Below are 106,612 nucleotides of genomic sequence, written 5' to 3' on the forward strand. Positions count from 1 at the left end.
GCAAAGCGCATGCTTCCTCAGTGATAATTTAAGTTTTGCTTTCTATAATTTGAATGGTTCACATTAATGCACCATATAACTAATAAGCCAAGTAAAGGAGAGTTTTTCATGTGCAATTTTGCTAATTTGATTTTGAGTTAAGTCGTTTGTGACTCTCATCAGTCATGTTTCTTCTCTTTTTCAGGAGCATCTAACTTCCATGACTTCTTTCATTTGGAATATTTTTGTATGTGCTTTTAACAATTAATTTATTGATGTATTTTCATGTTCTAATAAATTGTGTCTTGAAAAATGTTGTGGTCATTGCAGTTATAATAACTATTGTTGATCGCAATCACCTATCCACCCTTTATCTCTTATCGTGCATGCAAAATTGTGGGAGAAATCTGTTATGTGATCATCCACTGTTGGCTGGGTTGCGCAAGTTGTTAATTGGCTGTGTTTCATATGATTTGACAAGGGAATTTTAATGGATTGGGTCGGGGAAATGTATTCAGCCAAACAAGGGAGGTTCAGCCTGGCATACAAGGGAGTTCCCTATTGGAAATTTCTTATAAGTCTTACAGAAATTCTTATAAGAATTCTGTAAGACTTATAGGATTCTATAAGTCTTACAGAATTCTTATAGGATTCTATAAGTCTTACAGATTTCTTATAGGATTCTATAAGTCTTATAGAAATTCTTATAGGATTCTATAAGTCTTACAAAAAATTCTTATAAGAAATCTGCATTTCTTATAGAATTCTACAATAATGCTGCGCGGGTCGCATACCTTTTAGGTTTTTATCCAGCAGGCGTGTCACCATAACTTATGTTGGCAATTGATAATTATTTAAGGAATTCTACATAAGATAATTTTTGGAAATTATGTATAACTCTTTTTTAAGTAATGTTCTGCTAATTTCCTGGTTTTTTCAGCATGGTATTTGACATAAATGGTTCCAAGAAGCGGAGGCTTCTTTAATGCGACTTGTTAGTATATATATCACTGAGGGCACATGAAAAATTGTAGACTTAAAAGATCTGTCTGTTTCGAGTCTACAGATTACTTGACCGATGGAAGTTCGATATGGGCCATGAATAACTACGATGTATACTATGATTGCATACGTTGCAGGATACTGTTCACATGGTTCCCTAGCAACCTAACAACCGAAACTTGTTAGGTTGCTAGGGATTGCTTTTATATGTTAATCATTCACAATGTCTTTGTGATAGCAGTTTAATAAAATAAGTCGTGTGCTTCTAACCAAAATGAGGCATCCCTATTGGAAATTTCTTATAAGAAAATTTCCTATCAGAAATTGGGCATTTTTCTTATAAGAAAATTTCTTATAAGAATTCTTCTTATAAGAAAATTTCTTATAAGAATTTTTCTATAAGAAAATTTCCTATCAGAAATTGGGCATTTTTCTTATAAGAATATTTCTTATAAGAATTCTTCTTATAAAAAATTTCTTATCAAAAGTATCAATTACAAAATGTTATTTATTAGAAATTTTCTCATGGAAATATTTATTATAAATATCATATCATCATGCTTAAAACACTTGTGCAAACTTCTATAAAAAGCTACATGAGATTTACATCCCTCCTGAGAGTACAAAGTTAGCATTATACCTAATTTTTTCCAAATGTACGAGGTGCCGTAGGTGCCTATATCTGGTACACAGCAAACCTAATGATTTCCCATGTACCAAATGTAGATGTCTATCATTAGTGTGCATCAAGCAAGGACATTCAAGTTCTGTAAAGTTCACCTGACTGGCCAGACAATGCGAGATACCATAGAGGTCTTTCAGGGCATGGGTTCTGCATAGGGTTAACGTCCCCACATGCTAAAAGAAACTATAAAAATCAATGAAACCAACGATATCCTATAATGATGGACTGATAATAGAATATGACTTTGGCAATCACTATGCAATGAAATATAAAGGAATTGCAATATGGAATATGATTTAACCTGGAAAATTGAAGAAGCAAATGCAATAAAATTCAAGTTCGACTTGGGATACTTCAAGAAATTATTTGGCAAGGAAAAGGAAAAATTGATAAATCAAATACATAGGAGAAATGTTTATTTAAGATACCAGAGAGAATGACCTCTACATGCAGATTTGGATAGATAATGAAAGAAATAAATAAAGTAAAATGGAATTTGATGCCATTTGGAGAAAAGGATAGGTAGAATATGGCTAACAATTAGTGCAAGATTTAGGGAAATTAATAGGAATCCCAGAAACACTGATTGAGAATAATAGTTGATGTATTTTCCATAAAATAATAATTGTGCAGATGTTATTTAGGTTTACTCATACAAATTCATTCTCATTCTCTTCAGAGACGACTAAATCACTCACTTTGTCCATTGAAACACTGTTTTCATTAAAACTTCCACTTATATTAGATATGTCATAATCTGAAAAATATACATGTCTATCTAAATTAATGATGAAAAGTTTAAAATTCCACGAAACTGTCTGTTTAAGGTAACATGATTTTAGGAATGCCAGTTTTGAAAGACTTACCAAACGAGGTCAATGCCTTATTTTTGTTAGAAGCACACGACTTATTTCATTAAACAGGTCACACAAAAACATGGTGAATGATTAACATATAAAAGCAATACCTAGCAACCTAACAACCAAACAAGGTTTCCATGGCAACCGTATCCTGCAACGTATGCAATCGTAGTATACATCGTGGTTATTCATGGCCCATATCAAACTTCCATCGGTTAAGTAATCTATAGACTCGAAACAGACAGATTTTATAAGTGTACAATTTTTCGTGTGCTCTTAGGGATATATATTGACAAGTCTCATAAGAAGAAGCCTCAACTTCTTGGAACCATTTATGTCAAATACCATGCTGAAAACGCCAATAAATTAGCAGAACATTACTTAACAAAGAGTTATACATTATTTCCAAAAATATCTTATAAGAATTTCTTAAATAATTATAAATTGCCAACATAAGTTATGGTGACTTAAATGCATGCCGGATAAAAACCTGAAAGTTATGTGACCTGCGCAACATTCTTATAGAATTCTATAAGAAATGCAAAGTTCTTATAAGAATTTCTGTAAGACTTATAGAATCCTATAAGAATTTCTGTAAGACTTATAGAATCCTATAAGAATTCTGTAAGACTTATAGAATCCTATCAGAATTCTGTAAGACTTATAGATATCTATAAGTCTTACAGAATTCTTATAAGAATTTCTGTAAGACTTATAAGAAATTTCCAATAGGGATTGACCTCATTTGGTAAGTATTAAAAAACTGGCATTCCTAAAATTATGTTACCTTAAACAGATAGTTACGTTGAATTTTAAACTTTTCATCATTAATTTAGATAGACATGTATATTTTTCAGATTGTGGCATATCTAACATAAGAGGAAGTTTTAATGAAAACAGTGTTTTAATGGACAAAGTGAGTGATTTAGTCGTCTCTGAAGAGAATGAGAATGAATTTGTATGAGTATGCCAACATCTGCGCAGTTATTATTTTATGGAAAATACATCAAACTATTATTCTCAATCAGTGTTTCTGGGATTCCTATTAATTTCCCTAAATCTTGCACTAATTGTTAGCCATATTCTACATATCCTTTTCTCCAAAATGGCATCAAATTCCATTTTGCTTTGCTTATTTCTTTCATTATCTATCCAAATCTGCATGTAGAGGTCTCATTCTCTCTGGTATCTTAAATAAACATTGCTCATATGCATTTGATTTATCAAATTTTACTCTTCCTTCCCATATAATTTCTTGAAGTACCTATCCCCAGTGGAACTTGAATTTTATTTCATTTGCTTCTTCAATTTTCCAGGTTAAATCATATTCCATATTGCAATTCCTGTATCTTTCATTGCGTAATGATTGCCAAAGTTGTATTCAATTATCAGTATATCATTCTAGGCTATCGTTGGTTTCATTGATTTTAGTTTCTTATAGCATGTGGGGACATTAACCCTATACAGAACCCATGCCCTGAAAGACCTCTATGGTATCTCGCTTTGTCTGGCCAGCCAGGTGAACTTTACAGGGCTTCAATGTCCTTTTTGATGTACACTGATGATAGACATCTACATTTGGTTCATGGGAAATCATTAGGTTTGCTGTATAAGATATAGGCGTCTACATTTGGATTGAATTAGGTATAATGCTAACTTGTACTCTCAGTAGGGATGTAAATCTTATGTAGATTTTTATAGAAGTTTGCGCAAGTGTTTTAAGCATGTTGATATAATATTTATAATAAATATTTCCATCAGAAAATTTGTTATAAATAACATTTTGTAACTGATAGTTAGAAGAAATTTTCTTATAAGAAAAATTCTTATAAGAAATTTTCTTATAAGAAATATGCCCAATTTCTGATAAGAAATTTTCTTATAGAAAAATTCTTACAAGAAATTTTCTTATAAGAAATATGCCCAATTTCTGATAAGAAATTTTCTTATAGAAAAATTCTTATACGAAATTTTCTTATAAGAAATATGTCCAATTTCTGATAAGAAATTTTCTTGTAAGAAATTTCCAATAGGGTTTCAGCCTAGCTATCAAATGGAGTTTCGGTCTAGCTGGCCAAGGGAGTTTCAGTCTAGCTGGCCAAGGGAGTTTCAGTCTAGCTGGTAGCCAAGGGAGTTTCAGTGAAGTTAGTGGCCAAGGGAGTTTCAGCGTAGCTAGCCAAGGGTGTTTCAGTTTAGTCAGCCAAGGGAGTTTCATTGGAGTAGCTGGAGTTCTTAATTGCACTGCTACTGCACTGCCATCCCTCTCCCAAACTCCACTGGTTTGTTTCAATTTCAATGCAATTTCAGCATAGAAGCAAGGCAGTGAGTTTCAAGGTAGTTTCAGCACAGTTTCAGTCAAGTTGCAAGGGAGAAATTTTTACTTGAGTATATGGAAGGATCTGCGGAATACGCCAAAAGCACTGGGGATAGTCCTGCCTCAGTCTCGGTAATTAATAAGAGATCTCAACCTCACTGTAAGCCGTCATCATCAAAGAACATGGTGAAATGTTTTAATTGTGGAGGGCCTCACTATGCTAACTCATGTGACAAGCCTTTGAAGTGTACCCATTGTGGCAAGGACGGGCATTCAGTGAAATTCTGCCGTCAAAAGAGTAAAGATAAGTTCAAAAAGAAAAAGATGGTAAACTCCGTGCTAGAACAAACACCAGAGGAATCTAGTGACGAAGACTGCCACAGCTATGTGGGGTTGTTGCAGTTGCATCAAGTGCAGGGAACCCAACGAAATCGGCGCACGTTGACTGTTCAGATTAATGGTGCACCTGTAACTATGCAAATAGATTCGGCCGCAGATGCATCCTGTGTAGGAGAAGATATTTATAAGAAACATTTAAGCCAAGTTGACGCCCACCTCTATGTTATACAATTGTTCCAGTGCCCCCTTATCGTTACTCGGCGAATGTCAGGTTAATGTTATGTTTGAAGGAATTGAATATGTTTTACCTCTGGTTGTGCACAAAGGGAAGTTTCATTGCTTGATGGGTCTTCCGTGGCTAGAAGTGCTTCCTATAAATTGGTACAGTCTTTTCCCAAAGAAAGCTGTAAATGTGGTTGCAAATGGTAAAACTGTGTTAGAGGATCTTAAGAAAGAGTTCCCTTCTGTATTCTCTGGAAAGCCTGGGCTAATCAAGGGTTATGTCGCCCAGATTGTATTGAAACCAGATTCTGTACCAGTTTTTGTATCTCATAGACAAGTGCCTATTCCATTGCGAGACAAGGTAAGAAAAGAGTTGGAAAAAATGGTTGAACAAGGGATTTTGGAGCCCACGACCAACACACAGTGGGGTACTCCAATTGTAATGGTCCCGAAATCCAATGGCGAGGTGAGAATCTGTGGGGATTACAGTTGTTCAGTAAACCGTTGTCTGAGTATGGATCATTACCCACTACCACTGATAGACGATTTGTCTTTACTAAAAGGTGAGTGTTTCTGTAAAATTGATCTTTCTCAGGCATATCTACAGTTAGCCGTTGGTAAAGAATCACAATCTATATTAACTTTGAGCACCCATGTAGGTTGTTTTAAAGTAAAGAGAATGCTGTATGGGATAGCTTCTGCGCCCGCTATTTTCCAGCAAACCGTTGAAAAAATCTTACAGGGTATTCCTAACTTATTTGTGTATCTTGATGATATTCTTATTTATGCTGAAAATTTGTGTGACTGTTCCTCTGTTTTAAAACAGGTATTAGGGCGATTGGCCCAACATAACATTGTCATTAACGTACCTAAGTGTGAATTTTTTGTTAACAGAGTCATATTTTTAGGTCATGTGCTAGATTCTCATGGGTTACATGTTGAAGAATCTAAGGTTAAGGCTATTGTGAATATGGGTGCGCCTTCAAATGTGTCTGAGTTGAGTAGTTTCCTAGGAGCTGTCAAATTCTATTATAAATTCCTCCCAGATGCATCTACTTTTATGGAACCCTTAAATAAACTATTGAATAAAGATATCCCTCGGTCTTGGGGTAAAGAACAAAAGGAAGCCTTTGCAAAATGTAAGACAGCCCTTAGTAGTAGCCAGGTACTTATTCCTTATTCCCTTAAGTTACCTATTAGACTAACTTGTGATGCCTCTCAAGTTGGGGCTGGGGCAGTTCTATCTCACATTCTCCCTTCAGGGGAAGAGCGCCCAGTGGGCTTTGCCTCAAAAACTTTTACCTCCACCGAACGCAATTATGCTCAAGTGGAGAGAGAGGCTGCAGCAGTAATTTTTGGTGTCACCCATTTTAAAAAATTTCTTTGGGGGAGAGAATTTGAACTGGTTACTGACCACAGTTCTCTCACAATAATTTTTGGGTCAAAGACTGGTGTCAAGCCCCTCGCTGCTGCACGTCTTCAGCGTTGGGCAGTATTACTGCATGGCTACAGATTTAAGATTGTGTATAAAAAAGGGATAAATATCCCTCATGCTGATGTTTTAAGCAGACTTCCATTGGCAGATGATACACCAGTGGAGTCTCCTGAAAATGTAATATGTTTAGTTAAGACGTACATTAGGTGTACCTTTGAATGCCCAGTCGATTGTGCTAGCCACAGGAAAAGATCCTGATTTATTAAAAGTACGGATGTACATCCAGCATGGCTGGCCCTCTAAATGTGATGATCTGCGGTTACAACCTTACTTTAAGAGACAGAACTCTCTATTAATAACCAGTGTGTCACCTATGGTTCGAAAGTTTGTATCCCAAAAGCTCTACAACGTGATGTCTTAAATTTGTTGCATGATCAACACCCAGGAATGAGTCAAATGAAAGCACTTGCTCGTGGTTATGTCTATTGGCCCACTCTTGACCAGGACATTGAAATTATGGTAGCTTCTTGTGAGCCATGTCAACAGGTCCAAAACTCACTTCCTCAAATACCAATTTTCTCCTTGGACATGGCCAAAATCTAAGTGGGAGAGAGTTCATGCCGACTTTTGTTATGTAGAAAATAAGACATTGCTTATTGTGGTAGATGCTTATTCTAAGTGGCCGATTGTTGCAATTATGAAGGAAACAAGTGCTTCTGCGGTAATTGAAAAACTTGAGTCTATGACAGCTGCATATGGGTTGTTTAAAGTGTTTGTCTCCAATAATGGCCCACCTTTTCAGTCCCAAGAAATTAGTGAGTTTCTTACTAGTATGGGTGCCAAACATCTGTTTTCTCCCCCATACTTACCAAGGGCAAATGGTCAGGCAGAGAAAACTGTGCAGCATGTAAAACAGGCTCTAAAGAAATCGGTGCTTGATTAATCATGTGAAGTATTGTCCTTGCAGCGTAGGATTAACAAATTCCTAATGGCTTATCGTACGAAGCCACACACTGTAACTAAGATAGAACCTGCAGAGTTATTCCTGGGGAGGAAGCTTAGAACAAAGTTGTCCCTATTATAAATCCAATGAGCATTGTGGAAGACCGGGTGACTTCCTGTAATGAGAAGGTGGCCTCCAAACATAACACTAAATTACCGGAATTGAAAGAGGGTGATACGGTGTGGACACAGGGTGTTAAACACAATGTAAAACAATGGAAACCTGCGACAATAGTAAAGCAAGTGAGTGCCAAGTCCTTTGATGTCTTGTGTGATGGGAAACTAAAAAAAAATGTCTCCCTTCAATTCCTTCGTCCAAGAATTGTGTCCTGTGATGATAAGAGAAATGAGTTTACCCCACCTGCTAATGTCAATACCGAGGAGGTTGCTAAAATCCCACTTCCCCAAAATGATATTTCCGAGTCAGACAGTCCACGATCTGCTACCCATGAGAATACTCATGAACCCTTGCCTAGAAGCCCTGTATTGGCTAAGCCTTGTTCTACTCCCTTGAGTCGCCCATCACGAAAAAGGCAGCCACCAAAATATTTGATTGATTTTCTTATGTAATGTATCTTATGTTTTCATGTATTTAAATTTCATGTTTGTAAAGGGTTATTTTAGTGGAGGGGAGTTGTTGTATCCAGGGTGGTAGCCCTGTCCCAAGGATAAGACATGTGAGGACGGGGCACGCCCGGCAGTTGTTGGCGGGACTACGCCATGCGTTGTATCGTGCCTAGCCCAGAATTAAAAGTTTATTTCCTAATGGACTCTTGTGTTTTCCTGCAATAGAACAGTAACAATGCCTTTTTATGATTTCCATGCTTTAAATAGTTCAAATTGAGTGTATTATAAAAATTATAATGCATGTTATGGCGGTACATGTTGCAACTTTTTTATTTTTCAAAAACGGTAGGTTTTCATTGTTAAATTATATATTTAAAAATTAGCAGTAAATGTAATACAACTCATTCATAAAGAAGAGAAAAGTCTCATTTTTACTGAAATATCCCTATTGGAAATTTCTTATAAGTCTTACAGAAATTCTTATAAGAATTCTGTAAGACTTATAGATATATCTATAAGTCTTACAGAATTCTGATAGGATTCTATAAGTCTTACAGAATTCTTATAGGATTCTATAAGTCTTACAGAAATTCTTATAGGATTCTATAAGTCTTACAGAAATTCTTATAAGAACTTTGCATTTCTTATAGCATTCCATAAGAATGTTGCGCAGGTCACATAACTTTCAGGTTTTTATCCGGCATGCATTTAAGTCACCATAACGTAAGTTGGCAATTTATAATTATTTAAGAAATTCTTATAAGATTTTTTTGGAAATAATGTATAACTCTTTGTTAAGTAATGTTCTGCTAATTTATTGGCGTTTTCAGCATGGTATTTGACATAAATGGTTCCAAGAAGTTGAGGCTTCTTCTTATGAGACTTGTTAATATATATCCCTAAGAGCACACGAAAAATTGTACACTTATAAAATCTGTCTGTTTCGAGTCTATAGATTACTTAACCGATGGAAGTTTGATATGGGCCATGAATAAGCACGATGTATACTACGATTGCATACGTTGCAGGATACGGTTGCCATGGAAACCTTGTTTGGTTGTTAGGTTGCTAGGTATTGCTTTTATATGTTAATCATTCACCATGTTTTTGTGTGACCTGTTTAATGAAATAAGTCGTGTGCTTCTAACAAAAATAAGGCATTGACCTCATTTGGTAAGTCTTACAAAACTGGCATTCCTAAAATCATGTCACCTTAAACAAACAGTTTCGTGGAATTTTAAACTTTTCATCATTAATTTAGATAGACTTGTATATTTTTCAGATTGTGACATATCTAATATAAGTGGAAGTTTTAATGAAAACAGTGTTTCAATGGACAAAGTGAGTGATTTAGTCGTCTCTGGAGAGAATAAATTTGTATGAGTAAACCTAAATAACATCTGCACAATTATTATTTTATGGAAAATACATCAACTATTATTCTCAATCAGTGTTTCTGGGATTCCTATTAATTTCCCTAAATCTTGCACTAATTGTTAGCCATATTCTACCTATCCTTTTCTCCAAATGGCATCAAATTCCATTTTACTTTATTTATTTATTTCATTATCTATCCAAATCTGCATGTAGAGGTCATTCTCTCTGGTATCTTAAATAAACATTTCTCCTATGTATTCGATTTATCAATTTTTCCTTTTCCTTCCCAAATAATTTCTTGAAGTATCCCAAGTCGAACTTGAATTTTATTTCATTTGCTTCTTCAATTTTCCAGGTTAAATCATTCCATATTGCAATTCCTTTATATTTCATTGCGTAGTGATTGCCAAAGCCATATTCTATTATCAGTCCATCATTCCAGGATATCGTTGGTTTCATTGCTTTTAGTTTGTTTTAAAATGTGGGGGGCGTTAACCCTATGCAGAACCCATGACCTGAAGGACCTCTATGGTATCTAACATTGTCTGGCCAGTCAGGTGAACTTTAAAGAACATAAATGTCCTCGCTTGATGCACACTAAAGATAGACATTACATTTGGTACATGGGAAATCATTAGGTTTGCTGTGTACCAGATATAGGCACCTTCATTTGGAAAAAATTAGGTATAATGCTAACTTTGTACTCTCAGGAGGGATGTAAATCTCATGTAGCTTTTTATAGAAGTTTGCACAAGTGTTTTAAGCATGATGATATGATATTTATAATAAATATTTCCATGAGAAAATTTCCAATAAATAACATTTTGTAATTGATACTTTTGATAAGAAATTTTCTTATAAGAAAAATGCCCAATTTCTGATAAGAAATTTTCTTATAGAAAAATTCTTATAAGAAATTTTCTTATAAGAAAAATGCCCAATTTCTGATAGGAAATTTTCTTATAAGAAATTTCCAATAGGGATACATCGATATAAATATATTTTTGATGCTAATGTTTTAGAAAATTTACAAATTTAGTCAAAATGGCTGCATTTTTCAGTAGGGCTTTAAAATTTGCAGCCGGCACTCAAAGTGTTAACACTAGGACTGCACTCGTTACTTTTAACAGACAACATCAACTAATATTTGTGTAGAATTTTTTGTGTTGCCTTCATTTTTCTGACTTTGAGTCTCATTGTAAGCATTCATCCAAAACATTATTTAATTTTTTTCATATAGAAATGTAGTTTTGTAATCAATCTCAAGAAACCAGCACACATCAAAATGACTAGTTAAGCGTTCCCATTTCATTTGTAACTGTAACATGATATATATTCTGGAAAGCACTTCAGTTCATTCCTTATGAAAATAATTGTTGCTCGTCAAAACTCGAGTCATTATCCTTCGTCAGGTTAATGGAGGGTGGGTGGAAGAGATTATTGAAATAAGTTTCATAAGTACCTTAGGAGGAGGGAGGACAGTAGGGAAAATATAACAGTAAATTTGAAATATATTATAACATCTAATTCTGAGATCTGTAAACATATTAGTAAAATAAGGAAGAATAAATCAGTTCCACCAGATGACATATCAATAGATTTGCTCAAGATGGGAGGAAGTGAAATTTCAAAGTATGTGAAAAATTTATTCATTGCTACCATAAAGAAGTCCTACCTAAGAAATAATTGAAAAAAAGGATTTTTTTAACAAGCAACTTTAAAGAAGTTAAGGGGTTGGTAGAAAATTATAGACCAATCACTTTGCCGTCAACAGCGTGCAAGTTATGGAAGAAAAGATAATTGCTGATTATCTGCGGGAACTATGGAACAGCACCGACTGGTTGTTCAATTCTCAACATTAAAGTCTCAAAAGGGATGATCATTTATTTCTTCCCCAAGAAGACTTTGGTTTAGTTTTCAAGAGGATTGGAGGGAATTTCATTAAAATTCTTACGTAAACCAAGTGAAGGTGACAATAAAGGTTTTGTACAACATGTGAAAACTCTGTTGCAATACTTAAATTGAAATTCTATAGGGTTGTCAACAGATATTTCTTTAGTGCAGCAGCTAGCCCAGACCGATGTTGTGTGCCCTGTCCTCAGATGAGGTATTAAAGTTGCTCTAGAATTTTATTGACGTTTAGGAAAAAGGTAACAATTTTCTAGGCAACTTATCTTTATCACCTGAAAGAACAGATGGAAACAAGCCTTCTCAAGACTTACATATTAATTATGAAAGACACTAATTTGTTTCTTCCACAAGTTTATAAAAATTTCAGATTGCTCGACGTATCTGTCGTCAAGAGCAATTTGTCGTATTGTATTAAATTGCTGTTTAAAATCAGTTTTCTGAAGGGGAATGTTTAGTAGGCAATGAACCATGGCGTGAAAGGACACGTGTTTATGGGAGTGTGGATGGCATGAAATTGTGGGTATTTCGGCAGCGGCATGGGTGGGTTTTCTGTAAATGGAAATCTGTGTCTATTATTTTCTATGGAGATAGTCAAATCTAAAAAATTTAAAGCTTGTCCAATGGATATGAGCTGATGACAACGGATACAAGCAATCTTTAATAAGATGGATTTTAAATAGGAAATTAAAACATATTGCTCACTCCAAGTCAAGTCTTTGCTACCCATCGAACCTATAGCACTTCAACAATGGTGTAAAATACCTTTTATCAGTCCTTTATCAAATGCTGTAACCCAAGCTATACCTAAAAATAAATACAAGGTTGCTTTTTATAATAACAACACCTTGGGAAGACTGTTAAATAATTCTAAAGATGTTATTGGACCCAAATTAAATTATGGCAATTATAAATTTAAGTGTAATAACTGTGATTCATGCTACATCGGCCAAACAGGACGGGACTTCAAGACAAGGATGAAGGAACACAGGGCATGTGCTGGAAGAACAAGGATAATACGTCAGCTTTCACCTGGCACCTCTTGGAAATGGGGCACTGAAGCAGTTTCGACCACAAATACTCCATTTTATCAGTAAAGGAAGGAGGATGGATGCCTTAGAAATTTGGGAGATATCTACTGATGGAAACCTGGTTAATAACATGACCTTTTCCAACCCATCCTCATTATCACACAACATCACCCTCTCAAATCCCCCACAACCCACTTGAATTCGTACACGTTCTCCTCCATGAATTACCAATCGCAGCTTGAAACCAAACCTTCCCCCCCACCCCCCACATAAACAACCATAGTAGTATACATAAACCTGCCCCCACTATGTATTTTATATATTTGATAATGGAGTAATAGCCGGAACTGGTAATAAAATAGAAATTTTTATAAACTTGTGGAAGAAACAATTGAACAAACAACAAACTTTAAAGTGTCTTTCATTATTAATATGGGGTCGTTCCACCACTTACAAGCTTCAAGTTTCGATTTAATTTTCTCCAGACTGTTAGAACAGAATTAAGGAGTAGGACAGATTTTGGTGAAATACCTTGGTCTAATGATTATGCATTTTTACATGTTTGTATTTGCCAACGTGAAAATTTCAAATCCTACGGAATGTGAACATTGAATCTCTGTATTTTAAGGAGTAGATATAATATGACAAAGCCTATGTCTACATCATATAAGACCAAGCAGGTGAATAAAATTTTTATTTTTTATTTATTTATTAAATATAATAAAGATTGTCAGTGATCATTTAAAAGAACTGGAGTGTCCCCAAATTCCTTCACTCATGTTTTTTGGAGCAACTCTGACTAGTACTATATCTTGGGAAAAGCAAATATGTAATTTGCATGGTAAAATAAGCTCTGTTTACTTTCTTATTAGGAGTATCAGGCATATTGGAAGTACAGAGCTACTTTAATCAATTTACTAAGGTAAATTTCACTCTAGCATTATATTCGGCATTTTACCTTGGGGTTCTTCCCCCACACAGCGATGTGATTTTCCTTAATCAAAAAAAGGCAATGAGACTTATTAGCAATGTTTCCAGAAGATCTACATGCTACCCTCTGTTTAATAAACTGCATATCTAATCAATTCCTTGCATGTACATTTATATGGAAATAATGTTCACGAAAAATGATATTTGTGTAAGAGGCAGCTGTTGTATTCCTTGCTTCATTTTGTTTCCCATTAACCAAAGTCAGCATTTCCTCCCTCCCTTTTGTTTCCACCCCACCCAACCCCTTCAGCCCCCACAGGAAGTGCTTGCATGACCACATAAGGAAAGACGCGCTGCGAATGTGATCTTGCTGAGCACCCAAACCAATAAGTGAAGCACTGACGAGGGGAAGATGACAACAGCATGTTGGTCGGTCGGTGTGGGTATACTAATGAAGTAAGAATAAAGTATGATTGTTCTGACATGTGAATTCCTCCTTTTTCTGCACAACTTCCCCTATACTCCTTTGGACAATGAGGACGAGAGAGCCATGGCAACTTGCATTTATCATTATCCAAGCGATGATACATACCATCCTCATTACACAAGATCCTGTAAAGATTTGCACCAACAATAATAATATTAATCGTTTATTTGTCCAAAGATCACATTTTCACATGATGTAAGATATGTCATATATGATGTATGTACAATCACAATACAATAAGCAATATATGTAAAACATGAATTTACAATTAAATACAATTTGCAGTACATACAATGCATTATCAATGAATGAAAAGCAATGCAAGAAAGTTGTACTACCACAAAATGTATAAGGAGCATACAGATGTTCGTTCATTCACAGAGTAGAACATTTTCTCCCAAAGGAAACTTTGAACATTATGTTTAAATGAACACAAAGATTGACTGTTTTTTACTTGATTGGATAGTTTGTTAAAAAGTTTGATGGCCATTGCTTCAGGGCCAGACCTGAATGCACTACTCCTAACAATACCTTGATGTAGGTATGTTGAGCTTTGATCGAGTCCCATAGTGATGGAAGTCAGCATTGATGGGGAATTTGGGCAGGTTTTGCCAAACATATATCAGTGAGAACATGATAGGTATACACATGGGAGAGGAAGAATTTTTAGATTTGAAAATATTGGTCTGGATGGCTTTTTTGTCATAATCCTGACAATTCTTTTCTGTAATTTGAAGATCATATCGTAGTGTGCGCGAATGAACCCCATAGTATTATATTGTATATCATTTGAGAGAAAAAGATAACATAATGTAGAATTAAAAGGACATCTAGACTCACTGAATTATGTAAATTTCTCACTGGGTAGCACACGGAGCTAATTTTTCATGAGGATGTCAATATGCAGTTCCCAAGAGAGGTTTGCACTGAGGTGGACACCAAGAAATGTTGTGTGGTTTACCTGCCCAATAGTATTATTGTTGAACTTAACTAGGAAGTTATTTTCAATTTTGTTGTGAGAAAATACAACCAGCTGTGATTTTTGGGTATTAAGGCTAAGGTGATTTTCATAACACCAAGTATTCCAACCTTTTTCTTGGCTGCTTAGAACAGTCTCTTTTCTCTCCCTATACCAACTCACACCCATCCTTTGGGTCCGATACATAGATGACATCTTCCTTCTGTGGCCACATGGCATGGAATCCTGAATCACTTTCATCTCCTGCCTCAACTCATTTTCCTCCGTAAATATTACATCCTATTCCTGCTCCACTTGTGTCACATTCCTTGATGTGGGCATTTTTCTCAAGAACAATAAATTCACACCTCTTTACACATTAAAAATACTAACAAACAGCAATAATCTGCATTACAATAGCTGTCATCCAACACGTACAAAACTCTCCCTCCCTTTCTCTCTTTCTATGCGTGGTCACAGGGTATGCAATAATCCGGACTCCCTAAATACATTTCTTTATCATTTATACCATGCTCTACGGAGGTGTTACCCGGAATCCCTCCTTCAACATAAGATCCGAAAGAAACTGTACGTCCCAAAACAACAAGGTGGGGACAATTCATCACAGTTTCTTTCCCTTTGCAAGACCTTTTTTTCCGGGCGTGGACGTACTGCATAGGACTCTAAAACACCTTTTCCCCATCCTCTCAGACTATACAACCAATTCTAGATTTTTCCCGCAGTGCCCTTCACTCATCTTTAAAAGACCACCAAATCTGGCCGGCATTTTAAAACAACTAAACCATAGTCCAAACACAATACATCTATTAAACCACAGCCGTCACCCTGCAACCGTGCAATATGCAAAACTTGTCGCATCCTCATTACCAAACCCCTTCCCGATCAATTTCTTGCCTCCCCTCTCCCCTCAGTGTCTGACATTTCCTGCATGTGGTCCAGAATGACCTAGCCGTCGACGCATCCTAACGATCAATACTATGTACTACTACCCATTTCCTGCACGACAAAAAACATTGTATATTTACTGCTGTGCCAGAAGTGCCCCGCTTTTTACATTAGCTTATCCATCCCCCCCCCCTATGCTTCTGAATGAATGGGCATCGCTCTTCGTGCAATAGCGTTTCTTCTGTTTCTGCTTCCCTTCCAGTCGCTGTTCATGCTTCCTCCCACAAAGCTCTGTTTGACCAGTGCTATAAAGTGGGAATATTGGCCTCCCTCCCCCCGTCTACCACCCCCCTAGAGCTGAAGGACCTGGAGCAGGCGTGCATATGGGCTTTCCCTGCGTTTTCTGTACCAGGGATCAACCACACCCACTAAAGCACAACCAATCCCCATCAACAGTTTTTCCACCCTCCAACTCCTTTGCACCCTACCCTCACTTTTCTCCCTCTTCTCACTTGAGAAAGATGGGCTGCGACCCATCACAAATTCGAAACAAATAACTATTCCCCATAAGTTCCCTCCTTTTATTTTTCATTTATTTTTCCTTTACTACTAGGTGTTTCTATGTGCCCACCCTAGGGCAAGAAGAAATTTAATTAATCAATTTATAATGCTCATGTAAAGTATATTTCAAATGTATATACACATATATTTCTGGCTTTTTTCCATCTACCACAGCACCGTTGTCCTCATCCTTTTTCTATAAAGTGGTGAATGTGTGACTTTCAAATACAATCCAGAGCTTGTGCATTAACTAAAAGTACTGCTGATAACCCCAAAAGAAGCTTTAAAATATTTTCCCAAAGACTTGAGAGCTCTTCTTGAACAGTCTAGTTTCATTGGTATACAGCATTTCACTTCAGCCAAACTACAGTTTGTAAACATATCTTCAACAGCTTCCTGATACAGCATTGGTATTATTAAATTGATTTCTTTTTATTGACCTCATTATTTAATGATGATTAATGTCTTGGTGTATAGGTCTGAGAATGATATGCAATTGTTATGAATGATGAGGGTTGCATCCCTGGTAAAAACAACTTAAGTTCAACAATTGTTCGAGAACCATTCCAGAAGTGTAGCATACAGCATTTCAGAAGTGTAGAAGGATACCTATATATATAATACTAAGCCCTGGTGAAAATGAACTGTTCACGAACGGTTCCAGAAGTGTTCATGACCTGTTCCTGAAGTGTTCATGAACTGTTGGGGAAGTGTTCACGGACTGTTTGTATTTTGGCCCAAATGAAGCGTTACCAACCATTCAAATAAGCCGTTCGTGAGGCATTTCCCAGCTGTTCAAGAAGCATTCAGTGTTCACGAACCATTCACAAACTGTTCCAAGTGTTACATGAAGAGTTCATTACCTGTTACCGAAGTGCTCATGCGTACTGCTGGGGAACTGTTCACAGACTGTATTTTGGCCCAAATGAAGTGTTACGAACAGTTCAAACAAGTCGTTTGTGAGGCATTTCCCAGCTGTTCATGAAGTCTTCTCTAATGTTCGTACAGGAAGCGGTCAACTAAGTGTTCATAACCTTTTCCCAAAGTGTTGATGAGCTGTTGGGGAACCGTTCATGGAGTGAATTTTGGCCCATTAAAATGTCACAAACTGATCAAATAAGCTGTTCATTGGATATTTCCCAGCTGTTCATGAGGTATTTACAGATATTCATGAAGCATTCTTTTAACTGTACAGGAACTGTACAATAATACCAATGATGATTTACATCTCGGAGTGTCAGGTCTGAGAATAATATGCAAAATTGTTTGCCAACATTTCGATATACATATATTCCTTAAATCTTATTCAGGGCTATGGATGATAATGGTTACATTAAATTGATACATGAAGGCATGAAAGATTATTAAAATGTTTTGTTACAATAAAAGAATATATGTAAAAAGAGTTCAATATTGACAAACATTAAATGTCAAAATTCTTGTTTCTTCTTTTACATTTGTGTACAATTGAATAGGGTAGTTTCCTTCATCTAAGAAAACAAAAGGCATTGATTACGATTCGTTACCAACCATTAGTATATTCTTATATACAAATTATGTATTTGGTTTTAGAAACCCCAGTTGAGATGAATTTTAATGATCAATTTTAACCTCATTTGAAAAAGGCCAGGTTTGCGCCCATGCGATGCCACTCCACGTATGTCACAGGGACGTAGATGCTATACGAGTAGTCAGGTGTTTTACATCATCTGAGATTACTCAGTTCTGTAAGTCTGGATGTCCTATATTAATGTTATATTATGGTTTGTTCTTCTCACATATGACATTTAATATAATACTCTGGGGCTCTTCATCAACCCACGCATCAAAGATTTTTAAAATTCAAAAAAGGCTGCTTAGGATTATCTTAAGAAAACCATATTGTTCTTCATCCAGACCTATCTTTACAAAACTAAACATAATTCCATTTCCCTGTGTGTACATCATGTATTCCGTTATACATGTGCAACAAAATCTCTCCAACTTCTTGATAAATTCTGACTTTTACGGGTACGAGACTCGAATTTCCAAGCATCCACATCAAGGTAGTGTCAGGACCAATGCATCTAGCTATGGCCCAAAGGAAATGGGCATCAAACCATACAATAAATTGCCCATTCAAATAAAAAACTCTCCAACAGTGTGTGCATGTGTGTAAAAAAAAGGTTCGAAATTTCCTTCAGGCGAATTTATTTTATTCAATAAATGAATATTTATACAAATAATTAACATTATTGTAACTATGTACCAACAGAGATGATGTCTAAAATCATTCTATGGCTTTATTCATGTACTTTCTCTATACCTTGACGTGTCCTATATATCACTGTATTTTCTTGTACATGGTCTTTGGACAAATAAACAATAATAATAAAAAATAATAATTACCAATGCATGCATGAGGCACAGATCTCGGGCAACATCTCTTAATAATCACCTATTAAAATTGCCTATGGTTGGAAAGTTTCCTTTGTTTGATATAGGGTATTAATAATCCTTATTTAAGCTAAGCGCTACCTGTTAGCTGGTTACTCTGCTACCTGCTGGCAGCCTGCATCGTTATGGCGCTCAAAGCCTCGCCCCAAGGTCATCTCATGCAGCGGAAGCAGGAACCAGAAATACGTAACACCGCCTTTTCCCAGCATTCATACTTAGCCGTCGCATTTTCGCTTTTCATTTAATTGTGAAAAATAGATATTGTCATTTAAAAATCTAAGTAGAGCATGAAATGCATACAACGGGAGTAATAATCTTTTGATTTAGGCAATAATAAAATAATAGGAAACCACCAAATCATTATAAATCACAGGTAACTCAAAGTTTAAAAAAGGATTTCATTGAATATTTACATTTTTTTAAATTTTCATATTTTGATATAGAGCTCATTTAATCATTTATGCTGTCAATAAAATTTCCATTAAAGTATTATTTAGAAGTTTCGATTTATCTTATGTAATATTCTTAACCATTAGAAATATATCCTTCTACTCATCAAACTTCTATCCACCATTTACTTGTTTTATAGTCTTCCAAATTTTTTGGGGTCTCTGCTATTGAAGTCAATTTCATGTTCAGGCCTGATATCTGTAGTCATATCTCCAACCAACAATGGGATATAGAAGCGATTGAACAACTTGACTGTTTTTCATGCCCACCGAGATGTTTTGGATGAATTGGATATCCGACCAGCCATCAATGACCTCAGATACAGTAGTTCAGTCAGGCAGTCAATATTTGAACCTTTCTACTCCAGTCCTAATAATGGTATCTCTACTAGAAATATTCAATTGAACCGCACAATTGAAAAGTGAAAAATTTCAATTGAATGGCACCCTCTGGCCATGGTCATCCACCGCCCTAAGAAGGTGTCCAGTACAGGCCTGTACTACAGAATGTTTAATTTTCAGTTTTGAAATATACTCATGGTCAACTCAAGACCCAAGTAAAACCCCCTATTTACATACTTTTTGACTGAAAGTGTTAGGCATGCATAGACTGTTCCAGTGGCATAACTAAGGAATATGCTTTGGAGGGGGATTTGGGGATCAGAGGGGGTGACCTTCCCCCACCCCTCCTCAGGCAACGGGTGGTTCGGGGGGAAAAAAAAATGAAATGCCCAGAAATACATTTTACATCATTTTGGCACTTCAAATTTAGTGTTAAGCAGATGCAGTTACTACCGTATGTGTCTGAATATAGTCCCCCCTTTTTTTCCAAAAATGCCCATGATAAAAGTCAAGGGGGGGACTACATATACTCAAACCAATTTTTTTAATTTTTTCCCGAAACTCAAGCCTCAAAATTTGGGGGGGGGGACTATATTCAGAGGGGGACTATATTCGGAGGAATACCGTATATGTCAAAACTAAACTAATAGTTTTAGAAAACACTTAGCTGTTTCACAAAATAAAATATATTGCAACGGGTTTCGATACAGCGTATCATCATCTGGCGATGCTGATGTTGTGTATCCAGGATTTTGTCCTGGGTGGGGCACAAGGATACCTCGCAATACAAAACGAATGCAATGATAATGGGACCGTATTAAAAATCTTGCATATTTTTGAGGGTCTGGGGGGGGGGGGCACGTGCCCCCGTGCCCCCCCCCTGGATCCGCCTATGCCTACAGGGCCTCAATGATAAACTAGTCACAGTCGGAATCTTCTTTGATCTCACCAAGGCCTTTGACTTGATCGACCACAACATTCTGCAAAATAAGGTAAATGCTCTTGGTATCACTGGTCCAGTCCAGGATTGGATCATGTCATACCTAAGTGATAGGCATCAAACAGTATGCTATCAATGCAGTAGCACCAACTCAAGTATCAAATCAAGCCCCATGAAATCCACAAGGGGAGTGCCTCAAGGATCCCTCCTTGGCCCTATACTTTTCCTGCTCTACATCAACGATCTCCCTACTCATTTGTCTCATTCTAAAATCACTCTCTACGCGGATGACACCTCCACCATCATTACTGCAAATAATGCTCAAATTATTGTTGACCGGACTAACCTCACAATCAATGAAATGCATCAATGGTGTAAAAGGAACAATCTGATAGTTAACAACCAGAAAACTGTCTTCCTCCAGTTCCTACATAAAAACTCCTTCAAAAAGGATCTTATCCCTCACATAGACAAAATCTCACAATCCTCTGATGTTGACACTACAAAGTTCCTTGGACATCAAATCTCCACCAACCTTGACTGGGCACCTCACGTACAGGTCGTACTAAAAAAAAACTCCGTGGGTATATTTATGATTAGAAGGTTGTATCCGATTGTATCAATGGATACTTTAAAAATGGTATACTTCGCGAAAATTCATTCCCATATTTCTTATGGCATTCTGTTTTGGGGAAACTCACCTGCAGCAAAAAGAGCCTTTTCAGCCCAAAAACAAGCCATTAAAGCTATGCACCATGTCCCTATTTGCACTCCTGGTAAAATCTTCTTCGCTAAATCTAAAATCCTCACCCTCCCTTCTTTGTATATCCTTGCATGTGCCTGTTTTGTTAAAGCAAACCCTTCCCATTTTCTTCAAAACTCTACCTACCATGATCACCTCACCTGTTCTAGAAATAACATCCATTCAAACCAGTATTCCAGCTCTCTCTGCCTAAAAGGTCCCTACCACTCTGCCTCGATCCTTCACAATAAAGTTCCCGATGAAATAAAGAATAGCAAATCACCTTCCGAATTTAAAAAGAGACTAAAAATCCTCCTAGCTGAAAAATGCTGCTACAGTATTAATGAATATCTGGAGGAAGCATTATAAAGGAAATTTTCTAGATGGCAACTTGAATGCCTATATTTTTTCCATACTTTCTGTTGGTATTTTTATAACCCTCTCGGCTCTGTTTCTAATGTTTGTACATATAGTGGCATGATTATCTTGAGAATTCCCAAGAACCTGGAAAATTTTCAATCATGTATGTATGTTGGTAATTATCTGTAAATCTCATATTGACTTTAGCCTTGCAGATGTATAATTTGCCAATGGTGAAATAAATTTATTATTATTATTATGTTAAACCATTATGGAACCATATGATAACAACCCACTATGGCCATATATGGCTTAAAGCCACAGTATGGCCACATTAAGTTTGTTGTTTCACTTTCAGTAAACCAGCAGCACATTCACATAATTTGTCAGATGAAAAGTTCACTTTCAGTTCAGTAACATTAACCTCAGATCGGCAATATAATGCCACACCACCACATTTAAATTGTTTCCTTACATAATATAACCATTAATGATCTAGTTCTAGGTTATATAGTTACTATAAAAACAAAACGACATTGCAGGTAGGCTGATTTTACAATATTATTGCCTTAGAGTTGAGACAGGAACATGTTAAACGTCCACCTACAGATATTTTAACTAGGCCTATAGCCCAATCTGTAACAGGTAAAATATATGTATACATACTGCTATTAAAAGCAGTCTTTGGGGGTCAGGGAAGATTTCAAGTCTTTGTGATTCGTAGGACAAACTCACATTCTCTGGTTCCAATCCGCAGTATGGAGTCAAAATTGCTCCTACCCTTGAGGAATAGGGGACGCATAACAATTAATGGTTGGATAAATTTCCTTACTTTCCCCTCCTCACTATCACAACCCTCGTTTAAGTATGTATACATATTTAAGTATATTATATAGTTTAAGTATGTATTTATTTAAGTATATATATATATTTCCTGGCAAAAATTCACACACTCAACAGCATTGTTTCCCTAATGTCTCTTGGATTAAATGTCATAATTATACATTTCCGCTTCATTATATCACTATATAAAACCATACTACATATATTTCTTCTGTCTCCTTCATATCAACACGAATCTGCACTATCATTATAAGATAGACGGGGAGTAAAGCCCCAAGAGCCACATCTTAAATCAGATCAACCTTTGGAAACCTTCATTAGCAAATCAGAGTCCTTGATACAGCATCGCCTGCGCCATGCAGTGTGTCTTATTAGTTTATTAGTCATTTATCTTCTCTGCTGGAAATGCTGATTTTCAAGTACCCGCTCAAGTTCAAATTGGATGACGTCATACATCTTTGTCATACTTCATTCAAATCAGTCAACTATTTTTCACTTAAGCAATTATGATAAGATTATAGCACTCTTAAGTAATTAAAAATACTAATATAAATTAAGAGATGGATAAATACAAGTTTAGTTTGGCAAATGGCGAAATTCTCTATCTCTAGCTGCGCTATTACCGGAAATGGATACTCAAGTACGTCCTGTAAATTGGACCGAGAACCGGCGAACGCAGTATATAAAGGCTTGCAGTGACAGTGTGCGGAGCTTCCCGGTGCCAAGCCACCTCAGAGTGGAAATTGCGTGATCCGCTATTGTGAGCACCGGAAGCCCTTAGGATATAATCGTCTGAAATGGCTCTAAGCCAAACAACAGTGGTGAGTAGCTGAAGTGCATTGCAACCATTTCAATGTAGTGCAAATTAATGTTTCGACATCTTGGGAGAAATGGCTGCGAAAAAGATGACACATCGTATACCCCTCCTTGTTATCTCCTATTCCTGGCAACTACTCTCTACTGTTAAATCACTTTTGGTGTGTTATGCCAAATCATTACGCGTTTCGATTTGTATGAAGTTAAAGTCATCGAGGCTTTTAAGTTATCATAATGTCGGTTTAATTCCAAGTATTAGGCCCATTGCTAGTAGTGGCTGGTATGTTTCTGAACGGTAATCTTGTATGGTGTCTGGGAGAGGCAATATTTGAATAATTTTCATAGTAGTATGCGGCCTTGTCAACAGTGACGAATTAAATGTTTTCTAGAGGAGTACATTTCGAGGGAAAGGTCAACGACTCGTTTAATTCCTTTTCATGTGCTTGTAGCTACAGAAAGTTGTTATAACTAAAGTAAGTGTTGCATACCTCTATCCATGAAGACGAGATTTCACTTAGGGGCTGTAGATATTGCAGAAAATTTATGCGAACTCGTGCCCTTGATTACAAAGTAAGAGTGTCGTATCATGTGTTAAGTCACTGAAACATTAAAAAATGGGAGGAAGCGAAAACAGTTTTAGATGCTAGAAGCAGTTGCGAGCTTGGTGCCCGATAATGGTATGCAAGGCGTGAAGTTTTCACAAATAGCGAAATTTCATTTAAATTGCGCCTTTTCTCGTGTAAGGACTGGAAAAACAGTCCCGATGCCCTCTGATATTTTATCGTGCTTGGTCTTGGTTTTGATGCATCTAACTTTAAAAAAAGTAGTAAGCCGGACCACCTGACACTACAGAAAAAGCCGTAACGGATGCTAACATGCTGATAAGAAGACAGGTTGATTCCAATGAAATTGGAAAATTTGGTCATATTCGCATTTATGAGCAATTATGGAATTGAAGCGATCAATAGGATCATTTCCTTGCGTAATACCTTAAGTTACTTGACTTGTTTGTGACTTAAAGTTTGGAATAAGACAAGTGAAATCCTATTAATTTACATTTAGATTTTCCATCATCATCAATCCTATGAGGGCACACTCACTAAGCTGATATTTCAACAGCCACTGTACAGATCTTTAGCTTCATCATGTGCTCCATGTATGTCCTATCCGATACTAGACTATCATCCTTTGGTGCTCTTCCCTTCCAATTGGCCATCAACAATTGTCCTCCTCGGACCATCATGTCTCATGACATGACTGATGAATCCATCCCATTGATCGCCATTGTTGTACGGGCTATCTACTCTTATCAATTGGTTTCAGGTAACTCGATTGGTTTGGCTCAATAAAAAGCATAGGAAATATGTGTGATTTGTTGAAAATTGGTATAAGTTAAACAGGTGTTTCACTAATTAGGCTTTAAGTCTTGGAGGCTAGGCTTAGATTGCTTGAGCAAATTATAATAGATATCTTTAAAGTGTGGCATTATTTTAGAACCTCAATATGTTTCCAGGTCAGGCAGAAACTATAAGGATGGATGATTTACAGAATGGATAAATACAGGAATTAATTGGTCCCTTGAGCAATCAATGATTTCAGCAAACGCTATGTGGGACTTAAAGCCAGTTGCCAAATATCTCGTGCTCACACTTTTCTCCATTTTTTTGTAAACAGCTGGTGTCCACACACCTGTTGTGTTGGCTTCTGTGGAGTTTCTGTAGATGTGAACACTGCTTACAGTTGTTGTAGGAGCTACTATTTTACACTTCATTTCTTGCACATTTCCTTCACCACCCAGCTCATTAAAGTCATCGAGGTAAGCAGGAAGGAAAAGATAAGGAAGCCACTTATCAGTAAGCAGCTAAGTCTTTTGTTATAGGTTTCTCGTTGCCACTCCGACAAACGTCCTGAGTAATGGCAAAATAAGAGGCCCGTATGTCAATGCCTCCCTTAAATATTGCCATTTTAGAGAATTCATTAAGGTGTTAGTGAGAATTGTTTTTATTCATGGTACTTTTACAGTTTGTAGAATATTACATTATAAGACCAGAATTTGAAGATCATTCGCATTTATAAACTGATGGGTAAAAGCCATGGTCGTAGGAAAGAAATATGTTTTCATGCAAATAGAGATGCATTTTATAGATATGCTAGACAAAAAATTCTAACAATAGTTTAGTCATCAGGTTACGTCGACAAAAAATAAAATAACTGTCAGACCTTTTCCTGAAGGCCCCATCCACTAGTCTGGATTGGTGGAGTTCCAGGAAATTATTTTATGGGCCAATGGGATTATGTGAAGTTTGATTTTAATTTTATTATAGTTTAATACCTAAGACCAAGGAAAATAATTGGTATTGTTACTCATAACAGATAAGCAGTTAAAACTCTTCTATGCCACTAAGGACTATCTATTACCTTTAGCACTAGAATGCCAGGACTGTGTCATTTTGACACTCATGTTCTTATTGCCGTGTTACTTAGCAGATTATTTTTTTCATTGTCACTAGTGTGAATGTGTAATTTTAATTGCAATATTTGTTTTTGGTTCCTTAATATAAAAAAATTATGAATTACAATTGAAGCAAAACATTTCATTAAATGAATCACTCTCTTGGACTGCGGCATCTGTCAAAAGATTGTGCTGAAACATTTAAGGTTACCCATAAATGATAAATAAGTAATCATTGAGTACTTTTTGTATAATTGATTGTTGTTTAGATAAAAATAGTTACATTCATAGGCGGATCCAGGGGGGGGGCACGTGCAAAAATATGCAAGATTTTTAATACGGTCCCATTATCATTGCGTTCGTTTTGTATTACGAGGTATCCTTGTGCCCCACCCAGAACAAAATCCTGAATACGGCCTTGCTTGTGCCCCTTCCAGAAAAAAATCCTGGATCCGCCCCTGCAGTTGTACGACATAGTACGCTGACTGTCGGGTCTCCGGGCAAATATAATAAGTGCAGGCGAACCCTTTCGTTAATAAACATAGATAACTCTAATTTTTATCACTAAGAAAATTAAGTAATAGCTTATTCAATCAGATTAATGTGATTATAACATATAATGTGAATTCCAGAGCCAGGCGCGCAGCTAGGAATTAAGGCTGGGGGGGAAGGGTTTAACAGCAACTAATACTCGGGGTATGGAATACAGGAGGTGCAGGTGCCCTCCACCAGAAAATTTTGAAGATAAGTCGTTTCAAATGATGACTTTTACGGCTTACTGAGGGATATTTTATTAATCCCCACACTTTTTCTGAGTTCTGGGGGGGGGGGGGGAAATTTAACCCCCAAATCCTCCCTCGCTGCACCACTGTCCAGAACAGTTTAATTTCGGACGAAATTAAGAATATCTTACAAACCTTAACATTATAAAGTAGATCAGATCATAAAAATAAAAAAAAAAGAGAGATAGCCTCATTGCGATCGATAAGGGACTATTACGGCAGCGTTAGGACTCAAAAAATAATTCATTATTGTGCATTGCATCATGACATTGTAATGTATTGTGCATGAACAGTATTATGCCCGTTGCTGAATTTTCCTAGTACCACCAACAGGAAGGTTTTTGCATATTCTAGCTTCGTTCGTTCGTAGATTTTCTTCATAAGAAGGATATTTATTTATTTATTATCAAATTCCCCGTAAACAGCACATAACGGCCTTTTACAGCGAGGATTTCCAACATTAACAAAGTACAACACAAACATCCATGCCCTGGATAGGGATCTCCTACCCAGGCGGGATTCGCACCCACGACCTACGGTTTGGAAGGCGAGGACTTTACCCCACCGCCACCGAGGAGGGCTAATATAGATTAATCTCGTAGCTTATGTGTCATGCGTAGCGTCATAGAGTAAGTATGTATAAGAGTAAATATACTTACTCCATGGTAACGTGCATGTTTGTGGAAGTAAACTTTGATCCCCATTGATTCCCATGATGATTTTTGCCCATTGAGCATTGGTAATGGTTCACCCCATGCCATATACCTCTGTAGGTGGTTTGCAGGATGAGATGAAGATGGTTTTCCGATGTGTGCGAATTGGATAAAATACCAGTGTAGGCAACACGGAGATCACCGAAGGCCCTCCCCAAGCTGGTACAAAATTCAAAAACTCATTGCGTGGCATTCCATTACTCACTTGCAAATCTTATTCTGGCTGCGTCCCTATGAGGGAGAGTAGCAATAGCACAGTTAATGAATCGCTGTACTCGATAGGAAGACTTATTACATATGCCATATTACTCTATAGTACGCGTTTTTCTCTTTATACATGTCATAATTTTCACATTAATTTATCATATATTTATTTGTTGCAATCTCTTTCATTGTTACTCAGCTCACATAAACAAACAATTTATACAAGTCACCTCCACAGCGATGGCGCAAAAACGTCTTCGTGGATGAACTTGATGCACTTTTTTTTTATTATACTGAAGTACTCGGTACAAATTACGTGGCAAAAAAGTACAGGATTTTTTTAGCAAAAAGTGCAGTATTTTTCAGCCTTGCCATACAACCTGTGGCTCTAGTGAATACATATAAATTCAATTCTGATCTCCCAAAGTTAACAAGAAAAATGAGAACCTAACAATTCCCTAGTAATTATAATAATAATATATTTATTGCTTGCCATTATACAAGTCTCGCAGCAAATATGTAAAGCATCGATATGGTTATTTAAAGGAAGCAAAAACATTGATATTAATTTCGGCATTTATTTCATAAATGCTGAAAACAACAGACTGAATCCATCAATAAAATAAAAATGTATGCACGCAAAGATTTACTGCTATAACTACTACGTCATACATAACAGCCTTTCAAAGTAGAAGGAATTCATTTAATAACAAATACGTAATGTATTCATCAATGGTGTAGCATTGACGATCACAGAGAAGTTAATTAGAACTTGATTTTTTATACACAAATTCAGTGCTTTCCTCAATTTGCATTTCAATTCATTCCACTACGGTTAACAAGCTTGCCTTATATTTGAGTAGCTATAACTGACTATGGAGGCTGTTTTACAAGGGGCACATAATTGCGCAGGCCAGCTAGTTTGCCATCCCACACCCATGCATTCTAGCATGCGTTCTAGCAATTTACCGCTTTACACGATGCAATTTTGACTGCACCTTCGCGCACACGTCCGATTGTGCAATTATTTGCCCCGTGTAAAACTGCCTTAACGATGCAATCGCAACCTCAAGTGATATTATAGTGAACCTCAGCATAATCATTCGATTTGAAGAGCTGTTTATTTTGGATACTTATGCATCAATGTACACATAGGCGGATCCAGGGGGGGGGGGGCACGGGGGCATGTGCCCCCCCCAGACCCTCGAAAGTATGCAAGATTTTTAATATGGTCCCATTATCATTGCGTTCGTTTTGTATTACGAGGTATCCTTGTGCCCCACCCAGAACAAAATCCTGGATACGGCCTTGCTTGTGCCCCCCCAGAAAGAAATCCTGGATCCGCCCCTGGTTACATTTTAGGTGCATATTTTGTTATTCTTTTTGTTGTTAATTTTTTTTGCTACAGGTTTTCATCTTAGAATGTGGAAGTTTGTTTGGAAAGATTAAAATTTGTGAACAATAAAATCAATTATGATTATTAAACTCTACAATTGCTAAAAAGACATCACAAAAAATATATATTTTACCTTAGCTAATAGGTCACTCAAACTTCAAGAGGTTTTATGGCCTTGCCTACAATGCCTCACCACATCTCTTGGTCTGGCAGCTTTTATTTCCATTCTTCTCAATTTGGTCTTTCCAGCTTAGACGCCCCAGAGGTCTCTTTTCCTTGGTAGACTCTGAGATGTGATCCGATATGAATAAGCACTTGAAAGTGTGAAGTTAAAAAGTGTAGGACCGCATTCACTTTAACGTACAAATCTGAAAATATGAATCCGAAAAGATTCGAATCCGAGAAGGCACGAAATGGGATGGTACGAAACCACCTCAAATCTGAAGTGGCACTTCAAGGAACTAACTGCCAATTCGAAAGGGTATGATAGTTTTTGTACCATAAAGTGAATATAGTTTCAAATTTGACATTCTATCTTCTCGTATACCTATTGGCAGTTTTCTTAATCCGGTTAAGAAATAAAATAATTTATACAAAGTTTGCCTATTAATTAATTAAATTAGAGGCTGGATAGGGACAGAAAAGAATGTAAAGGATTGGCTTGGAGTGCAGCTGGGATGCCATTGAGGGATTGGTAAGGGGAAGGAGTGTGGCAGTTGCTTGCAAAGAGACATGGAGCTCAATGGGGAGCATAAAAAGGATTCATGTCAGGGGGAAATAAAGGTCTGAGGAGGCTAAAACAGGAAATTTTGTTGGTAACAAAAGAGCAAAATATTTCTACTGAAATGCGAATAGGGGCTGGGGGAGTAAGAACATCTATCTATAGAGACTCTATGAAAGAGGGAACAGGAGAAGAAGGGAAGGGGGCAGGAGAGCATCGGAACTCTATTGAGGGATTACGTATCCACTAGGGATGTGCGAGGAGCACTTTTTGATCTCGAGTCGAGTTGAAAATTGCTCGCGAGTGTCGAGTCTGGTATGATAATTTCTGAACCAGGCAATACAGCAATGCATACTACAATATATTCTACTCCAATTTTCTATGATGAATGTCTAGTGTAATGTAAGAGGGAAAATATAATGAGGATCGTTAATGGTTAATGTCAGAAGTAGGAGATGAATGAAAATTAATGTGTCTTTAATAGTTCCATGGGCACACTTGAAATTAATTAACCCCAAGTAATATGTTGACCATTTAAGTCGTATATGTATCCAAACTACAACGGAGAACCATGAGTATATTCATTTTCACAGCTATAATAAAGATTACATGCTACGTATATGAATCATAATATTTGGCCCTTTCAAATTCTCATGCAGAAAAACTAGTTATTTCCATGCTTAGCTAGCAGGTTTTGACGTCTTCATGTTACGGTATTACTGCCTGCAGGAAATTGCCTTTTGATATGCACTTGTGTAACTGGGCAGGTGCTTTCCTACCAAAATTGGAACCTTTCAGAACCTCAATTGTATTAACGATTTTTATGGATCTTGAAAATTCATGACATTCAGGTGGACGAAGCAAATGAACTATAGAACTCATAGCTTTAGTTTTGTAGAGCAAAAAAAAATCTATACCTCTCACGTCGTTTAATCAACCTTAAAAACTCTTTGTTTTTTAAGTTCAAGAAAGAAACTAAATGCAGCATATGAATATCACATCAGACGGATGCAGTAATAATAAAGGCTAAAAGATGCCTTCTGATGTGAAAACTCCCCTTTCTGCGTTACTCACCTCGGCGAAGGTGAAGAGGTAAAAAGGGTATCGGTGTTGTGGATGGTGGGTCAACCTGTAGATATGGAGGTTAGCTGCGAGATAAGCGAGTTCTCTCATTGAATAAGCAGTCGTGTACAAAAAGCGGCGGTGTTCTGAAGGGGTATTGGGCTACCCTTGGGTAAGTTAGACCATTTAAATGATACCGAAACCTGTAAAGATACCTTGACTTGGCGACTGGGGGCCTCCAACAATTATGCCTCTCATCACCCGGGGGAGGGGGCGGCAGCTCTTCTTCTTCACATGTGCGAAGGTGGAGACCATACTGGTCGGTACAGCATCACACATTTCACTATGGGCATTCAAGAAAGAAACTAGCATTTACTTAATGGTAACATTTACTTAATGGCTGTAGTACTGCGGTGTGGAAAGGAAGGGGAAACCACCACATTATCATCCTGAGGAGTTGCAGCTACTCCACTCAATTTATATAATGACATGATGGAATTCTCTCGGGTAAAATATTCTGGAGGTAAACTAGTCCCCCATTCGAATCTCCGGGCGGGGACTACTCGAGAGGGTACATCGGTCAAAGGTGATAGAATATTAAGGATAGGAACATGGAACATTAGATCACTTCGTATTTGCAGTAGGCTAGAGTACTTGAAGGTGGAGATGCGAAGAATGAACCTTGACGTATTAGGCATCAGCTAAATGAAGTGGCCCCAGGAAGGAGACTTTTGGAGTGGAAGCTACAGAATGATACACACAGGATCGCTAAATGGTAATACAGGAGTAGGCATAATGCTTAGAAAGAGTCCCGGGATGCGTGTTAAAATCTACCTGCAGTTTAAGGAAAGGATAGTAATGGTGAAGATAGATACCCGTAGCTACTGTAGTGGTACAGGTTTACATGCCTACGTCAGATTATGAAGATGAAGAAGTAGAAGATGTCTACCAAGATATAGTGGAAGTTATCAAGCAGGTAAGAGGGGAAGAAAATCTTATTATTTTAGTTGACTGGAACGTCATCGTCGGCGAAGGTCAAGACGGAATAATAACTGGGAAATATGGCTTAGGTAACCAAAATGAAAGAGGAGAAAGGCTACTTGAATTCTGCACTGAGCACATGCTAGTGGTTGCCAACACTTTATTCAAAAATCCTCTGCGAAGAAGATACGTGTGGAAGATGCCAGGAGACCTTAGAAGATTCCAAATTGACTACATTCTATTGAAGCAAAGATTCAGGAACCAGGTGAAGGACTGCAAAAGCTATCCAGGGGCAGATATCGATAGTGACCATAACTTAGTTATGATGAAATGCCACCTTAAATTTAAAAAATTGAAGAAAGCCGTGAAAAACATATGGCAGGTTGAAAAATTGAAGGAGGTTCAGCATCAACTGGCTTTTAAAGAAGCAGTGGAAAAGAGAATAGGGGAGGATACGACCAATAAGCCAGTGGAAGAGAGTTGAAAAACCATTAGAAGTGGTCTGCAGGCAGCAGCTGAGGAAGTTCATGGTAAAGGAAGAGTCGTTCTGAAAAAAAAAACATGGATCACGCAGGAAGTATTAGATCTCATTGAAGAAAGAAGAAAATACAGGGCTGCAAAAACAAAGGACAGAATTGTTACAAGAGAATAAGGAACGAAATATGTCATAAAGCGAGGAAGGCTAGAGAAACGTGGATGAAGACGTACAAAGCAATCTTAAACATGGAGAAGTAGAGGCTGCCTATAGGATTGTGAGGATCCACTTTAAGGAAAGGGATGTAAGATGCAATACCCTTAGGGGCAAAAATGGAGAACTAATGATTGAAAACGAAGACAAAGGGAAGAGATGGAAGGAATATCTGGAAGATTTGTACAAAGAAAGCAGCCTAAGAACGAATGCTATCGAAAACGAGAGGGAAGTGGATGCCGATGAAATGGGAGCCCCAATGTTAAGATCAGAATTTGATGCGGCTGTAATACACCTTAGGATAAATGAAGCGTCTGGCATTGATGATATTCCCACAGGGCTAATTAAAAATGCAGGAGAGAAGACGTTGAACCTGCTCTACTAAATCATTAATGAAATGTATACGACAGGTGAGATACCAAAGGACTTGGAGAGGAATATTATAATCCCTATTATCCCTAAGATAAATCCCTATACTATTCCTAAGAAGAAAAGAGTGGAGAAGCGCGATGATTTTAGGACCATAAGCCTAACTACACATGCGTAAAAGATACTGTCAAGGATCATCTATAAAAGAATAGAACGAAGAGCAGAAGAGTTTTTGGATAAGGACCAATTTGGATTCAGAAAAAACAAAGGCACAAGGGAAGCATTATTGGCCCTTAGACTGCTCGTAGAGAAGAGAATGGAAAAGAACAAGCCAACTTTGTATGCGTTCGTGGACTTGGAGTAGGCGTTTGACAACGTGGATTGGAGCACAATTCTTGGAATCCTGAAGGAAATTGGGGTTCTTTACAATGACAGAAGAATCATTCACAGTTTATAGAAAAACCAAGTATCGGTGATAAAATCAGGGCCCAGCTGTGAAGAAGGAAGAATTAGGAAAGGACTGTGACAAGGCTGTACATTATCACCCGTAGTTTTCAATGTTTACATTGAGAAAGCCACTAATGTAATCAAAGAAAAGGCATGTCCATGGAGAAAAAAATAGCATGCTAAGATTTGCCGATGACATAGCCTTCATAGCAGGAACAGAGAAGGATTTGAAAAATATTCTGGTTAATATGGGTAGGGTAATGGGTAAATATCAGCTGAAAATAAGCACGAAAAAAACCAAGATCTTAGTATGCAGCAGAAGAGAAGAGGTCGAGACAAACATTAAAATAGGGAAGCAAAAACTGATAGAGGTGGATGAATTCTGTTATTTGGGAAGCGAGATAACTAGTGACGGGAGAAGTAAGAAAGAAATTATCAGCAGAATAGCCCAGGCGAAGAGAGCATTCCACCAAAAGAGACCTGCTTACAGTGGGAAACTTAAATATGGAAGTAAAGAAACAATTTATAAGAACCTACATTTGGAGTATGCTCCTATACGGAAGTGAGGAATGGACAATGACCGCAGCAGAGAAAGCAAGGATAGAGGCCTTCAAAATGTGGTGCTACAGAAGAATGATGAAGATCAAATGGATCGACCGAGTTAGTAACGAGGAAGTCCTAAGAAGAGTAGGAGAGAAGAGAAGCCTCATGAAAACCTTAACAAGAAGACGGAACAAGCTTATAGGCCACATCTTGAGACATGATGGCCTGATGAAGACAATCGTTGTGGGACAAGTGGAAGTCAAGAACGGAAAAGGAAGACCTCGAACAAAATATATGGAACAAGTAAAGAGAGATGTGAAAGAGAAGAAATACGTAGGTGTGAAAAGATTACGTGATAGGAGAATTGAGTGGAGAGCTGCGACAAACCAATCATAGGATTGTTGACCAGTGACGATGATGATATGAATGATTGGTAACATCCATTGACTGAATGCAAGTTCAATCTTGTGTACTTCCATGGCGTCAAATATGTGCAACCACCCTATGTTACCAACTGGAAATGATGGATGAGTCACAAATTGCACGGAGTATTTTTCCATGGCACGTCACATAAGTAGAGGTCCGTGAAAGTGATTTTATTTTTTGCTAAAATTCGTTTTAAAACCATGTGTTTTCGGTATTACAGAAAATCTTGGCGGTGTTATTATAATGCTATAATTTTCCCACATTTTTAGGCATTTTATTATTTTATGGCACACGTTTCATGAATACTTTGTTTTATTAAGCATTTTACGTAACATTTAACACAATTTGGATTGTACAAAATTTCTGATAAAACTAAATGAAAGAAATGGTTCAACTTATATTGGTTCAAGGTATATTAATGGTTCAAGTATGTAGTCTAGGTGAATACGATCAGCAAACGGCAAATCCCCACTACCTTATATGTGTGTACTTTGAGAGCCATTCTAGAATTTTTGGATTGTCAAGCTTCTCTACACTAAATAAAGCCTTTAAGAATGCTTCTGTAGTAGCAACAACAAGCTCCTCCTTCGCTTTCTTTGACTGAGTGACTGTATGTTCAAATGATAGCTATCGTTGTGCGAGTCCCCTTTTCTTTCGCACATTTGTGTGTATCACTACTGATGTGCTTTAACAAAATGTCACATCTTTCAAATTCAAATCTTTTATCACAAACTTTGCGCAGTAAAACTCTGTCTTTCACATAAAATCCTTCTCAGCTGAATTCACTTGCCCTGGTATGAACGGTATCACTAGCTTTTGGCATTTTAAAATTCCTATCCTTTGTTCGATATTTAAAGCTGGAACTACGATAAAAAACAGTCCAACCGCAAAACGCAAACGTATCATGGTGTTTTCAAACTCAGTGCTGGGTAGCTGCGGTATAACCATAGTACTACATATACGGTGGCGGCGGGGTAACGTTCTCGCCTGCCAAACAAGAGGTCGTGGGTTCGAATCCCGCCTGGGTAGGTTTCCCCGGTCCAGGGCATGGTCGTTTGTGTACGTTTACTTGTTACATTTGTTGAACACCCCGGTGTAAAATGGCCTATAAGAGCTGTATCCGGTGGTTTGAGAATAAAATAAAATAAAAAAAAATAAAAAATAAAATATAACTTACAAATTGGCCGAAATGTTTAATGTCGCTGGTTCCCTTTTGATAACCCTCCCCAGGTGTTGAGGGAAGGTAGGACAGCAGCTAGATACAAAAAATTGCTTAGTTTTGATTACAGCTGTTGCCAATCAGTCAGGAAAGGCAGTGAAAGAAGCACTCTTAACAAAACATAATCGGATTCAAAGAACCTTGAAAAATCATTTCCCATTTATCGATCCTGAAAAATCTAGAATGAAACGCTTTCTCAGCTGAAGAATTAGATATTAGATTTGGCCAATGTCGAATTTTTTTTTTTGCATTGTAGCTCAGTGGAGAGCCGAATATCCGACGATCCATCCGCTAATAAGGAGAACCCCCTCTCCTCCTATCCTTTCTGCTCCTTCCTTTCCTTCTCTCAACTAGCGCTTTGTGCTTTCAAATAACCTTACGTGTCTATGGATGTCTTTAAACTAATCGAATCGCGCAGTTGACGACCGCCGTGGTCACCACGGCGCCCATTTCAATCCGGCCCGGCGGTGCGCCGTATACGGCATGAAATACAGGCAATGCTACATTGAGGCCGCTTTTTGACGAAACGACTTTTCGCCGGCCGCCGTTCACGTTATGACGGCCGAGCGGCCTAAATTCAGGCCGCTTTCAGACTAGACGACTCTCTGCCACGCTGTGAGCCGTGACGTGAACGGCAGCCCGGTCCCAGCCAGCGGCCGTGTTTAAGTCAACAAAATTTTTACATTAGAACCCATATTCAAGGTTTTCCTGCGACAGGTTATCCATTAACGCTGTTAATAATAATGCGTCGCGGTAAGTCACCGGAATTACTGCTCGACATAGACGCATACCGGGCGCGTGAGCTTGTATTTGCGCTCTTCCGCGGCCGCGTTAAATTTCTTTCCGCACATTTTTAATTCATAATATCTAATTCTTCAGGTGAGAAAGCGCCTCATTCTCAATATTTCAGAATTGATACATGGGAATCGAAGAGAGAGGCTGTGATAAATTTAACGGCAAATTCTGGCGGAGAAATCACTACAGTGCGCGATATGACGCGGATGCGTTATGCGCGAGACCAAACGAGCTAATTGACCTTGGAATCGTAATGAGATAGAGCAAATGAACGTCGGCAGCGTTAAACAATGAAGGCTTAGCCTTTAATAGATTATGACGAATTAGATGTGATTTTTTCGCTAATTCCCCGGAAAACGCGAAATTTCGTTTTTATTTACCGATTTCGCGTTATTTCGCGATATCGGGTCTCCCGTAATTCACTGACCTCTACACATAAGTCTTCGAAATTAGGCTGCCGTGAACAATTCGATGGACCATGTGGATGCATTAACGAGACACAAATGTCATTCTCTTCTAAGCACACTGCAGTGAATTTAGCAATCCACCAGGTTTTTCAAAAACACCTAATTAATTCATTCATCGTGAGATCTTGAATCCTGTATGTCTTTACACCTGACTTTGTTAGTGTCACAGCCTGTGTGCATGTGCGGTTTTCAGACCAAGCAATAGATGTCTCCCTTATCTGTTAACATCCCAGACATGAAACTGTTTTGATGCCCTGTACAGGTGCTCCCTTCACCCAATCATTGTTTTTTATCTAAATTGAGGTACTTCAACACGTATAAAATTCAAGTATTAACACATTCATTGCGGAGCACGTCAATTGACGTACTCTGCCGGTCGGTCTGGGAGCCCTCTTCTCTGCTTCTGTACGTAACTAATATTCACTTCCGAGTCTTCTGATTGTGTGTATGGCCATCAGTAAGCTTCCCTCTTTCGAACCGTGTGCGCCATTTGTAAATAGCAGTGTTTGAACGGAAGTGATGGTGCTGAAACCTCTTTATTTTTCGTCCATATTTTTCTCTCCTCGGCAGTATATGTCATTATTTTTTATCAATGTTTATGAATGAGATACTTACCATAATGTAGTTTATATGTACCATTTTATCTTTTTTATTGTCTTCATTTTTTCATGCCTAATTATGTTAAATACACATTTTTTAGACCATAAATTTCCATTGTATATTATATATTTTTAGTACTTTGTCTAATTATTTCTTATTTTATTTGTACAATATAAAGAACTATAAAGAGGGATAGCTCTTCATTTTTTGATTGCCATAAGTATACATTTTATATTGGTGCCTATGTTAACAGAAAAGGATATTTTATTTTTCTACAAACAATTCTTCCAGGGAAAGAAAAAATATTCTGTGGCACCTGGCAAGAGTGGTAGTAAATTTTCATTCTAACTTCGTTTAAATATTACATTTTTTATTTTAGCTAGTCGATTGCCTTCATGTTTGTAGTGATGCACGGAAAAGGGGCAAAAAAGTTAATAAAATTAGAAGTTGGTGTTGCATCAAAAGAATTATACATAATGAACATTTATTATGCATGTCTGTATATGAAAAATTTGTAAATGTAGTGTTATCTTTATCATGACATCAGTGTGTGATCTGACTTTCTATATTGTAAATTATTCAGTAGCCATAACATCTGCCCATTTTGGTCTCTTTATGTGCCCGTAGTATCCAGCTACCCACCTAAAAGATATATGGTATAGATTACCTATGACAGGCATTCACTAACTGTCAAACCATAAATAATTGTACCACTGCATTGTTTATACATTTAGCGTATCTATCGTTGAAATGTAGTCGTAATTTTCTCCGATTTAACATTAGGCTTGTAAATTATTTTAGGATTCTTGAAAGTCTTTGGATTTTTAATATACACAAAATTGTTTACGCTCTCAATGTTTTACCTTCTAAAAATATGTACACTTTCTCTCTCTCTTCCCTGCAGTAACATCATTTACTTTTCAGAGCAATTTGATCTTGAAAATCTTGAAATTGATATGGTGACAGAGATAGACTATGCGGACATATTTTCTTTCCTTAATTCGGCGAATGAGGGAAAAACGGATGTGGAGAGTGGTTCTAAGGATGAGGTAGAAGAACACTTAAGGGACCCATGTAGGAGGGAGACAATAGTTATTGCAAATCTGTCTTTGGGCCCTTTTTCTGGAGCCTGTGGTTCCAGTATTCCACCCCTAACCGCTACCTCTACCTTTGCTTCTTCCTCCCCTCCCTCACCCATCCCAACTCCCTCTCCTTCTCCATCCCCCTACCCCGAACCACGACCTTCAACTCCCTCTCAGCAAAGCAGTATTGTGTAGGTTGATAATCTGGTGGACCTTTCAATCACATATATCTTTTTTCTGGAAAATAGTAAAAGAAACATTCATACGAACTTCGTTACTACGAACCTCCAGTTTTTTTGTCCCGTGAACTTTGTAATAACGAGAGTATACTGTATCCCTTTTCTGGAAAATAGGGACCTGAAGATTCAGCTGGTGGGGGACAGGCCGCAAGTTTACTTTGATCTTCTATTTATGACTAGGTTTTTTCAGTCAGTTGTCGAGGAAACAAACAAATTTGCTGAGGATCTCTTTCTTAGAGGCGTCTCCAAAGGAGCTCGTATAATGGACTAGAAAACCTTATTAGAGGAGGAGTTCTAAGTTTTCCTGGGACTTATCTTCCACATGGGGATTATTTCTCCACACCAGCTAGCTGACTAGTGGGGTACTGATGCGAAATTTGAGCATCATCATTTCTCTCATAGCATATCCCGTGACCTGGGACATGACGGTGAAACATGGTCTGCATTTCGCCAGAAATCCAGTGGATGGAACATCTAAGGGCCCCAATCTCAAGATAAGCTTATTGTTTACCACTTTCACCATATTATTGAAACAGAGAATTACACACAGCAGAATCTGTGTATAATGGGGAACTTGCATGAGTCGTTGATTGCTATAAAAATTATTTTGAACAGGTAAAATGGATACATTAGCTCGCTCTAACTTTAAAATCAAGAAAAATTTCTCTGAGTAGACCACTGCACGAAGACACCCGAGCTCTGCTGAAGCAAAGCGTGATGTCATAGGTGCCTTAACTGCCATCAGGAGTCGGGAAATATGCGGAGCGCATGCTGTAAACATTGTTTTGAGGGAGGATTTAGCTACTCATCGTCACTTGTGTAAGTGCTATTACTCTTGGTAAGTTTTCTTATTGCTATTGTGCCACGATTATAACTTGAGACACTAAAAATGCGACATTGGCAGGATGAAGTATAAGCGTTTCACTTCGTATGTTTCAGATATCAGAAAAATGGATGATAACGTTGCCGCTCGTTCGAATAGTTCACCTGAAATTCATCTACAGCTACATACTACCCTGCGAGCCACCTAAAAAGTGTGTGGCAGGGGGCGTTAGGACATCAGCCTTTTTTTAGGACACCATAAATTCATGCCACAACCCTCATGGAATTTGTTATGACAAATTATTGCTATGCGTCGGTGGAAAATCAAGATGTAAAAGAAACTTGTTGCTCTGCATTCTTTTCAAGTAATAAGAGGGGTTTGGAAAGCTAATGCAAATTCAGAGAGCACGAGAAAATAACTTTCTTTAATCATGAAAAATAACTTTGAGGCAGTTATCTACGAAAAGCAATGGACAGTTAAAGAAACACGAGAACTGCATTTATTGTTAAAATAAACTTTTATTTCATGATAATGTGACAGAGTTTCACCTTTTCATTGGTTTCATGAATACGAATTCACAGCAAAACAGTGTGCACACAATGCACACGTGAGATTGCAAATCGGTTCTGCTGCCAACCCACACAGAAGCTACAACCTATTTCAATAATATAGGTAAATCCATTAACGATATACTAGCACATAACATAAAAATACAGTGGGAAGTAGGCTAATACAATTATCAAAACTGGAAGTCACCACCATTTTTATATTCATCACGTACAACTTACAATAATAGATCTCCACTCACAGTTTTGATCTTGATGGCTTGATCGTGAAATGTCCTATCTACGGTGAGCAATGGAAGTGAACATGCCACTGACAATTTTTACATTACTGTTGGACATTTATCGATAGCGTAATAGCACTTTTTACTATTCAATCACGATGGAACACTGATAATTACTACTCTTTGCCGATATTTTTCAACCTTGTCAAATTTTTGTGCATTGCAACCACTGGCACTGTGATTATTAGCACTAGCTTAATGGGAGTTGTCACGTTGAAAATAACACAAAAGATGTTCCTAGAAATCTCCAATCAGCGAGCAAAATTAGCATTGACTGGAATTCACCTCTTTATACAAGCACAGGGAGTTCTAAGCAACGAATTTTCTGGTACCTACGAATAAATGGATGAAGTTATTGTATTTAAAAGCATAGCGGACATCAGAAAACATCAAAACTGTTCTAATTACATAATGAATGAGATGCTATCGATAACATCTACATACTTACAATTAACGTATCCCCTTTGCAACGGCCGTGGCTCAGACTCCTACAATGATGTTACTTAGGTATTATAACATTTTTGGTTTAACTGCTCCAGTTTTATTTTTATGCCCTTACTCAGATATTAATATTTTAAATAATACAAAATATGAGGGCTTCTGAGCCTCTATGGTCTGATATTTTGATTTAAATTGAAAATAATGAACATGTCTCACAAACAAAGCTCTCACAACTGCTGGCAACTATTACAAACAATCACAACAATTGCTTCATGGGATATTTCAGCACCTATGACGTCATCGAGGCTTCGTCAGCTGTGGCACTGGGGGGGTGAGGGAGTTTTTGGCGGGCTTTAAAATTTGTTACATTTATCATTGAATGTCTCGCGAAGGAAAACTCATATTTATATGAGGTTTTCTTTGTTAAATTCAAAAAATAATTTTCTGTCCGCCTGTGAAATAAAAAAAGATTCATGCAAGTTCCCCATTGCATCTATGGTGTCTAGGAGAGGAAGGCTTTCGTTCCGCCAGTACATAAATTGAAGCTTGTGTTTGATTTGTTTGCTTTGAATAATTCCGAATCCTCCGATTAAATTTTGAGGAAAAGTTTTCTGTTCTTGTAAATCAAGGCAACAGCGGTGGACATCAAATCATTCTCATTCATAATGGAACCATATTTTATCGTTCGTCCAGTATAAGTTATGCTTGCTGAAAAAACTTCGTTTCATTTGATCCAGGACACGATGTCGTATTTGGATTTCATATCTCAGAGCATTGCGGCCCCATAGCACAGTCAATGTCTTTTCTTTTACTTATGATAATCCCTGACACTAATGACAAAAACCCAGTGCCAAATTGACACAAATAGCTTTCTTGCAAACTTCTTGAACATTTGTGTTTATCCTGAAGTATAGTCACGCTAATTTTTTTAAGCACGTCAATTGATGTGGTGCCAAATTTTGCAAAAATAATGAAAAATTTTGCTCAAATCATGTATTAAAATGTATTAGGAACTGTACTAAACACAAATTAAGAAAAAAAAAATTTTATCGCCCAATTCTGACGATTTCCATGAAAATGGGGCGCGCACTGAATGTGTTAAAGCTCCATTCCAAGAGCCTCCTCAGGCTCTGTGGCACAAGGGTTTTCCCCATCCATTCCCTTGTAGCCCTACCGTAGCCTACGACGACGTTAGTCACTTTACCCTAATGGATAATTTTGTACCTCCTGTATGAAAATATGTGAAGCGGGAAATGAAGTGAACGTGATCCGTAACTTTAAAAGCAAAAAGTTTCATACTAACCTGATGCTAAATGAATCGTATCATTTCACACATTTTCAGATCAGGTACGAAACGTTAAGCTTCGTATCGGATCACATCCCTGGGTAGACCATATGATACTGTTTTATCATTGGGTCCTCTTCTCTTCTTGTCACATGGCCTTCCCAGCGTAGTCTTCTACTTTTCATCTGTGCTATTATATCTGAACTAATATTATAAAGGTCTCGTAGTTCTTTGTTGGTTCGCATAATCCCTCGTTGTTTATGAAACCATAAATACATCTTAAAATTTAGTTTTCGAAGAAAATTTTACATTGAAATCACCGCACACCACAATGAAGTTCCCTTGTTTGTACAAGGTGTCAAGTAAGTTAGATTTATTATCAATAGAAAGACATTAAAATTTCCAGCTGGTAATCTATACAGGCACACAATAAATATTTTAGGTTTCAGCAGCTGGATAATCGAAAATTCTAAATATTCCTCTAATACATTAGTATTGTTTGGAGAGACAGGTTTGAATTCTATATCATTTTTAACAAATATACATATCCCTGAATTTTTTAATTCATTTCTGGATGTTTGAGACTCCTCTAGTGAATGATACATATAATTTTTCACTCTACAATATTGACATGGGACCCTTAAATTATTGAAATGTTTGGAATCATAGGTCTTAAAAAACTAGGGTGGGACAATGGCCGTCACGTACTCCATTCTTCCTTTGTTTCCTTCCTTGCCCCTCGACTGTAAGCTTGCTTCAAGGTGGTGGAATGGTATCATGTGAATTAAATTAAAAAGAAGAACTTTGTGCTTTCACATTAATATTTATTCACGACCATGGTTTCAACGTTAGACGTCATCATCAGGTGAACTCTACAGAGGTGTATCACATCCTTTTATACCAGGCTAGGAGGGGGAGGGAGGAAGGTAACTAGGTTGAACGGATTGGTCAACAGAGAAGAGGGAGGGGGAAAAAAAACTTTGTCATATGGTATGAAAGAAGTTAGGGGAAGGAGGCTCCCTTAGGGAGGGCATGGCAGGTGGAGGGGGGATGGGGGTTTCTCTCACCTGAACCATCCCCCCTCCACCTGCCATGCCCTCCCTAAGGGAGCCTCCTCCCCCTAACTTCTTTCATACCATATGACCAAGTTTTTTTTCCCCCTCCCTCTTCTATGTTGACCAATCCGTTCAACCTAGTTACCTTCCTCACTCCCCCTCCTAGCCTGGTATTAAAGGATGTGATGGACCTCTGTAGAGTTCACCTGACGATGACGTCTAACGTTGAAACCATGGTCGTGAATAAATATTAATGTGAAAGCACAAAGTTCTTCTTTTTAATTTAATTATGAATCGCTTTCACCAAGTTACGCCTCAAACAATCAATGGTATCATGTGATGACGCATCTTTGGATTCACTGGGAAATTCACTCCCTTCGCTTCTGTTTTCAAGGAGACCATAGCCATACAGACTGATTTCCAACCTATTGCTAAAGAGCCGTCATTCCAACAATAGTGTAATGAGTAATTTAGTAAAGTATAGTGTACCTGAACTGCATAAAAAAAATCATGTGGTAAATTTTCTTTCTATGGTTCTGCTTCCATTGCATTCCCCTAGCAGTGACAATAACTTTACTGTCACTCTGTGGGCTGATATAAATAAAGGGTGTGCAAAATTTTAAAATGACTTTTATATAAAAAATGATTGATACTCAAATAATGGAATGACAAATGTCATATTCAATGCCTGTTCTATGGAGACGATCATGCTTCATAACATGAAGTCCTTGAGGAACAGCAATTATCAGTTTTTTTGGGAAATCTCACGGATTAAGAAGCTGCTGATGTGATTCAAATGATTTTATGGGATAAAATTGCTTTCATTTGTTAATATGATATTTATTCTTTATTTTTACTTAGTTTTGGAGATTTAGAACTTATTTTGGGTGCCCTTACAGTCCAAAATGTTGATTTAATAGGAATTTTTTCATAAAATGATAAAAATAATTAAAGCTAGTGTATTATTCCTCTCTTGGATTTATGAATTTGATTACTTTGGTGGTTTATATGTACATAAAAGATTCTGCAGTTCATTTTGGCAATATCTTACAATCAAGGCCTTTCTTGGTATGTATTTTCTAGTTGGCTAATTACCTATGTTGAAATCTTTAGCACCTTTTTTGTTATTTTTTTTTTGCCATAAAGCTTCCTTTCAGCTGTCCTATTCGTGGCTATTTTCAAAGAAATTTGACGATTTCTTACGTATTAGCTTTGAAAAATATTTTTCTGCTAAGAAGAGTGAAGAATGTCTGGTTTATTTCGTATAAATTTTCATATGCTTGGGACCTCAAACTACTTAAAATTTGGTTAAGTTTTCAATGACAATACCACTTGCTGTGCTCTGTACAGAGTTATGGAGAGTGACTGCATGTATGTTAATAATTCACCTCCTCACCTTTTACAATTGTCAACGTAGGATAAAATGTTTTTCTACATTTACTTGCTGAGTGATTTTGAATGCTCTTATTTTAATGGTACACCTGTTGCGACTCCACTCACTTTATGACATGACATGATGGAATTCTGTGGAGTAAAATATTCTGGAGGTAAACTGGTCCCCCATTCGGATCTCCCGGCGTGGGCTCCTGGAGAGGGTACATCGCTCAGAGATGAATCAATTAGCGAATAGAAGAATGGAGTGGAGTGCTGCGTCAAACCAACCTTAGGATTGTTGATGAGTGATGATGACACCAGAAGCAATACGCCGCTTGCTGATGCAGCAATTAGGATGCAAATATATAAATACATACATCACACAAACTGTCTACATGTGTACTTCTCACAATGTCCGATTCAGAGTATAGGATCAATAGGTTGTTCAGTCTTTTCATACCTTAACCAGTGTTGAATTTTCCTCATTGTTGGAAATGACCTCTCACAAGTGGCATTGTGTATTTCATGGTAGAGCAAGAGCAATTTTAAAAAGATTGCATAAGTAGTTGTAAGTATCACCATCTTTGTCCAAAACTGTTTCTATAATCCTTGATACAGCATCCTTCAAATTTGCACTATTTAGGCCCAAACCAGATTTTTTTCATTCTTCATTATCATTAGTCAACAATCCTAAGGTTAGTTTGACGCAGCTCTCCATTCCTTTCTCCTATCTGCTGGCCTTTACGTAGTGACATATTTCTTCCCTTTCACATCCTTCATAACCCTTTGTCCTATGTAACTTGTTCTGGGTCATCCCTTGCCCGTTCACCCGTCCTTCTACATTTAATTTCATCAGCCCATCTTAGTTGTCCCGTCTTCTCGTTAAGGTTGTTTAGAAGACTTCTCCTTTCTCCCACTCTTCTTAGCACTTCCTCGTTACTCACGCTGTCAATCCATTTTATCTTCATCATTCCTCGTTGGCACCACATTTCGAATGCTTCCACTCTTGACATCTCAGCTGCTGTCAACGTCCAAGCCTGACTTCCATAGAGGAACATGCTCCATATTAAGCATCTGATGAATTGTTTCCTTAGTTCTATGCTTGTTCTCTCAGTTGTAAGAAGATTCTTCTTTTTGTTGAAAGGCCTCTTCACCTGAGCTATTCTACTATTTCATTATTGCTTTGTCTGTCACTGGTAATTCTGCTCCCAAGAAAACAAAACTCTTCACCTCTTCAAGCTTTTTCTTCCTAGGTTGATGTTGGTTTAGCTAAGGATGATCTTTTGCTGCATACTAATAGTTACCTTTGTCTTCCTTTGTTGATTTTCAGCTGATAACTGGCCATTGACCTTTCCGTATTTGTCGAAGTCTCCTTCAAATAGAATAGAATGCTTTATTTGCCAAAGGATCAGAAAACAATGAGTAGGTACATCGATTCAGATATATGGCACATAAATATAAAATGGTCGAACCATCACCAGTAATATGGTAATGTCTGCTATGGGTTAGATGTATCAAAAATTTTAAAATATACATGAAATAATAGTGAAATAGTAAAATCAATCATTCTCTGTCTCAGCTATGACTGCTGTGTTGTCAGCAAATCACTGCATACGTACTATTTCTTACTCTGTGGATATGACACCCAAAGCCTTCTCCTTGATTTCATTGATGGCTTTCTCGGTGTAAACAAAAAAAAAATTATGGGGGACAATGCACACCCTTGTCTCACTCATTTTTCTATTCTTGCTTCTGCGTAGTTGGGCCCATATTTTAATTCTGCTGTTTTTTTATACAAACTGAGCACAATTCTATGATCATTGTAGAGCACTCCGATTTTTTTCAGACTTCTAAGAATTGAATTCCATTTCATATCATCAAATGCCTTCTCCAAGTTGACAAATGCTATCAAAAGTCAGTTTGTTCTTCTCCATTCTCTGCTCTATGAGCAGCCTTAGAGCCAATATTGACTCTCTTGTGCTGTCGCTTTTCCTAAACCTGAATTGGTCCTCAACTAGGAGTTCTTCTGCTCTTTGTTCTATTCTCTTGTAGGTGATTATTTTAAGTATCTTCGACTCATGTGTCGTGAGGCTTATGGTTCTTAATATTCACGCTTCTCTGCTTTTTTTTTTGGTATAGGAATGATAATGTTCTTTTCAAAGTCACTAAGTGAATCGCCTGTTTTAGTACTTGGCAGATGCTTTTGTTCAAATTGTGCGAAGAATCCACTGAGAAAAAATCATTCGCCTTGATCTGGATCCTGGGTGACTCCGTAAAGATATCTCCAAGCTAGTCCCGGTATACTTAAATTGCTTTTGTACAGTTGAAGTAAAGCCCTCTCTCCTGCATTTATGATAAGCTCTGCTCAGATATCATCTATTACTGACGCCTTATTCTTTTGCAGGTCCCTTATTGCAGCTTCAAATTCTGATCATAAGATGCTTATTGTCCCAGTTTCCATGTCATCCTTTTTCTACTCCAATTTCCTCTTCAATAATTTTTGAGCTGAGTTTGCTTCTGTTGCATAACTCCTCCAGGTAATCTTTCCATCTCTTGACTTTGTCTTTGTTTCCAATCAAAATATTTGTATACTAGGGATGTGCTAGTATTGCTTTTTGATCTCGAGTCGAGTTGAAAACTTCTTGTGAGTATCAAGTCGAGTTGGGTATGGTAATTTCTGGACCAGGCAATGTAACAATGCATGATGCTCCAACATATTCTAATTTTTCTAATCCCCTTGTGAATTTTCCATTCTGAATTCTTAGCCTGATGGAATTATAGATATAATAATAAAGGTAATTCATAATAATGAAATAATAATATTAACTGACAAGATAACAAGGAATGTTGATGGTGATTGTGTAAGAATTGGGAGTTGAATGAAAACACATTTCTTAAACAATTACATGACCACAATTGAAATGAATTAAACTCTAGTCATATGCTGTCAATAATTAATATCTGTATCCAAACTGCTAGGAAGTGCCATGAGTAAAAGCATTTTCACAGTTTACAACTTTGTAATAACACCTTTGTACGTAAATGAATCATATTTAATATACATATGTAATACTTCCAAATTCTCACGCAGAAAAAAAACAACTTTTCTACATGCTCAGGCAGCAGGTTTTGACGTCTCTATGTTATAGTATTACTGCCTTCAAAAATTGTCTTTTGCTGCGCAATTGTGTGGCTGGCAAATTACTTTCTTTCCAAAATTTCAAGGTCTGGGTACGTTCGGAATTTTTATTAAAAATTATATTACGATATTTATAGACCTTGAATCTCGATCGAATTTGAGCAGAAAGCAAACTATAAAACTTAGCTTTAGCTTTGTGGATTAAAAAAAGTTTTCTTTACTTCTCTTACTTCGTTAAACCAACGTTAGCAATTCTTCTTTTGTAAGTTCAACAAGGAAACTAAAAGAAACAAAGAAATAAATGAAAATTAACATCGGACATCCGTAGTTCTCAAAAAGGCAAAAAGTTGGCATTACTTGTTACGTCATGCACTAGAAAAACTGGCATTGTCCACAAAAAACCTAAAAATTACTTATATTTTTCATAGAAACCTGAACAATTCAAAAGTATTCTCTTGGCGTTTGAGAAAGGAAAGTAGGGTAGATTATCGCATAAGAAAGTATGAGTGAAGCAGCGGTCCACTCAAAATATGCATCTGGGTCATTAGACGGTCAGCCGTCGTGGAAAAGGTAATAGGCACCCACGTCGACTTATGTAGTGGTTGACTGCTACGTATGTAGCAAGCTGAAACTCCGAGGCCAAGACATGTGAACGACCTATTGACCATAAAATGATGTTATGATCGTGCCTCTTGTTGATCGCAGATTTCCAACTTGTTGGCCTCGACTACTCTGTAACCAAAACTACTTGACTTGACATTCATAATGCTACTCGAAATACTCAATTCGAGTACCAATTAATTGAAATTTCAAGTACTCGCACATCCTTATTGCATACTTGTGTAATGTATGTTAGGTCTTGTACTCTGTTCCTTGGAATTGTTCCTCATTCTTCTATAGGAAGCTTACACTTTCCTTTTTAATAGGATATTTTGCACATCCTCATATAGGTTCATCATCCATGCATCTCTAGCTTTTATTGCATTACGACAAATCTTGTTCTTTATTATCTAGTAGCAAGCCTGCCCTCCCTAGCATTATGCGTTCTTATTCTTTCCCCATTCTTCAATGAAGTAGCATGGGTGTTCCTCATTGGATGAAATATTTGTAAGATAAGTATGAATCGGGTGCTATGGAGGACCAGAGCATAGGGAAAACAGCAAATAAATAGCCAAAATCGCATAATTTAATTTTTTTCGCGATGTTCCACCACCTAATAATTTTTTTGCCGTACACTAAGGTATTTAAAAGCACTCCCTGAAAACATTTTTTCTTTGCAGTCATCTGAAAAATATTTTATGAAAACACACGTTAGAAATTTTCAAATCGACACCATTTCTTCTCGTACAGATGAAAACTCTTGAAAACAATTGGACATCTGTTCCATTAAAAATAGATTGTAAATGCCGCAAACTGTATTTAAAAATATGCTTTTTTGACAGAAATGTCGAAAAAACAGTGAAAACTATATTTTACAGGTAGCCGGCCGTGGTGAGCCTCTAATGGGCTGGAAATGTGGGGAGGTTAGTCCCATTTGATCCTAAATCAGATATCCTTGGTACGGGAAAAATGTCAGAGGTGGGACCCTTCACCCTCTTGTACAGCTATGCCTTTTGGGTTAAAGAAGATGAATAGCCTCAGAATTAGTGGGACCTTTAACGTGGATTCGTGCAACGTGGTTATATCATGTCAGATTAGGAATACCCATTAGGGCGGATCGGAAAAAACGATTTTTTTCAAATCCATCTGGCCCAATGAAAAAAAGTTGTGGGACCGATCAAAAATAAGGCCTGAAAAATTTGAGACCTCTAGGTGAACCCCTGACCCTCGCTCAAATGCAATTTAGGGGGGGAGGGTCGAAATTCGAAAAATATAGTATTTTATGGCCAAGCCACAGGCCGATCCCTTCCCCTCCCCGCTCGCCTCTCCCCCTCCCACGCCTCGAATACAGCAAAATTCATCCCGCGCATGCTGCTAGGAGGTCGCTTATCTTTGATAATATTAATTGGAAGATGGTAGAAGGTAATAAAGGATGCGTAGTGAGACGACTTGTCCCTTATTTGGCGGCTCGTCGGCGTTAAAAAATCGATGTTACTAACTTTTAGAGAAGTGATGAAATATTTTTAGCTTCGAGAACGCAGGAAAGGAGCCTACGGTCTACGAAAAGGCCTCTCGAGTGGCTATAAAGGTGTGCAAACTTTGGATATGTGCTTCAATTTCGGCATTGTCCGACAGATGTGACTAAATGGAAAAGGCGATGGTGGTTGGCGTAACATGGTGAAACTCCTTCATGATGCACAAAGGTTAAGAAAAGACTTCGCTGTTTCACAAAATACTATTTTATAAGGTGTATTTTGTGAAACAGCAAAGTCTTTTCTTAACCTTTGTGCATCATGAGTAAATGGATTTAGCGATGCAACAGGAAGTACTAAAACTTATGGAAAATGCGAATAGACCAAAAGTAGGGTTTTTGTTGAAGTATAAAACTCAAGCACTTTTGAAGGAACATTTAAAATTATGCAATATTTTTGCGTGTAAGTGCATGGAGGAGCATAAGGTTCCCCCTAATGAAGAAGTATATTGAGAGACAATCGGACAAAACTAAAGATGATGGCTGCTGGATTGAGTCCTAAAGAAACTCGACAACTAAGGGAAAAAAAGGGAATCGTCAGAGAGCGTTGAGTGGACATCATCAATTCTTGTATGGGAAAATAGTATCAAAAATTTTCTTCATCAATTCATCCGAAGAAAATTGAACTGAAGAGAAATAATCTGATTTGTATCTCTACGTTCCTCTTGACACAAGCATTGTGGACTAAATGCCAACTGGGACTTCTGCAAGGAAAATGCATCTGGTAACTGTGATAGAGGTATATGCAAGAACCAAGAAACAGCAATGATCGTCCCCGCAACTTTAGCTGACGCAAAAACGATAACTTCGTAAGATACATCCAAGGTAGTGTACCAGAATTACTTACGTAGACAGAAAAAGATGCTAATTATTGTGAATACGAAAAGAGAGGTATCAAAGGGTGTCATCAAAGGGCTACATTTTGATGGAATGAAAGACTATACTTTTGTCTGATGAAAAGAGGCAAGAGGACTTATCAATCCAAGTTTAGAGGGGAATGTGTGGTGTTAGTTGAATAACCAGGGTCCCATTTTTGGGGGTTAGCCTCCCCCATCGGAGGATTAGCAAAAGTTATAAAATCTGCGATTCTCGATTCTTTTCCGAGTGAAAATTAGATACACAAAATTAAAAAGGATTTGAATGCTATGGTACCAAGTGAATACCACCCAAAAAGGAGGCCCCTCTGATACAAGCATAATTCCAACATCCCTTGCTGTGTGAGTAAAATCTTCTCGGGATTCCTACCGGGTTAATTTTTCCGCAATGGCCAAAGTTTCAAGCTCCGAATCGGAGCTCGTCCTCAGGGGTAAATGTTTTGTATCCCGAGAAGAGTTTACCCACATCTTTCGCCGGGAAAGCATAAAATCATATTTCATCCTTGCAGTGGTATATTTGCTAATTGCAATAAGTTGACTTAGATTTGCGACATAAACATTGGGAGGGCAATCTATAGACCGAATTTGCGTTGTTGCAAGGATACATTTTGCGGCCAATCCGAGATTTTTTTTAACTGCTGGATTTTGATATCGACTTTAAGGACTACCTGCTGATGACACATTGGAGAGAGACCACAGTACTGCCGGCTATATCTGACCTTAGTGCTGCGGATTTTCAAAAATCTATTGATGAGCGTTCAAATTTAAAGTTAAATATTTCTTTTTATTAACGGACGAGAGTTTCGTGAAGAAATTCACCAAAACTTTGTTGACAACAGCGAAAGATGAGGAATGACACTTACATAAGAAATACAGATTGGAAAGCAGATAATTGAGCTATTCTTTCGTGATTGTTCCTCCACAGACGATACCGAAACATTAAATAATAGTTAGAATAACGAAGAAAAACGCACTTGGTGTGAATTTTGGTGCATTTTGGGCGTGAGAGGCGTGCGGGGAGGGGACGCGAGCGGCATTCGCCAAAATCCATTTAGTCACATCTGTTGGACAATGCCGAAATTGAAGCACATATCCAAAGTTTGCACACCTTTATAGCCACTCGAGAGGCCTTTTCGTAGACCGTAGGCTCCTTTCCTGCGTTCTCGGATCTAAAAATATTTCATCATTCTCTAAAAGTTAGTAACATCGATTTTTTAACGCCGACAAGCCGCCGAATAAGGGACAAGTCGTCTCACTACGCATCCTTTGTTACCTTTTACCATCTTCCGATTTATATTATCAAAGATAAACGACCTCCTAGCAGCATGCGCGGGATGAATTTTGCTGTATTCGAGGCGTGGGAGGGGGAGAGGCGAGCGGGGAGGGAAAGGGATCGGCCTGCGGCTCTTGAATCCGCGACGCTGTGCGGGCCTTGGAATATTTTCTCCGCGGATTCAAATTAGGCATTTAGTGGCTAAACAGTGGCAGACACGTCAAAATGCATGAAATTTTTGCCCAAAAGTACAGTAACTCGGGAAAATCGATAGGGAATGATTATAAATTATTGTATTTTTTGAACTTTGACCCTCCCCCCCTAAATTGCATTTGAGCGAGGGTCAAGGGTTCACCTAGAGGTCTCAAATTTTTCAGGCCTTATTTTTGATCGGTCCCACAACTTTTTTTCATTGGGCCAGATGGATTTGAAAAAAATCAATTTTTCCGATCCGCCCTAATGCCCATCTTGGGGGAAGAATGACTATCTTGAAAATCTGGGCTCAATCAGCAAAGGTGCAGTGTATTATGCCAAGATGGATCCAAAGCAAAGCACATTATAAGTTGGGTATGAATGATCGAAAATAATGTTGAAACATTTTAATTATTGAGTAAAATTGTAATTATGCATATGTACATTAGACTTTTCACTGCCAGTGTTTAACGCTTTGAATGCCACGCAACGATATACATATCGTCGTTTGCAGAATGCATCTGAAGTGCCAAAGACAATATATCGTCGCAATGATCAACATATCTGTAAATTTATATGACCATATGACGAATGGAAATTTCCGAGTGCCTTTTTTGGTTCTTGTAAAACAGCTTCTTGGTGTCGTTCTTCATAAGCTGTATTTTTTGGTTGCCTAAAATCGAATGACTTTCATCTAATATTCCCTACTCTGTTTTTCTATATGTGGTGTTATTTGCTAAAAAGAGACCGGCAATAATTGACTGTAGTGATGATAGTGACAGTTATGAGCTTGGAAGTGGAAGCAGTGATTGTTCTCCAGAATTTGTTGAAGTTCAGCACAGTTGTGATTTACCCCAGGCTCCAAATTTTGAATTCCTAGACTCCTGAGCCCAAATGTCTACTGCCATCAAACTCTCCTCCATCTTCTTTACCATCACATTCTGGAACGTGGATGTGAAGGAGACCAAGAGGCACGATGAGCAGTTTTTGGCTTCACATGATAGACTCTCACCAAATTCGAGAATTCAGAAATGGCATCCAGTCACAGTGGAGGAAATGAGGGCTTTTATTGCAAAATGGGCATCATGAGAAGAACATCCGTTTTTTCCTATTGGTCCTCTAATTCTCCCTCCATCCCTTGGTAAGGAAAGATATTTACGTGACATAGGTTTCAATTGATTTTGCAATTTTTCCATTTTACAGGTTATAAGAAACTTTCCCACCTGGCCGTAAGCTGTATGATCCTTGTGCTAAATTACTTCCCATAGTTGATCATGCTAACCATGTGTCTCACCACCATTTTACCCCTCTTCAGTACCTAAGTATAGATGAGTCATTAGTATGCACTAAAAATCATACCCAGCTCTTGCAGTATTTGCCTAACGAACACCACCATAAGTGGGGAATCATTTTTGGATGCTATACAATTCAATGATAACTTATTGTCTGGCATTTTATTTTTATAAAGGGGCAAAAACCTAAGAAGACAGCGAAAAAAATTTAAAAAAACACGGTATAGTGCATGTAGTAGTGAAAAATTTATTAAATGCCGGAAGCTATTTAATGAAAGTATATCATGTTGTAGAGGACAATTTTTTCAAAAGTATAGATTTAGCTCTTGATTTGTTCAAAAAAAGTACATTTTTAACTGGTGCATTGACAAGTTATAGGAAAAGAATTCTTCGACCCCTCTAAGAAAAATTCTGTGTGGGTGAGAAAAAGTGTGTTAAGTGTGAAGAGATGCTTCTTCTTGGATACCGAGAAAAAATTCAGAGAGAAAATCCAGTTTTGTTACTGTCCACTGACTCAATAGCCAAAAGCAATGCCGTTGTTCTAAAGGGTCAGGAATTGCCAAAGCAAAGGCCACAACTCATTGAAGAGTACAATCGGAACATGGGTGGGATTTATACTTCGGATACGATGCTATATGGCTATTTAGATGAGAGAAGATCATTGAAATACTGAAAGAAATCAGTTTTCAATGCAGTTACTAGAATGGTTCTAAATGCCTATACATATTATCTATAAATTAAGCAATCCTGGAAAGAAAATTTCAAGATTGCAGTTTATGCTGGAAGTAATAGACAGCATTGAGGGTGAATGGTTACTCAAAAACAATAATCCGAATCAGTCAACTCCCAGTGCAGTGTCAATGGGAATAGTATACGGAATAAGGAAATTTCCAAGGAGGAGGGAAAAAGTTTGTGCTGTGTGCAGTAGGTAAGATGTCCATAGATCCAGAACAGTTTGTGTCGAATCTGGAAAAGTTCTACATGGACTATGTGTTTCTCATCATATTTGTGATTAATAATACATTCACTTATTTGATTTCGAAGGAAGTTAGAAACCTTGCCATTTTTTGTACACATGTTTAATAGCCTTTAATGTAATTGTTAATATTATTTGTAATGATAGGCTCAAATGTTTGTCATAATTATTCAGGTACCTATGTCATAAAGTTTTCACATGTTTTAGACTCATGTCACAGAAAAGATTCATGTTATCATTTTCTTGATCTCCTCTGAATTTTATGCAACTGACTTTGCAAAAATAAAATAAATACTTGCTGAAAATTTGTGTAATTATCTTTGCCAGTATGTGACTATTTTATATGAAAAGCAATGATATTTCATATTTTTTGTTGTTTTGTTCCTTTAAAGAGGATTTTATGTTTCATTTTGTGGGTTAAAAGTAAAAATTGAAATTATTCAATCTCGTAAAATTAAAATTAAACTACAACAATTTTTTTCATGAAAAAAATGGCATATAATTTTTAACTTTGATTTATAAGAAAAAATTCACTACCAAATACAGAAAGAAATGCAAAAACAGCAATAATTAAGCAAATTATTAAGATTTGATAAAGGCGTACAAAATTAACACAATACCCATGGGACTTCTGGGAGTACCAAAAACCGGTTGCACTCAAGGGTTTAAAAAGGGTAATGGTTTTCAATGCCATAATATACCACATGATAACTCATTACAAAAATAATAAATTCAAAATTTTTAAGTGCATAAATATATTAATTTATGTTAAATTTTGGAAATAACTATTATCAGAAAATAAGGGGTCAGTGAACCACACCAAATTTCCACAGACATTTCTATCATTTAACTTTGAAAAGGAGTAGGTAGATACAACTTGGCCTAAATAAATAATATTTTGCGTACTCTTTGCTGTAGCATATTTTAGTAGTGGGTATTGCGGGCGGCAGATCACCTTGGACTTCAAAAAGACCTCTGAAGCTTCTTAAAAGTCTGATTTGAAGATGGAACAACCAAAACTCACAACCAGGGCATTTTGCCGTATGTATCTACAACAAGGAGCAAAAATTTTAGGCTTCTGAGGAGGTACAACATTGAAACCATCTAAAGACATATGTATGTCCAATTTAAGAGACTGCCTTGTTCGTGTAAAGGACCCAGTTGCCCTCATGACTCAAGGGGTTTATTGAATCCCATGTGAGTGCGGTAATGTCTACATGGGAGCGACTGGGCAAACTATGTATCTCTTTCCATCTTAAAGAGCATCAAAAGCATTTCCGACTTGGTCAACTGGAAAAATCAGCTTTTCGATCATTGCCTGAGTCAAGATCATAAAATAAGGTGTATTGATACCACAGTTTTATTGCGATCGAATCAACTTTAGGATGGATATACGGAAGAGGCTAGAGATTTAAAAGAAAAATGGCAACAGAGATACCAGCTATTCGATCAGCAGCCCTTAGAATCGAACTCTGAAAAGAATTAAGATTGCCAGAACTAAGTCTTTTCTGATCTATGGTCCTCTGCCATAACAATTGAGGATCGCCCATTCTGATGCCGATCTTCTATGGTCACTACGAATTTTAATCATTAGCCTTGAGAATGGGTAATGAGGTGGAACCTGAAACTTTGGCTGCCTTAATTTTTCTGACCCATGTGCAAACCTGAGAGAAGTTCATTCATTGTAATTGCTGGGAAAGTGTTGAATCATGCATAGGCTCTTACTCCCTTTGCCTCCATATTTGTCCATTGCATCCCTCTCTCCTCTAAATCTTGTTATCCTGACATTCATCTTCATTCACTCAGGAATTCAACCTGAAGGTTAGTTTAGATTAGGTTAGGGTAGAGCTCACTCCAGGCTTAGCTACTTATATTCGTTGTACTTGCTCAGGCCTCTCTATCCAACTGTGAAAAGTTACTCTATTCAGAAAGTTTACCTCTATTTATTGACCTCTTGTATGATCAGCCCCTCATCATCCTACTTTCTACTCAATGTCTCCTTTAGTCTTACTTACTGATGCTTCAAGTCTCCAATTGCTCTCCTTCATGCTGCTCCTATGTCCTTATGGTTTATTTTTCAAAATCCTCAATCCCGAATTAGGAATCATGAAGGAAATCATTGTCATATCATCTGAATTCTTTGAGAACATACATATACATATTGCATTGCATTCATAATGAGACACGGCAGTGCAACACTGGTATTTCCTTGTGCCTTAGGCACCTACTTTAAGGCAAAGTTGCTGATATGAAGATCCACTTTACCACTCACCATTAATGACCGGTGATTGAATGAATAAATGATGATTTCAGGAGAAATTTTATACAACAGGCTCTCTGGCCTATGGGTGGAATGTTGCTCCTAATATATATAAGTGTGAAAGTCCCAAAAAGCACAAGCTGTGCCAACATTGACCTTTTTTTTCTCCACCTCCTGCAGTTGAAGTTCTACCGCAGTGTGATGGAGGACGTGATTGCAGGTGCAAGGGAGCTGCTCTTGGATGACGGTGTGGATGAGCAGGTGCTGATGGAATTGCGACACATTTGGGAGACGAAGCTGCTGTCGTCCAAAGCCATTGACATGAGCCCTGAGCCAGCTGACCCTCAACCACCCATTGTCACGGCTCATGCAACCACGGCAGCCAACAATCCCTCACATCCCCTTGTTGTGGCACCCTCGTCCACAGGTATGATCCCACTTTGATTCAAGCTAAGTCCTCTTGGGATGAATTGGTTGGAATGGCAGTTTGCCGTCTTATTTGCCATCGTCAGCAGCAGGGTGGGAATTTGGGATTGCTAAGCATTTGATTGGTTGTTCAGATTTCAATGGCGGTGTACCATTTTCACTGTCATTTTGTTGAGCACATATGTGCTGAAATGAATGGTAATTGTATACTGTTGTTGAGTAATAACAGAGTACATACCGTATTCCTCCGAATACAGTCCTCCTCTGAATGTAGGCCCCCCCCCCCTAATTTTGAGGCTCGAGTTTCGGGAGAAAAAAAAAGGGATTGAATTTGGCCCCCCCCTTAACTTTTATCACAGGAATTTTTGGAAAAAAAGTGGGGACTATATTCAGACATATACGGTATGTAAATGGTGTTTGAGCTATGCTATGTGATGATCTGATTGACGTTTGAGTGCCAGTCAGGCCACTTTGCCTTGATGTTCAGCTTCCTCTCTCTTGTCCACTTCCATTTTGTCCATATCATAGGTTTCTATCCCTTTCTTTCCTCTCCATTTATATTTATCTATTTGCGTTGTGGTGTCGAGTGAATGGATGCCTGCTGTCAAGTAGGAATTACTGTAAAATGAGGCAATATTTTACCTTATCATTTGTTGATTAGTTGGTTGCAAGTTCCCATGTTTAATGCCACTTATTGAACATGTATTGTCATCTTCATTTACTTATTCAAATTTTGAATTTCTGTGGAAGCTTGCTCACAACAACGCAGATAATTAATAATAACAATAATAATAAAGTACTAGTCTTAGATTGGCTGAATTCCGGTAGACTTTCTCCTCTTTAATTTTTTATCTTAAACCATATTTTCCATGTACTCTTCCACATTTGCCGTCTCTGATAACAGTGTTCCCATCCCCTTTAATTGGACTTACTTCTCCACTTACCTGTTTGATTACTTCCTTGATATCTTCGTAGATGTCTTTATCGTCTTCTTCCTTGTGATCTCTCGTAGGCATGTAAACATATATGCACTACTATGGTATTTACTGGTTTAGACGCAATCATAACCATGATATCGTTTTGTCATCCTGCAGAAAGTGTTTCATCTGCATACCAGCACTCTTTTTCTGCATTATCCTAACTATAACTGCACCGTTTAGAGATCCTTTGTGTACAATCCCGTACCTGCCACTCCGTAAGTCTTCTTCGTCTGGTCACATAATTTCACTAATTCCTAGTATGTTAAGTTTCGATCTTTGCATTTCTACTTTCACATTTTCTGGCCTTCCGCAGGCCCTAAGAGATTTCATATTCCTATCATAAGAATTTAACTTGATGAAAGCACTTGCCTATTTCCACACTTCTTTATTTCTTCTGACACAGGTTTCGGCACATAATGCCATTTTCAAGGTACAGTAAAGCTTCGATTTTACATCAAGTCTCGTTTTTACGCAGCGACACTCAAATCTGGCCGGGAAGCATAGGGATTTGCAATGGCAAGACTTCGATTTTACGTCTTTTCTTGATTTTACGCAGCATAACCCCAGCCCCAAGGATGCTGCTAATTTTGATTTTACACCGTCGTCTTTTGACTGCGCGCAGAACAACCTCAGTATTGAAGATAATTCTGATCTCAAATACATCTACTTATTGTCTAGTTTCTCAAATAATGCATACCTACAGTAAGTTTCAATATGCTGAATCAAAACATAGGTATCGCATTACAACGAGTATTGAAGAAAGCTAGGCTGGTAACAGCAACGGAGCTTACTATTTCTAAACCATGTTGCTCCAAATCATGTTCCCACGTAATTACTTCATATGTTCCGTATGATAATTGCATATGGTTGCGCAGTCAGAGCCCCAAGGTCATCGGAGCCTTGGAGCTCCGCAACAGTTCATATCGCTGTCCGCTAGATGGTAATGAGGTAAGAAGCTTTCGTGGCAATCCAAGATTGACTTTCGTCCTTTGCCGGGAGCGCCTAGGAAATGATGCGGAAATATATCGTGTTCATTTTCAGCTTTGGAAAATCCTGACTGGAGTAATGCGAAGTTATGTTCTGCTCTTGGTTCAAATTTGCAACTTGGTTCAAAACCACAAAGGTGTGGCAATCACCGTGTATGCGCTCATATGTACTTTAGATTAAGAAAGACGATCACCGGAGGTGTAAACATAATCACAAAAGGTCCATATACTCAATAATAGCACTTGCTGCTGTTTCTTTTTTACTTTCCTTTGAGTGGAGACCTACTGATAGACAATTATTCTACATCAAAGACGCAGCCGCAACGCAATCGATCAGTGATTTTTGCCACAAATCGAAAGCATGCAGAGGAGAAAACTTTAGTTTGTGCCTGCAAACAGATATTTTAATTGCCTTGCATTATTTTTGATTTTTACCTAGAGTTTACTGCTTGAAAACCCATATTAACCATTATAATTGAAGCAGTTGGTAGTCCTCAGATTTGTATATTGTGTTACTGGCGTATTTTCTTCATTGATTAGCGAAAGGAGGAGTATATTTGGTTAAGGACATTATTAACTGCTGGTAAAGCTAAGTATGGAAGCTAAGCATAAATATGGAACCTTCGAAAGTTAAAAGAACGTGGAAAACTCTTTCTATTGAGAAAACAATTAATGACATGGAGCACAATATGTCCCTTTCCAAAACAGAAATAGCTAAGTTCAATGGGATCTCATTTTCAAAGTTAAAAAATATGTTGGCATCAAAGGAGAAGATATTTTCCTCATCCTGTCAGAAGAAGTCATCATATGTGTCCTCGGGAAAGTATGCAGAACTTGTAGGGACATTGTTTGCCTTTTTTAGTGATTGCCACCGAAACAAACTCCCTATTGATGGTCCAATTTTGCAAGAGAAGGTAAGAAATTTGGACCTCACACTAGGGCTCTACGGGATGGTTAGGCAATTTCAAAAAGAGTTAAAACATTAGCTACCACGGTAAATGTGGAGAAGGGAAAGTAGATGATAACTTGGTTAGGAAGTGGAATCTTATTAATGAGTCAATCATTGAATCCTTTGCACCACAAGGCCGATATAATATGGATGAAACAGGTCTCTTCTGGAAAGCTCCTCCTAACAGAAAAATGCATCTCAAAGGAAAGAAATGTCATGGAGCACAAAGAAGCAAGGAACGCCTGGCAGTGCTTCTCACCACAAGCCAAAATGGTGGAAACAAATGGAAACCTGTTGTCAAAGCTCTTAAGCTGAGCTGCTTTTTTACATATATCGAAAAAATGTCCACTGCCAGTAAAGTATCATCTAAATTAGCATGCATGGATGTGTGTGGAACTTTTTAGGCAACCAATTCCATATGTTGAGCGGAAATGTGCTGGATAAAATAAAAATGTACTGCTAATTATTGATAATTCTACTGTTCATGAAGTGGGTGGCCTTGAGCTGAAGAATATTAAATTGTTAATTTTAGAACCCAACACCCTGAGCAAGACACACGGCCCTTTGGACATGGGAATCATATACGTATGTACAATTTTAAGATCATGTGTTGCAGCTAACTTCTCCAACATCATATTCACAAGATAAGATAAAATACAATGTATCATTATTTTATTTTGAATAGGAGCATGTTTTCATACCATTTCATTAGGATAATGGCAAAAGCATCGTAGAGGCAGCTCTTAGGACTCCTGCATGCTGTCAGAAGCATAGCTCGAGCATGGAACAATGTTTTGAAGGAAAATATTAAAACTGCTGATTATCAGCAGGTTATGGGGAGGTAGAAGACAATATGGCTGAGGAGAGCATATTAGTCCTCTTTCATAACAGGATCTACATACTTGCTAATTAACTTGAACAGTTCAATCAAGTTTGCCCTATAAACCCAGCTGTTTAATCAATTACCTATCATGAGATAGATGAAGACTTGGCTACAAATGGAGAAACAGTGAGGGTAGAATTGAACAACACACCAGCTTTAGAGTTCAAGGAAGAGAGTGATGTAATGGGTGACAGTGATGCAATGCTTGTTAATCCTTCCCGTGGTGATATTAAAGAACCCTTCAGGCATTTTCACAATTTTTGTTACGCACATTCAGAGATTAGTGAAGGCTATATTGAAAACATTAATGCATCATCAGCAGTGAATAAAATATTTGAGAAGGATTTGCAACAAAGTAAAATCAAAGATTTTTCCACCCAAAATGAGTGATTGAATAAAAGAAGAAATTGTTTTAGTATATCCCCATAAATCAGAGCTTTACAAAAGTATTTGACTAAGTGTTCTAATAATAAGGGGCAATTTTTATCGTGAAAACTATACTCCTCCTCAACACCAACCCTTGATTTTACACACTGAATTTACACAGTGCCCATATTTTGGTCCCTCCAACTGCATAAAATCAAAGTTTTACTGTATATAACATTTGGATGGGGGCCTATATTCATATGTTACAGTTGGGGAGGGATGGGGTAGAGTTTTCAGGGGATTTTTCAGGGTTACTGGATAGGGGAAATGAGGAGGTTGGGGGGAGGGAATTAGTGGAAGCAATGCAAGTGATTCATGATGATGTGGGTGGGTGGGAGTTAAAGCTATGTGCAATAGAGGCGAGTCGATTAGGAACGTATGATCTGTGCACAATTTAAAATCAGTATTAATTAATCAAAAATTAAATTTATTATTTCTAACTGTTTAAGAAAATCAAGTTTTCTCCCCTTGTTATGTGCATGTAAAACTTTTGGATCAAAATTGCACCTGTGGTGTTCATCATGGAGATGTCTTGCAATTCCCCTGGTGTACAGTTTGTAAATTTCCCCATTGTAAGAGAACATTACGAGGGCAAAATTTTGGAAGGCAGACACGTCTTCAAATAGTTCCTGAGCTGACCACTTTCACACACCACTGATCTTTGCATTCATTTTTTTTTACCACTGTTTATGTGTCTGCCAGCAGCTGTGTGTGTAATGTTCTTCGAAGTCGATACTGTTCAAAATGTAGTGATGCCTGGTCTACAATGGGACAGTTGCAGTAAGATTGCAAGTAACGTTTAATTATTAGATGGACACACAGCGAACTCGGGATTTTCCAGACCAATGATGGGTAGAAGCGGCTCTAATAATCCAAACTTTCAATTCTTGTAATTTTCTTTATTAGATCATCCATCGACATGCATACGTATGTACATGTATGTGGAATGCCATATTGGTTCGCTTGTCTTGCGGCTTTTCTCCCATTGTAGATGAATTGGTGTGATGGAGGGGTTAGTTGCTTGAAGTAAACTATGCTTAGCATTCTGTGTGATTTTTTGAGTAGTTTTCAGTCTACAGAGAATGCGTCGGAGAGAGAAATTTATCATAAGTCATGGCAAAAGGTGCAACTGATTTGGTCTGTGATTCTTTGACAATGTGCTTGGTGTATACTCTTTCTTATGTTTTGATGTGGAAAATAGGTAATTGAGTATGATTTGGAAAAAAAACCTGCTTTATAGATGAATATAAGATATATGACACTATATAAACCCTTTTTGGGCCAGCTGAAGAATGACTGGGCTTTTTAGGCGAATTTGTAGGTTTGCACTTACTCATTCATTCATTTTTATTTGTCCTGAGATTTGTGATATACATACTTTATACAAATATAGGACATGTCAAGATAAAAATGTATGTACACACACATAAAAACATCTCAATACAAAAATTCAGGACTATAAATGTGTACATTTTTCAGCACAGATTGAAATGGTGAACTTAAGTATTAAAAACATCGTCAAGAACTAAATTGCACATTTAGAAATCCATTTACAGTGTAAAATAGCTAAGAATGAAGAAATTTAAGTATATAATTCGTGAACTGTGATATTCTACTAACTCTTTTCAATTCTGGTAGTAACTTATCAAAATTTGTCATACCGATGGATTTTGGGCCTATAGCTGCATTATTAGTTCTTAGAAATTGTTGGTTCTGATATTTACAAGATCTTGTTTAATGAAGATACTATGAATCATTGGTTGGATATTGAGAAGTAGTATTTTTCGTGGACATTATTACCATATATGTAAATTTACACGTAAGGAATTGTTTAGATATGCAGTTTCTTAAACAGAGGGTAACATTTAGATCCACTGGAAACATTGCTAATAGGTAAGTCATATTGCCTTTTTTTGAATACGGAAAATCACATTGCTTTGTGGGGGAAGAACACCAAAGTAAAATGCTGAATATAATGCTAGAGTGAAATTTACCTTATTAAATTGATGAAAGTACTTGTGTACTTACAGTATGCCTGATATTCCTAATAAGAAAACAAATAGAGATTACCGTATAAGCGTGTGTAAGAGGCTCACCCCTATTTTGAGCATTGGAGCTACGAAGAAAAAAATTTTGCGGCAATTTTTTTTATACTATCGCGTGGTGTTGCAGACGTACGCCTGGAATTTCGACAGTTATCGAAATTTCCTCTTTCAATATTTATTAAGAGAAATTTTGATAATTGCGGCGGTAATAGCGGCATAAGATGGAGTAGAAAGAGTTCCGATCCTCTCTTTGCATACGCCGTTGCTCTACGACGCTTGTCCTATTCTCGAACAATTTTGTTTAAATGCTCTCGCAGGAGTATTGCAATAGAATTGCAGCCCTGGAAAATTTTTAGGCAAAACACGACAGGCACATAGCATGATCCTTCCCAAGAGGGAGAACAATCGGGGCAATCTCAGCGCCGTAGGATAATAACCACGTCGTAGATTTAACGGAGCCACACTCGGCCCTCCATCAGCCAATGGCTCCGGTTTTTTTTTTTTCCTTTCAGAGACTCCACAGGAAAATAGGAAAACATCAAGTTACAGGGGAACAATGGAAACACGTTTCATCCCTACCCCATCTCACCAACTGACCTGATCGATTTCCCAGTTTATGGAGGCCAAATGCTAGGAGAGTCATCTACTGAGCCCGAAAATATCTCGATAGCTTTCAATAATTGTATGACACGCACGAGGTCCAAAAAAAGAATGAGACCTAACGCGACGTATATGTGACAGCATTTCAGTTTTTTAAGCTCTAATTGATTGACACAAAGATTTATAGTTGAAACAAGGCTACTAATATTCAACATAGTCCAAACAGCACAATTTCGAAAGAAACAAGCGTAGCATAAGCGCATTCAAACAAGACGAGATGGACTGGAAACTTTAGGCAATGCAAACTGCGTGTATCAAATTGCTGTGCCTTTGCCCCTTCACTTTGAAGGCAACGACGTCACGTGCAAGATCGGACGTGTTCTTCCCGTGCTCCATTCGCTCATAGCCTCGTAGCTTGAAATACGGAGGGATCGCGCTCCTTCCCCTGGACCTCTCCTTCCGCGCTCTTCACTTATAAGCATTTCTTCCATCCACAATTTAGTCCAACAATGAACACACTCGTTCGAATTTTTTAAAGCGCAGGTTTTGACACCAATATAATTTTCAGTTACATTCATCCTTATATTAGCGTCTGAAGATGATTTTTGGAAAATCAGGTCCTCAGTGTAATGGAAATTACTTGGCAAGACAGATATTGACTATTAACCAGGTATGTCCTTCAAAAATACGCGTTTATCTACGTTTGATAACCGATTTGTATATGCAGTATAAATGCCGCGGGATGCCCACTTGTGGCATTAAATTTAGCGCGCTCTCCGGAGCGAAAAACCCCGTGCGATCTTTTCCATGTTCACCTCTGGGGTACCGACGTGACGGCGCGATGCTTACAAGAAAAGCAAACAGGAGCATTTTAAAAATACGTCACTAAGGGAGAAACTCCCCTGCGTGCCGCTTGTTTTTGACCCAGGGTTTCAGATGACTGACTCACGCTGAAAACCAAGGCCACTCAGTTCCCCTTAGACTTGCGACCGGTGAAGGGGAGGGGGGAAGATAAGAAGTTTGTGTTAGAGGCGCACCCTCATTTTCGGCTGAAATTTCTGGGAAAAAAGGTGCGCCTCTTACACGTGCTTATACGGTATATTGCCACACAAATTATGTATGTATTTGCTTTTCCCAAGATACACTATTAGTCAGAGTTACTCCAAGAAACTGTGCTGGAATTTTGGGGGATATGTTTACCACCTATGATGATTACAATATCTGCAGGAGATTTATTTTTATTGGAAAAATAAATAAGATGAGACTTGCTTATGTTGAGTTCTAAAACATTATTATGCACTACACCAGTCTAAAAATGTTTGAGTCACCATGTTGATTATGCTGCTGATCCATCTACTGATGGTGCAGGTGTAATATTTTTATCATCAGAATATAGGATGGGTAGACCCCTGGGGTATGCCTATTTCAATTTCTTTGTCAGAAGAAATAAATAGGATACCATTCTTCGATAGCACCACATGTTGAGACCGTTTACTCAGATATGGTTTTGCATATTTATTTATGTGGGATACCACTAATGCCATAATGCTCCATCTTAGACAAAATAATCTGGTGGTCAACATGGTCAAAGGATTTTGAGAAAATGGAAAATAGTCCTAAATTTTCAATTTTGTTATCCAGATCAGACTATATTTGGTTGACCATATGATGTGTGGCAGTCTTAGTTAACCTAGTGTTTCTGAATCCATGTTGAGAGGCGGTCAGTAGGTGATTGGATTCACAGTAAGAAGACAATCAATTGTAAAATACCTTTTCAAGTACATATTGTACCCCTCGTGCCGGGGCACATTCGGGGAAAGGGGAGTTGGAGGTCAAAAGGGGAGGGCAGAGGTGTTGCGGGGATATCCCATGCACCTCGGGCGAGGGAATGGGGTTTGGGAAAGGGAAGGAGGGGAAAATTTAGGGGTGACGAGACCTGAGATAGTAGCGTTGGGATAAAGAAAGCTGTTCGACTGCGCAGTTCACTCAACATCAATTTAATAAGTTTTAAATATGATCATTTACAAATACAATCAAGTCAATAACAAAAGGAACAATTAACTTCTTTTCCTTGGATTTCAATGAAACATAACGCATAATTCACTAGGCTGCAGCCTCTCAAATATCCACTACAGAAAAATTTAAGTCCTTAACCTAGACCAAAAAAAAATCACGTTACACGTTTTCACATTCATAAACCATACGAAAACCACAAGAAAAGGGAACTAATGAAAAAGAAACAAAAAAGAAAAAAGGGGGGGGGAATGAAAATATAAAACAACAAAATAAATGTTGCACTGAAGTTCACACTGTAATAGGGGGTAGTACTGTCATCTTCTCTACTTGTGCGAGGGAACTTTATAAACCTTTTTAGTGAATTCTCTTCTTGACTTGGTGGGGTTGGACTTTTCTTCTGTTCTTTGGGAGGGGAGGGGAGACGGGATTTCGTGACTTTTTCTCTTAAAATTTGTTGAATTTTCGGGGCTCTCGATCTGTTGATGGTGGCGATTCCGTTCCGCGGCGTAGGCTGCCCTGTACCCTCTCCAGCAGGTTCACGGGTGGGAGATGACCTCTTGGCAACAGTTGGGCGATCCTTTCCTTGGTACCAACGAGTCTGCCGTACAAACTCCTACTCATATCTAGCACCCTCTTTCTCTCTCTCAGGATCTGTCCACCAACTTCGTCTCTCATGCCGTCTCCCACACTCCGCCTACTCTTAGGAGCGTTTTGCTTACGTGGGAAAAGCCAAAAAAAAAAAAGAATCCCTTTTTCTTAGGTACACCACGTTATATAGTCTTTGAGGGGAGGGATCACCAGGGGGAGGGGGGGGGGGTCAGGGGAAAAAAAGAAAAAGGAATGATGCACATGGGAATGGAGGGTCACTTCACCAAGGACAAGGGGGGGGGACCACGTTCTTCTTCTTCTTCTTGACCGTCTGTTTGGCACACTTAAGGAGAGAAGGGGAGAGAATTTCACATTTTTTATGGGGAAGAAAATGGTGAAACATCAAATGGGGACCCAATGATTCATATCACTCACTCAAAACCCTCTTACACTCACTCACACATACAGACGAACATATCTCTTACAAAAAAAAACGGCCTTCCTTTACTGTCGCACTCCCATCTCCCACGTCCAAATGTAATCGGGCGGATGGCACCGGTTACAATATATGTATTTCTAATTGGTTCAGTAGAGAAATTGGCCAGTAGGATTTCATATCCAGTTTACTTCCTTTGAACTTATGGAGGGGTATAACTTTGGCAGTCTTCAGGGGTTCATGAAAGATACTAAGTTTTAGTTACTTGTTGATAAAGAATAATAATTGGTATTTAATATGCGAATAGCATCCGCAAATACTCGAATACCTCAAATACTAGAAAGTATTTGATATTCGAGGTCTCGAATAATTATGCTAAAGGTACACTCTCGAATACTTTGAATTTCGCGCCGTACACTGTCGTTGGTAGTTGACTCGGAAAATTGTAAAGAACTCTAGTCGTTTAGTGCATGCAGCGCCGTTTTAGGCAAGTTGACGAAGTACATCAAATTTGCGGATTAGAGCGGTGAAAAAACGTGGGGAACAGAAAATGATTGGGTGAAAAAATCCGAAAATCCCCGCTTTCCCCCACCAGGAGAACCTCAGTGCCGTGGGATAGCAACCGTAGGGCATTTCCCACGATCCGCTATCCCCCTCCATTCAGCACTCGCCTCACCCACTCTGACCCTTTCCCCTTCTCGGAAATCAAACAAAAGGACCCAGCTCGCGCAGGGATCATATTAGGAAGACCTTAGCTTCGAAATAAATATCAAGTTACACCAGAACAATAAAAACGTGTTTCACGCCCTCCCCTCTTTTCTCACCCACTGACCTTTTTAAGCCTACCTGCTTCTAAGTTTCCAGTTTCTGGAGGTCAACTGCTGCATGAATCACCTATAGCCCAAAAGGTGTTTAACAATGACTTACGGCAATTGATATTACACCTTTATTGGATTGAAATATTAGTAATGTGCACGTAATTTAAAAATAATTGTCAACCACATTGAAGCCATTGAAACCATTGAAGAAGAAGAAAATCCGGTGGAGAATCGCGTGTATTTTGCAAAATGCCTCAGATTGTACGCCAGCACTTGATAGCAGGAGCATAAAGCGAGATACATTTCAAATACGTGGCGAGTGTAACACTCAAAAAGAAACTTTTTTTTAACAACAGCAATTTTAATCACATCATTTTGCATGCTTAGCAAACTTTTAACGCAGATAATGAAGGCATTACATTATATGATAGAAAAAGTCAAGAACCCTCCATGTAGGGTTCTTGGAAAAAGTCTTCCGAGGCAGGATCGACCCTATTGTTCCCAACCTTCATTCAACCTTCCACCATTTTGTCTGCAGAAACAAATGCAATACGTTATTTCTCGTAACTGCCGCTTAATGTACAGGAACAATTAACACACACCAATGGAAGCATATGAGGCATTAAATAACCGCAATACAGTTTTATCAGTTATTTTTTGAATTTTCAGTGGACAATGCCAAAATAGAATGATTACGTAAATGCACTAATTAAGTCATATAAAAATGGCTTCGTCGGTTGAGCATTGGCATAATGATTGAAAAAGCAATGCTTTGCATGATTTTTATTCAGTACGGCACCTATAAATTGTTTGAATATTAAGTTGTTTGAGTAAGGAAATTTAGGAGGCAATACAACATCGCCTTTCATCTGGATTTATGTTTACGTTTATCGGATATAAATTTCTCTGTTGCAGCACCACTCCTATTCCTGTGTAACTGTTCGCAATAGGTGTATTGGCTATTATTTGCTCCACCTCCGGTAAAGCAACAATTCGCTATAGCGAGTGTTTATTTGAGCACCGTGGGGTGTCTTTTTATCGAGGTTGCACTGTAAATTACTACCAGATATAAATGTATATGCCATTTTACATAAATTTAGTGATGATGTCACGTAAGTAAAACAAAAGGGAGATGCAGGAAACTGCGACAAATATAACTCGCATGGGTAATATTTGTGGCAAAGAAACGGAAAGGCATACGCATCTGATGGACCCTCAGGCCAAAAAAAACGAGTATTATTTTATTGATTTAACATTCTCAATAATGACTGAGAAACATGAAAAAGGAATGCAGAATTTTTTAAATTAAATAAACTGAAAGCGCAGCGTCAGCTCTTCATATATGCCATCTGTGGCGGTGCCGAATGCATACGACATAGTGCCAAAAGAGTCAGTTGTACTGTGAGTTCTTCCAGCGGCCACCAGGCTCGGACGCCCGGGTAACGGAAGAGAAAGCCAGTGCGACTCCGACCATTGATGCGAATAGTTCACCATTGCGAATAGTACATTGTGGTCGTGACTATTACTCGTAACCGCAACAGAGAATAAATATGTCCATCCGGACAATTCACGCTGAGTATCATTGTATCGTACATTCTACACCATTGCTAAAGTGCACTACCTACCTGTAGAAGGATCATTGCAAGAAATACATCGTAATGCAAGGGTTTTGTCGGAGAGTAGGTTGTAAAAGAGTCCCGTTTCCTCTATGTTATATCACATGGGGAATAATTTTTAAGATACTTACAATCGGAGTCCTTTCTTCCACTACTTCGGGTTTACACCGCAGACATCAACAGCTATTATGATGGGAGATAACCTTCAGAACTCTTGAAGTTCTCGATTCACAATCTATCCCTGAAATACCCCGCTTTAGGCTTAGGCATAGTCCCTTTCTTAGAAGTTTGCGCAGATTGAAGTGGGCAAAACCACCCGAACAAAAGCTTCTTCTAGCTCTTCATGGTATGCATTCCTTGGGCGCTTTTGTTTTTTTTTTTTATTGTGAAGAGCGAATAGGAAAATAAATTAATCACGCCACTCTTATATTACTCTATTATTTTTATTTTCTTGCTTCGACGTGCTTGGTGTTTTTTGGTCATGGTGTCTACCATCAAATGCTTTCTATTCACGCAACTCACGGATGTGTGGGTATGCTGCCGACTGCTTTCTGCCACCCGAGTAACAAAAGAAGATCAAGCATTCGTGAATGTTAATCCCACAATATTTTCAACAAAATGAACTACTTATTTATCGAACGACAGTTTACTACATGAATTTGAGACTGAGCACTCCGTGTTAACTTCATTTCTAACAGATCGCAAGCAATTACAGAGGTTAAGGAGTCTTGGTGAAGGTTTTCCAGCAATGGAAAGTCTCGCTATGACGAGTGCCAACACCAAAGGGGCCTCGTAAAAACGAATTTTTTAAACATACTTATTATAGGGTCAATTGACGGTATCTTGGCTATCTCTTGTAATGGCAGGGGTCTTGCAATAGCCTTTACTCGTTTTAACGAGGTTCCACTGTATGAGTATATACGCTAATTTTCAAGTCTCTATCCCCAAAAAGGTAATTTTGGACTTTATTCCAGCTTTTTCCGATTTCGGACCAGTGTGCGCCGGGTTGGAAGACGATCGGCCGCCGCAGCTGGCGTTAAGGTATTCGGCGCCCACGTTGAGAACTATAGTGTATACAGCAAGCTGAACTACCAGGCCAAGGCATTAAAAAGACTTAAAAACTTTATTAAAAACAGCTTTAAAAACTGGATTATTACATGAGTTTCATGATAGCGCTTCCTGTCGACAGATTGCTGGACCTACTAGCCTCGAAAGCTCTGCTATAACTACTCGACTTGACTTTCGTAATGCTACTCGAAACTCTCGAATCGAGTAACAAATACTCTATGCGAAATTTCGAGTACTCGCACATCCCTAGAAGATAATGGTTTTGTTATTACAAGTACATGGCGGGAAAATTCAAATGACTGTTGGAAACGCGGTCGTGTATAAATTTGTGGTTTGAAGTACTACTGGAATCGGAATCGATTTTTCACCTTGGCAAGTACTCATTTTCGATTCCAGTTCTTGGCCGAGAATCGAGGAATCGAAGAATCTAACCAACCCATCACTATTATAAATACAGTATAGCTTTTCATACAAAACATAATGGCTTTGACATTAGCATTGAGGGTGCAGTCCCCGACGTAGCGACAAGAAAATTCTCTGCGCCGCAGCGGTGCCGTAAATCCAACGACGTAACTTTTTTCATTAGAATCCATCCAGGTATAGAATGATCCATCGGAATGAAAAATATTCACACCACTTTTAAAACCATGAGTGCCACTAAGGTGCAGCGAATCCATATGAGGGTTAAATTTTGTCCCCCCTGAAAACGTTAAATCAGGATTCTACTGTATCAGGTTTTATTTTAATCTAAATGAGGCAGACTCTTTTGTATATTCATTTGCTATTTTGCAGGGCATAGTTTTCTTCAAACAGGCACTAATGCATAAGATTGTACAAATGGCAATAATAAATTAGTGTGAGTGACCAATGTGTGTACCGCATGAAATGACCTGCTGTATCATTAAAATTGAAAATAGGAGGAAAATATGTAACTCCAAATAATCTTCTTGCCAAAAATAACTACAACTAATTCTCTTAAATTCCTTATCTTATTTATGCACAAAACTTTTGAAACTCAGCTAATTGACTCCACCCATCTAAATCTTAGATCGTTTAAGAACCACTGCAAAAAATATACATGTTACCACAAAAATATATGCAAATAACAGTGGACTAATATAGTTGACTCCAGAGTCCAACCCATAATTAAGTACCCGTGTAATGACGGAAAGGCTATAGTTGAGTATAAATAACAGAAATAAGTTGTTGCATGTATACTGAAGCACCGTTTGTAGACAAGGCAGTTGTAGCAAAGCAGGGAAAGTCCATCTTTAACGAGCGCGCCGTGTGCAAAATCTTGAGAGAAAGGTATTTATTTAAGCTGAAGCATTTGCTCCGGAGTACATATAAGGTAGAGCTTATGCATATCAAATGGAGCAAATGCTTATGCTCTTACCGCTTTTGCTCCAAGCAAATTCTCATGCTCCAAGCTTATGCTCATGAGCATTTGCTCAACTTTAATTCATCCGGCCCATTGATGTATGTGGTGGACATTATATTTAAATTGCTCTTAATTGCATATACTTGCAGTCATAGTGGTTACCTCAGTGTTTTGTTCTCCAAAAATTTAAGATTTTTGGTCATCAACTTTAATAAATGCCATATCTTGGGTCAGTTGATAAAAGCATTTTGGAATACATTGAGGGAATTCTCTGAATAATTTTGCTAATTTTTGAAATCTTGTTATAATTGAACCGTAATTGTTTAAATTTGAATAGCCCTTTGTTCTGGGTCCCCTCATCGTTAAATTAATAAGTTTTTTAATGTTGCACTTACATATATATGCATTTATACTGTGCACTCATTAGGTAGACTTGCCCACTGACAAGGCGAGACTTTGGAAGATACTGAATCATATTTCAGCGTGAAGTCATTCCATGTATTTCCGTTTTGGTATTTTGATAGTGATGCATACATATGATAGTGAAATATTCAAGTAATAAAATTTAATATGATGTTTTTGATGAATCAAATGTGCCATTGATGAGTTATTCCAAGAGTTGAGCAATGCTGTCTATATTAATTACAGTTGTGCTTTTAGTGAAATTGCAAAAATCCAGACAGCTTTGTCTCAGATTGGTCACAAAATGATAAGATATTTTTTTTTGAGAAAACCTACGTTTGATTTATTTCCTTCCATCAAGTTGCTGACGGAAGCTATGTATGCATTTGATGCCACAGAGTAAATGCAGTTTGATTTATTTCCTTCCATCAAGTTGCTGACGGAAGCTATGTATGCATTTGATGCCACAGAGTAAATGCAGTTTGATTTATTTCCTTCCATCAAGTTGCTGACGGAAGCTATGTATGCATTTGATGCCACAGAGTAAATGCAGTTTGATTTATTTCCTTCCATCAAGTTGCTGACGGAAGCTATGTATGCATTTGATGCCACAGAGTAAATGCAGTTTGATTTATTTCCTTCCATCAAGTTGCTGACGGAAGCTATGTATGCATTTGATGCCACAGAGTAAATGCAGTTTGATTTATTTCCTTCCATCAAGTTGCTGACGGAAGCTATAATGTATGCATTTGATGCCACAGAGTAAATGCAGTTTGATTTATTTCCTTCCATCAAGTTGCTGACGGAAGCTATGTATGCATTTGATGCCACAGAGTAAATGCAGTTTGATTTATTTCCTTCCATCAAGTTGCTGACGGAAGCTATAATGTATGCATTTGATGCCACAGAGTAAATGCAGTTTGATTTATTTCCTTCCATCAAGTTGCTGACGGAAGCTATGTATGCATTTGATGCCACAGAGTAAATGCAGTTTGACTTATTTCCTTCCATCAAGTTGCTGACGGAAGCTATGTATGCATTTGATGCCACAGAGTAAATGCAGTTTGATTTATTTCCTTCCATCAAGTTGCTGACGGAAGCTATGTATGCATTTGATGCCACAGAGTAAATGCAGTTTGATTTATTTCCTTCCATCAAGTTGCTGACGGAAGCTATGTATGCATTTGATGCCACAGAGTAAATGCAGTTTGATTTATTTCCTTCCATCAAGTTGCTGACGGAAGCTATAATGTATGCATTTGATGCCACAGAGTAAATGCAGTTTGATTTATTTCCTTCCATCAAGTTGCTGACGGAAGCTATGTATGCATTTGATGCCACAGAGTAAATGCAGTTTGATTTATTTCCTTCCATCAAGTTGCTGACGGAAGCTATGTATGCATTTGATGCCACAGAGTAAATGCAGTTTGATTTATTTCCTTCCATCAAGTTGCTGACGGAAGCTATGTATGCATTTGATGCCACAGAGTAAATGCAGTTTGATTTATTTCCTTCCATCAAGTTGCTGACGGAAGCTATGTATGCATTTGATGCCACAGAGTAAATGCAGTTTGATTTATTTCCTTCCATCAAGTTGCTGACGGAAGCTATAATGTATGCATTTGATGCCACAGAGTAAATGCAGTTTGATTTATTTCCTTCCATCAAGTTGCTGACGGAAGCTATGTATGCATTTGATGCCACAGAGTAAATGCAGTTTGATTTATTTCCTTCCATCAAGTTGCTGACGGAAGCTATGTATGCATTTGATGCCACAGAGTAAATGCAGTTTGATTTATTTCCTTCCATCAAGTTGCTGACGGAAGCTATGTATGCATTTGATGCCACAGAGTAAATGCAGTTTGATTTATTTCCTTCCATCAAGTTGCTGACGGAAGCTATGTATGCATTTGATGCCACAGAGTAAATGCAGTTTGATTTATTTCCTTCCATCAAGTTGCTGACGGAAGCTATGTATGCATTTGATGCCACAGAGTAAATGCAGTTTGATTTATTTCCTTCCATCAAGTTGCTGACGGAAGCTATTATGTATGCATTTGATGCCACAGAGTAAATGCAGTTTGATTTATTTCCTTCCATCAAGTTGCTGACGGAAGCTATGTATGCATTTGATGCCACAGAGTAAATGCAGTTTGATTTATTTCCTTCCATCAAGTTGCTGACGGAAGCTATGTATGCATTTGATGCCACAGAGTAAATGCAGTTTGATTTATTTCCTTCCATCAAGTTGCTGACGGAAGCTATAATGTATGCATTTGATGCCACAGAGTAAATGCAGTTTGATTTATTTCCTTCCATCAAGTTGCTGACGGAAGCTATGTATGCATTTGATGCCACAGAGTAAATGCAGTTTGATTTATTTCCTTCCATCAAGTTGCTGACGGAAGCTATGTATGCATTTGATGCCACAGAGTAAATGCAGTTTGATTTATTTCCTTCCATCAAGTTGCTGACGGAAGCTATGTATGCATTTGATGCCACAGAGTAAATGCAGTTTGATTTATTTCCTTCCATCAAGTTGCTGACGGAAGCTATGTATGCATTTGATGCCACAGAGTAAATGCAGTTTGATTTATTTCCTTCCATCAAGTTGCTGACGGAAGCTATGTATGCATTTGATGCCACAGAGTAAATGCAGTTTGATTTATTTCCTTCCATCAAGTTGCTGACGGAAGCTATGTATGCATTTGATGCCACAGAGTAAATGCAGTTTGATTTATTTCCTTCCATCAAGTTGCTGACGGAAGCTATGTATGCATTTGATGCCACAGAGTAAATGCAGTTTGATTTTTCAGTTCTATACATATTGTGCAAAATTCAGGATGGGAATTTGTCAAAATGTCATAACTTCTATGATCTACTTAAGTACATGACTTGACAATGCTTTTGGGGTTATCCTTCATTTCATAGTTAAAATAACTGATGTTTTTTCTTCTTTATTGGAGATCTCATCCAGGTAGATGAACGAAATGGATGAATGAATCTATTTACATCTTCATTACCTCCCTATCTTTCCTATTCTTGAAGATATAAATAGATGTGTCTATTCGATTTTCTGCCTGGAAGACATCTCTAATGAAATAGATGACACGACAGTTATTTTAATGTTGAGATGAGGCCAACCCCAAAAGAATTATTGCCAAGCCAGGATTTAAATTGCTAGTGCTGATGAATATATATTTTCTTGTAGCATAGAGTTGGATTATATTGTATGTTGAAGTGTATGTCTCTCTCGATAGGAAATCACTTGCAGGCAGTGGCGGGCAATGCTGCAATGGGCAACTCACAGCAGCAGCAACTGACAACTGCCAACACCACGACCACTACGACCAATTCAGCAGCTGATGCCAACAAGACTGTTCCCGTGCAGATAACGCTGCCGCCGCAAGCAGGGTCAAGCGACACACACCCACGAGTCCTCACCATACAAGTTCCAGCATCAGCCCTGCATGGCAAGTGATACGTACCTACATAGGTACTCTCATGCACCCACATGCGCTCATTAATCATCTCCACTATTTCTTTTGGCATCGTGGGATACTTAATACATTCTTATAAATAACTTTTTTTTATTGAGAATGGTGTATAGTCTTTTTTGAGTTTTGGTCAATTTAAGGCTGACATTTTGAGAGTCACAAGGTGAGAGCATAACCATAATCAGAGGGAGGACTCTCCAGTCACCCATGCGTTGGGAAATGACTCAGGAAAAATAGTTCATTTTTAAAATAAAAATGCTCAGCCAATAGATGGGCCCTAGGCATTCTTTGCACATATAGGCTAATACAGTAAACTCTCGATTATACGTAGCAGGATTTTACGAAGTTTTCGATTATACGAAGTGATATTGCAGTCCCGGCAAAAAGCCTATGCTAAATACATGGCGCTAATCGATTATACGAAATGTTTTGAAATTACGAACCTCGGCTCGGTCCCCAGGAGCAAATGGCATTCGTTTATACGAACTACGGCGAAATATTTGTCAACAAAACTAGTTACGCCGGTGTAGTTAGCTAAAAAAAATCAGCGCTTCCGACTGTGGTCCATAAAAAGTGTGAAATCGTAAATGATAGTGCAACTTTGGAGAGAAATGGTTCGCCTAAAACCTCACGGTGGGAATTTAGGGGAAGTAGGAGTTCAGTAAAAATATCACGACTGACATAATGCCCCTATTTACGTGTCTATTCGTAAACATCGCATCGACAATACTTCGTAGTTTAATATGTCAGGAAGGTCGCGCGAGGTATTTCGTACACGCCTACTTAACCCTTTGCACTGCTGTGAACGTACATTCGCAAGGCAGGCTGCTGTGAACATACTTCGAAGACTACGTGACTACTTTTCGCTGAAATACTTCGAAGGGTCCCTAATCCGGGACCCTTTCCTCGACGAGCTCACCCTCGCTGGCCCCTCTCCTCGACCCTGCGAGCGGGGGCCTCCCTCCCCAAAAGTGACCGCTCTGACTGCATTTTGAAAATCTATCAATTAATGCCATCATCAAAAAATAATTGTTTATATCGCACTCCTGCCAATCAGGCAAGCATATATCACATTGCTGTGCCTTCGCCCCTTCGCTTTGAAGGCAACGACGTCACATGCAAGATCGGACATGTTCTTCCCGTGCTCCTTCGCTCATTGCCTCGTAGCTTGAAATACGGAGGGGAGGGAGTGCGCTCCTTCCCCTCCGTATTTCGTTGCTTGCTTCGAAGACTGAGGGATCGCGCTCCTTCCCCTGGACCTCTCCTTCCGCGCTCTTCACTTATAAGCATTTCTGATTTCTTCCATCCACAGTTTAGTCCAACAATGAACACACTCGCTCGAATTTTTTTAAGGCGCAGGTTTTGATACCAATATAATTTTCAGTTGCAATAATCCTCATATTAGCGTCTGAAGATGATTTTTGGAAAATCAGGTCCTCAGCGTAATGGAAATTACTCGGCAAGACAGATGATGACTGTTAACCAGGTATGTCCTTCAACACTATGCGTTTCTCTACGTTTGATAAGCGATTACTATATGCAGTATAAATGCCGCGGGATGCCCACTCCTGGCAGTATATTTTGCGGGCCCTCCGGAGCGAAAAACTCTGCGCGATCTTCCATGTTCACCTCTGGGGTACCGACGTGAAGGCGCTATGCTTACAAGAAAAGCAAACAGGAGCATTTTAAAAATACGTCACTAAGGGAGAAACTCCCCTGCCTGCCGCTTGTTTTTGACCTAGGGTTTCAGATGACTGACTCACACTGAAAACCAAGGCCACTCAGTTCCCCTTAGACTTGCGACCGGTGAAGGGGAGGGGGGGGGGAAGGCGTTACTAACTACGGATAGGTGAACTACGGATACGGAATTAACGAATACGGATTGCACGATTTAAAATTGTTTTGGTTGACACGCCTAAATGACGAGAATCTTCGTCATCCGTCCGGAACGTTCGGGAAAAAAATGACGAGAATTCTCGCCATCCGTACGCAACGTGTTAATAAGTGCAGAGGTTTGTCGAAAATAATGGGGTTCTATACAAAGATGTTTCCCTCTGTTACATGCTTGAATTTTGGCCGGCGATGAGGATTTTACGATGAAAGATGTTCTAAAGGTAGAGGGTTTGCTACATAAGCAACATTTTTGCAAAATATCCAGTAAAAATTCTTTTAAAATCACATTATTTTCGCGTAGGATAATAAATTTCGTGTTATCCCAAATAATCTTGATATTTCGCGTCATTCCGCAAAAAAATCGTTTGGCGAAAAATTCGTGCCTCTATCCATAACTAGGGAAACAAAGCAAAATTCATAGAATAGAATAGATTTATTTGCCCAAAAGATACAATACAAAAGGTAGACCAAAGTGAGTACATAAGGCACGTCATGGAAAATATATCTACATAACTACAATCTAATGTGTAGATGCAAGATAGTCATTTACGGAGTAAAAACATTTATAAGATAAGAGCTAACTTGTTTTTTGTGCACCAAAAATCTTTTTTCCTTTTTTATATTTAGTGGCAAATTATTATACAACTTTACACACATTGCATGGGGCCCTTTCAAAGTTGCACTTAGGTTTGACATTAAAACATGCACATCATTACAACTTCTTGTCTAATGCTAATGAAAAAATTTATTTGTTTTAAAATCAGTAAGGTGTTTCCTAATATACAGCAGAACATTATAAATATACACAGAATGAAAAGTTAGAATTCCCAGTGTCTGAGAAAGAGGTTTACAATGTGCCCGATAAGACTCATTACACATGGACCTAATTAACTTTTTTTGAATGAAGAATATACTCTTTGCTCTAGAGGAATTTCCCCAGAGTATGACACCATAAGAGATCGGGGAATAGAAGATACCGTAGTACAGAGTTTTGAGCGCATTTAAGCTGACAGTATGCTTCAAACCAGATACAAGATAAAACACTGAGTTCAACTTGTTGGACAATTTTGTGGCATGTGTATCCCACTTTAGATGCTGATCCACATGAATTCCTAGGAATTTTAACTCTTCAATATAACTAATAACTTCAGGCTTGACTTGTGAAACCTCTCCATATTGGAAGTAAGGAAATAAAACTTTGTAAGGTTCACTGTTGTTTAATTAAGGGCACGACCCGGGTTTCGTAACTTGGTTACATCGTCAGGTGACTGATCTTGCATGCATCATACATTTATACACAAAGTACACAAGTGACTGTGAGGACATCTGTCGGAAAGGAAAAGGACTGGTTGAAAGAGCGGGGGTGGGGGTTCACCCTTTCGCGCTGGACCTTCGTTGAGGGAAATTCTTCCTCAATACGAGTCTCTTGAAAGTTTTCTTTACTCCTCGTAGCTTGAAATACGGAGGGGAGGGAGCGCGCTCCTTCCCCTCCGTATTTCGTTGCTTGCTTCGAAGACTGAGGGATCGCGCTCCTTCCCCTGGACCTCTCCTTCCGCGCTCTTCACTTATAAGCATTTCTTCCATCCACAATTTAGTCCAACAATGAACACATTTGTTCGAATTTTTTAAAGCGCAGGTTTTGGCACCAATATAATTTTCACTTGCAGTAATCATCATATTAGCGTCTGAAGATGATTTTTGGAAAATCAGGTCCTCAGCGTAATGGAAATTACTCAGCAAGACAGATATTGACTATTGACCAGGTATGTCATTCAAAAATACGCGTTTCTCTACGTTTGATAACCGATTACTATATGCAGCATGCCCACTCATGGCAGTAAATTTAGCGAGCCCTCCGGAGCGAAAAACCCCCGCGCGATCTTTTCCATGTTCACCTCTGGGGTACCGATGTGACGGCACGATGAAAAAAACTTGCGCGCGCGGCGACAAGAAAAGCAAACAGGAGCATTTTAAAAATACGTCACTAAGGGAGAAACTCTCCTGCCTGCCGCTTGTTTTTGACCTAGGATTACAGATGACTGACTCACACTGAAAACCAAGGCCACTCAGTTCCCCTTAGACTTGCGACCGGTGAAGGGGAGGGGGGAAGATAAGAAGTTTGTGTAAGAGGCGCACCCTCATTTTCGGCTGCAATTTCTGGGAAAAAAGGTGCGCCTCTTACATGCGCTTATACTGTAAATCTCCGTCTCGCTTAAAGGCCACCTTCTGATATCGCCCTGCTAAATATGATCTCAGCCAGTTTAATGCAAGTCCTCTTATACCTAACAGTTGACATTTAGAGAGTAGTTTTTCATGATTTATCATGTCAAATACTTTACTAAGGTCAAAATAGAGACCCATAACTTTACATTTCTCGTTTATATGGCGTATAATGTGGTCAACTGAATTGAATAACGCCTGTTCAGTTGACCTTCCCTTCCTGTAGCCAAATTGAATGGCTGATAGTAGGTTATTTTTTTCCAGGTATTCAACAAGCCTTCTACAGTAAACATATTCTAATACTTTTCCAAAATGAGGGATAATAGAAATAGGCCTATAGCTACAAAGTTCACTTCTGTCTCCTTTGTTTTTGTACACTGGAACAACCTTGACCTTAAGAGTTTTCAGGATAAACACCTTCAGCTAAGGACTGATTAATCAGATTTAACAAAGGATTAATAATTATGTCTCCACTCTGATAGATTATTTGCTCATACAAGCCATCTATATCAGTAGATTTTTTCCCCCATATGTTCGCTAAATGCTGCAGTAGTTCAGTTTTATCACATGGTCTCAAGTAGAAAGACTTAGTGCATGATGTGACATTAGAGTGACAAGGTAAGGCAGATATAGTGTTATTTTGAACCGGCGTTTGTTGAAGGCATTTGACATTTCATCAGGGTCGGTAATAATATTCTGAAATTCATCTTTTATAAATTCAGGACTTCCTTACTAAGTTTAAACTTGTGCTACCTTTAATAATCTTCCACACCTCTTTAGAGTAATTTGAAGAGTTTTTTATGCACATATCATTGTACTTTTTTTTGCTTTCTTAATACAATACTTGTAATGCTTTTTAAGGATGTTATATTGGGAACGCAATAGATGGTCATTTGTTGACAATACTTGGAGTGACATATTTTTTAAGTTGTTGGCCATACTTATGATCTCTGATGTTAACCATTTTTTTCCTACTGATCTTTTGGATCTTACTGGCTCTAGAGGAAATGCTAGATTGAAACAATGAATGAAAATATCATAGAACTTGCAGAAATTTTCCATAAACTCATTTGACCATTTTTCCTGATTCCAATTTTGCTGAAGTAGTAACACACGAAAGTGATTCATATTAATTTCACTTAAGAGCCTCTGATATTTGGTTTTTATAGGTATTGAATTATTAGTTTGAATCGTGAAAGTTGACATTATAGCCAGGTGGTCCGACAGTGCTGAATTAAAAACCGTTGTGCTTACATGTGATTCACAGTGGTTTGAGAATACATTGTCTAGTAACGTTTTAGATCTTTCGGTAATCCTAGTAGGAGTCTTCACAATGGGTTTCATACCATAACTGTGGAAGACTTGCCGAAGCTGTGTTTGATCATTGCTATCAATTAAAAGATTACAGTTGAAGTCTCCAGTTAATATGATAGTAGGCCATGTGGGGTGATCAGTTAATAAATACAATAGGCTATCAAGTCTTTCAATAACGGTCTTAAAACAACCCATCGGCAACCTATACACTACTAAAATTATAAAAATTTGATTATCAAACACATATTTAACAGCAGAGCACTCAAAGGTTTGTTCTTCATTAAAGATTTCCATCTTAAAGGGGACATTATAGTATACTAACGGCGTTTTAACAAAAATTGCAAAAAGCATCACCAATTTCGTACCCAGGTATTGCCATACAAATGTCTTTCATCCAATGCTCACATATACAAATGAAATCCGGGTTTTCTTGCATTGTCAAAGCTTCAAGTTCATTCACTTTACCATTTAAACTTTGTATATTGTGGACAAGAACTTTAAACCGTTTCGTAATGAGGGAACATTGGACATCACTTTCCGATTTTTTTCATTACCAATATTCATATTAAGATCCTCAGTGGCTGAAATCCCCTCTTGTCAGGACCTTGTTCCACTGCAGGCAGCAGCTTGATTCCGTGTAACAGGCCTACTACACACACTGGGAACACTGGGGCTTGCCACTGCGGAAGTATTAAGCGACGTATTCATGGTTGCAATGATGTTAGGAGAGTTGAAAGGAATTCTAGGAGGATAAAAGTTACCATTAACAACATCTTTGGGCCACACAGCACAGTTTAGTACAGGCATCCCCCGAGTTACGTAAGAGATGCGTTCCGGCAGACTCAGCGTAAGTCGAAATTTACGTAAGTCGAACCTTTGCGTTAGTGCCTCAGAGATTGCGATCGGCGCGGTGAAATTCTCAGCGGAGAAATGCGCGGTAAATTCTCGGTGAAGCTTCATTCAATTCACTGCGATATTCATGAACTCTATCGCGTATCTTACGTTATTAGATACAAAATCAATAAACAATAATATAGTCTGAGAGTTGCATCTTGAGCATTGCCAATCAAACTGCGTGATATTATTTCCAGAGTTGACCGATCGCGTGGATTCGGGAAAGTACGGTATCTCAACTCTACATTACATAACTGAATACTTGAATTGATTCATTATGTTATACTGCGATCTAAGGGCCCAAAGAATGCATCGTCTACCTACCTTTAATCATTATATCTTCTGCCTTTTATATATTACGTTGATCGATGAATCTGGTGGGTTCACTGCCACAGTTAATGCACGTAATAGGAGTGTCTAGGATTACGAGCAAATAACACACAAAAAAATGCCAGTATATTACTATATTCTTAGATACATTCACACGCACATACACTCAATCTTTCACGCACGGAAACATACTTTCATTCTCTCATATCTCAATAAAACAACGTGAAAATATCATCATTTGAATATTTACTTCGCTGGAAACATCGAAGAGTATTTCCAAAGCACGAAGCTAATTAAAAGTGAGCTTTCATTCAGCCAACTCCGTCATTAACGTGTAACAAAGTTAGTGGGGAAAATCTTTCAATGACGCAATATTCATTTACAGTTGCACACAATACGAGAGAACGAGAAAATGCAGCTTAATAAAATTTTCCGCCAGAAACATGTAAGCAATTACGCAATTAATATCACGTGTCAACTTTTTCTTAACTTTCTCGCGGCGTTCATTGCCAACACTCAAAATTTCAATGCCGTTACGTGGGTACTAAACAATTCTTTTCCGCAATAAAGATTTCTGCTTGAACTTCATTTTCTTTTGATTCCACAGATGGAAATGTCCAAACTTAAGGGTACAATTTTTAAATAGTTGAAAGTCGGAGTTCGGATGCGCATGCTGAATAACAAGTTGTATCGTACAGGAATGAGCGCAACCACATCCATCGCTAGAACTGCAAATTTTCATGTTGATTGCTGACTTGGGATTCATAAGCGATTTTTCTACAGAAATTAATGAAAATTCCTTCGGGGAATGACAAAAATGGGTCACTGTTATTTTTAGCACGTAAAAAACTCGATAAAAATTCGATATTTTTTCTACCATGGGTTGTACGAGCGAATATCTACTTCTTTGCGCTCGCATTCGAAAATTAACGTAATCATTTGAAATATGGTTATCGCTTAGGTAAGTACGGATTTACGTAAGTCGAGACATACGTAACTCGGGGGATGCCTGTACCTCATTTCGTAAGGTAACGGGAATATTTAATTTGAAAGAACTAAGCACGTCATTCGATCGCAATTGCTCACACATGAAGTCGTTCACAGGGAATTTTACTGAAAGAAATTTCAGTATGTCCTCGGGAGAAGTTCCTGGAGAAACACGTCCGATAAAAATACTCATACAATGAGGAACTCCAGCAAACGGGCAGTTCATACCTGCATGGTCCCCGGTGTTTTTCGTGGCAGCTTGGGATGATAATGCATCAAACGACACATTTACAGGCTCAGAAGATTCTCGAGCGTCTGTGGTAGACAACACATTTATTGGCACAGAAGATTCTCGAGCATCTGTGGTAGACGCAGAGGAGGTAACAGCATTAGCAAAGGTCACCCTTTTACTAGCTTTTGCCACAGGTTTGGGCTTTGTTGATCCAACCACATCTTTCAGAGAAGCCAATACCGACTTGAGATGTTTGATGTCTTTGGCCATGAAGGCGAGAGAAAATGTGCTTAGGCGGCAACGAAAACATTTCCAAAAGAAGTAATTAGCTTCATTTAAGGCCTTGAAGTAAATTTCACTCAACTTAGAGCACTTAAGGTGGAAAACTATAGAGCAAAAACCTGCAAGAAATAAAATTTTCGCTCAAATTAATTGAAGTTTGGCAGGAGCCACAATTAGGCAAGTCTTACAAGGACGCCATCTTGACACTAGGAGTGATAACGCATAATCCTGATGATATCAATTATTAAGTCTGTTTCTTTTCGATTCTCTTTGTCATGATTGCTATGTAATGAACTATTGCAAATGTAATTGGAATGATTGGATCACTCTTTGTATATTGCTGTGCCACTAATATTTTTGAAAACGTATTAAAATTAAGGAGTTCCTAAATTTTTTTGGTTCTCGGTATTGGTCAGGTTCTCCCCCATCGGTTCTCGTTTCTCGATACTTGGTTCCAAGGATGAACTCTTATTATCTGAATTAATAACAAATTTAAATGAACAACCACAAGAAGTGAATGAAAATAATTTTGCTGAAGATGTAAATTAGCAGGAAAGCTCTGTAAAAAACTTAAGATCCTCTCCATAATTTAATTTGCCCAGTAAAAGTTTTAAATAACATGTTGTTATAGCAAGAATACACGATCGACCAAAATGTCACATTACATCCGGCAGCCACTGGTTCTTTCTCCAGATTTCAGTTTCAAAAATTGAACATATTTCTCCTATCTATTCTTTTTTTGGCAGAAATATTGCCTGTACTGCTGTACAGGTTTTAAATAATAACAGTAATGGTCGATGTTGATTTTGAAGGGCCGCGCAAAATGTGCTAGGAGCACAGTTTGCATGCTGCGTAGATAGTTAGTATAGCAGCAGGATCAATAATGAAACTCCCCCAACGTCTGGCGACATCATCCGTTAATTTGTTGTAACTTGTGAGTAGGTTCAAAATATATTCTGTATTCTGTGATGTAGCTTAAATTGTTGCTTTAATTGACAACTTATGCTGATGCTTCACTGTCACAGTTCTTATAGCCTCAACAATAAACTGCTTAACACGCCGGTGCAGCGACACCTGGGATAACTGAGCAGCTGTGAGCTAACGCAAATTGCAATACAGTGTAGCATTCTGCAGGATAGCCACTCTTTTTGATGTCTTGCATAGGTTATATACTTGTGAACAAGCTCTCGGAGCGTATTTTGCTCATTTGTCGAAGAATTACTGTAAGTGTACATAATTCAATCGTAAGACCACTTTCAGACAAATGATTTTATGCAAGCCCTGTTCACAGCACGGAATGCAGAGAGCCGTCTCGTCTGAAATCCGCCTGAATTTCTCGTGAACGGCAGCCAGGGAAAAGTCGTATCGTCTGAAAGTGGTCTCAATGGGGCATTGTGTGTATTTGACGCCGTAGACCTCGCATTGCCGGGCTGGATTGAAATGGGCACCGTAAACGGTACGAATTGGCTTGTTTGAGATAGAGAACTATGGTAAGTTGAAAGAATGGCGCAGTGCCGTGGACGGCGGCAGTCAAAAAGTCAGCTCGTTTGAAAGGCTCTGGAAATGTTATAATTTCGAAGAGAACATCAAACTGACGAATCCTTAAATGAGTGTGTTAATGTGCGACTCTCAAAAGAAAAAATTGTGGACTCCATGCAATCGGAAAGTAATATATGTGTTTTTTCATCTTCTTTTCACTTTTTGGCTTTGAATATGCTGCAAACCATTTCGGCTTTGGGAGCCAAATTCAAATCCTCGCCACCGCACCAAGTCTGTTCCAAAGTACTGACTATATGCGATCGGTTCACGATACCAGTTCCATAGCCAAGAACCGGCAATACCGAGAACCAGAACCGACCCATCTCTGATTGAAATGCACCTGTAGTGACAACGTATGTTGATGAAGCTTCGATGGGATGGACTCCTCAATGAACTCCACTCTTGTTGAAGATAAATATTCTTTACTTGGTCATGTCCCCTTTGCATCATAAACCTATCTTTCCTTGTACAGTTCCTGGATAGAAATGCATCAAATAGGCTTTGCTATAGGTATATTTTGGTGGCATAGTTTAGTGTATGAGTCCTTGAATGCAGGCAATCAGCTGCAGTCTGTGCTGTCGGGCCCCGTGATCTCTGCCACAATGGCTCTTCCACTCCACCTGGCCACCTCTCTGCTGCAGCAACACGTGACCACAGCACTGCAGGGACAGCTGCAAGCAGGACTCTCAAATGCCATGGCGGGCAGCAACAGCATCTCGGCCACATCTATGGTACGTCCCCATCTAATTGCTTCTAATTTCTCATTCAATGCAAATATATGTGGAGTAGATGATTGAATACCTGGAATGCTTGCGATCAGACGCATTCCAGATTAACGATATTTCCAATGAATAGTTAATTTACCTGGATGTAGGCAACATTGCAATACACCATATTTTTCAGAAGGTGCATTGGCATCAGCAGAAATGATCCATTATTGAGTAAAGAGTCAAGTAATAAGAAAAACCCATTCAAAAAAATAAGTTTTATGATTATAGATGAGATTTTTTAAAATTCAAAACGTTTGAAAAAGGTCTTAGTCCGTGAATTACAAAGGTATATAAGTCGCAAAAGTAATCATCATGAGACCACCTGTAAATGGAAGGAAAATTGCACAAAGTTTTTTGCAATGGAACTAGAACATCAATATTTTACTCCTCCATATTTTTCAATGTGCCACTGTTGCAAAATCCATGTTATTGGTGATAATCAAATCCTTCTTATGCTCTGATCAGAGGTAAAACCACTACAAATATGCTTTTGTAAATAAAAACTATGGTGAGCTTTAACTCTTGAATAAATATTAGTAGTCACCGCCAGGGCTGGGCAGTATTTCAGATGCAAGTACATATTTTAACTAGGGATGGACGAATCCAGGATTTTTATCGGATCCGGATCGGATCCTTGATTTCATGTCAGCTCTTCGGATATTTTTGGATTCAAATGCTTTTTTATTGGCTGCTATAAAATGAAGTAATTATTTAAGTTTCTGCAGGATAGCTACGATAAAAGGAATGCATTTTGATTGTAATACACATTTTAATATTTTCAAATTTTCCTCACACTCGTTTCCTCCAATTTTGTCACTTTCTCATCGCATACGGCCTTGTGTTTCAGTCACAGATGCATCAGTAATGGTGAGGTGGATTTTTCACTCCATTGTGATATTTTCACGTTACAGTGCATGCACATGGTATATACGGTGAGTCCTCGTTTAACGTCACTTACCCTTCCTGAAAAATGTGAAGATAAACGAAATGACATTAATCAAAACATAATATCCTATAAAAAAAAATGAAAAAAGTGAACATCGGCTCCAAGACCTCACCATTCCTATGCAAAAAAAAATTTAAGCGTATCATTTCTGGGGCAATTTTTATGTTGGGAATGTCAAACTATGGCATAATTATGAGTTCCTGTCTTCATCGATGACAGTAGCAGCAGTGACGTAAATCTTTCCCCATTTTTCTATCTTCCCACATTTGCTTTTCAGCTTCGGTATGTGGTTGCTGGGGTGGGCGTCGCCTGGGCATCATCATCGCTGAAACATTGTCGCAGTTACAAGAGCCAAAATTATTGTGAACACGGTGAAAATATTGACGGCAAAAATTCTGAGTTCCAAACGAAAAAATACCTTGAAATCACTTTTTAGGTTCCTGAAAACCATTAAATCAAGGAAACCTAGGGCACCTACCTAAGATATGATTTCATGCCACGTAGTTGGATTTGCACAGCGTAACTATAAAATAATCAGTGAGAATGGAATAAACAAACAAACCTTTTAAAATATTTTATTGGCATAGTAACACATAAATATTTTCACCTCTGTATAGAAGTTGAAGGACAAGCTACACTTTTGAAATTTTTTTCAACAAAAATTGAAATTGAGAAGGCATCATGTTGGAAGTGAAAAAGTGCACTTGGGGATTCTTACTTCGATGTTTTCATTAGTTAGATTAATATTAGATACTTTGCCTGGATGTGGATGGAAGGGAATCGGCGACATCATTGAAAAAATAAGCGTTGAGGGATTTTGTCACGGTAGAGTTCCCTGTAACATGCCATATCACTCTCAATAGCCCTAAACACGCGTGAACTCCTCTCAAAGTCTGGGTCACAGTGTCGGTAAATTCCAATTCCCCTCGCAATGAGTGTCATGGCTTCACTTAAGTTTTTTGTATTAAGCTGTTTCACTTCCCTGGAGTCTTCCTTGTCCTCTTCCAAAGCCTTCAGTTGTTCTTGCAGATTTTTGAGGTCCTCTGTTGATAATTCCTCTCTATGGAATGAAATTGATTCCTCCTCGTCATCATGAGAAACTTCCAGGCCCAGGTCCCTCGTGATTCCAACAATTTCTTTATGAATGTGTTCCTCATCATCCTCAAAACCTTCATTTTTTTATCCTATCGCGCGGTGTTGCAGACTTATGCCTGGACTTTCGACAGTTATCAAATTTTCCACTTTCGATACTATTGATTCACGCGGCATTTTTCAGCTAAATTTACACGGTATGTATGACGTTCGGAGATAAGTTGGTATTCACTTGTAATCTTAATGTTATGATGCTTTCTAGGGATGGTCGAATCGGATACCTCAGATCCAAATATGCATGAATAATGCCCTTCACCTTAATGTACTTTGGATCCAAATTCATTGAAGAAATTGAATCTGAATCCGAAATTTGCAATCAATGCATTCGTAAATGCAACGTCCCATGAGAGGGAGTAGAAAGAGTTCCGATCTTCTCTTTGCATATGCTGTTGCACTACAATGCTTGTCCGACTCACGAACAATTTTGTTTAAAAGGTCTTGTGGGAGTATTGCAATAGAATTTCATCTGTGAAAAATTTTAAAGCAAAACACGACAGGCACATAGCGTGAATCTTCCCAAGAGATTGGACAACGATCAGGGGAATCTCAGTGCCGTATGTTAACAACCACGTCATGCATTTCACGGAACCACACTCAGCCCTCCATCAGCCAATGCCTCTGACATTTTTTTTCCTTTCCAAGACCCCACAGACCATAAATCACTTGTCTCAAAGGAAAATATCAAGTTACACGGGAACAATGGAAACGTGTTTCATCCCTACCCCATCTCACCAACTGACCTTTTTCGGTCTACCAGGTTCAAATCTCCCAGTTTCTGGAGGCCAAATGCTAAGTGAGTCACCTACTGAACTCGAAGATATCTCTATAGTTTTCAACAATTGTGTGTTGTCACTGTATTTCTTTCCAATGTCAGATGTATATGGCATAACATGAAGGCCATAACATCATTGAAGAAAGACAGCATTCGCATTATAATGAGACAAACAATGAAAATATGACATTTTGGATTTAACATTGAGTAAAAATTGCTGAGTATCTGTTGTTATTAGAAAATGTGTGTGTTTGATTGGTTGCAGCAACAGCACGTGATTGGCGTGAAGGGTGGCTCGTCACTTGGTGCCAAGGGGGGTGGCATGGTGGGTGCGGTGCGCCAGCTGGATGGCACTGGTGACACTTCGGACGACGACGATGACGATGATGACGACGACGATGAGGGTGAGGAAGAGGGGGAGGGAAAGGAGGAGAGAGAGGAGGATGATGAGGAGGAAGACGACGAGGAGGATGGGGAGGGGGGAGAAGGAGGAGAAGGGGGCGCCGAGGAGGTGAGTACTGTTGCCTTGGGATAGACAATCACTTTCAAAAGTTTTAGGACAAGTTTGTGGTGCCACTTCTGCTTCTCAAGGAATTTTAGTTTCCCTTACTCTTTCTGTTTTCCTAGGTTACTCCACGAAAATATTTCATTTGTGCGTGAAGATATATTCACTCAGAGGGAGATGTTACTTGCAAATTGATCATTCTTTTTTGTTTTATGTCGGATGTAATGATTATTTAGCGTGCATTTACTGCGTTCTTGCCCTGGTTTCCACTGTTGGTTCACATATTATGTATTATTACACAGCCATTGTAAGCGGTTGCGGTGGCCTAGTCGAGTAAAGTCGAGTGCGACTGATGGTGATCGTAGTTATATCAAATCCCTGACGTGGAAAGCTATGCTAATATTTTTTTTTTTCAGGTCTTTCACTCGTTGTGTATTTCTTTAAATTAAAATGACTGATAAATAACACTATTCATAGTATAATTTTTAAAGTTATACTTCACATACATAACAGATAAAAATATATACACACACAGAATAGGAAGGATAAGCATGCCTTTAAAGATTGGTCTTCTGGAAGATTTGTAGCCTTTTTGAGCGATGATTCTCATGGCTCGTTTTGTAAACAAAATATTTTAATAGAATGATGAGTTGATTCCCAAAATATTACACTATAGGTAACATGAGAGTTAAAGTCATTGTAATAAAGGTTTAGCAAAGTTTTCCTTTCCACGCTGGAACTAAGCTGTCTCAGCAAGTAACAGGTAGAACTAAGTTCACTGCTGACGTACATACAGTAGAACTTCACTTATGAAACTTTCACTGGTGAATCAAAAAAAGTTTCATAAGTGAGGAAATTTCATACGTGAGGTTTTTAAGTATTTAGCATGAAATCCTTTTCAATAGGGGCCAGTTTGTTTCCAGGATGTAATTACTCATTTTGAGGCGAGAAATGGAAGCCTAATAATCTTTTTACTCACAAGCAACACCACAGATGATGTGTTACTTTAAGAGAAACATAACTTTGCATTCCTGGAAAACATTACCCACGATTGAACATCTTGGTTGAATTGCTAGCATTTCTGGCACTAAGCTGCAAGGCTATCATACTTGAGAAATTTTAGGATGGTGGTACTAAATGTTCACAGAGTAGCCAATTTTTGAAAAAAAAGTTGGCTCGTTAACAGCTTCAGGAAATTCATTTTACCACCTAAAGACAAACCCAAGATTGGAGATTGAAGAAATTAGATATCTGAGGAAAGTCATCCAAATTAACCCCATAATTAGGGAGCAAAATTTCACTATTGCATCATGAAGGCTTCACACCCTGTGGGCCCAGGTTCAAGTCCTGGCTGAGGCAGAAACATTTCAGAGATGGCCGCATCCCTTCTTGAGGGTAGTGTGGAGGGAACTTCCAGTGCAACACACTGTCTGGCAGAGGTGACGTTAAGCCGTGGTTAAGCCTATCCTTGTACAGTGGTGGAAAAAATTAACGCAAAGCTCGTTGGCGTCTGAGAGTGGCCAGATCAGGAACTACTTGTCTTCAAAAATTTTGCCCTCGTAATGCTCTCATACAACCGGGAGTTTTAAACCCGTCGCATTATGACAAGGCGCAAAAGATCCAACTACGAATTCTTCGACATATTCACTGAAGTATGTTTTGCCCTCGACTCACCTAGAATGGAATCTACTCTCGTCAGGACATCAGTGGACACAGCCGACATATTGGGCATTGAGACTGCCTTTGAACCCAATTGTTCCGGTGGTGTAGTGGGTAAAGTATCATGCTATAAATCAGAGGTTCCACGGATCAAGTCCCAGTGACAGATGACTTGATGCTGCACACACACACACACACTTTAAACATTTTTCTGATCTTAAAACTTCGCAATGCCTATCACAACATCCATACCCCTATGAAAAAATTGTATAAACCTGTTTCAAATTTTTATACATTCTTATACATTACCATGGCAATGTATAAGAATGTATAAAAATTTGAAACAGGTTTATACAATTTTTTCATAGGGGATAGGATGTTCCATGGCTATTGAATTCTTACGTGCTTTTTTATTTGTTGAAATTCAACAACTGTATTGCATAACCATTTGGATAGTTGACTGTGGAGTGAATTTTGACTACCGTTTCGCGTCGTCCAACCCCGATTCAAGGCCCCTAATATTACCTGTATGTGCAATGTGTCATGGCCTACTACTCCTTCCACATTTCAAGGGAAATTGCCTTGGAAGATCTGCAGAGCTGAGCGTAGGCAGAACATCAGGCCGCCCGAACTCAGTAGTTCTCAATCGGGAAATTTTGGGCATTGCGTATGTATTTCATTAGAAACATTGAGCAAATTATTAAGTTAACAGACTAGTTAGACTCACCCTTAAATTTTTCCAACAAACGAGCATTTTTAATTTATTTCATCATTATCATGGAACTAACGTTATTTCGAATTCATAGAAATATTGGCCTGTTCACGTTTTTCTCGGTTTATTTAGTCCCTACTTTGAACTTTTCATTGCATTTAGCACTCAATTTCGGTTTAGGAATAGAATAGATCTTACAATCAATTATTCGACGTAATTTCACGTCAGAAATGCGGTTGTAAGACATTTATGTTAATTTGCATACTAATTATTAACATTCCCTAATCAGATATCGATTTTCGTCGCTATAAGTTCAAAAGACTTACTAACCAAAATTTAGCAAATAAAAAATGAGTTGCTCATTGCCTTTACCCATCAATGAAGAAATTTTATTCTTGTAATTACATGAATTACCATTTATTGGCCGAATTTCCAATATGCTCTATTCAATGAAGAGGAGGGATAGAGTTTTTTTTACCATCCCGTGAATTATAGTGTGTGGTCGAATTTTCCAATTGTATTAGCAAAAAATATATTTCCAGTAAGCCACCCAATGCTTACAAAAAAATTACCTCATATACAGCAGACATTTTCTTTTCACTTTCCTTCGAAGGATTTACTCCCATGATTGTTGCATAATTGATATGTGCATCAGAGATGGACTTCTGAAGCATCTATGTATCAAGAAAGAAAGCAAACGAGTTTAATTGTGGACATTAAACACTTTGCAGAAAACGATTTGGGCCCAAAAACAGAGTAGACGGGTAAATGACCGCATGGTAGAGCATGTGTGTTACAGAGAAGAGGAGAATTACGCAGGAATTATAAAGAAAGCTAGCATCAAAGATCGGAATTGAACAAAAGAAATATTCGCTAGAATTGGAAGAAATACATTCGAGAATCAATTAATTGCGATTTTGCCTGAACGAGAAATTCACGAGGAAAAATATATCAGTCCATGATATGTATCAACTTGTAGCTAGGAAAATATTAATAATAATTCGATTACCACGGAAACAAATTCTAGAAAAAATTCATTCTCTTCTATTTACTCAAAAATAGAGTCGAATTCCATTAAGTTCCTTTCCACCCATTCAAAGGGCATAGCCGGATAAAGAGGGTGAAAAGTCCCCGTTCCGGGTTTTTCCCGTACTTGGGGTATGCGATTTGGGATAAAATTGGACAAACCTCCCCACATTTCCAGCCTGCTAGAGGCCCATCAGGGCCGGCTAGATAGAAAATACGATTTTCACTCTTTTTTTAATATCTCGGTCAAGAAGGCATATTTTTAAATGCAGTTTGCGGCATTTGAAACCTTATGAAATGGAGCATATTTCCTATTGTTTTCAAGAACTTTGAGCGGGACATGAAGATGTGGCGTTGATTTGAAAATTTCTAATGCATGTTTTTATAAAATATGTTTGAGAGGGCAAAAAAAAAAAAAACGTCGTTTTCTGGAGGTTTTTTTTAATACCTTTCGGCTGGCGTATTGAAAAAATAATTTTTAGATGGTGGAACATCGCGAAAAAATGCGATTAAAAAAATGCGATTTTGGCCATTGGGCTCTATGCTCTGGCCCTCCATAACACCCCTTTTTATTTATTATAGTATTATTCCGATTAAGTGACTCAAAAAAGTGCTTTCAGCTGTGAGGAACTCTATAGGAGTTTTCCCTAGAAGGGGAGAAGAAGCGTAGACCGTGACACATCACACATGCAGCTAATGGTTAGTGGCCTTGAATGGAAGTTGGACGACGTGGAAATGGTAGTCAAAATTCACTCCACAGTCAACTATCCAAATGGTTATGCAATATAGTACATAGTTGAATTTCAACAAATAAATAAGCGCGAATTTCATAGGATGTTGCATGGCTATTGAATTAGAAATCAATAGCCATGCAACATCCTATGGACCATGTGCTAGGCATTGCGAAGTTTTAAGATCAGAAAAATGTTTAAAGTGTGTGTGTGTGTGTGTGCAGCATCAAGTCATGTGGTCAATCAAGGCACGCACGTCGTTGGTAGTTGACTGGGACATTGTAAAAAGTTCTAGTCATTTAGTGCATGCCGCGCCGTGTTAGGCAAGTTGACGAACCACACCAAATTCGCGCATTAGGGGGGATGAAAACAGATCGACGTGGCGAACTGAAAACGATCGGGTGAAAATATCCGAAAATTCCCGGTTTCCCCCACCAGGAGAACCTCAGTGCCGTGGGATGGTAACTACGTAGCACAATTCCCAAAATCCAAAATCCCATGCTTTCAAGGACGTCTCTTGAACCTAGTGAGATTAGTGAATCTGATATATTCAAGGAAGAATTCTGGTAAATGAAAAATATTTCTCCTTTTTGGAACGTTTGATTATTAGGTAGTTCCACTTCTTGGACATGACTCCATTAAGAAGTTACACTTATACTTTGCCTGGTCCACACTTATTTCCTTGAATAGCTTCATAACGTTTTAGTTTCAAAAGTCATTTCAGTGCTGTAATGATGTGCCTTGACATGCATAGTGAATGCCATTGTGTTGTGATTTGAAACATGAGCACAATGGAGGAGTATGAATGGAGGAGTTGATAGAGAGGTGCCTACATACGCACACTCGTGGATTGGACCTTGTCATTTATTTGCTCATAATGAGTCATTCAAGTGCCACTTTGGTCCCTTTCAAATCGGATTGGGTGATACCGTATAAGCGTGTGTAAGAGGCGCACCCCTATTTTGAGCATCGAAGCTATAAAGAAAAAAAATTTTGCGGTATTTTTTATCCTATTGTGCGATGTTGCAGACGTGTGCCTGGAATTTCAACAGTTATCAAAATTTCCTCTTTCAATACTAAATTGAAAGAGGAAATGTATTTAGTATTGAAAGAGGAAATTTTGATAACTGCGGCGGTAATGGCAGCATAAGAGGGAGCAGAAAGAGTTCCGATCCTCTCTTCGCACACGCCGTTGCTCTACGATGCTAGTCCTACGCAAAAACAATTTTGTTTAAAAGCTCTCACTGGAGTATTGCAATAGAATCGCAACCGTGGAAAATTTTAAGGCAAAAAACGACAGTCACATAGCATGAACCTTCCCAAGAGATTGGACCACAATTGGGGAATTTCAGGGCCGTAGGATAATAACCACGTTGTAGATTTAACGGAACCACCCTCGGCCAATGCCTCTGCCGTTTTTTTTTCCTTTCCGAGACCCCACAGGAAAATATCAAGTTACAGGGGAGCAATGGAAACATGTTTCATCCCTACCCCATCTCACCAACTGACCTTTTTTGGTCTACCAGGTTCAATGCTCCCAGTTTCTGGAGGTCAAATGCTAGGTGAGTCACCTACCGAGCTCGAAGATATCTCGATTTCTTTCAGCAATTGTATGACACGCACGTGGTTCTAAAAAGAATGAGACCTAACGCGACGTATATGTGACAGCATTTCAGTTTTTTAAGCTCTAATTGATTGACACAAAGATTTATGGTTAAAACAAGGCTACTAATATTCAACATAGTCCAAACAGCACAATTTCAGAAGAAACAAGCATAGCATAAGTGCATTCAAACAAGACGAGACGGACTGGAAACTTCAGGCAACGCAAACTGCGTGTATCAAATTGCTGCGCCTTTGCCCCTTCACTTTGAAGGCAACGGCGTCACATGCAAGATCGGACGTGTTCTTCCCTTGCTCCTTCGCTCATAGCCTCGTTGTTTGAAATATGGAGGGGAGGGAGCGCGCTCCTTCCCCTTGACCTCTCCTTCAGCGCTCTTCACTTATAAGCATTTCCGATTGCTTCTGTATACCATTTAGTCCAACAATGAACACACTCGTTCGAATTTTTTAAACAGCAGGTTTTGAATGCGATATAATTTTCGGTCGCAAAAATCCTCAAATTAGCGTCTGAAGATGATTTTTGAAAAATCAGGTCCTCAGCTTAATGGAAATGGCTCGGCAAGACAGATGTTGTATATTTACCATGTACAGTGGAAGCCCCTTATAACGAGTACGGGATATAGCGACAAGCTCGAATTAGCGACAGCTACCCAAGGAACCATTTTAAACCCTATGATTTAAATGTAAAATAAATTCGTATTAGCGATAATGGCTCGATTCCTCTCTTGCGCCATTCGTAATTACGACAGGTGTACTTTTTGACCACGTGCCACATCTCTGGAATTCAATGCTTTTAAAACGGCATTTTTTCCGCCAACGTCGACGACTACATGTTCCGTATTCTCCTATTCTTCTTTCCTTAATAAATTTCTCGAGTACACATTTCATTGCTCTTTTGTCATCTCCCTCCCGCGCCTCCACAGTGAGGTTAAAAACGTTAAAAATAATTCCGCCCGTCTGCTAGCACCATGGCTGGTAAACGCAAGTCCTTGGATTTAAAAACCAAAATGAGAATTATTGCAGATTGTGAAAGTGGAGAGTGTTCAAAGAGTGAAATAGCGAGGCGATTTGGAATTAATACATCGACATTGTTCACTATTTTAAAGAAAAAAGAACAAATTCGTTCGGCAATGCTTAAAGAAGGGCGTCCAAGCACTCAAAAACACCTGCGGCCCGGAGAGCATCCGCAGCTAGAAACTGCTCTTTTCTCGTGGTTTTGCCAGCAAAGAGCTGCAGGGATTCCTATCACCGGCCCAATGATGAAGGCTAAAGCTGAGTATTTGTGTGAGAGGCTTGGTGAAGACAATTTTAAGTGCTCGGATGGATGGTTTGCACGATTTAAAAATAGGAAGGGGATATCCCTTGTCAAACTATCCGGTGAATCATCAAGTGTTGATGTTAATGCTGTGGAAGGCTGGGCTCCGGTCCTTAAAGACTATATGGACAATTACAGTCCCTGCGATATTTACAACGCGGATGAGACGGGCATATATTTTAACCTTCTCCCGGGCTAAACTCTCGCCACTCGAACGGACCCCTGCAAAGGAGGGAAGAAAAGTAAAGACCCCGTAACTGTTCTTTTATGCGCCAATATGGATGGTTCAGATAAGTTAAAACCGTTCGTGGTGGGGAAATCCGCCCATCCCCAATGTTTTAAGGGAGTTAAAACTCTCCCTTGCACTTACGAAGCAAATAAAAATGTTTGGATGACGGCTGCTATCTGCACGCAGTGGTTACGACCGTTTGATGCCAGGATTGGTGGAAGGAATAAAAAAGTACTATTATTTACTATTATTCATTGACAATTGCCCAGCCCACCCACTAATAGAACTAAGAAACGTTAAAATTGTGTTATTGCCGCCTAACACTACGAGCGTTCTTCAGTTCCAGTCAGCATTCCTATCAAAAAGTGTGCGCTACTGCCGCTAGAGGTCTCTACGTCCGCTGATATTGCGTCTGATTGCGTGAATCTCTACGAAACATAAATTTTCCTAACAGACAGACAAAGAGTGGACTTCATTTATCATTTGTCCTTCTATTTATTTGAAGCAGTTTTTCACCCTTTCCACCGAAGATAATTGATATGACTAATATGCTTTTAGATGCCGTAATGCTGTTCGGTTTCATGATTCCGATAGCATTTGAGTCGGCTGTTTTGAAACACGATAGTAAACCATTCATACAGGCAGACTTGAAGCATTAGAAGATTACTTCCACCTTCATTCCGCCGTTAACCTGAAAAAGATAGAATTGCAATGCTCATGTGGAACCCTAAAATTTTTTTATCACGCTCCTTTCGTCACCCAATTGCAGCAGCCACCCATCATTTTCATTACTATTCGGAAAGATAGAAGGTATGAATTTTTGAACAGATTCCGAAGTTTTAGCATTTAATAGTCTGATGCATAGCCATAACTGGTAGTTATGACAAGTATATTTGGAGCATCCAAGAAATAAGGATAATAACAGCTCATAATGCACAGTTCACTACGAGTGAGTCTGAAGCTGGGGCTTTTAAAATCGACTTCTTAATGCCTCGGCATATAGCATCCTGCATAATTACATATGATTTGATCATGGATTGCAAGTGAATATGATCATTAGTGAATTAAATGTTCAAAATAATGATTTAAAACGGCTATCATGCTGCAATTTTCGCCTCTCGGCAGAAACAGCCGTGGTGACGCCTGATGAGTGATTTTTTTGTGACGATATAATTGCATTCGGTAACAACGACAACTCACTATGGCGACAGATTTCTCTGTTCCCAACAGCTGTCGTTATAAGGGGCTTCCACTGTATGTCCTTCAAAACTACGAGTTTCTTTAGGTTTGATAAGCGATTACTACATGCAGTATAAATGCCGCGGGATGCCCACTCGTGGCAGTAAATTTAGCGCGCCCTCCGGAGCGAAAAACCCCGTGCCATCTTTTCCATGTTCACCTCTGGGGTACCGACGTGACGGCGTGATGCTTACAAGAAAAGCAAACAGGAGCATTTTAAAAATACGTCACTAAGGGAGAAACTCCCCTGCCTGCCGCTTGATTTTGACCCAGGGTTTCAGATGACTTACTCACGCTGAAAACCAAGGCCACTCAGTTCTCCTTGGACTTGCGACCGGTGAAGGGGAGGGGGGAAAATAAGAAGTTTATGTAACAGGCGCACCCCCATTTTCAGCTGCAATTTCTGGGAAAAAAGGTTCGCCTCTTACACGTGCTTATACGGTACATACTTGGGTGGATGCATTCAGTAAGTGCATTGAGAATAGTCCTGTGTGGGAAAAATTGAAAACATGCATGAAAACCATTTATGTCCATTCTCCCATTCAGCCAAGCTATGAAAAATTGAATTTCTTGAATTCTTAACACTTCATTACATGTGGTTCAATTATTATGCAACTTATTGTGAAAACCTTCTTTTTAGACCTCAATGTTTAACAGTTGTGTGTTGAAAGTTGTTTCCACGTGTGCTTGCTGAATATGGCTTGTCTAATAATCCATCTTCACCTGTCTGCAGGAGCCCCTTAACTCAGAGGATGATGTAAGTGATGAAGATCCAACTGATTTGTTTGACACGGACAACGTTGTCGTGTGCCAGTATGACAAGGTAAGCAGAGTCAGCATAATGTATCTTGCTCTATATTTAACTGAATTACATACTAATCCCTTCCCCTGGTCAATGTGCACTGTATGTTTGTACCTGTTGGAGAAGACGTACTGGTGGTTGATTAGATGTGCTGCACTAAATTTGAGGTGGGGAGTATTATAAATGTATATGTATTTTAATGATGTGTTTTCGATACTGTAAATATGTATTTTTTTATCGGAAAATCAATTTTATAAGTATTTTGTAACCAAAGTAAGAAGTACTATGTAATTTTAAATCACATTTAGTATCAAAATACAGTGAGTCCTCGTTTAACGTCACTTACCGTTCTTGAAAAATGTGACGATAAACGAAATGACGTTAATCGAAGCATAATGTCCCATAAGAAACAATGTAAAAAGTGAATATCGGCTCCTAGACCTCACAATTCCTACGCGAAAAAAATGTTTGCGTATCATATCTGGGGCATTTTTTACGGTGGGAATGCCAAACTATCGCATAAATACGAGTTCCTGTCTTCATCGACGACAATAGCAGCAGTGACGTAAATCCTTCTCCATTTTTGTATCTTCCAGCATTTGCTTTTCGGCTTCGCTATGGTGGTCGCCCGGGCGAGCGTCGCCTGGGCATCATCCAAGGTTTTTAGAGTACAGTCTAAGAACCTTGGGCATCATCATCGCTGAAACATCGTTGCAGTTACAGGAACCAAAATTATTGTGAACTCGGCGAAAAAAGTGACGACAAAAACTCCGAGTTCTACACGGAAAAATGCCTTGAAATCACTTTTTAGGTTCCTGAAAACCATTATGCCAAGTAAAACCTTGCGCACCTACGCAAGAATTCATTTTGCAGAAATTTTTGCTAAAACCGTAATCGCAATTATCAATAAACAACACAGTTTTACACTTTGTATGACTGACTATATTACCGCCCACAAAACGAACAACCTGCAACGCCCGCCGCTTCGCCTTTTTTTCGCGCGAAATTTGAAAGACGTGACGTTATTGCAAAGCGTAGGTGCGATAAACGAATGACGGTCTCAAAATTTTCGTGACGTTATCGCGAAATGACGTTAAACAGGGTGACGTAGAACGAGGACTCACTGTACATCTGGTTAAAACCAGTTCAGATTACACAGCCTTGGCCACCCCTCTGGCTCCCTGGACATTTGTTTGGCCAGCTACATACGCATTGGATTTTTTGGTAGAATTATGTTTACTGTTGCTGCCATAACAAAAATAATGTACGGTGGAACCGTGTTAAAACAAGCACAGGCTATTGCGAGGCCCCTGCCGTTACGAGAGATAGCTTAAGCACCTTCAATTAACCTTATGATAAGCATGAAAAATAATTCGCTTTTACGAGGCCCTTACGGTGTTGGCATTCGCCATAGTGAGAGTTTCCATTGCTGGAAAACGTTCACCAAGAGTCGACCCGATCGAGTATTGACCCTATAATAAGCATGTAAAAAAAATTCGTTTTTGAGAGGCCCTTTTGTTGTTGACAAATGACTCGCCATAGCAAGAGTTTCCATCGCCAGAAAACCTTCACCAAGATTCCCTAATCTTTGTAATTTCTGGCGATCTGTTAGAAATGAAGTTAACATGGGAGTGCTCAGTCTCAAATTCATGTGGTAAACTGTCGTTCCATAAGTAAGTAGTTCATTTTTTTTCTTCTTATCGTGACCTTATACTTTCAATACTAATAATTCACGCAGCGTTTTTCAGCTAAATTTGCACAAAAACTGCGGCCCGGTGCTAGCCAGCGGCCGTGTTTAAGTCAGCGAAATTGTTACATTAGACCCACACTCAAGGTTTTCCTGCAACAAGTTATCCAATGACCCTGTCTGATGCGTCGCGATGAGTCACCGGAATTACTGCTCGGCATTGACGTGTTCCAGGCATGTGAGGTTGTATTTCCTCTCTCCCGCAGCCGTGTTAAATTTCTTTCAGCACTTTTTAATTCGTAATATCTAATTCTTCAGGTGAGAAAGTGCCTCATTCTAAATATTTCAAGATTGATACATGGGAATCGAAGAGAGAGGTTGTGATAAATTTAACGGTAATTCTGGCGGGGAAATCACTACGGTGCTCGATATTATGCGGGTGCGTTATGCGCAAGACTTAACAAGTCAATTGACAATATCGAATCTCGTAAATTTCATGGACCTCTACCAATCACTTACATAATTATTTTCAGAATGGAAAGTTTTCTCAGAGTATTATCAGAAGTTATAATTTTTTTTTCATTTGATATGACCCTCTGAATTTTATATTCCTGAAGAGGTGGCTAATCAAATGAATGAGATACTGGAGAAATAAATACACCACTGGTGGATATTGTGATTGATTTGTTCCCAAATATAATGCCTTTTTACTTTCCTCCCTGTGGTCCGAACTTATTATGCAAATGATGTGTGTGTATACTTCCTTTGTCTGCAGATCACAAGGAGCCGAAACAAGTGGAAATTCTATCTCAAGGATGGCATCATGAACCTCGGTGGGAAGGACTTTGTGTTCCAGCGTGCCAATGGCGACGCAGAGTGGTGAGGGGCGCGTGCACATGCTGGCATCTATTGCCAGTGCTGTCGCACATGTGCCATAGGCGCACAAAGGCCCACTGCGAGAGCAGAGTGGAATGGTGCACAGTGTTGCAATGGTGCACATTTGTTTGTACATCCCACATTGGTATGTGCGCACCCATTCTCCTCTTTCGGAGACCCAACATGTGCACTCTGTGCCAATTAGTGTGATCTAGGAACAAACATGGTGTGTGTGTTGTGTGTGTCTGTGTGCATCTGATGTTGAGTTGTCAATCTTGTGCGTGCCGCAAGTGCCTCTGGGATTGAGCGCAAAGCCTTTTCTTCGCTTCTTCGCTGTCATCAAGGGAGGAGGTTTGGCGTTTTGATCGCAGTGTATAATGTGTGTAATGGGATTTAGTTCACTAGAATGCATCTTTGAGAAAGTATTTGATCTTTTGTAAACAAAGATCCTTTCACATTTGATTTTACGGAATTACAGACGGATATTTTATGAAGGGACATCCTGCCCTTGCATCCTGTTTTGATGTTATCATGCTCATTTTGTTGTTTGCTGTGTTTGAGGGGCAGTTGGATGACAGAAAAACACTTCATGTTGTCACTTTTACTGTGTCATCTCCAAAGCCTGTCTTTATGTTAACCTATAGGTAATTGCACAGTAATGCTAGCAAGATGTCTGGAATCAATCTTTAATTATTGAAGAAGAGGAAGTCATGCTGCTGTTATGTTTAAAATTATTTGGAGGGACAATATTCAAAGATATGGATTTGTTCAGCAAAGTATGCACGTATGGTGTTGACAACTTTTGAAAAATAAAGGTAAATAATTTGTTGGCATTCAATACCGTGCGAGCAATAGTTCCAGCCTTTTCTTCTAATACCTTCTTCATCTCACATATTGGGTTCTCAATCGCCATTATCATTATTCATTTACTACTGTCATGAAATGTTCACAAAATTTCATTATTTTCCATTTTGATTGAGTTAAAAAATTAAAGAGACCTTTTTGAGGGATTCAAAATGAAAAATCTCAGGTACTCCTCCAACTGTTGTTGTTTTTGTTTATTACATTCTTGTCGTGAATGATTCCTACCCTTGATAAGCGATTCTCCCTGAGTAAGTCAAAGAACCAGGATTCTGATGACGTCAGCAACTCTCAAATGTAGTGGGCGGTAACATAGGCATCTGCTCATTTATGAGGGAATGGCTGTATGAGGAGGAAGATTAGTCTTCTGTCGCGACTAATTCTATTTCCTGTTGATGGACTAGGCACGAATGTGTGACATCATGATCTAATCTGTGAAACTGTTAAGGCAGAGCCACCTAGTCTTCGTTCGTCTCTTAGGTGGATCTGGTTAAGGGTGTTCATTCTTTTTTTTTGTCATGATTAGGTTGAGAAGTAGGTGATGGATAAAGTCACAGAAAAATATGGGTCTCCTTATGTTTCTAACGCTACCGCAATTGACAATTTAAAAAAAGTTGTGTTAGTGCTCATTATAAATAATTATTTTTAGAGATGGGTCGAATAGCAGATTTCTCGAACTCTTATATCAAATTCGAATCTTAAATCATTACTCGAATATTCGAATACGAAACGATGAAAGCGGGAATGTTTGACTTGGTTGCCTACGCAGCAGGAAACAAGATTTTGGGGAGTAATTTTGATTTCCTTTAAAGGATATGAACAGGAATTTAGCTGATTAAAGAATATTTTAATTTTATGGAAACAATTAGGCATATAGTTGATTCAACTAACTTCTCTTTCAAATATTCTAAGGGGACACACCACCTCGCGAAAAATGATTTCATGCCGTCTCAGCATTTACACTGCTACGATGGATTTCTGTCTGATGTATACATTCTTATCTACCAATCGCCATTTCAGCAGCACGCCCATCTGATGCTCGGCTTCATCCAACTTCTTATTTTCAACAGGTAGCTTGCTTTACCCCCACTCCTGCTGTCAAGTGCCAGCGGACAATCTGAGGCGTTTTGCAAAATACACACACTTCTCCACCGGATTTTCTGCTTCTTCAATTATTTTCAGTCCATCTTTGGAAGTTCTCACGAGATAAGAAGATGAATTCGAATTGCTATCAGGGGGAAACCAAATATCCTGAGAAAAAATCCCTTCATCTGTGACTGTAACAATAGAGATTTATAGCACAACTCATAAATTGTAACTCGATATATGTTTTTGGGAAAAAATACTGCATCAACTTCCGAGAAGCTCTGCTGCTCATATCGAGTCTCGCCAGAATGCTAAGTCTCCGTCGTATATTGACATTTATTTCCTCGCTTAAAATTCTTTAATAAAGTCAGAAATGCATCACGTTTGGTTTTATTCTTTTTTGAGTTACGCGCACATTACTAATATTTCAATCCAATAAAGGTGTAATATCAATTGCCGTAAGTCATTCTTAGACACCTTTTGGGCTAATAGGTGATTCATGCGGCAGTTGACCTCCCGAAACTGGGAACTTTGAAGCAGGTAGGCTGAAAAAGGTCAGTGGGTGAGAAAAGGGGGGAGGGCGTGAAACACGTTTTTATTGTTCTCGTAACTTGATATTTTTTTCGAAGCTAAGATCTTCGTAATATTATCCGTGCGCGAGCTGGAACCTTTTTTTACTTCAGAGAGGAGGAAAGCCTCAGAGGGGGGGCGGGGTAGTGCTGTTAATGGAGGGGGATAGCGGATCTTGGAAAATGCACTAATGTAACTATCCCACGGTACTCATGCAGCAGTTGACCTCCAGAAATGGGTAGCTTCGAAGCAGGTAGGCAGAAAAAGGTCAGTGGGGGAGAAAGAGGGAAGGGTGAAACACGATTCTTTTGTTCTCTTATTTTCCGAGTCAACTACCAGCGCCAGTGTATGGCGCGAAATTCAAAGTATTCGAGAGCGTACCTTTAGCATAATTATTCGAGTCCTCGAATACTAGAAAGTATCCGATATTCATTGATTACTTTCTAGTATTCAAGGTATTCGAGTATTCGCGGATACTATTCGCACATTTCTAATTATTTTGCTCTCACATGCTCACTAATACCACGTCGGCGGATGGCTTATGTTGCATTTTTGCCACAGTATAGATTACTAGCGGAGTCCATTGTTTGCTGTCACTCAACATTTTGTTGAAGTGAAGAGCCGACCCTATGTTGCGTTGAGAAGGAAATCTTGGATTTTGAAATTGGTCCACATATCCCATCAAGGTTACCGTAAGTACCATTGCTCAAGCATTTTCTGTTGGAGGCGAGCCCAACAAGTGAGTTTTGTAGGTACGTGTGTGTGAGTGGTATCTCAACCAAGGCAACCTTAGCAAGGTCCCTTCAGCCCTTGCAAGTTTCCTTCGAGTTAAGTGAGTCGTGAAGGGTTTCTGGTTGAGAGGTTGGGGTGTGCCGCTGCTGCAAATTTGATGATGTTATTAGCTTGGATTAAATCCTCTTCCTTCTTGATGTAATCTGCTCTTTCCCCGACCACAACAACATTCCCTTTTAGCGCCATGAGATTTTGTACATAGGGAACTTGTACATCCGTGCATTGTAACCCTGATGTATGATTGCATTAGTAGTGGAGAGGAAATGATAAAGGGATTTGTGGAAGGAAGTGAGTTAGCACCCCTAACAAAAAAATATTGGTTAGTATCAGTGAGAAGAATGGTTTTGTGAACAAATAAGACTGAGGGCCATATTCCAGAATGTTCATGAAGTGTTGATCCTTATTCTAACTCAACTTGGTTGCTACGTTGATAATGTGAGACCTCACGTAACGTTTTCAATGCCGCAATGTGAGATTATAGCTTTGCTGGTAGTGGAACTTTTTTTTTCAACACAGTTATTTCTGCATAATTTAGGCTTAGTATGATAATTATATTCTTATTACACCAATTTTGCTAAAAAATAAATATTTTTATTATTTCATTTTTGGAAATCACCCAACATTTATGCATGAGTAGCACACCACTACATCTTTTTTGAGGTTTTTTACCCTTCGCTAGCTATCTCCGGAAAGTGGGAGGAACCCTTTTTTGCTGTGGGGATGGTGGCAAGGCACTTATTTTGGAGGAAAATAAGGACTCAATTACCTCCATTCTGAAATCACATAAGTTCTTCTTGCTGCCTCTGAACTTGTTGTACAGAATATAGCTGTTTACCATCTATATTTGAAATAAATGAATAGCAAGTTCTTTCCACCACATGAGGGACCTGTGCTGACAGGTGTAGCAGGACAGCAACTTGGTCGCAGTGATTGACACCACCCATTAACTTTGTACTTGTGAAAAATAAAAATTGTACTCCATCACTGCTTCCGGTTTACCTCCGACCGACCTTTCAGTGGGTACTAGGTTACACCTGAACTCAAAGGATATAAAAGGGACACATCCCTCTAATCCCTCCAGCAGAAGACACATTTCCCCTTCTCACTCCAACGAGCAACAATCTGGTCTTTTGTGAGCTTGTTCCCAAAAACCTCTTCTGGATTGACTTCTTTTAACGCACAGAGGGTCCCTGTGGGGTATGTATTCATTTAATCAGATTCCTAGCTAGGGGAACATTATTGTAATAGTTGTTCAAAAATACACTGTGCCCCTTATTTTTGAAGTCTTGTAAAAGTTTGTGGACCACTTTGTCCCCATGTTTTGTCATGCATTGAAAGGAAAAGGGTCATGGTGTTAAAGAATTTGACGGTCGTCCATGAAGTAACGCAGCAACCCCTTTTCATATATCAATTTTTTTTAACGATCAATGTAAATTGAACTGCGCGGTAGTGCTATTAAAAAAGGGATGTCAACAAATCAGCATTCAGATGATTTAGGTAAGTAATTTAGTTATTTCATAAATGAATATTTTTTTGTTTAGCAGACAGCTCTCCTGTCATTTATATTTTGTGATGGTGGAAAAAGGTTTAGCGCCGGCCTTGCAAGTGACACCTATGATTTACGTACGCTGCGGAAAATTCTGGGAATAAAGAATACCTATTGACATATTTATAATTAGATGGAAAGAGAGGATTGGATTAAAATAATTTTAAAAGTAAATTTGCTTTATAACAATCAATTATATTTAATTCATTGAATAACTTAATAAATATTTTCATGTAATTTTGTACGTATGTACTTACAGAGTTTT

The 106,612-nt window shown here is 38.4% G+C and overlaps 1 protein-coding gene across 3 annotated transcripts; it reads left to right on the top strand.

Moving 5' to 3' along the window:
- The first annotated feature begins 23,329 nt into the window (after window positions 1–23,329).
- On the top strand, window positions 23,330–102,346 carry LOC124157023 (transcription initiation factor IIA subunit 1). 3 transcript variants are annotated; one of them, XM_046531488.1, is made up of 8 exons: window positions 23,330–23,496; window positions 46,907–47,039; window positions 56,821–57,067; window positions 75,521–75,733; window positions 86,004–86,179; window positions 89,354–89,599; window positions 98,861–98,950; window positions 101,392–102,346. In XM_046531488.1, the coding sequence occupies exons 3-8, from the start codon at window positions 56,842–56,844 to the stop codon at window positions 101,497–101,499; spliced, it is 1,059 nt and encodes a 352-aa protein (XP_046387444.1). In that variant the 5' UTR covers window positions 23,330–23,496; window positions 46,907–47,039; window positions 56,821–56,841; the 3' UTR covers window positions 101,500–102,346. The 3 variants fall into 3 exon arrangements, with proteins under 3 accessions (XP_046387444.1, XP_046387443.1, XP_046387445.1); XM_046531487.1 differs by lacking the exon at window positions 46,907–47,039 and having other exon boundaries at window positions 23,331–23,496; XM_046531489.1 differs by lacking the exons at window positions 23,330–23,496; window positions 46,907–47,039 and adding an exon at window positions 39,351–39,496.
- Window positions 102,347–106,612: the final 4,266 nt, after the last annotated feature.

This window comes from Ischnura elegans, chromosome 4 (assembly GCF_921293095.1).
Source record: "Ischnura elegans chromosome 4, ioIscEleg1.1, whole genome shotgun sequence".
NCBI lineage: Eukaryota > Metazoa > Arthropoda > Insecta > Odonata > Coenagrionidae > Ischnura > Ischnura elegans.

Coding starts and splice junctions, on each gene's coding strand:
- LOC124157023 (XM_046531487.1), top strand. CDS start 23,473: ATGGCTCTAAGCCAAACAACAGTG. Junction 57,068..75,520: donor TGTGGCACCCTCGTCCACAG/GTATGATCCCAC, acceptor CTCTCTCGATAG/GAAATCACTTGCAGGCAGTG. Junction 86,180..89,353: donor GCATCTCGGCCACATCTATG/GTACGTCCCCAT, acceptor GATTGGTTGCAG/CAACAGCACGTGATTGGCGT.